General features: G+C 39.3%; 1 protein-coding gene across 1 annotated transcript; it reads right to left on the bottom strand.

The window, feature by feature from the left end:
* Positions 1-37611: 37611 nt before the first annotated feature.
* On the bottom strand, positions 37612-110072 carry ARMC3 (armadillo repeat containing 3). The gene is given in 23 exon segments (XM_053654718.1): positions 37612-37832; positions 37835-37855; positions 37858-37905; positions 43152-43300; positions 44655-44659; positions 45203-45291; positions 45294-45405; positions 48254-48330; positions 48333-48396; positions 53741-53791; positions 53794-53837; positions 53840-53982; positions 70743-70837; positions 70947-71098; positions 83556-83648; positions 83651-83680; positions 83683-83737; positions 87165-87338; positions 87340-87360; positions 89758-89933; positions 90176-90227; positions 90413-90484; positions 110025-110072. Coding segments are annotated over 23 exon segments (1992 nt in total).
* Between the last annotated feature and the right edge of the window lie 29955 nt (positions 110073-140027).

Genomic DNA, 140027 nt, shown 5'->3' with positions numbered 1-140027 from the left:
TAAAGCATATAAACAGCTAAATTTAGAAATCGCAGTAAGCATAGCTTGCAGAAAATTTGCTTATCTTATTTTCATCCCAGTTCCATGTTTATTTTCACATAGACAATCTTATTTCTCACTGTTCAAGAGTGGTCTCAAAACCATATCTTTTGCTCAGATAAGGCTAAGAGACTCCAGTTTGAGATTCCTAAATTCCCTGAGCTGTTCAGTACATTTTCTAGTCTAGGAAAGCATCTTGATCGCAAGTAAATGGCAGGATTTTTATGGTTTATACTCTGAACTTGATCACTGTTAAAATGAAACTCCACCTTCAAAGCTGTACACACCATCACCAAGCTAGATGGTAATCAATCCGTTACAGGTTCATGAAACAATGTTTAACAAAGAACTTGAACACATAGTACAACAGGAGTTTATCCTTCCAAGACTATGCAAGTATTGTGTTGAATATTAGAGTAGGAGGGTCCTTAGAAGTCATCAGATTCAAACCCTTCATTTTGATTTCAATCAAATGAGTCCAGAAAAGCTGATGTTTTCCCCAATGTCACACACCTAAAGGATCAGAAGCGGAGTGACAGCTTGTGTTTTCTGAACTTTAGTGTAGATCCTCTATGCTTCGCTTTGCAAATGAAAGATTCACTCATTCGTGTTCCCTTGTTTTATTAGAGGCAGATCTGTTTTTCAATAAGTTCAACACAGTGGGAGGGCATGTGGAATAGAAATGACTAAAATGATCATGTATCTATTTTGTCTTGAATACATTGATGCATTCCAACTTTCTTAATTCTTGGTTTATTGCTCTAAAGGCCTGTGTTTTAATTGAACATATTCATTTTTGTTATAATGACATTTACAGACATTTTATTTAAAAGTATTCATTTTACTGCATATCTTAGCTGAATAAGCAGGTCATTACAGCCTGTTTTGATTACATTTTACCTCACTTCTCCTTATTTACCCAGATCTGCCTGGCTTTTGGATGACTGAATTGCAAACTAAAAAGCAGAACATCACACACCATTGCTCTGAAAGTCAAGTTTATGTAGATCTAGCAATTATCCACATGGGGTATCATCTATTTTTATACCTTTGTAAATAAATAATGTTCACTTGAATAAAAAATCACTTGCTTCCTGATTACTTATTATTTATAATTTTATAGAACTTTGTATGTTTAAATAATGAGTTAAAGAGGCATCATGTGAAAATTCTCAATACTATAACTGTTACTTCACTTAAGGATGTAATTGTAAGTAAACAAGTATTTAGTAAGGGCTTGTGAAAGGTTATAAAACCACAGACAGGATATTATTGTGATCTTCATGTGTCTCACCAAGTGGGCAGTCGAGATTTAAATCCTGATGAATGAAAGCCTGATTTTGGATAAGATGGGAAGTCCTGCATAGTTTTATAGGAATGAAATTGAAAGTAGGTATGGAGAGAGTATTTGTGAAGCTGGAAGGAAAGAATCCACAGAAAGAAGCAGAGCAAGCCGAGAGTGCAAGCAGGTTAGGTATGGAGACTGCATTAGGTGAGATAATTAATAAGAGCCAGTGACACCTAATAGCCCATGAATTCCAGGCACTGTACCCATCCCTGTACATACTTGCCCTTATCTAACTGCCCAGTGATGAGGCTGTGGTTGTTATATGACTTCAGTAGGAAATGGACATGATTCCTGTTCCTCTTTCAGAGGTGAATCAATTCAAGTTCACAGAGGGAAGTGATTTGACACAGTTTCCACAGATAATAGTGATGGTGGTGATAGCGGTTAGGATTTGATATTCCAGAGGCCTTGCTCCATTTCACTTTAAAAAAAATCCTCATTGGAGGATATGCTTATTGTTTTAGAGAGAGAGGAAGGAAGGGGGAGAGAGAGGGAGAGAGACATTGATATGAAAGAGACTCATCTATTGCTGGCTTCTTACACACACCCTGACCAGGCACCAAATTGTAACCTAGGCATGCGCCCTGATGGGGAATGGCACCTGTAACCTGCCAGTTTATAGGATGACACCCCAGCCACGTGAGTCACACCAGTAAGGGCCATTTCATATACTCTTAACCACTCTGCTCTAATACTGCTTTGACAAGGGGATCAAATATGATGTTTTATCTATTTTTGCTTAACTGTGGAGCATATGGACTGATTCCTATTTAAGATTTTGCAAATAGCGCTAACATGGTATACTTTCACCTGCCTTGTAAACCAGGGTGCAAAGGCTTATGCTAATGTAATATTACACTTCAGTTTCTATTCAGTGTGAAGTTTCTTAAATTCAGCCTCTCCCCCAGGTTCTAGCTTTAAGTCTGGTCCCTGACCTATGTTATTCTGAGATTATTATCTAGTTGTGAATAATTTTTCCATTACTGTGATTATTACAGTTTCTACTTCTGAATTTCTTACTTCCATTTCCTAGAGGAGGTGAAGGTTGAAACAGGTCTTGGAGAAGTCAAGTTGAGGGAGTGAATGAGCAGGAAGGAAAAGCCTCATCCTGGGCATTGGATTTGCTGCATGAAGAATGCTTTGCTGGCATAAAATTACCGGTTTATTGTATAGATTTATGTCTAGGTTAATATGTGATGGTTGGGTGGTCGATCTCCTCACAGTCCAAGTTTAATGTGTCTTTAGCAGAACCCTACTGTTGTTTATTCTGTTCTGATAAAAAATAAAACCTGAGATGTGATTACATCTGAATTTCTACCTCTCTTATGCAGGTGTATCACATTAAATATAAAATATAAACAAAGAACACTGAACATTCAGATGAGATATCTGAGGCTAATAAGATTCCCAAAGAAAAACATTGCTGGTATGTAGTTAGTCTTTAAAGGCAATCAATTGGTTAACACTTCAACTCACCAATACTGTGAATATTTACTCATGGAACCAACATTTTTCCAGCACTTATTATGTGTAAAGGTAAGGCACCCTTTTCTGTTGAAGTATCCATGTGGTTTATTAATAAGTCAGCAACATTTTTTTGAGTGCCACGCTGTGCCGAGACAGATAATTATGTTTAATAGTTGCCATAAATGCTTTCATTAACTCTGTTTGTTAGGCCATCCCTTCCAAGGAAAATTCTGTTATTCAGTTTTCTAACTAGATTTTAGTCATTGTAATTTACAAACTATGTAAATTAAAGTCTTTGATACACACGCACACACACATGCACACATGCACACCACTAATGAAAAACTTCGGTCATGCTGCATATTAATTAATTTCTCCCTGAGGAATGCTCCATCAATCCTAACACACTAATGCCTGACAAATCAAGCCAGCTGAGGTTCTTCTGGGGCCATGAGGTAATATTTTCCTGTGTTGTAAGGCAGGATGCATAAGCAGCCGTCTCCTGTAAGGCTAAGAGATAGTGTGGCTCACAAACAATGAAAGCGCAAACCATAGCTCACACAGTGATGAGCGATGGGAATCTGGACGGTCCCACGTACCCATGTGCTGCTTTTTCTTCTTCATAGTCAATCTTCTGAGAAGAGTGAAACAGCATCCTAGTTCTTTTCCTGAGGACTTTCATTTTAGTCCAAGCACTGATGAAATCAAATGTGTTCCACAATAGGACTTAAGTAAACTGTCTTCCCTTTCTTAAACTTAACTGTCTCCTTTTCTCTAGGATAATTATTGATTGAAATAGGAATGCTCACAAGAAGGGGAGACTGGTCTCTGATCCCTGGCTGAAGGCTTAACAAGTTGGAAAGATGAGAGACTTGAATTCTCTGGAGTTTGGTGCATACAAGCACGTGGGAGCTGTTGCCAGTTTTGGTCTAGAGCATTCTGAAGGAGGAAGGTCTAGTGCTGTTCTTGGCACCAGTAAGTCTTCAACCAGCAACCTGGGTGGGGTATAGCTACACCCCAACCAACTTCTCTGTGCTGCATAAGAGAAGAGAAAGGTATTCTACCCACATGAGAGAGTATGGAACTTAGAGAAAGGGTAGGACCTGGGGACTTCCCGAAAGGCCACTGAGCCAAATGATAGGGTGCTCCATCCTGAGAAAGGGTCAGAACTGTGGACTTCTGGAGTAGTTAAAGGGAGATTATTGTTCAAGGAGTCTTCCATGACCAAGAGGACTTGGGTGAAACTGAACACCATCCAACAAAAGGACTTAAACCACCCATGCAGCATCTACCACATCAGACTAGGTGACCAGTTTTAGACCAAACTACTTGCACTTAAGTGAATATTCAGCTATGTTATCGCAGGATATTCAAACATCAGGTCCTGAAAAACACTTCATTATCATCACTAATCACATGCTGTGAGCACAGTGCTGCAGTGGTACTTCCCTACCCTTCCTCAACCTCCCCACCAACAGTAGCTAGACCCAGGAGTGGGGCCAGCAGTCCCCTCCATCCTTCTGCCACGTCCAACATGCTAGGATGGGAGGAAGGATGAGCAAGCAAACCACACCTCAGACCCCAAGCCTTTGGGGCCCAAACCTACCCTGTACTGGGGACAGAAAAAGCTTTGGATTTAGCTGACTATGTTCCTATGACTGAAATTAATTGGAAATTATGGATTCTGCCTCAGATATCATTAAGAGAAGGGAAAAATTCATTTGACACAGTACCACCGAAAGTTGTAGTTGAGGGGGAAATAATACTTTTATATCCTCAAATCACTGAAATTCTCTGATTAATATTTTTATGTGTAATTCATTTTAGAAAGATTGCCATCCGAGGTGGCTGACTTTTTTTCTAAGTGTGGGACTTTAAAGAAGCGAGGTTTTTGTATCTAGAAAATTAATTTATGAGTTACCGACATTTTTTCAGATATGTGAAGTATTAGTATACTTCCTGTTTAATCTCTTGTCTTCAAACACAAAGAAAACTTACTAGAATCTGGGATGAATATTGTCATAAACAGAAGAGATCTCTTACATGGAAGAGATCTTGTCTCTTTATGCATGAAGAAAGTGGCACATTTAGTCCCTTATGCTCAGCGCCTTGGGCAGCACTGTTCCAGACGCTGACCACAGGGGTAAAACGCACTTTCGTATCTTACAAACCTGAGCCATTGAGCCCCTTTGGCCTGGAGGCCCTGTCCCCACGTTCCACGAGGAGAGGAAGTAGAGCTGATGAAAAATGATAGAACAGGAAATGGATGACCCATTCTTGTTTGGTCTCACATGAGTTTGAGTGAAGAGATTTGATCATTTTAAGCAACCCAGTCATCACCACTAAGACCAAAGTAAAAGTAGACAACTTCCAGTAACATTTGCATATCAGTTACAAGACTGAGACCTCTGTTCTTGTTGGTCATTTGGTAAAACCTTGGTTTCATACACTTTTTTCATAATTTGCATTTTTAATCTTTGGCATTTGAGGATTTAGAATTAAAAACAAAATTTCCTTACATTGAACCTTTTAAAGTAAACAATCGACTTCATCATTATGTGGCTGTAGGAACAAATAAATACAGTTTTACCTTTTTTAAATGAGTACAGGAAATGAACTTGTGCTCGTTGTCAGTGTTCTGCCTCATCGTCTGCTGGTGCACCCAGAGCCTTGGAGACGAGGGTGTCACGCTGCGCCATAAAGGATGGCGAGAAAGGACAGGTGCAGTGAGCTGGGCAGAAAAGTAGAAATTGTGACAAATGAACATATGAATGAGTTTTTCAGATTAATCTCTGGCTTGCTGATCAAGAGATTGAACTTGAGAAAGGCTGTAATAAATCAGCAACTGCTCGCACTCACTGACTGCTGAGCACAAGACCCCAAATGAATCAGCTATGGGCTGGTGTTGAATCCAGAGACTGGGGAGTCTGTCTGCGGCCTGCTGACACCTAGCAGGATGTGCAAGAGGGCAGGCATGACCTTCATGGAAAGGAAGGCTCAAACCATGAAAACATAGTTTTAAAATTGCCCTATCTTTGTACAGCACTCTGTAATTAATCTTTTACCTCATCTTCATTCTCATGCTGGCTGTGGAGTCTCTTACTACTCGTAAGAGGTAAGTGACTGACTGGAGATCATCTAACTGGAACCACGACTCCAACGCAGGTCTTTGGGCTCCAGCATCCTTCCTGGCGGGCTCGCCCAGAAGGACGATGTTAACCCAACATGGCCAGGGCATCTCCCATACTCAGAAATGTGCAGGAACATTCTTTCAACCCAAGAATTGGGAAAAGCTTTTCTTTGGATGAATTGTGGCTTTTTTCCTCCATGAATAATATAAATTTCGCATTTCTCATGTTTTTCTTTGCTGACAAGCACAGAGTCCAATTTCTGGCTTAGTCTCCTTGGGAAATTGCATAAGATCTTCTGGTCATATCTTCCCATTCTACCCATATTATCCCTCATCCTGAGTTTTATTCACATTTTCTTATTTTAAAGTGGCATGCATGTTAAAAAGCCTCTTCAAATTATTTGTGGAACAAAGTAGAATATAAATATATAAATAGAAAAAGGAAATATGTGACATTTGACAGCTTTAGGTTTCTGGAAGCAGAGCTATCATTCTGAGTCCTACGAACAACATGTAACTATCCATCTTTTTACCTGCGTTTGAATGACTAACCAGCTATAAATAGTGATGTTGTGGAGCATTCAAGTGCCGGTGCCTGACAAACATCTCATTGTAACGACTGCTTTTTATCAAGTGCTGCAAGCACAGTGCTGCCGTGGCTGAAAGATGGGCTCACGTTCTTCAGGTTCACACTGAGGAAATCTCCACTGGGAAGAGGTATAAGTCTGGACTTTCCAAATAATCACTCCATGTCAGGAAGGAACACTCTTGTCCTGCAGCTGTTTCAGCTTCAGAGTCTCACGCCCTCGCAGGTCCTGCCCAGTCTGTGCTCAGTGAGAATGCCTGGCTCCATTCGTTCCTCTCTTGGATCCTGAGATTTCTTCTTTCCCTTCCTCCTCTCAGTTCTGAAGTGCTGGGACCCCATACTTCATAATCTTCCTAGACCATGGTATATACAGTCTTGAAACTCAAGGAAAACCTGGCTATTATTGGTAAAAACCCAGCCTCACCAAAACATATAAAGCACATGACATATATCAAGTATGTTGAACATGAAATTCAACTGTGAAATACCATGACAGATTTTTAGAACATATACCCACAACTGAATTTGGATGTTCATTCTGATATTTAAAAACAAAACAAAACAATCCAATCATTAGGAATTCCCACCTAGGCAGTAATAGAGGTGGTCCTTGGTATAACTGTTGTCATCACTAACTACGCCAATAGAAAGTAATCACTGAATGAACATAGATTGGGGGGGGGCTAAGTTCTTTGCTGAGGGTGTCAAATCTTCAAAACCTTGGATACAGAGTTCATGGTTAAGGGCCTCTTCCTGATACAAAGGACTCAGCTAAAGCTGCACCTTGCATGTAGAACTGCACATTAATTACACATATAACTACGTAGCAGCCCATTTGTATTGTCAGCCTACAAAGCTGGTGGCCAGTGAGTGAAGAGAGAGTTGTTCTGATGCAGAGATAGGTAGAAATTCTATCTCTTTTTTAATTTAAATATTCTGTGCTAAAACAGGCAGTTTAGTATAATAAAGCTATCATATGCTTCCGAATCTTTTTACTTGCTTTGGAATTGTCACGCTTAGATCATAGCTCTTTACTTTCATTCTTTGTCCCAGACATCTTAGAGGTCTGCTGACTTTAAATACATTTAGTGTACAGAATAAGAGAAAAAATAGTTGAATGTAGCTCTATTTGGCTCAAATGCCCTCATTGTGGTGAAGGCTGCTATTGTTTTAGTGTTTTCCTGGTTTCTGGTGGTAATGAAGAAAGCTAAAATGGAAACTCCGTGGGTTATTAATGAAGGAATTTTAATTTGGAAATTGTCAAAACTGCATATCTTCTTCATTTATAAGTCAAGACGGTAGTTAACTTTTAAGGAGTAATCAGTATCTGCTGCATTTCTTGGTACAGGAATGTTGGGAAAGAAAGAGTCCAGCTAGACGAAGTGGGCAATTTCTTCGGGTTCTAGGTCAGTGGTTCTCGATGGGTGGCCCCAGTGAGCAGAGTCACCACAACCTGGGAACTTATGACAAATGCAGGTGCTCAGGTATTACCTCAGCTGCACCAAATCGGGAACTCCGGGAGCAGTGCCCAGCTATCACCAGGTACAGGTGCCTCCGATGCCCGCTGAGGTAGGAGAACCACTGCTCTGGCAGTCTGGGGTGATGACAAGTGCCTTGCCTTAAACCGAGCTATGAACGCACTTTAGCTTCTTGTACCAGAATATATACAGGTTTAGCTAATGCGAGGTAGTAGTTAATGGATGGAACATTAGGGATTTTTTTCAAAAAAGTGGCTTGTGGTTTGGGAAGCATAACTCCCTTGCCTTAGTTAATGGTGTCAGTAATTACTGAACTGTTTATAATTAGACAATGATGCCAACACACGGGGCGGCCAGTAGCCCGTCTCCTGGAGTGTTGCCTGAACGCAGACGCAGCCCACAGCCGACTGCCCTACCACAGCGAAGGGCGCAGCGCAGACAAACAACCAGACCTCGGAGGGCACACTGCTTCTTGAATGGCAGTAGACTCAATACTGCTGACGGAAGTATTTTAGCCCTTGATTATCCGATCCCCCTCTCCTCTCAGTTTTCCCATGTGCTTGAAAAAGAGCCTTCATGGCCCTCCTTGTAAATAGATGTCTGTGTCTGAGTTTTCCAGTGGTTTCTATAAAATTGTGACAAGAACTTTATAGAAAAATAAGTGCTGGCATCAACATTTTAAATGGATCTTTCTGGGAATAGCCACGGTAGTGTGTGCACCCAAACTGACCAGGAAGGGTCTTCCCCCTTCTTGAGCTTCCTTCTGTCACTGAGACGAGCAAGTGCCAAGAAGACGGTGGTGCCGGGACATTGCAGCCCCTGCCTCCTGCCCTCGGTCTCTCCCTGCGCCTGGAGCCGCTGCCGCCTCCGTGCCCCGGCGGTGGCCTGTTCTGCCTCTGGTCCGTGCGCGGGAACTGTTGGTCTGTCCTGGGAAATGTTACCATTTCTCTTACTTTCTCTGTTGTCACTATGAGACCCAGAGACCTCGAATCAAACCAATTTGAACAAGGTAGGGATTAGAACTTATCAAATCAGACCAAAGAATAATTACTGCCCGTGTGAGCCCATTAAGACATGGTCACACTGGTCACATATTTACGTCCTGCTATTTGTCAGGAATTTTTAAGCCTCTACTAATGTTACCTTAAAAATGTCTAAGTGGAAAGACTGTTTCCATCCTACCCTGAACTTGAGCCTGCAGCTGAAGCAAGGCCTCCCCGGTCTCCCAGAACAAGCAGATGGTTATTAATGGAGATGCACCCCCCGCTTGTGTGTGTACTAACATCTGTTAAAACTGCGTTTGTACAGGACTGCATGTAAGATTGACGCAGGAACATATCGCCTGGGCCACATACAAGCTTTTAAGATTTCATGATGGTGCTTTCCAGAGTTCTAGGTTATGATGACCTGATGTTCCAAGTTACAAGTTAAAGCAATCTGCTTTCATCCCAGGTGGCTGTACAGGAGAGGTTTTCATCTGGTACAATCTGCCACTTAAAGACAACGAGGTTTTCACCTGTGGAGGGAGCCTGACCGTTGGCTAGGACTCCTGCAGGGCCTCTGAGAGCAGCTGTGTAGCCTGACACACTGAGGCCCTTCAGAAGGAAATGTTTTTTCCAAGTTTAGGGTCTGTAACTTTACTGCCTGGGGAGGGTGACTGTAGAGATGCAGTGTATACAGCAAAGTATATACTGCAGTGTATACACTGACAGTATACAGTCAGTGTATACTGACCATCTGATTTGCATATCCTCCCAAAGAGCATTTTTAGTGCTCTTGAACTTACACTCATTGCTTTTGAACTTATGTACACTTGAACTCACATTCAAGTATAAACCAGCAAGCTCACAGTGCGACAGGCAATGAGCAGTGGCTCTTTGCTTAAAAACTTTTTATCCCCCTGTATACCTTCTTAGAAAAATATTTTCAGAAGTGAGGGAGCAGAACAGGTTTGTATTTGTTTGTTTGTTTGTATTATTAGAACACAACCATGATTTTTTCAACCTAACTAGACATTTCTCTTGCCTGTGGGTAAGATTATTGTGTTTGTGGGACTTGGCCACTAGGGGGAGCCAGCACCTCAGACTCGCTCACCTCTGAGCCAAGAGCTAGCTGCTGGCTCTGCTGCTGGAGGCTCTGCCGGGTGGGGCGGAGGAGGCCCTGGAACTGGTCCTGGGCGGGGAGTGGTGGTGGGGCTTCGTCCGTTAATTAATTAATGGCTCTGACAGAGAGGAGCCTGCTCGCCCCCAGAAGGGGTAGGTGAGAAGGAGGTTCAAGGAAGAGGTAAGGGATTGAGAAAACTGGTTACAGGAGGGAGGGCGAGAGGGAGAGAGGATGGGGAGGACTGCGGGAAGGAACTGGTGAAGGGGAGGGAAAGGACTCTGCTTTTGTGGGGGGCGGAGCTCCGGAGACAACGGGAATATAGTGCTTTTGTGGATCATATGGTGTGACATGGCAGGGGGACAGGGACGGAGACAGGTGTGCGCTTAGTTAGGAGACTGGGGTGTCTCCTGGGTCCAGGAAGTCTCAGTCATCCTGTGGGCCAGGGTCTCCCCCAGTCTTCCCAGGCCCTGGTCACCCCAGAACCTCTGTGAGTTCTCTCTGCCCCCGGAGGGGACAGTGGGTGACTCCTGACCACACACTCCTATGGGCTGGAATCAAGGCCCTGCAATCGCTTATCCTGGTGACCCTGGGCTTGGCACGTTACCCAACTTTCCAGCCACAGGTCCCATCTCTAAAGGGAGGTAATCGTCGCCTCACAGGATTACAGAGACAATTAAGTGAATGATGTGCGTCAATGCTTAGAACAGTCCCTGGAATGTGAGTATTCAAAATGTTAGTATTATGACCATTTACAATGATTCTCGGCACCTTTATCCTCTCTATAAATTATAAAAACCTTAAAAAAGTTTTTGTTTATTTTCAGAGAGAGGAGAAAAGGGGAGAGAAAGAGAGGGAGAGAAACATCGATGTGAAACAGAAACACCAATCATCCATCTGTTGTCTCTCGTATGTGCCCTGACTGGGGGTTGAACCCACGACATAGACATGTGCTCTGACTGAGAATCAAACCTGTGACTCTCCATTTTGTGGGATGACACCCAAACAACTGATCCACACTGGGCAGGGCCATGTGCCCCCTTTGGCTTTAATATTTATAGAATATTGGTATGTTTAATCTTAAATAATCGGGCCATTCTGGAGACAGAGATAAAACCCATCTTGGCACAGCATTCAATCCCAGAAGATCGCGATGTCCATTCTGAATATTATCATTTGCAGTTTCCTTTCCATATCAGAAAACCTGAGGGTTTCTGATACAAGGATCAGTGGACCGACTAACTGGGGTTGGAACAGAAAGCCAGAGAACACATGGGATCTGTGGCCGGAGACAAATGGCCGGCTATGGTGCCAGCACAGTATGACCTCACTACATACTAAAAAGGCCAGATGCCCAGTTTCCCGTCACTGGCCTCCTCATGGGGCCCAGGGTCTCTGCAGATCAGTGGCCTCCCAGATGCTGTCTTGGGGAGAGGTGGGGTGGGAGGAAATGTGGGGCAGGGGAATCTACCACATGGAGCATTACCTGAAAGAAGCTGGGTCATCCCAAAAGAAATATTAAACAACAAGTGGTACATCTAACTTTTGTCCTTGCTACTCTGGTTATCTTGGCTCACGCTCTTAAGGAGTTGAAGACTGAAGGCCTGGTTTATTCTTTCTTAGAACCTTATTTTGTATAATATCCTTTCTCTGTTTTTACCAAGTGATGACAAATATCCAGTTTTAGTTTGCAAAGAGAGCCTAAGGTGCCATAACCCATTTAAGACTTCAGCACACATCTGCTCCCCACTGGCAGTGAGAATGTCTTTCTTCAGCTGTTGGCTGTCAGTGTTCTTTGCAGGCTCATTCCAGTTGGCCAGGGATGACTGTAAGGGAGGGCCATGTGGTATTATCCACATGCTATGTAACCAAAATTGTATTTTCACGGCAGAGAGAACAGAAGCAGGACTCCAAGTGGATTTCAGACCAGTTCCTGATTCTCAGGCCGATGTCCCATATCCAGTTTCCCCACCCTCGTTTTACATTTCAGCAAAAGGCAGCGCCTTGCAATCCCAGAGTTTGTTTGGCCAGTGTCATTGGAGAATGCAACAGGGTGATTTGTGGTGGGAGAGATGTGTTAACTGGGCCAAACTGCTATCTAATATCCCCCACATAAACCATTCCTGCAGGGTTGGAAAAGGAGCTTAGCCCTTCGGAAAGTTTACCTTTCATTTTCTGAGGCCTTCCAATTTCTTGGTTGCAGCTGGACGTGCTCTCAGAAAAGAGGAGATATCCTGGGAAAGCAAAGAGATGCCCTGTCGTCCAGCCCAGCTGGGGGCAGTGGGGCCTGGCTCCCAGATCTGGAGGCAGCTCTCAAAGCCCAAAGATATAAGAACCCTGGGCTGATTGGATTCTCCAGGAAGATCCTTGTATAGAAAAATTACCTTTCAGCATCTGCGCATTTTATCTTTCCAGCCAAACATCCTTTCCCAAGTATTTATTAAGCACCTCCCATGTGGCAGACACCACGCTCAGTACTTAGGATCCATCTGCCATTATTTCCTTGAAATTTGTTTTCCAGGCAAAATGAGATGTGGATGCTTAGCAATCCTTACTTCTTTGTGCAGTGCTTCTTGTTGAAAATGCCTGTAACTTTTCCACACATACCCAGGGTTTGTGTGATGGGCAGAGTTCTTGTGATACATTCCAAATAAAGTTGAGGACTGAAGGGACTTGTGAGAAATGTAGTTTTTACTTTTAAGGCTTTTCCTCAGTCATTGGGAAGGAGTTCTAATCGGCAAGCAAGAGTTCCAAAATGGGAAAAATTAATGGGGGTGGCTGGACCTAGGTCCTGGTGCCTGAGCTTCCTGGGAAGCATTTAGTTGACTTTCAGCGAGGAGACTGAGCGGCCATGGCATACTTGCAAATTTATCTCCCTGAACTATGGACTCCCATCTGTTCTCGCCTCTAATTGCAAATGCAAAAAATAGCTAATTTGCAATGGCATCATAAAAAGAAATATGAGTGATTTAAGAGCTGCTATACGCTGTGTTGTTCATGTTGTACACAGTCCATCCTGGCAGAGAGAAGTTGTTCTCTCCTTGAGTTAAGAGAGTTCCCTCATATTAGCCAGTTTCTGATTTAGCAGGACCATGGGAGAGTTTCTATGAGCTTGCAAAGGTGGAGGAAAACAGGACTCTGTCCATGTGATTCTGCCCAGGAGACATGGCTAGACACTGGGATCACTGCTCAAGGCAAGTAGTCTGCCATGATTTCTGGATTATTCAAACTTCTCTGGGACATATATAATGTGCACACAGTACTATGAGTCTAACTATGATCACTGTAAGTTATTTTCTTTTTAACTGTGCCAGTGATAAAATAAGGAGGGTTTATCATGAATCATCTTTGTAAGAAGAGGTAGAAAGGTATGTACATACACAAAGACATAGGTTTGAATTCTTCTTCTTTACCTTCTCCTCCTTCCCTTGTCCCTCATCCTACTCTCTCTTCTGTCTTTCCATGTGGAGGATCTTAGAAATCACCTGGAATGGCAGCAGCCTGGAACTGAAAAAAGAGCAAATGGTTTGCAGTCAAGGGCTTCCTCTAGATTCCTGTCATGCTCCTGGCACCCAGTAGTTATGTACGAACAGGGAAGGCGACAAGCTCTCCAAGCCTTACTTCTCTTAGGTGTGGGCGGAGATGAGAGGCACCTGCTATGTTTCCCAGGTCTTTGTAACCCTCATGTGGATCCTGACAGGATGGTGCTTAGTAAACTAGAAATCATTTGTGGGAGTGTGTACTCTCTGAGTCCTTTCATTTCCTAGATGAAGAAACAAGGATTCTGTAGTGCTCAGATGAGAGCCTCACCTTTGTACTCAGTCCCAGCACTTACCTCCTCACTCAGGTTGTATTGGACACTTTTATGGCACCTAGGACTATGCTGGTTCCTGGGGAAAGGATCAAGTGATAGCAGAAGCTCTAGTGGAGGACACACATCAAAACAGAAGACACATTCTTTGTTCTTGAGGACCTAGTTGGTCAGGTTTCACATCTACTTAAGAAGTGGAAAGGCAACTTCCATGAAAGTTCAGAGACCTGTGCTCACAATCAGCATTGCTAGGAACTTATTAAAAACTTTGGGGAAATCACTCTGCTTCCCTGAGCCTCAGCATTTTCCTGCTGTAAAATAAGAAATTTAAACAAGACATCTCTAGGAATTATTTAACTTCTAAAACTCCATTATTGACTTTTGGATAAGATGGAGGCACAGGTAAACACGGCTCACCTCCTAACAAAACCACATCAAAATTACAACTAAGCTATAGAACAACCATCATTCAGAACTATCAGAAATCAAGCTGAATGGAAGTCCTACAATTACAGAATTAAAGAAGAAACCATACTGAGACTGGTAGAAGGGGTGGACACAGAACAGCCTCGTTCCACACCCACGTGTGGCAAATAAAAATCAGAAGGGATATTTGAGGAGCAAGGGTCCAAGTCCCACATAAGACCCCCTCAACCCAGGGCTCTAGTGCCAGGAAAAGATGTCATGATAAGTTCTGAGTGTAAAAACCATCGGAGATTGAGGCTGTGGAAGACAGAAATTGCTGGAGTCTCAGGCAGTTCCTCTTAAAGGGTCCACACATAAACTTACTTGGACTCATTCTGACCTCCAGCACAGGGGCAGCAGATTGACAGGCATCAGAGACATACAGGGAGGAACCAAATTGTCTAGCATCAGGACGAGAATTGGGGGCGGGGCAGCTTCCTCCCAGACAGAAGTGATGGTTGAGGTCATTGTTCCTTTCTGAGATCTCTCCACACAGAGCCACAGAGCCACAGAGCTGGCAGGAGGGCACCATATCTGAGACTCCATTAAACTGGCTCGCACTGTTTACCCCACACTGGTGATTCCCTGAGGCCCTGTCCCACCCAACTTTTAATCCCACCCAGGCTATTTCCAGTAACTTTTCCATACAAATGGCTTCTCTAGGCTCATGCTTCAGATTTTCCTAAATTCTCTCCAACAAGCAGCATCTGGCTTCATCAAGAAGCTGGCTTCCCATACCTCTTGGGAATATGCTGCATATAATGCAGCATATCATGGGTATGCTGGCTTCCCATATCTCTTATTAAGTTGCCCCAGGCCTGGCACTAGCAGCAGCCAGGCTTGGCTCACAGCCTGGATTCGCCTGGGTACCTCCAAGCCCAGCAAAAGTAGCAGCAATCTGAAAATTGCTTTGTAGCTTATGCTGTATGACCTTAGATGGAACAGAGTTGGTGGCTGACCTTGGACATGACAATAGTAATCAAGGCTCAACTACAACAGGAGGGTTATATGCAGCCCACATGGTGGGTGTTCCTTGAGTATCCAGCCTGGGCAATAAGGGAAGCTGTGCCACTGGACTCTATAAGGACACCTACTACATTAGGTCACCCTACCAAGCCTGGGAGCTGTACCAGCTATACCTAATATTTAGGAACAAACACAGGGAGGCTGCCAAAATGAGGAGAAAAAGAAACATGGCCCAAATGAAAGAACAGAACAGAACTGCAGCAAAACAACTAAACAAAATAAATGAGCAACCTACTAGATGCAGAGTTCAAAACACTGGTTATAAGGATGCTCAAGGAACTTAGTGAGGACCTCAGTAGCATAAAAAGTCCAGTCAGAAACAACAGATACCATAATTGAAATAAAAAGCAATTTTCAGGGAATTAGCAGTGGAGTGGATGAATTGGAGAATCAAATCAGTGATTTGGAAAGAAATAAAAAACAACTGATCAGAACAGCAAGAAGGGACACAAAAAAGAAAGAAAACTACATGCCAATATCTCTGATGAACATAGATGCTAAAATCCTTGATAAAATATTGGCAATCCAGATCCAGCAGTACATTAAAAAGATCATACACCATGAACAAATGGGATTCATCCCAAGGATGCAAGGATGGTACAATATTTGCAAATCAATAAATGTAATATACCACACAAAGAAAATGAAGGACAAAAATCACATGATCATATCAACAGATGCCAAGAAAGCATTTGATAAAATCCAGCACCCATTAATAATAAAAACACTCAACAAAGTGGGAATAGAGGGAGCATACCTCAACATAATAAAGGCCATATATGAGAAATCTTGGTCAACCTCATACTCAATAGGTAAAAACTAAAAGTTTCTGCCTTAAGATTAAGAACAAGACAAGGGTGTCAATTTTCAACACTCTTATTCAACACAGTACTAGAAGTTCTAGCCACAGCAATCAGGCAAGAAAAAGAAATAAAAGGCATATAAATTGGAAAGCAAGAAGTAAAGCTATTATTATTTGCAGATAACATGATAGTGTACATAACAAACCCTACAGTCTCCATCAAAAAACTACTTGACCTAAAAAGTGAATTTGGAAAAATAGCAGGATACAAAGTCAATATTCAGAAATTGATGGTATTTTTGTACATCAACAATAAACTATCATAAAGAAAAATGAGGAAAAAATCCCATTTGGTATAGCAACAAGAAAAATAAAGTACCTAGGAATAAATTTAACCAAGGAGGTAAAAGACCTGTACTCAGAATACTATAGAACAGTGAAGAAAAAAATTGAGGAAGATACAAATAAATGGAAGTATTTTCCCTGTTCTTGGGTTGGAAGATTTTTTAACATCATTAAAATGTCTATACTACCCAAAGATTCAGTGCCATTTCTATTAAAATACCAATGGCATATTTCACAGATCTACAAAAAATACTCCAAAAATTTCTGTGGAACCAAAAGACCCCAAATAGTCTCAACAATCCTGAGAAAGAAAAACAAAGTAGGAGGGGTCACAATACCTGATATCAAACTATACTACAAGGCCACTGTAATCAAAACAGCCTGGCACTGGCATAAGAACAGACACATAGATCAATGGAACAAAACAGAGAGCCCAGAAATCAACCCATGTTTCTCTGGTTAATTAATAATTGACAAAGGGGGCACAAGCATACAGTAGAGTAAAGATGGCCTCTTCAATAAGTGGTATTGGGAGAACTGGAATGAATAAAAAATTAACTATAAATCCTGATAACTATAAAAAGTCCTAGAGGAAAACACAGATAGTAAAATTTCAGATATCCAGATATCCCATGTAACAATATTTTTTGTCCATATATCTCCTAAGGCAAGGAAAATAAGGGAAAAAATAAACGAATGGGACTACATCAAAATAAAAAGCTTCTGCATGGCTAAAGAAACCATCATCAAAATGAAAAGAAAGTAACCATATGGGAGAATATGTTTGCCAATGATACATCAGACAAGGGTTTCATCTAGAAAATATATAAACAATTCACATGACTCAACACCAGGAAGACAACCAATCTAATTTAAAAATAGGTGAAGGACATGAATAGACACTTCTCCAAGGAGGACACATAGATGGCCCATGGATATATGAAAAGATGGTCAACATCACTAACCATTAGAGAGATGCAAATTAAAACCACAATGAGATATCACCTCACACCTCTCAGAATGACTAGCATTAATAAGTAGACAAACAACAAGTGCTGGTGGATGTGGAGAAAAGGGAACCCCAGTGCACTGTTTGTGGGACTGCAGACTGGTGCAGCTACTGTGGAAAACAGTATGGAATTTCCTCAAAAAAATTAAAAATGGAACTGCCTTTTGACTCAGTGATTCCACTGCTGGGAATATACCCTAAGAATTGTGAAACACCAATTCAAAAGAACTTATGCACCCCTTTGTTCATAGCAGTGCAGTGCCCATCAATAGATAAACTGGCCAAAAAAAAAAACTGGTACATTTACACGATGTAACAATACACAGCAGAAAAGAAAAGAAAAGAAAGCTCTTCTACCTTTTGCAACAGCATGAGTGGAACTAGAGAATGCTAAGTGAAATAAGTCAGTCAGTGAAAGAAAAGTACTATATGATCTCACTTGTAAGAGGAATCTAATGAACAAAATTAACTAATAAAAAAGTAGAACCAGAGGCATGGAGACATGGAAGGGCCTGACAGCTGCTAGAGGTGTAGGGAGAGGGGGATAATGGTGGAAAGAAGGGGAAAGGACTAGTCAAAGAATGTGTATGAATGATGCATAGACATGGACAATGGTGTGGGAATTGACTGTAGGGGGGTGGAACAGGCAGAGGAGAACAATGAAGGAAAATTGGGATAACTATAATAAAATAACAATAAGCTATTTTTAAAAAAGGTAAAAAAAGAAGAGCAAGAGGAAAAAAGTATTTAAAAAATGAGGATAGAGTAAGAAGCCTCTGTGATAGCTTCAAGCATACAAACATTCTCATCACGGGAGTGCCAGAAGGAGAAGGGAGACAGCAAGAAATTGTAAACCTACTCGATAAAAATAATGACAGAAAACTTTCCTAACTGGTGAAGAAATAGACATACAAGCCCAGGAAGTGCAGAGTACCAAATAAGATGAACCCAAAGAAGCCCATTTTAAGAGACATCATAATTAAAGGCTAAAAATTAAATACAAAGAGAGAATCTTAAAAGCAGCAAGAGAAAAGCAGTTAGTTACCTACAAGGGAATTCTCATAAGACTGTCAGCTGATTTCTCAAATGAAACTTTGCATGCTAGAAGGGATTGGCAAGAAATATTCACAGTGATGAAAAGCAAGGACCTATAACCAAGACTACTTTACTCAGCAAAGCTACCATTTAGAATGGAAGGACATATAAAGAGCTTCTCAGAGAAGAAAAAGCTAAAGGAGTTCATCACCACCAAACCAGTATTATATGAAATGTTGAAGGGTCTTCTCTAAAAAGACCAAAAGTGTGAATGATAAAATGGCAGTAAATAAATATCTATCAATAATTGATTCTAAAAAAACAAACTATACAAACAAACTGAAAAGAAACAGATTCACAGATATAGGCAATGTTTTGATGGTTGCCAGAGGGGAGGGAGATTAGGGGAATGGGTAAAAAAGGGGAAGGGATTAAGAAGACAAACTGGTAGTTACAGAATAATCATGAGGCTGTAAAATACAGCATAGAAAATATAGTAGCCAAAGAACATATACGCATGACCCACAGACATGTACAATGGTGTGGAGATTGTTTGAGGGAGTAGGGGGTAACTGGGCAGAGAGGAGCAAAGAGGAAAAAACTGAACAACTGTAATAGCATAAACAATAAAATATAATTTTAAAACTTCACTATTATAATATTTTTCAATGTAATGAGGCATCAACTTTTGTTAACTGTAGACTTAAAACACTCATTTTCTCTGGGATCCTGTGGTTGCTTAAAGATATCATGACTTGTTATTTCCATCTTTAATGATTTTATATGTGCAATAAGGACAATAATACATAAAGTTCTTTCTGAAAAAGTAAAACAAATATCAATGAATAATTCATATAGGTAGGCTCTAAATAAGCTTTAAGTAGTAGTTACTTGGGAGATGCTAGAGAAAATTATTCTGCATTTGTTAAGATGGTAAGGAAGACTATTCAGGACTATTGCAACAGAGAAGAGAGATTGGGCTTAACACCAAATACAGAAAAGGCAGCTGGGGATTTGGAGCAGAGCAGCAGAATGAGGGGGTCACTGCATCAAAAATCATGAGAGGAAACATCAGGGGTAGGGGTATTCTTGTTAAGCCCATTTAATAGGATTCTTGTGGGAGGGAGGCCAGAGTAAAAAGAAAGCAATGACAGAGAGTAAGGAATCTGATCTGATTTGAGAATGATCGGATATCAATGAAGGAGTGGGGTCTCACTAAAGTGACTTAGTGAGATTTCTGCTACAACTGGATGAGGCTGACCAAGGACAAAGCCCAGGGACAAGACCTGGTTGAAAAGAAGGCTGTCTAAAGCTTGGTCAAGGAGAGAATGCTTGTCAGTGAGGGGAAATAATCTACTTTCTGGGACAGTAATATCCTTTTGAGGTGAATTTTTAGTAATCATTGGATAATTAGTTCTTCATAGTTGCTTTACAAATAAAGAACAGAGGATGAGAGGGGGTGAAGTGGAAGGCCAAGTTCCACTTAGGTTAATAAAACACAGTCCTCAGTTCATCCCCTTGGGGGTGGAGAGCTTGGAACCTTGAATTGCATGATACGGGGTAAAACACACCTGAGTCAGCTACCTAGACTAGGCTGGACTCTATGCTTCTATGAAAAATAGCTGTCATGACAAAATGCATTCTAGCATGCATTCTAGCATGCTAGAATGTTTCTTGTATTACTCACAGATCCACCACTTTGTAACATGAAAAAAATTTTAAGACTGCTTTGTACTATTAACTCGTGTTCAGAATATACTAAATAAATGTCACAGCATAGACACATATCACGTAGTCTACACAGCATGCTTCTACATGTATCACGTTGTCTACACAGCATGCTTCCATACCTTGCCCTCTTCATTACCTCTCCCTCCCCATGTGCACTGGGGTTCTGGAACGTCAACAATACTGTCTACAGAGCAGTTCAAAAAGGAGAACACATTTTGGGGCCCTAATATACTATTTTAATTCAAGATTTGAAAGTACAAATGATCTTGAGAGAGGGAATTTGAACTAAGAAGACAACAAAGTAGGTATTTGTTAGTATCATCCAGGCCTCTGGCCGCAGGGACTCAGGGAGGACTACTTCAGATTCAGTAGGATGAGAAGGCAGGTCCAGTGGCCTTGCCTTCTAGGAGCTTCTGGTTAATATGGGGACAGTGCCCTGAGCACACTGGGGCCACAGGTGTGGGAGAACATTCAGGATGAAGGAAGGTTGGCGCACAGGGGAAAAGAAGTCCGAGCAAAAACAACTGACCACCAGTCTGAAACAACAGAAGGGAAAAGTCCACTTCCACTCGGCTTCCTCAGACTTCCAAAACCTTCCAGAAGCAAAACCAAAAAATGGCAAAATAAAAGAAACAGTACCTTTCTAAAAAGGGAAAAAGGAAAAATGTTGCCCCTCACCCTCAAATATAAAGAATACAGAAAACTAAGAAAACCAAAGTGCTCTTACTGTCCATTTATATGCATAAGCAAAAGTAGGCTCTCCCTTTTTTCCTGTTGATTTTAGTGGAGGAAAGCAAGTTTCAAATTATATTCATACATTGACTTTGCTGAATAGATGTAGCTTCAATTCATTCAATTGGAAAACAATGGTAATTATTTTCGATTACTTGAGCAGAACTTTTGGAGCTGTGATCAAGAGGTTCTTTGAGGTAGTTTATGGAACTTGAGGTTTGCCTTTTCTTTTGTTCAGGTGCATATACTGAGAACCTGAGTGAAGAGGCCTCCTTATTCATAAATAACAGGCAAAAAACAAAACAAAACAAAAACCTCTTTGCTCTGCTTCACAATCGGAGCAACTCCAGGAAAGTGTTGTCTGGTTAATCTGGACCTGACTAATTCAGCTAAAGTGGGCTTTAGATATGACTGAAAATAAGTTGTGTCTCAATTGCTTCCACCTACACCATCCTCAGTTCTCATTCATCCACCTGGGCAGCGAAGCACTGGGCTCCTAGAGTTTGGACCTGGCATTTCTGTCACACTTTCTTCAACTGGAAGAATTTTCTGTGTAATTAGCATGCAAATGAGCATTTCAGTGCAGGATATAGACAAGCTCTGCTCCCCTGCTGAGGGATTGATTTTGTTAGGGGCTGAGAAGCTATGTTTGTCATTTAGACATGCTTGTGTGACTGAGCACAGAGGGTAAATTCCGTCTAGGCAGTAATTGATAAGGAGAGTTATGAGAAATGAGACCTACCCCACAGCCAGGAAACATATGTGTTCCCTGTGTTGGCGGAAAGAAGAGTGTCTCAAGGAATGTTCGTTTTGATCAATTCCTGCTTTTTATGTATTTAAAATGTTGTGAAGGAATTGTTTAAAGAGCTTCAATGATTATTTGCAAAATAAGTATTACAGGGCTGCATTAAGTCACACCATCTCAGTTCATTTATTATTTCTCCCCTAGGAATGAGGAACTAGGGCCTTTGTTGGGTCTTTTCCCCCTTCTGAGAAGGTGGCTCACTAGGAAAGAGGTCTGTCAAGGTTTTCTCTGGTGATGTTCAGAAGGAAGGCTTCCTTCTCTCTTGTTAATAGCTCTGCTTGGAATGCCCGAAATGTGTATCTTTGAAACTAGATTCCCTGGGAGTTGGTTGTCTTTTTCTTTGGGGGGGGGGGGCGTATTTTTGGTGCTTTGGTGCTAATACATTTTTCCTGCCTGGGTTGATGTTTTGGGGCTGGGATGACACATCTTCCAGTACTTGAATAAACTGAGGAGGGAGAATTTAGCATTTTGGGTATCAAAGCAGTTAGAAGCTTCTGGGACCATTTTTAGCGAGACACTGAAATTTGAGCTCCCTGCCTTTTGAGCCAGGGAAAGCTGAACTGGCCTCATGGTGAGGGGAAGAGACAGGTGCTTTGCCTTTGAATAGAGGGTGATGGGGGCAGAAGGTGAAATGCATCACTTCATAGGATCCAGGGTTATGGGTACCATGTCTTTTTAAAAGTCTATAAGAGGACAGATGTTACCAGTCCTCTCTGTCATGGGACTATTTTAAAAACTCTCTACAATGAGGCTGCACTACTTGTAGAATCCTAGTGGACGAGATTAGGAAGCATCACGGGACTGGTAATCATCAGAAGGCACCCAGGCAGGGGCACAGCCCTACTTGGGCTGGAACCCCACCCAAGGCTCCTCAAACCCTGACATCAGAGGGAGGCCTGCCCTCTCTTAGCAGGTGAGGGCACCACTGCATTACGACCAGGGAGGGGTGTCTGCACCCCACGAGGGGAATCTACCATTCTCTGCAAGGTGCTTGGAAGACCACCTCTGCTCCCCATCCTCACCTCGCAGGACTGTGGGGCCTGCATTCCCTTAGCACTGCCCTTGACTGTGGTACCAGTTTCTAGCATGTTGATTTATGGAGCTATTTGGTGTCAAGTAATTGCCCATCAGTATCCTATTTATCACCCAGCTTGTCACAGATTCTGGCTGCTATTCCACAAAGCCAAGGCTTTTGAGAAAGCGCCAGTAACTCAAAACACAGAAGGAGAACATGAGAAATGTAATGTCTCCAAGTTCTTTTCTCTTAATTTTCTTCTTACTGCTGGGCCTTTCCATGAAAAAGGGGAAGGACAGGCCTGTGTCTAAGGCAGGGAGCTGCAGCAGGGCTTCTGGAAGCCAGGAAGGCTCCCCCTGCCCCAGCACTTTTTTCCCCAACAGCCTTCCTAAGTACCGTATTTTGCCGTGTATGATGTGCACCTATATTTTTGGCCCAAACTTTCAGGAAAATAAATCTTTCATTTTAATTTTTAATTTCATTTCTTATTTATTTATATTTAGATACTTGGTTTTTGTATTGTAAAAGAATTTATCTAATAACATTTCTTTTTTAACATATTATGGTACAAGAAATTTTATGTAACAAATAATTACAAAACACAAGAACAAATACAAGGTATTTCAGGTGCTGCCCACATATAGGGTGCATCCTTATTTTTCCCTCAAAAATTTGGGCAAAAAAAGTGTGCATTATGCACAGCAAAATATGGTAAATTTGTTGGCAGTAGGAATGAATAATTTGCATATTCGGTGAGTCATTAAGGTTTTTTAATATCCAAATTAATAGACTGGAAAGAAATCTATCAAAACATAAATACTCTGTGGCAGATAGAAATCTTTTTTCTTCTTTGCTATATTTTTCTAATTGTCCCTAATGGGCACATATCTTTTAAAAGACAATAATACATTTTTTGTTTACTGATACTTAAAATCCCACGGTTAGAGTTATTTGTTCAGCTTCGAGTTTTTCACATTTAAAAAATGCAGAATCTTTTGGAAGGTGTCTTTTACAGCCTCCAGGTGAGAAGATCCTCTTCTAGAAAGGAGGTTTTGGAATTCTGATGGGGTCCCAGAGACCAGGCTGTAATGAGGCTGAGGGTGCGTGAGAGGTGGGGGCCAGGGCAGACAGAAAGGGCCGCAACTGGGCTGGGAACCAGCTTCACCCACCACGAGGTTTGCCAGGGGTGTCCCTGACGACTCTGCACCCTGGGAGTCTCAGTGAAGACGGAGGACCCTCCCCACCTCGCTCTGCGGATGCCGGGAAAGCCCGGCGTGGCCCGCCCGGAGCTCTGGGGATCAGGGGCCACTGACCTTTCTAGGCCCCTCCCTTGCCCTTCTGTTTCAGGGGCTCTGTCCAGAGGCCCTCGCTCTGTGTGGGGAGAAGAGGAAGCCTGAGTATCCGGGGGTTTCACCACAGAAAGTCCCAGCGGCTGACTGTGAGCGATTCAAAGTGATTTTTCTTTTAAGGAAAAGGAAGACTTTTACCATGCTCTTAGCTAGGGCTGTCAGAAACCGTTTGGGCGGGTTTGCCTAGTCTTGTTTTCACCGGCAAAAGTGGGAGGACATACCTGTCCTCACTTCGTCTCACCAGCACCCACCCCACCCGCGGCACCCCGGCCTCGGTGAGAAGAGAGAGGAGGTTTCGGGTGTGGTCCAGGGAGGCCCGGGTCCGAGGACTGTTCTCTTCTGCCCAGCGAGGCCCTCACAGCAGGGCAGGGGCTGGGAGTGGTTTCTACCGGCAGGTTCCCCTTTATGCTGATTATGTCTGAAAATCGGGGACCCAGGGCAGGAGCACGGCCTGAAGGAGGTGAGGAGAGCTCACGTTCCTTGGGTGCTTTCTCTGCGCCAGGCGGTATTTTAACTCCTTCATGTTGATTCATCCATTTCAATCTCACAGCCCTGTGAGAGGAACGGAGGACCAGAGGGTCACTTGCCTAAGACCCTCAGTGAGGAGCAGAGCCAGGATGGGAAGCCACCTTCACCGAAAACTGGACACAGGTTGTCTGTTCGCAGGAGGCTATTTTAAATTTTGCTTACGTCTATGCATAGAAGTTTTACAAAGTAATGATAATGAAATACCTGTTCAGGCATTGTGCTAATTATAATGTGCCACACAATTCCTGGCTGTAATTAGAAAACGAGATGAGTGTTTCTGTTGCTTGAAAAGTGAGAGCACAGCACTTGTCTTTGAGGAAACCACGCACTCACGTTCCGAGAGTGAAAACAGCATCCCAACAGGCACTGGTGCCCAACGGAAGCCCATCGTCTACGCATTTTCAAGACCTGAGGACTTCAGTGATTACATGTCCCCATGGCGTAAATTATAAAGACAAGAAGGTGGGCCAAACCACTCAAGTCTGCAACCTTCAGTGAAGAAGAGGGAGAAGTCTTTCCTCCTACCCTCCTAGGTTCTCTGGCTGGGCCCCTGAAAACTGGGCTGGCAACATTCAGGTTAACGAGAGAAAATCACACAAATGTATTTAATATGAGTGTTACGTGACATGGGGCCCATCATAAGGAGATGCGGACCCCAAGAAAGGAGAAACCTGAGGGTTTTTACACTAGGTTTGATGAAGAGTGGGAAGTTGTAGAAAAAGATGACAGACAAAAGGGTGTGCGCCGACTGTAGCGAGCTGGGGAAACTCAGCAAGGCCCGTTCACGCAGGTCCCTCTGCAGGCTCCCTCCGTCTTGAGAGGCAGGGTGCTCCTTTTCTCTGGGTGTGAGGAGGGCACCTTTCACGTGAGGACCCCGTGATCTGCTTCAGGAGAGATGGAGGAGGTAAGGCAGACCTTTCTGTATATGCCATTCCTCAGGTTCCTTTAGCTAAAGTAGCCAATATGCCAAGTGGCCATATATTTGGAGGTCACATTTTCAACCCCATCATCAGCAAACAAAACTGTGAAGCTCTTGGCATCTTATACCCAAGATGTTCAGTACAACACAGGTCTCAACTTTCCTAGACAATTTATCTCGTATAATTTTTGTCTTTTTATAGAAACAAATACACTCATTTAAAAAAGTTGGTTCCAATTTTTTTCAACTTCAAAGAACAATGACTTGCAAACCCTTACATGGACCGATGCCTTAACATCGGCCCTTAACCGCAGACATGGAAACCTGAGCTGAGGGAACACTTCTGAGCACTCGCCAAAGATCCACTCTGACCTTCTCTGAAAATTTCTAATTCACAGCTGAACTCTGTGGGTTTTTTATTTTTTCTCCATAGCATCTTTGACAGAGATGACAGCTGTACAGGAAAAATGATAACAGGGTGTGTCCTGAGGGGAGCCACTCTCCCAGCATCCTCCGGGGCACTGCTGTATGGACAAGCTCTGGAGCTTGTCTACAAACAGGCTGAACTCAGGCTGGGCTTCTCTCCTGGAGTGATTCCCATTAAGCCTCTGGGCCAGGTTCCCAGGAAGATGCCATCCTCCTCCCCTGCCTAGCCCAGCCCTTCAGTGCTATGCCAGTCATGTGATGGTGACCCTAAAATTAAGCCTGAAAGGAATTAGGTGGTTGGTGTGAAGAGATCTACCAAGGCCTTCCTCCTTTCTTCATTTTCCTTCTGTGGGATTTCGTATTCTTGGGCATAGTCTCTGATTGCGATGGTGTAGCGTGTCAGACACAGCGGTCCTGGTTCTCATGGTGCTAGTTTTGTAAAGAACAAGGCGAGGGAGAGCCTTGGGGTTATTCTGTCAATGTTTTTAACTCACAGTAGTGTTTATGTTGCTAGCAAACATGGCTCTGGGCATGGAGAGGGCTTTCCCGTTAAGTTTTGTGTGACTCCTTAAAGCCAGCCAGGGTGGGTTCCATGTCATGGCCTCTGAGTGGAGGTCTGAAGTTCATTTCTGACCATTTTTAGCTGACTTTTTATTTATATCTTAATATTGTCTTATTAGAAGGGAAAAATAACAACCGCATAAGTAAATCTCCTCATCTCATTCAACAGTTACTTTTTTCCTCTAATTCTAATCCTCAAAGGAGTAAATAATTGCACACAAAAGATAAAAATCAAGCTTTCTATTCAGTAAGAGTCTAAGAAGCCAGCATATTTATCTGTCTCTCTGTCTGTCTCTCTATTTGTATTAATAAAATTAGATTAAATTTTTTTCTGGAAAGCTAAATAAATAAAATCACACAGCTAGAAAACTGTATATAGAGGACAATGACTATCGATGATTTTGCAGATAAATGACTTGATAATAGAGACATGAGTACATTCATCTGGGCTTTTCAAAGTTTTTCTAATAGTAAAGACTATGGAATGAAAAGAAAGACACAGATTTTTCAGAGAAAGGAATCTATAAATAAACTAATTGGACTATCACTTGATTTGTATGTCAGATATGTAAGTACTTAGAGAAAACACTGTTTGTTTCAGCTGTTCTCATCAGTACGATTAATGACTACTTAAAGTGCTTGATTCCATTTGTATGCCAGCTGTTTTGGGGTAAAACAAATGGGGACTTTCTCAAGATAATCAGAGTTGTACTGTGTGCAGGATGTGGGGGCTGATACCTATGAGTTGGAAAAGGGTATTGATGGCTCTGAGCTCATTGGTCTGAGATCAGATCTCACACGTGACTGAAATACAGTAGACCTTGAACAACATGGGCTTGAACTACTTGGGTTCATTTTTACACAAATATTTCTTAATAAATATTATAAATGTATTTTCTCTTCCTTATGATTTTCTTAAGCTAACTTTTCTCTAGCTAGCTTTATTTTGAGAACACATTATATAATACATATACCCCACAAAATGTGTGTTGACTGTTTATGCTTATGTTTATGTAAGGCTCCTAATCAAGAGTAGGCTATCAATATTAAGTTATTAAGGAGTCAAAAGTTGTATGAAGATTTTCAACTGCACAAGAGGTTGATGTCCCAAACCTCTGTATTGTTCAAGGGTCAACAATGCTGAAGTCTGTCCAGGAGCTATCCAGCCATGTAATACAAAAAATAGAGTAATTTTTTGAAGAATATACAATTTACAAGAAACATTGTACATAGGACAATGATGTCTCAGTCCCCTTCCAAGTAGGCACCTTGGGACCTCACACAGTTCTCCAAATTGCCCTCAGCTGCCCCATTGTATTTTTCTGAATCTCGTCAATGGTCTGAAATCCCTTCCTTTTAAAAGGTGATTTTAGTTTGGGGAAATGCCGGAAGTCATGGACACTAATTCTAGGTATAGGGGGGAGTCATCTGGGTGAGTTGATGTTTGGCCAAAAAATTCTGCACTAGGCGTGATGCATGAGCGGGCGTATTGTCGTGATGAAGCTGCCAATCACCAATTGTTCATAGCTGCAGCCTTCTAAATCATCTGAATGGTTTCTATAGAAGAATGTTCAAGCTTAATGCAAAATTTGATGCAAAATTTGATGCAGATTTGTTGCCCTACTTACTCAGTCATTTTGAATGCCACAGCCACACAGTACATATGCTCACTCAACAGCATCTACTGCTCCTACTGACTAGTACAGTGAAGTCATCATTGTTCACACATGCACATTCCAGTCCACTCTCCTTGGCAGCCACGTTACATCAATGCTATGCAAACCATTCTCATTATAGTAACAATGGCTGGACTTTTTCTGGACACACCTTGTATGTCTGAAGTAGGTGATGATTACTGGGACTTGTGAAAACAAGAACCTGCTCCTTTGCAGGTTTTGGTTGATGAAGAGATGGAGCCAACATGGAGCCTGATACATTGTTAGCAAGTTAACAAGAACCTAAGTAGTCTTAGCCATGCACACTTATAGTACTTTATAAGGTAAAAATGCAAGTTGAGTCATTCGGATCGCAGACAAGTTGGGCCAAGCAGCAATACAAAATCACCAAACCAGGGGAGTAACGATATGTCCTTTCACAATGAGGCAGCTACCACAGGTTACACCCTGCGGGTAGACAAGGTGTTGGTGATGGGGAAATGAGCACAAGCATATGGGGGAAGATTTCAGGAATAAGCTCCAAAGATAGTGCGCATTTCTGCCTTTTCACTTCGTGTTGCACAAGTTCAAAAGTAACTGTGCAATGAATGAAAGTGATTTTTTTTTTTACCACAAAACTACTTTCAAAAGTATCTAAACAAAAATAAAAACTAAGAAAAATCTCATTGTCATCTTTAAGGTCAGTAATTTAAGGCATAAAGACAGTCTGCAAATGCTGCTCAAGTCACCCTGTACCAGACCTGAAATAGCTTTCTGTCTCATTGGAGGAGATCAAGACAGAATAGCTAACGATTGTCAACTACTTACTGTGTTTTGCACTGTACTGAGCACGATATATGCACAATCATTTTTATTCCTCAGAGCAACTTTACGAGGTGGCTACTATTACTATCACACCATTTTAGGGACAAGGAAACAAAGACATTTTTTCGACATCCCACAGTTAAGAATGGCAGAAGCAGAAGATGAAACCTAAGTGTATCTGACTCCGAAGACCACACATGCTCTTAACCACTACATGCTATGCCCTATGTGTGCATTAGGAACATGGCAATGACAGGCAGTAAGCTTAGGGGGAAATGCCAAAATGAGTGACAAAATGCTGTTACAGAAAGTCATCAAAAGAGCAAAAGGCACCTGGAGAAGCTTAGAGAGGTGAGGCTTAATTTAAATTCAGATTTGAATTTGTAGATAAAAGATTAGTAGGACGATATTGAGGATAACTACTATACCTTCTCACAAATACTGCCCTGGTGGTATCGGAGAAAGAAAATTGACCTCATGAGTCATTAAGCTGATTTACTGTGACTTATCTTATATAATTTTATATATAATTTTTATATGTGTATATACATTTTTATTAAAAATTTTATAAATATATATATCTTAAAGTACATATATGTATGTACATTTATAGGAGTACTGGTTAAGGCAAGTTCACATAACCATGTGTCAATCATCTCCATTATAGACGAAAAACTTCATAAAGGCTTGACTACTGTAAGAATTGATGGAGGTATTGGGAGAGAATTCTCCATGGGTCTACTTGTTTCTCCATGTCTTACAAATGCAGGCTTCCTAACAGCTCCTTGTCCTTGACTGCCTTCAAGTTTTTTAGCAAACAGCCTCAGAGGATATAATGTCTCCTTTCTGGTGAAAAGGGCAGACATGCTTACCCTCTATCATAAAAGATGGGGTTCTCCAAACTCAGGGTCCCTCTTCTGTATCACAACCTATTGCACTTGTAGGCATCTATCTGGGCCTGTCCACATTGCCCCATGAGACTTCGGGGCAAGAAGAACTGACACAATAAGCAGTCACATGCTACTTGCTGTGCCCTGACTGATAAAGTCCCTTGTCTCTGACCCAGGAATCTCATGTCTCTGGCAGCAGCCATGAAACTGTGGCAGTTAGCTATGAGTAAGGTAAAACCTCAGTGCCTTCACACTTTAGAAAATAGGAAAATTTATTAATTTTTTTAGATAGGTCAATTCTGCCCTCATCCTTATTGAAAAATAAGGCATGTGCTTTGGCATCCATTGGCTGAATATCAAGCAGATCTACCTTAGAGCTGAGAGAAACCAAGCCTGTGTGAGAGTCTCCCCGAATGCTCAGACAGGGTGTCCAGGGACCAGGTTAAGTCAAGGGCAGCCCTTTCCATGTCCATACTTTCAGAGTGCTCAACATCCAAAGCAAGGGTTGACAAGGTGGTCCATGGGCCAAATATGACTCACCTTCATTTTACTAAACAAAGTTCAGTATCTATGGCTACTTTTGTGCTACAATAGCAGAGTTGAGTGGATGCAATAGAGACTGTACAGCCAGCAAAGCCTAAAATATTGACTGTCTGGCCCTTTAAGGAAAATATTTGCTGATTTCAGATCTAAAAGAAGAAACAGCTACGTGAAGAATAAAGTATTCCTCCAAAGCATACTGGAGGCAGTGGTATGAACAGAACATTATGTGAGAATCAAACAGAAAGCTATAAACACACACACATGCACATACTAACATACACAGGTACCTCCCCCACCCCTTTGCACACACACATTGGTCATTTACACGCATAGTCTTATTTCATCCTCACAGCAGCTTTATTAGGCATATAGACTGGTTCAAAGTTAAACTGTTGCCACTTACTAGCTGAGGGATTTAGAGTAAATTATTACTTCTCTGTGCCTCACTTGCTAAACATGAGTAATGCTACCTTATACTCATAGGGTCCTGGAAGGATTAAACGAAGGCATAGACTAGCCTGACACACGGTAAGCAATATGTAAATAGTTGTTACTCTTTACCCCCACTTCTTTCCAGAAGAGCAGATTGCAGAACAGAGAGGTGTAGTAATTTTGTCAATGTCACACAGTAGAAAAAGGTAGATGCAGAACTTAATCTCAGCTCTAACTTCACACCTGGGCTTTTCACCACTGTTATGATATTGCTTCTCAAGAATAAAGGCTTATTGAATTTATAAGTAAAATCACCACAGTAAAGTTTCTTTACTTTTTCCAAAAATTCTATTTGTTTTTTAAATTACAATTTGTGGTTTTTATTGGCAGATCCTACAGGTCTCTATGCTGGGTGAGTTCTGAAAGAGCCTTAACTGAATTCACTATGTTAATACATTCACACCTAACACTGATGGCTGTTGTTTGAAGGCACAACCACTTTTATTATTAAAATAATTAAAATCATAGCTTTAAAAGCAAAGATTTTGTTAGTAATCTATATAATGTTAAAGTAATTTTAAATAAAGAATGGTACTTTTAAATACTAAGCTCCAGGTAGATGATTTGATACTATTGTATTCCTCTAAAATTTAGCAAACTGAAGTTTTCCTTTCAGTTTTCCTGGAGTCAGTTTATCCTACTGTTGGTATTCAGCGAGTTAAAACAAGGAAGTCCCGTCAGTGTGTGGATCACAGCCTTCTTGTGAATGGCTCTCAGGGAAAAGGCACCATCCCCTGAGGCACCGCATCTGACCCCCGATTACTGCAGTGGTACCATAGTGCTCCTCTCCCCTTGGCAGAGGAAGCCTCTAGTGATATCTGCTGAAGAAAAAGTTAGCATTTAAAGAATTCTATGTCAATAAAAAGAACAGGCAGTATCCATTTGATTTAGCATATGGTTTTGAACTTCTAGAAAAGTATTTTTCATGGATGACAATGCTCTTTCTTTGACGACGAAATAATACTTTGGAAATCTGATATGTACTCACTAAAACACAGTGCAAACTGAAATTCTCACTCATAATACCTGCTCAAAGGCTGGAGGCTTTGAAAAGAATTCTATTTATTTCTCCATTTAATTAATAGCTATTTTTGAAACTTAAATATTAATTTTATTTAAATATTTTTATCTCCAGAAGAGATACTGTGGCTTTTGATGCTGACAAACTAACAAGTAGCTTTTGTATAAATTGTTTTGAAATCTCACCACCACAACAGTTTCAGAGTTTTCACAGTTCTTAAGTGACAGGATTCTAACTCAGCTCTCCATAGCTCTAGACATTGCCCCACATTTCCTGGATCTAGTTCTGACTGAATAACATGTTATTCCAAAGGGAGATCCTTAGCATTTTCTCCTCCCATTGCAGTGACAGAGGTCATGTGTTTCAGACAGGGCAGCACAAATTGAGGGGCTGCTGTCAGCCTGGGTCCCCGAGTGGCTATGTGGGGCAGAACCCTCTCCACGGGCCTGTGTTTGACATGAAATGTGATAAAAGGCTTCTGTGTTAAGCAACTGAAGTTCAAGGTTTATTACCACTGTATAGATGTTCTATTCAAATACAACTGTCTTTGCCTCTTCTCTGAGTGAATCATCTTCTCCATCCTGATCCATCTTGGAGAAAATGAACCACTTGGATCATCTCATTGGTTTGTAGAAGCTCTTTCTTTCTTAAGGATATGAACATTCTGTTTCTTATATATGCTGCCAATTTTCACCCTGCTTATAATTTTGTTCATATTTTATTTTGCTGAACAGACATTATTTTGCTTATCCTATATTTTCTGAAAAGGAATTTAAAACTTTTATGTAGCCAAAGTTGTCAACTATGTTCTATGGCTTCTAGTTCATTTTTTTAAAAACACAAATAGAAAGGAGCTACACTTGCCACGATCACAATTTTCCACAATTGTCATTCACTGAACAGGCTATCACTTCCCCATAAGGTAGAAGAAGCTATGTCTGGACTTTGTATTTTTCTATGTCTGTGCCTGTTTTATACTTATTTATTTATTATTGCTTTTTAATGTATATTCTTATATGTGATGGATCCAATTCCTCTTTGTTTTTCTATTTCAAATTACTATTGGCATTCATATGTTTTTATTCTTCCAGATAAATTTTACAATTTGTTAAATTTCAGAAAAGAAAATGTGTTGGAATTCTATATGAAATTATATTAAATGTATATTTTGATTAAAAATGTATATTTTGATGAAATCTTCATTTATGTGGATCTCATTAAAATTTTGGTTTTTTTTTAAATGTGGAGATTTTTGTTAAATCTACTTTTAGGTATTTTATAATTTGTGTTGCTATTGTGAATATGTTTTATTTTTATATTAGATTGGATTATTATTAAATTTTATCACTCTGTATTTAACTGGTAACACAAAATAGATCAACTTCAAAGACCCAGGGATGTAATTTAAACTCATTCCTGTTAATAATTACCCAGACTCTAGTTAAGATAGGTGGCGTACATAGTGTCTCAAAGGTGAACAAACGTCTTTGGCAACTCCAGATGAGAAAGCGTGGCATCTGTCTACCTGGACCGTATCACCACGGCTCTGCGCGGAGCCTCTTCCTCACTCCATTTCCATATTGGGTCCTATGAAAACTCTTTCCAAAATTCACCAGGAGGCTGTTTTTCAGGAAGGTTACTTTCCGTGTTATATTTGTGATCCGTATGAAGCTCCCAGAGAGGAATTTCCCAGTCTTTGCTCCTCCTGAGAAACTGCTCTGTGCTTGCACCTCGTGGCCCCGACTGTGCGCCTGTGAAGGAGCATTTCCTCCCACACGGGCTGCTGGAGAGAGCACAGTCTCCACATTTCACTCACCTCTAACACGTGCGTTAAGATTTTCAGGGACGCATTTGAATTCTCAGCTTATTCCTGGACATATTGAACTTTCTTTCCTTTACTTATGCCTGTTTTTCCTTTTTAAATTTTGTTTTATTTAATTTTAATTTAATTTATTGGGGTGATATTAGTTAATAGATGTATACAATTCTACAACACATCATCTGTTCATCTGTATTCACCACCCCAAGTCAGGTCTTGTTCCATCACAATTTATCCCTCCTTACCTTCTTCTACGTTCTCCTCCCATCCTCCCTTCTCTCTGGGAATTGCCATACTGTTGTCTGTGGTGTGTATCCATGAATCTTAATCATTTTTTCTTTGCTTCATCTCTTCAACCTTCTCACCCAGCCCTTATCGCCTCCCTTCTGACAGCTGTCTGTTCTCTGTATCCATGAGTCTTTATCCACTTCATTAATTTTGTTCTTTAGATTTCACATATAAGTGAAATTATACAATATTAATTAATTAATTAATTATAGTGGGAGGATAATTTTTAAGTATATTTTATTGATTATGCTATTAGAGCTGTCCAACTCTTTTCTTCCCTTTATCTCCCCCTACCCTGTACCCTCACTCCCTCTAACATTCCCTCCCTCCTTAGTTCATGTCCATGGGTCATCACATAAGTTCTTTGGCTTCTGCATTTCCTATACTATTCTTAACCTCCCCCTGGCTATTTTGCATCTACCACTTATGCCCCTTATTCCCTGTATCTTTTTCCCTATTCTCTTCTGTTACCCTTTCTGCTGATAACCCTCTATGTGATCCTCATTTCTGTGATTCTGTTCCTGTTCTAGTTGTTTGCTTAGTTTGTTTTTGTTTTTTTTTAGGTTCAGTTGTTGATACTTGTGAGTTTGTTGTCATTTTACTATTCATATTTTTAATCATTTTTTTCTTAGATAAGTCCCTTTAATATTACATATAATAGGAGCTTGGTGATGATGTACTCCTTTAACTTGACCTTACCTGGGAAGCACCTTATCTGCCCTTCTATTCTAAATTATAGCTTTGCTGGAGAGAGTAACGTAGGTTGTAGGACCTTGCTTTTCATGACTTTGAATACTTCTTTCCAGCCCCTTCTTGCTTACAAGGTTCCTTTTGAGAATCAGCTGATAGTCTCGTGGGAACCCCTTTGTAAGTAATTGTATCCTTTTTCTCTTGCTGCTTTTAAGATTCTCTCCTTAGCTCTGGTTGGTGTGGCTCAGTGGATTAAGTGCCCACATGTGAGCTGAAGGGTCACAGGTTTGATTCCCAGTCAGGCCACATGCCTGGGTTGCAAGCCAGGTCCCCAGTAGGAAGCATGCAAGAGACAACCACACATTGATGTTTTTTTGCCTCTCTTTCTCCTTCCCTTCCCCTTTCTCTAGAAATAAATTTATTTTTAAAAGATTCTGTTTATTTATCTTTAGAGGGGAAGGGAAGGTGAGAGGAAGAGGAATGTCGATGTATGGTTGTCTCTCATGCATCCCCCTCTGGGAACTGGCCTGCAACCCTGGCATGTGCCCTGACTGGGAATCGAACTGCAATCCTTTGGTTCGAAGGCCCACACTCAATCCACTGAGCCATACCAGCCAGGGCTTCTAAAAATAAATTTAAAAAATCATTTAAAAAAGATTCTCTCTTTATCTTTAATTTGGGTAACTTATTTATGATATGCCTTGGTGTGTTTCTTCTTGGATCCAACTTCTCTGGAACTCTTTGAGCTTCCTGGACTTGCATGCCTATATCCTCCATTATTTGGGGGAAGTTTTCCTTAATTATTTTTCAAATAAATTTTCAATTTCTTGCTCTTCCTCTTCCCCTTCTGGCACCCTTATGCTTCAGGTGTTGGAACATTTACAGTTTTCCCAGATGTTCCTAAGCCCCTCCTCATTTTTTGAATTCTTGTTTCTTCATTCTGTTCTGGTTCAATATTAATTTTTTCCTCCTATTCCAAATCATTCATTTGATTCCTGGTTTTTTCCCCCTCACTGTTGGTTCCTTATATATTTTTCTTTATTTCATTCTGTATAGCCTTCATTTCTTACTTTATTGTGCGTTCATACTCAATCATTTTTGTGAGCATCCTGATTACCAGTGGTTTGAACTCTACATTGGATGGGTTGGCTATCTCTTCATTGCTTAGTTCTTTTTGGGGGTTTTGCTCTGTTCTTTCATTTTGGCCATATTTCTTTGTCTCAGCACACCAGTCTGGATGAATGTTTCTTCTTTCATTCCTTTGTTGTTGGACTTCCACACAGTTCAATTTTCTGGCAGTTCTGGGTTTTGTTTGTTGTTTTTTTTTTACTTTAAATTGGTTGTTCTTCTTCTTTTGGTTGTGCAAGTTAGCAAACCTACAACTCTATTTTGTCTGGAAGCCCCCAATATTCTCTTTTTTTGTTACATCTTTCATATCTTTGAAATCTACTTTAAATAGTCTCTGGATCAAAGCAGACTTGAAAATGCTTAAAAGATTTTGTATGCTCTGACAGGTGTCCAACCTTTTGGCATCTCTGGGCCACATTGGAAGAAGAGTTGTTTTGGGCCACACATTAAATATACAAACACTAATGAAAACTAATAGGCAAAACAAAGGTCCATGCATAATTTAGAGTTTTGTATTGGGCTGCATTTCTAGCCATCCTAGGCAAGTCTGTAGGATGTGGGTTCGTCACCCATGCATCCATGTGATAGTTCATGAAATTGCATGATAAATATAATAATCACACTGTCTGATATACAGAACTTGAAATAAAAAATTATACAGCCCTTGAAATCACAAACTGGTTCATACAGAATAATCTTGGCCTTAATTTCTAAAATCAAACTCACTTTTTAACACCTTCTAATAAAATGGTAAACTTTTAAACTTTGAACAGGTAAACTTTAAAGTCTGACCAAGAAATAAATACTTCATGAGATTCATCATATTACTTATTTTTATCTCTCTTACTATTTGAAATGTGTGTTTGCTCTGTTCTGTGCACAATTCCTCAGCAAAGATTTATTCTGTTTCTATTTTTCAAAGTTTCCCAGAGAAGCAGAATTTTAAAGTTGTTTAAATTTAAAATAATGTTTTTGTCACTCAGCATTAAAATGTGTAAAAGCAAAACAGAATTGCTTTCAACTAGAGGTATATTTCCAAGTCAACATAGATAGGACAAATACAATTTATGGAAATAGGTTTTAGAAATATTTATAGCTTAGTGGAGTATCTTTAACATTGTTCTAAACACATTTTTAAAACAAGAACAAAAATTTTTAGAATTTGTAATACTGGAATAGCTCTATAAATATTCCAGCTATAAAGAACTGTAATACTATGAAAGTGAGAATGTGACTGAAGACACTGAATGGCACTGAGGTTATTTAACCACGTGTTCCTGAAGTGTTCCGGGCGTGAAGACTGACAGCGGTGAGGCCACAGAGTTGTCTGGGATCAGCAGCTGAGTGTTTTTACGGCAGGAGTCCCAACGGGCAGAGACAGTCCTTTGGAAAGACTGCGGGGATTAATTTTGACAATAATAAGCTTTTCATGAGGGACAGGAAGCATATGACGATCTAATCAGGCTAAACTTTTGCCAAAGCCTGAATTCAGAAGCATAGTCATGTCAATCCAAGTTTCTCATTTCCACACAGAGAAAAGCTTTCTAATACTTTTATTTAAATAAATAAAAGTTATAGGTGAACTTCATGGAAAATGTATAGAATAAATTTCTTGTTTGAGCCCTTTTGTTTTGATAGTTTTTGAGAAATTTGTAAAAATCTGCTTCTTTACATTTTAGTTTCATTAGTCCACCTGGATGGAACATGAGGTCAACAATGTATATTTCAGGAGGGAGACCCCCAATCACTTCCTTCTGAGATCCATCCATCAGCCAACTTCGTTCCATGCTCTGTGCACTCCCCTAGAACCAAAGAGCAGCCTATGTCACTTTTATCAGCCAGAGCCTGTGGGTGAAAACACAAGATCAACCAAGAGTGAAGAGGGAGAGGGGTGAGGGTAAGTCCTTAGTGTAAGACCCACCTTGGCTGAAGGCGAAATATACAACTCTTGCAGAGAAGGGCTTAGACCGGAGGCTGAAACAATGTGGAATATTGTGCTAGGAGCCAACAAAATGTGGTGGGTTTCCTTGATCCTTAAGATCCTGTAGATTTAAAACCTCTGTGTAGGTCCTGCTGGGAAGTGACATTTTTCAGGCGGTTCCACTGCATTGTATCAGCACAAGATTGATAATGTCTTTGGAGAAAAGCTATTCCACAGGCTTTCAGCACTGGTGCATCTATTAATCTTTCCATGTGCCTAGGCTGCTCTCTGGCTGTGATACACAGTGAGATTGAATGGAGGGACCAAATGGGTGGGGGCCCATTTCTAGCCAGTTTATTCTGGGTGATGTAGACAGACAGCTGTTGTAGAGCAGGAGAGAAATTGCGAGTGGTTGGTCCTTCCCAGGCTGCCTGCTGCCACCTTCTCAGGGGTTGCTTATGTTCTCAGGGAGCTGACTCTTCAATTTGTCTTGACGTTGAGGTTATTTTTAAAAAGTAGCTCAGTGGATTGAGCATGGGCCTGTGAACCAAAGGATCGCAGTTTGATTCCCAGTCAGAGCACTTGCCTGGGTTGCAGGCCAGTTCCCAGCAGGGGACACATGAGAGGCAACCATAGCCTCTCCTTCCCTTCCTCTCTAAAAATAAATAAATAAAATCTTTAAAAAAATTTTTAAAAGGAGCTTTAAAATAATCTGGAAACTTCTTAGCCACATTACAGTGGATAAGAGAGCTGGATCACACTGCCTGGGTTTGAATTTCAGCTCAGCCACTTACTAGTTGTTGTCACCTTATGCAGATGACTCGGGCTCTGTGTGCTTCTATTTCTTCTTCTGTGAAATGAGGAAAACAGCAGTCTAACCACCCTCCACATAGGGGGTTTATAAAGATGAAGGGAATTAATTCGTGTTGAGTACTTAGAACGTGAATGCTGGCACAGACTGAGTACTCAATAAACGTGCCTGGTACTAGAAGGCAAGAATTGTGTTGTTTCAATAATCTCTATATTCATGTATTAAGGTAATTTATCTAATGTATAGCACTCTGTAATATTGTGACTTCTACTTAGAAATGTATTTTGGTCTTCAGGGTTTCTGGCACAGAACTCCTAAAACCCTTAGAATTTCCTAGATGAGAGCCATAAAGGTGCCTTTTGTTATGCTAATGAATGACTGTTGGACCTCACCTGAGGATGAAGCTGGTTGCCCAGAGAATCAACCACTTGATTAGAGGTTTGGAACTTTCAGTCCTACGCCCTCCCACTACCTCTGCAGAGAGAGGAGGGGCTGGAAGTTGAATCAGTCAATGGCCAATGCCTATGTAATGACGCCTCCCTCCGCAGAAACCCCAAAGGACAGGGTTCCAGAGCTTCTGGGTTGGTGAACAGGTAGAGCTTTGGGGTAGTGGCCCTCCTGAGGTCATGGATGCTCCACACCCTTTCCCCACACCTTCACCTGTGTTCATCTCTCCACCTGGCTGTTACAAAGTTACATTCTTTCATAATAAAATGGTAATCTAAGAGGTACGATGTTTCTCTGAGTTCTCTGAGCAGCTCTTGAAAACTAATTAAACCCAAAGGTCCGGTTGTTGGAACCCCCAACCTATAGCTGGCCAGTCAGAAGCACAGGTGATAACCTAGTCTTGTGACTACCATCTGAAGTGGAGTAGGGAGCCATCTTGTAACACTGAGCCCTTATTCTGTGGAATCTAATGCAATCTCTGGGTAGATAGTGTCAAATTGAGTTGAATTATAGAAACCCAGCTGTTGTCCGAAAATTGCTTTTATATGTACGACACCTTCCCTCCTATGTTGGAGTTAGTACTAGAATCATTTAACACTCATAGTTTAGTGGGGTAGAGAGAAAAAAAATAAACATACAGGGGTTTGCAAAAGTAGATTTACAGTTGTTTGCGTAGAAAATAATACAATAATTAATCAACAATAATACAAGAAACTGTATATTTTGCATACTCACAACTATAAATCTACTTTTGCCCACCCCTGTATAATTATCTTTTCCAAAATAACTTTTCTGAAAAAACCGATCTCTTACTCCATGGCAAGACACATTAAATAATCAAAACAACGTCATGAAAGAGATACTATTGTATTTCCTGTTTTACAGAGAGTAAAGCTGAGGTCAGGTAATTTTCCAAGGTCATAGTAGGTGGTGACCCGATGTGAGAGCCAGGGACTCGGTCTCAGGAGGATGAGTTCTGAATCTCAGAATGACACTACCTGCAGCTGAGATGAATCTGAAGTCCCTGGGGTTTTTGGTGAAATGAGAAATCCCACCATTGGCTTAGAGAAGAGGTGAAAACGGAAAAGCTTAGAAAGAAGGGCTGATGTGGGGCATGGCTGCTGAGGAAAACGGGAGACGCCTGTGACTAGGAGCTGGAAAAAGGTGGCCGGGCTGCCTGCTAGTCCACCCACGATGGGCACCCTGAATCCTCTGTGACAATCCTCACTGTCATGTTCTGCAGCTGGAGTGGCATCAGTGGGAAGGACAGGCAATCAGACTGGTGGGCTGGCCAGGCGGAGGAGTAAAAGGATCAGGGGCAAAAAAATGAGGGAAATTAGTGAGCAAATTATAAGGTCTGTGGACAATTCATCTAGGCTGCCAAGGAAACAAAAACTGAAGCCAAAAAAGAGCCAAAAACTGGAAGAAAATGGGAGAGACAAAGAATATATGTAAGATGAGTGAAAGATTTAGGAGGGGTGAAAGGATAAGGGACTTTATCAGTGAGTCAAGTTAGTGTTCAGGATTTCATTGGTGGGCAGGCAAGGCCTGGGTAATTAATTGCATGAGTCAGTTGAAATATCAGGGTAAAGAATTCAGGTTGGCATAATGTTAGAGACTGGGTACTTGTCCCCTCCCCAAAATTTACATGTTGAAGCTCTACCCCCAAATGTGATGGTATTTGGAGGCGGAGCCTTCAGAAGGTAATTAGGTCCAGATGTGATCACGAGGGTGGAACTTCCATGGTGGCATCAGTGCCCTTATAAGAGGAGGGAGAGACCAGAACTCTATCTCTTTGTGCCAGGTGATTTTACACTAAAAAAAAGGCAGATGCAAATCAGGAAGTGGGCCCTCATCCAACATTGAATCTCCCGGTATCTTGATCCTGGATTTCTCAGCCTCTGGAACTATGAGAAGTGAATCTTATTGTTCAAGGCACCCTGTCTATGCTATTTTTTTACAGAAGCCCAAGCCAACTAATCTGGTATCTATGAGACACTTACATGTATCTGGCTAGAGGGTAGGGAGATACACAAATGTGGGGTCAGGAGACATTTGTGGGACAGAGGAAAGCATCTGGAAGGTAGGTGGTATTTAAGGCCACAGGGAAGGATGGCCTCACCCTGTGAAGTACATAGAGGAAGAAGAGAGAAAAACCTGTATCAGAGCCTCGAAGGACCCCAGTGTTTGAGAGAGGGGTAGAGGAAAAGAGGTCTCCAAAGGAGACAAGATGAAGTAGTAAGAGAGGACAAGTTACTAAAGAGAGCAGTGTCAAAGAAAGAGAATGATCAAGGATAAATTCTATTGTCTATCAAGTAAGACAGACAACAGATCCCTCTCGTTCTTCTTGAGGGAGAGCAAAGGCCATACTGCAGTGAGTTGGGGAAAAAAATGAGAGGTGCGCCAAGGAGGGACAGAGTCAGGATGACTTGGTTTTGACCAGGAATGAGAACTGTCTATGGTAGAAGCATTATTGTAGGTTTTCATTCAGATAAGAATGGGTTCACATTCCAGTTGGACCTCTGGTTGACCTTAGGTAAATTTCTTCTCTAAGTATCTGTTTTCTTATCTCTAAAACAAGGAGTTATTTCACCATTGGCATTTTTGAGACTCTTCACCATTATATTTATCAAACGCCTGGCACACAGGTAAAAGAGGTGGTGGTGGTGATTATAGGAGCTGTAGTAGTGGCTGTGGATATCATGAGAAGAGAAAATAGACTTACTCTTTAAGTATGTAGATTTAATTTTAGATTTTAAAGGAGAAACAGCTAAGAGAGAGAAAGAGATTAAAGACGGGAGAGGAGAATCGAAAGAGCAAGAAATCCAAGGAGTTAGAACAGACTGACATCTGGATTATAAACAGAATTAGGGACTGGAGGCAATGTACACGTGGACGTAATGAGGTTTATAGGTACTTGGGAGAGGATAAGAATTTTATACATTCAGTCTATAGTTTAGAAACCATTTCCTTAGCTCCTATTATATCACCAACAATGGATACAATGAAGAAAAACAGAGATCTCTTAAACCCGATCCTTCTCCAGTGTACCGCACCTCAGTGAATGGCGCCACTGTTACCAGCTGCCCCTCCTAGAACTTAGAAACCATTCTGTCTTTCCCTTGTTTTCTCTCACGCCACACCTGCGCAATCAGCAACTCCTTTCAGCTTTATCTCTTGAATCTCCCTCTAAATTCACCCCCTCTCTCACATGCTCAACACTGCCTTCGGTAAAGGCCATTCATACCTCTTGCTCCAGTAACCTTCCAACTGGTCTTCCTGTCTCCAGTCTTGCCCCTGCTCTAGTCCATTCCACATTCTGTTGCCTGAAAGGTCTGTGAAAATAGTGTTGCCCATTCATTTCCCCTCAATAACTTTTGGCTACTCACATGGTGCTTTATGATTTGGTCCTTTAGACTTATCCAACCCTTCTTTCTCCATCCAGACAAACTATTCTACATTTCCCAAATGGCCCATTGACTCATACCTGTAATCTTGTATAAAAGGTTTACTTTGTTTAGAATACTCTTGCCTCGTTTCTTATCTGCTGGAATCCCATGTCACCTCTAACATATAATTTTCTCTCCTAAGACTTTCCCTGACATCACCTCAGAACCCAGAATTCTGGCTTAGGTATGCCTTGTATACAGGGACAGTTCCTCTGGTGTCTTTATATTCCCAGACCCCAGAAGAGGCCGTGGCTTCTGGTTGGTGTGTGATAAATATTAAATTTATATGCTTTTAACAGTCTGTGAATATATATGTACTTCTGTGTATGTGTATACACACACATATACATCTCAAATCTAAGTGATAGGATTAATATTATCCAGTTGGCAGCTGGCTCACTCTATTATGATAAAGAGAAAACATTTTTACCTAATGGCAAATGAGGCAAAACATCTTAAATATCTTGAAAAGCAAAGCTCAATGGTAGAAGATTCCTTCTTTGATTTGTCCAATTGGCACAACATTGAATTTAAGTTGAAATTTTATTTTACTTATATGAAGTTGCCAGCTGAAATTTTGTAGTTTCTCTTTTGGAATTTTACTGCCCATTTTCCTGCCACATACCTGTGTCAATTACATTGAAATCAAATCATTCAAGTTTAATATCTCACTTTGGATGCTTTGAGTGTAACTATATGGGTAATTATAAAAACTATATTCCCTCTGATTTTAGTGTTTGCTTTTTTCTTTAAAATGTACTTATTGTAACTAGGTTAACATTAGGCTTACTGAATTCAAAATGTCATATAGAAACTGAAATTCTAACAATTTTATTCAACACATGGAAAGAAATGCATGTGAATTTTCCCAATAAGATACAAATCAGTATCATTAAATTAGTATCAATGGAGATTTAGAATTTTATCCTATTCTTGAAAAGTATTTGTAAATGTCTATCTGAAATCCAAGGCATGGTACTAACGTATGGTCTTTCTTTCAAGAAATTTAAACTCAGAGACAAGACAAACACATAGAAATTTTCCCGTTAGACTTCTAAATATTTTTAAGTTTTATAATGTTTTTCTTTTAAATTTCATTATGTTTCAAATTTAGTGAAAGACATGACATTTACATAACAGTGAAGTTAGAGGAGAGAGGAAGAAGCAAAAAGGACAAACAAGAAACAGGTGAGGATGCAGGATGGCCATGGTACACTTTGCCTACGGGTTTCTCTTAATGTAGGTTCTCCCTGAAGAAATCAGGAAACGCACCTGCAAAAATCTTCTGTAGACTAAGGCTACTGCATCTTAGAGTAAAGTCAAAATTGCATATTTTAAAGAAAGAATTTCTCCTTGTTGCATATGGAAGGGAGCAAAAAACAATTGTGAAAAGCGAGAGAAAGAGCTGAGGAGAAAGATTCTGACCTGACCCACAGTCTCACTGCCCAGGTGCCCTGTAATGAAGGCCAGCAGCTCAAAGCATGAGGACAAGTCTCTGTCTCCATCCTGATGTAGACCCAGGTTAAAAAACAATTATTTGGAAATGATGAGAAAGTATTTCTGATAGGAACAAAGTATGAGGGAATTTGACAAACGTTGAAATGAGCTAAACCAGAGTTCTGCTTAAGCCATCACTTCTCAAGGATATGAGGAATCTTTGGTAGCCAAAAAAAATGCTTTCGTCCAGTTTTGCCTGATAAGAAGTCAACGATCTGGTGGCTGGGCTTCTTGTAGTTGTCACATTGGGGTTTGATGACTGCATCTCACTTCTGTTTGGAGTAGATACAAGTTCCCATGGAGACCGCAGCTGTTGCACAATCCAGTAGCTCACCTGCTGGTTGGTGTCAATCAAGAGGGCATCCTCCGTTTCCAGTGATTCCTGTTCCCTTACAGCTACCAAGTTAAGTTCTCAGCTTCTCTTAGTGGAATCAGATTAGACACTGAGCCTGCCCAAACATTTCGGTATACTCACTCTCCCACTTTCGAGCAATGTGAAACGTATAAAGATGGGAGACAGTTGTTTGTATTAGTAAACAGCTTGTGAATTTACAAATAATTCACAGTAGAATTTTTTAAATTGTGAGAAATTTAAAGAAGTTCCCTACCCTATATACACAATAAATGATGTACTTCTCGAACTTTTGATTCATCAAACAAGGTGATTCCTCAGGATCCCATTGGAAGATGCTTCTTGTGGTTTAGCAGGAGAAAATGACAGGCATCTTTGCCTGTTTTTATTTTTAAATGTATTTATTTATTTTAGTAAAGCATAGTTGGCATATGCACAGGCATTTTTAAAGCAATTTCTAACTCCTAGTTCTGATTCTTGGCAGAAATATGATCTAAAATAGAAACTGAGAAAAAATTCAATTCATGTGCTTCCGCTTCAGAATCAGAGGTAGGGAGCAGCAAAGTTCAATTTTATTATGGAGCAGTTGTCTAAAATTTGGCTAAAACTGAAAACCAGTAAAATAAAATATTTTTCAGAAATTAAAAATGTACATGTGTGTATAGACAACTTACTTTGCAAGAGCTTCAACCTGTTCCTTTGTGTTTGTTATGGGAAGTATTGGTTTGGTCACTTCACACACGTAAGCACAGAAGTAGGATCAGAGGGAGGGTACCATTCTTTACAGGGGCCTCCTTCTCCAGCCCATTTTTGTGCTGCTGTAACCTCTTCCTCCTCCTTCAGCTTTTCCTCCTCTTTATTTCCTCTGCCTTTCCTTTAAGAGTAAACAACAACAATAAAAATGAATAAGCACTCACTGTGCTCTGAGTTCATCTGAAGAACACCCCAGAAAATCAGTGTTTATACCTCAATGACCACACCGCACAGTTGTCAAATTTTCCATGACAATGATATAGTTTTAGAGTTCCTATGTTTTGCAGTTCTCTTAATTTTCAAGAGAACACTATAGGATTGATATATATAATGAAAATCATGTATTTGTCTTTTGTAAAATTGCATAGCAGCCTGTCTGGACCATTATAAGTATGCAATAAATATATATTGAATTGGAAAAAAATCGATTGCCTTCTCAGGAAGTCTATGCTGGTTTCATATCATCTCCTGTTTCAGTTGACACCTTCTGAAAGAAGAATTTGTACCACAGTTTTTAAAAAATATTATCCAAAATGTAGAAAAAAGCAAAACAAAACAAGGATGGCATTGAATTAACATCACCCAGGGGCAAAGACTCACCAAAAGTTTTCCTGGGCAAATGTAATTAGTTATTTTTTATTATTAAATTTGTTGGGGTGACATTGGTTAATCAATTCATACAGGTTTCAAGTGTACAACTCAACAAAACATCACCTGCACACTGCACTGTGTGCCCATCACCCAAAGTCTCTCTCGTTCGGTCCCCATTTATCCCTCCTTTGTCCACTTTCACCGCCCCACACCCCCTTAAAATGTCCTTAGTTCTCCACTTGGAAAAAATGGAATGTGCTTAATAAACAGTAAAGATACTGTTTAATTAAAATATACTATTAATTAAAAGTTTCTGACTTAGAGAATTTAGTAGTTATTGTATAGATTTTTATTTAGTTAGATGCAAATTATTTCTGTCTAGTGGAAAAGATACTTCCAAAGGTTATCATTTATTGTTCTAGAGGATGGTTAATATCCAACAGGATGGTTTTTTTATGTGGCAATCCTTTTCTAACTTTTCTAAATTAAATACCTAGCTTCTCAAATGTTCTTGGAACCAGTGTTGACATCTTACTGACTGTTTCTAGTTAATGAGTTGAACAAAAAGAATGGTGTGGGTTCTTTTGCCAGGTAACCTAGAACAAGCACACTTTACCCTGTGTCTCCCACTCAATACAGTCATAAAACCTGGGAAGAATATATACAATAGCTATTTGAAAACTCTGAAAAGTAATCAATAGCAGAGAGACCAGAGAAGACATTGAATTACTCCCGAACTGTTGGTGAGTTTAACTTGTTTATTTATTTTCATCCACTATTCTACAAGCTGAACTAAACATAGCCCCAAATGTGAAAGTGGGCATCTGCACAGACAGTTGAAGCTCAAGGAGAAGCCTATTGGAGAAACAGGAAAGAGAGAAAGTGAAGAAAATCCCTGCTTGTTTCTTATTTTTCTCTGTTCTCTTGTGCTCCAGCCCCTGAAGAATCCTGTGACAGTGATCGCAGTGGTGGCATCAGGGTCCCTAAGAGACTAAGAGTACCTTATACTCAGTCTTCCTGCTGTTTGGTTATAGATATGGATACAGTCATGGCAAGAGTGTATCAGGGCAGGTTTTGGCTTGGAGACTGAAAAGGAAGCCCCAACAGCCAGAAAAGACAAAGAAGATCATGGAGAGGTAGGAGCTCAGGAAAGTAACCCATAAAAATTTGTTTATGGATTTCTCCCACACTGTGTGTGCATGGTTCTGACTCAAAAAAGCACTCGCCTAAGTTTTGAGGGTTAAACTATGGGACAGACCATGTTCCAAGTCCCAAACTGGAAACTAGTTGGCATACGTGTAGGACTGATTCAAACAGTACTCCAAAGCCTTTGAAAATGAGCCTGACAGTGGAATGAAAACTCACAGAACACTGGTTGGAATATGAAGATTGAAAACGACTGTGTCAATTACCTTTTAAAACACACACATATACACAACAGAGAATTCTTCTTAGAATGTACATAATACCCATAAATAAGAACTGTAGGACTCATAACATAATATTACAATCTAATTACTCAGCCTCAACTCATATGAGAAAAGACAATCAATAGAGGACAATGCCCACATGATGCAGATGTAACATCCAGCAATTAGTAATGAACACTCTTGGAATAAATAGAAAGTCTTAGAAAGAAATAGGAGATATAAAATAGAATATTGGAGTGAAAGAACACAATACCAAAACTTAGCAAAATGTAATTTTGAATAGGTTTAAGAGAATAGAGATAACAGAAGAAATAATCCAATAACTTGAAGATAGATCAATATGAATTATCCAATCTGAACAACACAAAGAACAAAGATTGAAGAAACAACTGATGGAGTCTCAGGGACTTGTTGTGCAATAAACAAAGACCTAATATTGGTGTCATCAAACTCCCAAAAGAAGAGAAAGATGAAGTACTTAAAAAAAATGAATCATTAGGAGTGAGATGGCTTCATCAATTTGGTTAAAGACATAAATCTACATAGTCAGGAATTGTAGTAAATGTCAATGAAATAAACCCAATGAATTTACCTCCTGGGAAATTCCGACACATCAAAATGAACTATCGAACCCCAAAGGCAGCCCTGGCAGGTGTGGCTCAGTTGGTTGGAGCATTGTCCTGGGTTGTGGGTTTGGTCCTGGTTGGGATGTGTGTGGGACGCAGCAGACTGATGTTTTTCTTGCATCAATGTTTCTCTCTAGCTCTTTCCCTTCCTCTTTCTCTGGAATCAATGAGTATGTCCTCAGGTGAAGATTTAAAAAAAAGGGCAAAGCAGATGACATGATTGTCTATGTAGAAAATCCCAAGAAACCTACCAAAAAACAAAGAAACCTCCTAGAGCTAACATGTGAGTTTATCAAGGTTTCAAGATATCAGATCAACATACAAATTGAATCTGCATAGTTCAGTGGCCATCAGCTCATCACTGGTACAGACCATTATGTCCCAGCTGGCTACCATCTGACCTTGGCATTCCTAGAGCACAGGAGCTCTATGAAGGGCTCCAATGCCCCTGAATTTCCTAACTGCAAGCAGAAACCAGCATTTAATGCATTAGGAGTCCTGTATATAAGCATTATGCCTTCCAAAAAATCTCATTATTTGATTGTTTTAAAGGTTGTAACTATGTAAAAACATTTTAGGATGTGTCCCTATTTAGGTTTATTAAATTCAGGGGAAAGGTCAATTGCAAACCCCTATATACAGGAGCCAATTTTCTGCTCAAAGTCAACAAGGGGCCACAGTAAAGACATTGAGGGAGGTCACAGTGATTTTGCACAGGGGGGCAACTGGGAAAAGAGCCATCTTCTCACTGCCCACCAGTGGGATGCCCTGTACTTATTCACTCAGCTCAACACTGAATGTCCATTTGGCCCTAAGGTAGACAGAAGAATGGTTTCCCAAAGATGCCCTTATTCCTAGAAGAGATTTTGCAAATGTAATTAAGTTAAGGAGTTGAGATGGGAAGATTGTCCTAGATTATGGGTTGAGCCCAATGGAATCATAAGGGTACTTAAAAGAGGGACACAGAGTGCCAGGAGCAGAGAAAGGAGGTGCATAGAAGCAGATGTTGGAGTGATGGAGGAAGGGGGCACAGCTGAGGAATGCAGGTGCTGGTAAAAGCTAAAAATGGCCAAGAAATGGGATTTTCCCCAAAGCCTCCAGAAAGGATATCACTCGGCTGACACCTTGATTTTAGCCCATTTTCAGATTTCTGACCTCTCGAACTGTGAGATAGTGGGTTTGTATTGCTTTAAGACACGAAGCTGTGGTGGTTTGTTATGGCAGCAACAGGAAACTAACGCAGCCCCCATGGCTGGGCAGGGGGCGCTGCTGCAGGCAGGGCAGGGCCTCGGACGTGGCCGCCAGGTCCGCAGTGTGGCCCCAGCAATGCTGAGGCCATAACCTACACAGAGACCCGTTTCTGTTATCCTTGCACAGTGCCTTTTCTTCGTTTCTCCAAAAAGTAAAAAAGAGAAGAAAAATAGTAAAAGAACTGGACAGAATTACATTCATTACATTATTAAAAGAAATTACTTATGCACAAAATTATTACAACCAGAAAAAAAGATTTGACCGAGCTATTGTTTCACTGTCTAAAATGCAGTTCTTTATTATCTGAGCCTGGAGGACATAAAGAATGTTCTGCCAGTCTCTGTGTGCAGCATCCGAAGACACGAGTCCTGGTGGAATATGATCCAGTTTTGATCGTGTTTCTTCTCAAAGGGACCCTGGCAGAGACTGCACATCAGCACAGGTGATTGGGCAGCTTAGAAAAATTTCCTGAGGCATCTTATGCTTAACAGGCCAAATTTCTGAACATCTTTATTTCTGGTATAACATAAGATATATAGTAACCCTGTTCCATGTGTTCTTTTGGCAAAGATGTAATTATCTATTAATTTCTCTACTCATTCTTTCATTCCTCCATTTGTTCATTCATTCATTTCATTTCATTTGTTCATTTATTTAACAAGTGTTTACTCACCATGCACTATGGGCCAGGTGTGTATTAATGATGTGAACACAAGAAAGAAAACACTCAGTTCCCTTCCCTAAAGGAGCTTATTAGAATCTTTCATACAGGAACCATATAATGTAACACAAGGCCCAGGGACACCTGCACAGGGTGTAATGAATGGAAGCACGGAGGAGGATGCACCCGAGTTTCAGGACTGGAGAAAGGTCTCATAAAAGAGATGACTGATCTGGGTTTTGAAGGAGAAAACAGGAGTTTATCGGGATGACAAAAGTGAAACTAGCTCCCCAAGCAGAGGAAACAAGGAACTATAAATAAGAGAACAGGGCATACTGGCAGAATCACAAACAGCACAGTATTCTGAGGTACAGAACTCCACTTGGAAGAGGCTTCAGGCTCAGGCAGGCAGGTGCAGATCACTGAGGGCCCTTGCACAGCACTCTAAGGAGCTCACCTTTAATCTTGGGGCAATGGCACACCTCTGGGGACTTGCAATAATGTGATGAGGGTCACACATTGGAGAGATCAGTCTGGAGGCAGTGTGGGGAGAAGGAGGTGACAGGGGTAGAGAGATCATTGAAGAGACAGCTGCAATGCTCCAGGAAATAGATGGACTACTCTGCAAGCTGCACGGAGATGTAGCCAAGACACTGTTGTCTCTCACTGTGTTCCCCATCCTTAGCACAGTGTCTGGCACATAGTAGTTGGTAAAGAAATATTTGGTGGCTCACTTACTACTTTAATGGAAGAATACAAATGAACTAGTTAAAGGGCACAAAGAAGGGGGATAGAGTAGAAATCTAAGAGACAGAAGAGGAAAGACCTGGGAGCTGAGCATATAGCACAGTGTGAGAGGGTGGACTCTGGACTTGACCTAACACTTACCACCTCGGCTTAGAGCCCAGCATTTCATTCAGCCTCACTGCCCTCATATGTCAAATGGGAATTACAAACATACCTGTTTCAAGTGGGGTTCAAATGAATGTCAAGAGCTTAATACACTGCTTGGCACCAAGTAAGTACCCAATAAATGCTAGCTATTGTCATTTACATTGAGGAGAGAGGGACAAAGTGCTAGGCTGTTTGAGTGAGTGCCATGGTGACAAATGAATATAAGAAAAACAAGACATAAAGGGAGGTTTCCAGGATTATATTAAATCTTTCTAAAGATTTAACCACAAGTAGCAAACACACTTTTATGCGATGGACTTGTAAAAAATGCAATTCTATCTTTTCAAATTTTGCAGCATGAGAAACAAAAGAGTATGTGTAACCTGTGTGCACAATTTCAAGAATCACAGTAAAAAGTACACCTGCTTGTTCACCACCAGCTTGAGAAATGGCACATTTCCCTTATTCTAGGGGACATATCCATGAAAATACTGCTGCGTGGAATATTTGAGGTTTTCCTCCCTATGTTCTCCTCTAGCACTTTTATGGTATTGCAACTCATATTTAAGTCTTTTGTCCATGTTGAGCTTATTTTTTATATGGTGTAAGTTTGTGGTTGAGTTTCATTTTTTTGCATGTAGCTGTCTAGTTCTCCCAACACCATTTGTTGAAGAGGCTATTTTTACTTCGTTTTATGCTTCTGCCCCCTTTGTTGAATATTAATTGACCACAGAGACACGAGTTTATTCCTGGCCTCTCTATTCTGTTCCATTGATCTCTGTGTATGTTCTTATGCCAGTACCAGACTGTTTTGATGACAGTGGCCTTGTAATATAGTTTGATATCATGTATTGTGATCCCTCCTACTTTGTTCTCCTTTTTCAGGATTGCAGAGGCTATTTGAGGTCTTTTGGTTCCATATAAATGTTTAGAGTATTTGTTCTAGATCTGTGAAATATTTTATTGGTATTTTAATGGTCATTTCATTGAATCTATAGATTGCTTTGGGTAGTATGGAAGTTATAATAATGTTAATCCTGCCAGCCCATGAACACAGTATATGCTTCCATTTATTTGTGTCTTTCTTAATTTCTTTCTTCAATGTTGCATAGTTTTCTGAGTACAGATCTTTTACCTGCTTGGTTAGGTTCACTTCTAGGCACTTTACTTTTTTTGTTGCTATATGAAATAAGATTTTTTTCCTGGTTTCTGTTTCTTATATTTCATCATTAAGCAAGGGTCATAAAGGAAAGAATGAGCAAATGGGACTTTATCAAAACAAAAAGCTTCTGCATGGCTAAAGAAAACATCAGCAAAATGAAAAGGGAACCAACCGTATGGGAAAGTTATTTGCCAATAATACTTCATACAGGAACTTAATCTCTAAAATATATAAGGAACTCACACAACTCCACTCCAGGAAGACAAACAATCCAATTTAAAAATAGGCAAAGGACCTGAACAGACACTTCTCCCAGGAGGACATGCAGATGACCCAGAGACATATGAAAGGATGCTCAGCTTCACTAGCCACCAGAGAGATGCAAATTAAAACCACAACGAGATACCACTTCACACTGGTCAGAATGGCCATCATAAACAAATCAACAAACAAGTGCTAGAGAGGTTGTGGAGAAAAGGGAACCTTAGTACACTGTTGGTGGGAATGCAGACTGGTGCAGTCACTGTGGAAAACAGTATGGAATTTCCTCAGAAAACTAAAAATGAAACTGCCTTTTGCCCGGGCAATTCCGCTGCTGGAATTATAGCCTAAGAATCCTGAAACACCAAATTCAAAAGAACCTATGCGCCCCAATGTTCATAGCAGTGTTATTTACAATAGCCAATTGTTGAAAGCAACCTAAATGTCCATCAGTAAATAAGTGGATCAAAAAACTCTGATACATTTATACAATGGAATACTATGCAGGAGAAAGAAAGAAGGAACTCTTACCCTTAGTGACAGCATGGATGGAACTGGAGAGCATTTTGCTTAGTGAAAGGAGCCAGGTGGTAAAAGATAATCACCATATGATTTCACCTATAAGTGGAACTTAATCAACAAAACAAGCAAGCAAAATGTAACCAGAGACACTGAAATAAAGAACAACCTTACATTAACCAGAGGGGAGTGGGGAGGGAAATAATAGGGAGGGAGAAAAGGGGAAGGGTCATCAAGGAGCATGTATAAAGGACCAATGGACAAATCCAAAGTGGGGAGGGATTGGTTGTGGGAGGTGAGGATAGATGAGGCAAGAGAAAGTGGAGGAAAATGGAGACAACACCATTGTCTCCATTGTTGTTTAAATGGAACTTAAACAACAACAGTAAACAAACAAACAAATAACTAACTAACTAAATAAATAAAAAAGAGCAGGCGAATTTCAATAACCTTGAGCCTCAGATGCTCCTCTGAATCACACCCATACTCTTAATCCCACAAGAGGAAACCACTTTCTTGAACTTGGGGTTCATCATTCTCTTGCTTTTTTTATAGTTCTAACTTGTATCTAACTTAGCTTTGCATATTTCTGAATGATATGCACATGGAATCACTAGATACATTCTTCGCAACTGGCTTCTGCTGAGCATTAAGTTTGTTGAGATTCATCTCTGCTGATGTCTGTAGCAATAGTTCATTCATTTTCATTGATGTGAGATCCCATTTTGTGAATATACCATATTTATTTATCTACTCTATTAACAGTTGGAAAATTGGTTTGTTTCCAGTTCTTTAGACATTATAAACAATGCTTCCTAGAGCATAGAGGCAAGAGATTATTCCAGGAATATATACTTGATAATTGAAACAGAATTGACTATTTACGAGTTATGCTCACCTTCTTAGTTAGATAATGCCCTTTTGTTTTCCAAAACATTACATCAGTTTGGAAAGACTTAAATAATAAATCTGTTCAAACACTTGAAAATGTTTCAAATTAATCCACCCAGAAGTATGAACCAGAAAAAAGAGAGCAAATGTCTTTTCAAATTCTCACCTCTGTCCGGGCCTCGACATCACAGGCAGTTGCCGCAATGGTGAGAGGGTGAGAGCAGCTTTGCTCTGCACGACCATGTTCGCAGACCTCAGCGGGCGACATAGTGACTCTGACTGATCTCCCGCAGGGCCACCTGCATTGCCAAGTTCGTCAGCACAGTGGCAGCGTTGGCAATGGCTCCATCTCGTTTACTGGACAGGAGGTTTATTACTGCACTGATACCATCAGCTTCGGCAGCAGCACTGGGTAAATGAAGGCAAAATGAGTGTCATTCATCTAAGTCCAAGAAATTATCTTTGGAGTGTACAACTGAGCTATGAAACAAATAAGTACATAAATACCATTCTAGAAATAAATTAATTTACAATGTGATAAGCCCAGAATTGAGGCTTTAGCGATTTAAATGAACTCTGGGAGACTTCCGCCAAGATGGAGGCGTAGGTGGAAGCGCTGTGCCTACTCACACAACCAAGTTTAAAAACAATAAATTTTAGCAACAAAAACACAGCCAAACCACAGAAAATTAAACTACACGGAAATCTGACAACAACTAACCCTTCAGCCAAACTGGTAAGAGGGGCAGAGCCAGCAACAGAGTGAGGTCAGGCAGGAAAGATCCACCGGACCAACCCAGACACGCAACCCAGGTGCGCAGGCAGCTGTGAGTGGATCCCAGGTGTGGAGTAGCAGTGGGCAGACCCACTGAGGGCTGACCATGGTCACACATTCTCGCGCAGATAAACCAGTGAAGGAGCGAGCAGTGAGACGGACCATGCAGTGGTGGGAAGCGGTAGAGGGGATCGATATTGTCCCTCTCTGACCTCAGTGTCCCAAACCAGCGACCTGGGTGGCCCCACCATGGTGAACAACCAAGGCTCTGCTCCTCATACCTAACAGGCACAAACAGATCAAAACATGGCTCAAGAACAACTCAGAGCCCCAGAGCCAATAAATCTAAGCAATGAAGAAATAGCCAAACTTTCAGATGCACAGTTCAAAACACTGCTGATCAGAATGCTCACAGAACTGGTTGATTTTAGTCACAAATTAGAGGAACATATGAAGGCTAAGCTAATTGAAATGAATGGAAATGCACAGGAAACCAAAAGTAATGGAAAGGAAACTGGGACTCAAATCAAGGGAGTAGGCCAGAATTCAAAAAAATGAGGAGAGGCTTAGGAACCTTCAGGACATCTTTAAATGTTCCAACATCCAAATTATAGGGCTACCAGAAGGGGAAGAGGAAGAGCCACCAGTGGAAAACTCATTTGAACAAATAATAAAGGAGAACTTCCCCAATCTGGCAAAGGAAATAGACTTCCAGGAAATCCAGGAAGTTCAGAGAGTCCCAAAGAAGTTGGACCCAAGAAGGGACACACCAAGGCACATCATAATTATATTAACCAAGATTAAAATGAAGGAGAGAATCCTAGAAGCAGCAAGACATAAGGGGACAGTCATCTACAAAGGAGTTCCCATCAGACTGGCAGCGGATTTCTCCAAAGAGACCTTACAGGCAAGAAGAGGCTGGAAAGAAGTATTCCAAGTCATGAAATCCAAAGACCTCCATCCAAGATTGCTCTATCCAGCAAAGCTTTCATTTAGAATGGAAGGGCAGATAAAATGCTTCTCAGATAAGGTCAAATTCAAGGAGTTCATCATCACCAAGCTCTTATTATATGAAATGTTAAAGGGACTTATCTAAGAAAAAGAAGATAAAAAAGATGAACAGTGAAAGGACAGCAAACTCACAGTTATTAAGAACCACACCTAAAACAAAAGCAAACTAAGAGGACAGCTAGATCAGGAGCAGAACCATAGAAATGAAGATCACATGGAGGGTTAGCAACAGGGGAGTGGGAGGAGGAGAAGAGCGGGAGAAGGTACAGAAAGTAAGTAGCATAGATGGTAGGTAGAAAATAGATAGGGGGGAGGGCAAGAATAGTATGGGAAATATAGAATCTAAAGAACTTGAGACACGTGGTCACAAACTAAAGGGGGGAATAGTGGGGGAGGGGGTGTGCAGGGTGGGGGAAACAGAACAACTGTAATGGCATAATCAATAAAATATATTAAAAATAAATTAAATAAATGAAGTCTGGGAAATGTCAGGTATGAATGAATTTAAACAATCCTTTTCCTTTATCTGTAGCTTTTGGTTATAGAAAAATGTGTGACTACTTAGAAATGCTTCTACAGATGTTCATTTTTATTCTATTTTAGTCTTAAAGATTTTATTTATTTTTAGAGGGAGAGAAAGGGAGGGAGAAAGCGAGGGAGGGAAACGTCGATGTAATAGAAAAACATCTATTGGTTGATTCTCCTACAAGCCCTAACAAGGAACTGACCTGCAACCCCAGCAAGTGCCCTGACTGGAATTGAACTGGAGACCTTTTGCTTTTCAGGATGACACTCAACCAACTGAGCCACACCAGTCAGGGCTACAGATGTTCATTTTTTAAATCAGTGATACTTACAAGGCCAGGCAATTCTATTCAAAGAAGAAAGTCTATTAAAATATTCCTAACCAGCAGGAAAACAGAGCTTTAAATAGGAGGAATGAGTGAGCATGAGAACTCTGGATTAAGTTAAAATTCTTTAGCCCATCTTTCCCTTTTTAAAATTAGGTTGCTAATTATTGGCAACCTAATAATTAGAGGTTAACACATTTGAAGGCAGCAAGCCACTTTGCATGTGAATATTGCTTTTATAAATTAAACATCAAAAATCAAAGTCATGACATTTACATAAGTAGGTAATTTCAGTAATGTAGGCATATTCAGTTGTTAAATTTCTGATCTCTCATATAAAAAGATTACAGTATATTAACATTTTTAACAAATTAAATATCCTTTTAAGAACACTATACTTGCTATAGTCCTTGCTTTGTAAAACTTAAGAAGCTCATAAAATAGAACATATAAAAAAGGGATCATTTTAATGTCTGGAAGACAGTCAATGATTTGCTATAATGTTTGGGATGGCTTCAAATAAGAGATGTTCCAAGCAATAACATACATAAAGCATCCTGGCTTCAAAGAAAGATCCAAAATTGTGCTAAAAATTCATTTAAATCATCGTTCATTTTATCATAGGAATAAAGGTAATGAAGACAGTAAAAGCATATTTGAGACTCCAATAATATCAACATCTATTTTAAGTTTATATTTGGCACATTTTTCAAAACTTACAGCTATTTTAACAGCCCCAGAATAAGCGAGGCTGTGTGATGCAGCCCATCACCCTGTACTCTGACGCACTTAACTTAGTTGGCACTGTCACTTGCATTTCCTGATTGTAAAGGAGAATTGACAAACTTAAGGACAGAAGTTATCACAATTTTCCAGAAAATAAATCCTCGATAAGGAGACCAGTAGCTGTAGGTGAAAGGAAGCTGCCATAGTGATGCAAACCAGCTCGGAAGGAGCCTGAACAGCAGAGACTGGGGACAGAAGTGACAAGAGGTGGCAGCTCTGAGGAATAAGGGCTGGGTTGGTGTTAACCTCGAAGGTACTTCCCACCCCTGGTTTATACATAAATCCACCCAGAAAGCACACCATGCTAATACCAAGGCAAAGTCAACACCTGATTCCATTTCTCCCTTATTTGCTACATATTTATCCCTTCTGGGGTATCTCTGGCATCCCTTGAAACTAAAATTTGGTTAGATGGCATTTAACTCAAATTTCTAAGAATAAATAAGAATATTGGGAAGAAGTTAATTTCCTTTCTTAGGGAAAAAAACACTTTTAAGATAATGTCACATTTAATTCTCTCTTCTATTATTCATTGATATGGCGGTCTTTTGATTTTATGAATACGGGAGAATTTCAGGGTTCCAATTTATTCATTTATCAGAAACATCATATTCAACTTACAGTTGAAACACTGAATTTAAAAAACTTACAGCAAGAATTGTAAATGATGAATATATTCTAACTAATTAATATATTCTTAAATCTTTCCAAAAAGCATTTTTTCCTCTGACTTATTTTTCAGGCACTTAATGCAATAAGTTCCTTAAACCAAATACTTTTTAATTTTTCCCTCAATCATTATAAACATACCTTGACCAGTCCATTGTCACTTAATAGTTTTTTATTTGATGATTTTCACTGTTTAAAACATCTTGGAGACTAAGAAAGAGCACACAGGGGAGGTATTTCAACTGCACCCAAGACAAGCCAGAGTGTATTAGGTAAATGCTTACCAATAAATTCTCAAAGGCTTTGTCTTCTGTGTATCAGGGAGCTTTTGGAAAATTTAAGTGAGTACACAGGGTCATGCTGCATCCTTTTAATTTCTCTTGTTTAAAAGTAAATGGGGTCATGATGATTAATTTCTCTTGTTTATAAATCAGGTGTACCTCTGCTCACAGCCTTTCTGCTTGGGTTTTGTCTCTGCCTTTCTCCTTTGCTAACTTATATTTGGCTTTGGTTCATTTATAATCCACCTTCTGCTCTTTTCTTTGCTCTTTATGGAGACAGGAAAGGGAAGTACATAAAAACGTGGTTGCTTAAAACACCAGAGACTCTAGCACACAGTGGAATATGGCTTTCACTAAACTGAACACAACTGCCAGCACAGGAAGACGGGCCACACACGCACAGCTGGGAGAGCCATGTGCATGGTGTGGACATGTCTGCCCATGACCATGTGCCCGTCTGTTCATGTGGGAAAAGCATCGCTGTGATTAAATTATTATGGTAAACAAAACAAGCTACTATTCTTACCTGAAAACTAGGTTCAGTTATAAGAGTGCAGAATTTGTACTTAAAAAAAAAGAATTGCATTAATTTTGCATCTCTCAAACCTAATTCTGTTTTATTTCTCCCTGTCTTACGCACACAAGCGGAAGCTGCCGTGTTTCAGAGCACACTTCAGTCTCCTAGACGGTGCTGCGCTATCCGAGTGAGTGGGGCAGCAGTCACACTGCTCGGTTAGAACGTCCAGCATTACAGGGCCATACGTCATCACGATAATCTGAAAATATTTCCTGATACTTACCACCATTAGTCTCCATCCAGCTGGAGTTTAACCAAATAAGATTTTTATGTGTAAATTCAAAAAGAGAATCAAACTAAAATCAAAATAGAGAATATACAAAAGCATCTGTTTATGTCACTTGATATCTGTAAAGAGAAGTCAAGTTTGACATGTCATGTGTATCCAACCTGTTACCAAGTCCTGACTATTTTCCACCTCCATATTTCTCGAATCTCTCTTTTCTCATCTCTGTCTCTATCATGGAATCCAACCCACCATACTCTTTTGTGAATTAGTAAAAATATTATCCCAAGAGATCTCTCCTCTTCCTCTCCAATCCTTTTTCCATCTTACAGCTAAAGTAATCTTTAAAAAAATTTATTGTACTTTTTCCATTACCATTTAGTCCCCTTATACCATCCCCCAAATCACCACACTGTTGTCCATGTCCATATAATCTTTTTAAATACTCCATATAATCACACTGCTCCCGGCTTCGAACTGTCATGGCTCCCCATCGCTCAGGTGAAGCTCCCGATAACTCACGTGGCCTAGAGGCCTTGCATGAGCCCAGCCTGCCTCCCTCACCTCCCACGTTCCCTGCCACCCCCCTGGATGCTCAGTGCTCTGGGCCTCTCGGACTGGCCAGGCTCTGTCTCACCTCAGGGCAATCCCGTACGCTGTTCCCACTTCCTGACACTCTTCCTTCTGGAATATTCCCATTCATCTGTCAAAGTTCCAGACAAATGTCTCAAGGAAATATTTCTGACTTCAAAACTAGGTAAGGTCTCTTTTTCACATGAGCTCAGAGCATTTATTTGCTGAACAGGTATATATTGTTTTCAAAAAGATGTTTGGCACAAATGTTCACAATCAGAATAGCAGCAATTTTGAAATATTATTTTACAGCACTTGTTACAGAAAGGAATTCAGCACCAAGTCTTTAATAAGTGCCCAAGCCCTACAATGAGAAAGCGCTTACAGCCTTGGCTGGTGTGGCTCAGTGGATTGAGTGCTGGCCTATAAGTCAAAAGGTCACCAGTTCATTCTCAGTCTAGGGCATGTGCCTGGGTTGCAGGCCAGGTTCCTGGTGGGGGGTGCATGAGAGGCAACCACCACTGATGTTTCTCTCCCTCTCTTTCTCTTTCCCTTTTCCTCTCTCTCTAAAAATAAATTTAAATTTTTTTTAAAAAGCACTTAGAGCCTGAGCACTGAGGGCATTAAAAAATTCAATTACACAAATGTTGTATTTATGGTTCACTGAAAACTGTATGACTTCATGTCTGCTTTGCATCCACGTTCCCTCTGTCCAAAACACCCTTCCCTACACCTCCTGCACCTCTGCCTGAGGCACTGGAGTTCACCCTTCAAATCCTGCCCAACCACCCTTTCCTCTGTGAAGCCATCTGTGACCATCACTCCCACTCCTTGTTGATCACTCCCTCCTCTGTGCTCTGTCTGCACCTGGCACCTACTTCTCAGAGGCAGTGTTTGAGCCTTATTTATATCCCCAGTGCTGACAGGTCATATGTTGTAATTGACTTGGATCACCTCGAAGGAAGTGATGAAGAAAACCTCTGTGGGTGTTGAGAAGGGGTGAGGGAACAGTACCCAGCTCAACTCTGAGTTTGCGAGAAGAAAGGGGACCCAACAAAATTGGGATCCCCTCTTGTATCACTTACAGCTGCTGTTGAAATCGGGGTATTACCTCCCCGCCCTGATGTTTCTGCAGTTATATCATGAAGTAACTTTTTAAAAAAGATTTGATTTTATTTTTCAGAGAAAGGTAACAAGAGGGAGAAAGAGAGGGAGAGAAACATCAGTTAATTGCCTTCTGCATGTCCCAAACTAGGGACCTGGCTTGCAATCCAGGCATGTGCCCTGACTGAGAATTGAACCTGCAACCTATTGATTCACAGGCTGGCATTCAATCCACCAAGCCACACCAGCTAGGGCTATATCATGATGTAACATTTAATGCAGTTTTGTAAGTGAAATTCTGCACTTTGGACAACTTTTGAGGGATCTGCCCATTTTATATACCAAGGGGTGTCTATATTTTGTCTTTGCAGACATTGATGACTCTGTTTATTTTGGTTGTGTCATCAGATGACACCACTGGGCACCTCTCAGAAACTGATCCTTGCTGTAATTCTGAGGTTCCCGTTTAACGCCTCTGCGAAGACTGGTTCCGTGAATCAAGGGCGACCTTGGGCAGCACAGAAATCTGTTTAACAGACCCACATATACGGTAATGTGTGGGACCTGATGGAACAGATGGTAATATTGGCAATCAGAACCTTGTTTGTTAACAGTGATTGCAACCATCCCCCCAGCGTGACTTCTCCTGTGGCAGCAGACACGCTGCAGGTGGTCGGAGAGGTGCGTGTGCAGCAGCCCCTCGGGGTTGGCGTGTTTGGGCCTTGCGGGCTCCCAGTGCGTCTGTACAGGTGTGGGGGCGGGACACCGCCATTATGAGAAACAGGTTTCCTGGTTATCACAGCCAGATTCGGAATGCTGTGAACAGGACTCCTGACTCTTGCTCCAGGCAGTTTTCAACAAAGGTAATGATCCAAGATGTCTAGTGTGTTCCTTAGGTTGATCGATTCCAGAGTCCAAAACCACTGTGACCCCACTGCAGCCCCACTGCGGCAGGAGACTTCAGGGGTCTGCACCCCCGAACTCTGGCTGAACTCCAGGACTGATGAAAGCAGCCAGAAGGATTTTTCTCCTTTTTAAGAAATAGATTTTAAGGAAGCTTATCAGGCCCTAACCACTGTGGCTCAGTGGGCTGGGCATTGTCCTACAAAGTGAAAGGTCACCAGTTGTATTCCAAGTCAGGGCACAGGCCTGCGCTGTGGGTTCCATCCCCAGTCGAAGCATGTATGAGAGGCAACCAATCAATATTGATGTTTCTCACATTGATGATTTTCTCCCTCTCTTTCTCCCTCTCTTCTCCTCTCTCTAAAAATATAGAAATAAAATTCTTTATTTTTATTTTTTAATTTTTTTATTGATTATGCCATTACATTTGTTCTATTCCCCCCTCCGTTCCCCTCCACCCTGCACACCCCTCCCCCACCATTGCCCCCCTTTAGTTTATGAACATGTGTCTCAAATTCTTTAGATTCTGTATTTCCCCTACTATTCTTACCCTCCTTATATGAAATGTTAAAGGGACTTACCTAAGAAAAAGAAGATAAAAAATATGAACAGTGAAAGGACAGCAAACTCACAGTTACTAACAACCACACCTAAAACAAAAGCAAATTAAGAGGACAGCTAGATCAGGAGTGAACCATAGAAATAAAGATCATGTGCAGGATTAGCAACAGGGGAGTGGGAGAAGGAGAAGGGGAGAGAAGGTACAGAAATAAAATTCTTTTAAAAATAATAAAGAAACTCATCAGAAATAAGGGAGAGAATCACAATTAGTCACAGGGAAATGCTTGAAATGAAGAATTTTTAAGTAACATAATTATTAAAGTAAAACCCAGTCACAGAAACAAATGCACAAAGTTTTCCATCCTATAGCAAAATTAAAGACGCAAAAATTATTTTTAAATATGTGAAAACAAATCATTTCTCTCAAAATCAATTTGCTTTGGTAGGCGTGGTTTTGAAATGTTCGGATGTGCTTTTCTGCTGCAGTCGCTGTCACATCGTGGTTTCTCAAGAGAGAAATGCTAGTTGCAAAAGGACTGGTACCTGCTGACCTCCACAAACAGCACGCAGGTTTTTGTCTGGGGAAATCGAGTATAATTTTCTTACAGGCGACATGGAATCCACATTGACCTATCTGTTCAATCGCAATACTTCACTGCTATACACACCACCTTTTGTTTCCAAAGCTGGAATGCCTGCCAATAACTAACCAGCTGCCATCAGGAACGAACAACTGTCTTCATTTTACACGGCTGGCTTGTCTCCTGATGGTATGGAGTAATGGTCAAGGTGTCACAATATTCACAATAAATGGCTTTTGCAGTTACCAAATGTTTCTGTTTAGACTGAAAATCAGTCTATTCACCTATCTGCAGATGACAAGGGACACAGCCATATTGTCGATTTTCTTCCTAAGTAATTAGGATACTGAATGCTCTAGTGCGACAGCAAATGAGAACCCCGGGCACTTGCCAGGACTGGGTTATTCTCACCAGCTCCAACGTCACTTCTTCAGAGAGGCCTTCCTGGACGCGCTCTGCGCCGTCCTAGGACTCCCTGCGCAGCCCCGGTGTCCTGCCTGCCCTCTCTATGACTCTGCTGCAGTATTTAATCTGCGCTGTTATCCCTTCTGAAATTACCTTTGAAAAATGTCTCAAGTATTGTTTGTCCCCTGACTGAAATGTAAGTTTCCCGAAAGCAGTTGCATAGAACCTTTCTCATGTTCCCTACCACGTCCCCACTGCCTAGAATGGGGACTAGCTCATAAAGAACGCCAAGCCTTGGTGAAATAATTACAAAAGAAGCTGAAGTTCAGAGGAAATAAGTTCTTTAGCTTTAGGGGCGGAATGATAACAGTGTTAAAATGTGATCCCGTCTAGTTCCTGGTAGAAGTTGTGTCCCGGACTCTGTGACACTGGGTAGAGGGTGACCACTCGGAGGCACAAAATACAATAGATACTTGAGATTCACTTTTTATTGTTTGCTTTATAGTTAAGAAAGGCAAAATTTAGAGAGACTACAGACTTGTTTACAAAGAAATTCAGCCAACAGACACAGGATCAACGACATAGTGTTCTATTCATGCATTATTTTTTTTACAATCACCCATTTCTTAAGCTTTAAAAAGTATTTTCTAATGAAAAAAGGCCAGAACTTACTTAGTTCCCTTCATCATTCCTCAAGGAATGAGAAACAAGACAGACCACTTGATTTATAGCATAATGGGAAATTTTTACTAGCCATTGGATATATATTTTGTCTTTTCTTACTCTTTATAAGAAAGGAAAGAGGAAGAAGAGGAAGAGAGGAGGGATAGTGGGAAGAGGACCACAAGCAAAGAGTGGAATGAGGGAAGGAAGGAAGGGAGGGGAAGAAAACTCACTCCTTCAAAGGTGCTTATTGGAGCTCAAGGAACCCTGGTCCTTCCAGTCTAGAGGAATTCGAAGAGATCAGGAAGCCAAAGGGAAACGTTTTGGTGGGAAAGATTTGGAGAAGTTCAGAGTCAAGGAAACAGTGAGCAGAAGACAGAGATAAAATTTGCAAGGGCAAAAATTAAGAGCTTCAACTCCTGCAACCTCCCAATAGATGCACAGGACAGACGACCTCAGTGTGAGGGTCAATCCCATGGCCGCGCCTCTGTTTTCTCATCTGCAAAATGGACGTGACAGCAACATGCCCCACCGCACAGGACTGTTTTTAGGATTTAATGATATATTCCATTTTGAGAACTTAGCTCAGTGCCTGGCACACACATGCCAGCCGTCGTCATCATCATCATCATCTGCTTATCCTCTGTGAGCCACAGGGCATAGATTTCCCTATATCCTGTGACAATTTCTTGGATCATGGGAAAATATGATCATTATTTCCAAATTCACATGTGTGTGTAAATTTTCATTTTCAGACAACTTCTCAGCTAGACAGCCAAATCCCCAACATCTGCAGGGCTAGAGCGAAGGCGATTTCCTCAGGAATCCCACCCAAGTGTTTCCATTCAAGTGTAATCACTGAGCAACAAAGGCCATTTCCAGAGGGAAGACAAATCTAGGGAAAAGGCTGATATAAAAGACCAAGGGTGAGAAAAAAATAGAATTTAGGTAGGTTTTTGAAGTACTGCTTCAAAATGAGTGAGAGAAAATTCACAAAATATAACGATAGGCAAACTGTTTAATCATTTTCTCTGAAAATCAGCAATGCTGGAAATTATACCTAAAAGAGGTACTAGCAACTTCTAAATAACATTATGTTAAAGTCAGCCTCTGCTCTCCAGGAAATAAAAGCCCTTGAATAATTTTCCAGTTGAGCATTTCTTGAGATTCATCTGGCCTCACAAGACCGGCAGCTAATAAAGTTCAAACTGTGATGGCCAAGCGGGCATCACCTTACACGAAATGGGCAAGTGGAGTCAACTGGTTTATTGCAAACATTCTAAACATTTCTATTCATTCTAAACATTTATTTAAATCCAGAATGATTTTCTCAATCCAGAATAGTTTATGTTATAACAACATTCCACCAGGCAGAAAAGGAAAAATATCCAAATCAGTAAACTTGGATAGAAATAATGCAGAAATCATTCTTAAGTCCACCACGATGATTGTGCACATCTATTTTACCTATTCATTTCAGAAGCCTTTTTAAAGCAGTAAATAACACTTTATATAAGTTTTTTTAAATGTATATTTTATTGCATTTTTCCATCATCATTTAGTCCCCTAAATAGTCATGGAAGCAATCATCCTTAATATAAAAGTTTGAAACATCCTGAATATGAACCTGAGTTCCCTGAAATATTTTGAAACTATCTCAAGTTATCTTGCAGGATGCTCATACTGTGAGCATTCTAATTCAATGAATAAAGCATCTTTCAATAAGGTGAGATAAGTAAGAATTTTAAAACAAAAAATAATCTTCATTATTATACAAAGTCAAGAGCAAAAAATCTACCTTTAGGGTAACTACAATAACAATAGCATTAGTCTATGTTTTTCCAGTGTATTACATTTATCCTATATGGTTATAGAGCGCAGAAGATACTCAGCCACCAGAACAATGAATGTGTCAACACATTTCAGAGTGACTGCACCTTAAAGAAGAACAAAGACAAATCCAAACATCTATTAACACACATTTAGCAGTAGAATACTATCTCTCTAAAAGCATCACAATTTAATGACTTTCTAATCATTCTCTTTTAATAATGGTTTAAAATATTATTTTAGAGACACTGGAGAGTGTTTCAAATGAAAGTAGTGTGTGGTTCGCTAAAATACAGAGAATTCTTCCATTACCTTTTCTGCCCCTCCCCCAACTTCCTCCCAAACTGCCACTAGGGGTCAGTATGAAGACACAGTTCCTCTCACCAATAGATGGGAGAATGAAACTGAAAACCCCTGTGAAAAACCCTACATAACAAAGACAATAACTACACATCTATAGCATTATTAAATCCAACTAATACATCAAGACTATAACATGAGTTTGCACTTTTCATAATACTATTTATGTAAGTTGTTGTGGACTATTTCTATGGTCAATGTTTCTTTAATAAAAACATATTCTAAGCGACAAGACTACTTATTCTAATTGAATCTGTGCCTATTGACCAACATGTATCATCTGAAAGAGACATTAAAATTTAATTTCAGGATGGGGAATAGGTGGATGTCGGCAAGGTGGGACTTTGCCTGAGGCAATGGGTGTGCCATACGGTGAGCAGATGATGTTTTGTCTAGTTGTACACTTGAAATCTGTAGGGTTTTATGAACCAATGTCACCCCAATAATAAAAATTTTATTTTCAAAGAGTTATAGTGTACCTCTCTAGCCATCTAAAAAGTGTATGAGGTCTGTCCAGAAAGTATACAGCCAAACAATATAAAAAATAGAGACATTTATTGAAGAAGATACAAGAAACATTGTACATAGGGCAATGACGCCTCAGTTCCCCTCAGACTAGGCATTTTGAGACCTCACATAGTTCTCCCAATCACCATCAGCTAGCTGTCTTGTCATATTTTTCTGAACCTCATCAATATTATGAAATCTCTTCTCTCTCAAAAGTAATTTTAGCTTTGGGAAAAGCCAGAAGTCACAGGGCGCCAAATCTGGGCTGTAGAGGGGCTGAGTCACCTGGGTGATTTGATGTTTTGACGAAAAAACTCTGCGCAAGACATGATACATGAGCAGGCACTTTGTTGTGATGAAGCTGCCAATCACCAGTTGCCCATAGCTGTGGCCTTCTGAATCATCTGAATAGTTTCCACAGAGGAATGTTCAAGAGTAACTCAAAATTTAATGCAGATTCATTGCTCTACTCACTCAGTCATTTTGAATGGCACAGCCACACAGTACACATGCTCACTCAACAGTGTTTACCACCCCCACTTCTAGTACATCGTAGTCATCATTGTTCACACATGCATATTCCAGTCCATTCTCCTTGGCTCCCAGGATACACAGATGTCATACAAACCATTCTCGGGATGTAACAACAGTTGGACTTTTCCCAGAGAGACCTCATGTATCCTATCTCTTCCTCTAGAGGAGTGGAGGGGGGAGTAAATCTTGCAGTATTTTGCCAACTTTAGAGAGGTGGGTTTTTTTCCTTCAAAATGACTACAAGTTCACTGTGCTACAGCATTAAGTGTACAATTAAAATATAGGTAATTCTAAGGAATAGCATTAGTCTATACTTAAAGCTACAGAGTGAACGAAATAAAAATAAATTAATATATGACCATCCCCCAACTCTATTAAACGGGGTAGGAATGAAAAACAAACAAACAAGCACAAAGGCCTTGAAAAGTGCTTTCCATACACACTCGAGAGATTTAATGTTCTAAGATGTTACTTACGGTCAAGCCGTACCCTGACAGTACTGAGAGGCCTACAGAGTTTGGGTCGCTGTGAGTGAGCAAGTGCTGCCTTTTCTGAAGTACTTACAGTGTGAAGTCCTGCATTGCATGCCTTTTAAGTACTTTCTCTGCAAATTGCATGGCTTTCTTGGGAATGGGCTCCATGAATACTTCTAATAGGTATTAAAATTACTTGGTTAAGCTTTATCTTTGTTACTGAAGAGAAATATTAATACTGATAATATGAAATGACAGGTTATCCATATATAATGAGGACATTCAAAAAAGTTCCCAAAGCTCACAAATGCACATCCATACAGTTTGGGGTTATTCTATCTCTTTCTGGGGTCCTTTTTGGGGTGCACTTCTTACTGTCTCCCCACTGCCTTTGTTGTGGTCCTGACCTCACATCTCACAGAAGTAGGACAGTCCCTAGAGAGAAGCTCTGTGTCTTTGCTGCCATGGAGGCCAGCAGGGGCCCAGCAGTCAATCACGTCTTTTTACGTAACCACCATATATGCTGCCATCAGAGCTCTATCGAGTCACTGTTGGTACGAGAAGTTAAGAAGGGGCCTAAAAATTTAAAATACAAGAAAACTGAGATGAGAGGACTCTCTAAGATTTAGTAAAATAATTAGTATTTACATGGAGATAACATGGAATAAGGACAAATAACAGGAGTTAGTATGATATATATATTTATGATTTATATGTGTGTGCATTATTTATATATGTGTAAATAATAGACTTGATTATGTATTTTCTGTAGCAAAACTGCTTATCTATATGTGTTTAAATAATTATAGTTATTACTTTTTATATTTTTATTTTATTCATTGTGTTTTATTTCCTAAAATCACTGTATCTTTTGAAAAACATCTAGTCAATAACCATAACATTTTGTAATCTTTTTATAGTTTACCAATAAGCCAAAATTTAGTTAGTGTTGGCAAAGGGAAATGAAAAACATTGATCCCTTTTTATTCTTGGTATTAACTTAAAAACTCTAATTCTGATCAGATCCAACAGATGGCAGTGATGTTATAAATTAATAGTTTAAAATATTAATATATAGGATCTGCCCCTGAGAAGAATATCAACCAAGAATAATTCTCTCAGTACTTGCATAAATATTGTAAAACTTTGATATGACAAATTAGATAGAAGAGTACAGTAAGTATAACATGAAATTTAGCTGAAAATATCATTCCTCTTAAAAATTAACTCTTTCCTCTCCAAAAGTATTACATATTGAGAATTGTCAAAAAGACTAGCAATGAATCAAGCAAGAATGGATAATGGGGTCCAAATTAACTGAATGGATTACATTTTTATATAAAATTCATTTCTGCTCTTGGTTTCTATTTTTTATTTTCATCTATTTCTTTATATTGGATTGGTTTTATATATTGGTTTTAACCTTCTCAATTTTTATTTATCCACTTAAAGATAATTTTATTTTTCTTTCTCCTGCTATAACTTTAAATAAATGAATCTGGTTGTTTTTGTCCTGTTTTCCTATGTCTTCAATTAGCTGTTCTTAGTCTTTGCCTTTTTCCATTTTTTCCCATTTTAAGTGATCTTTACTTTGTGGATAACAATAAAAGGTATAAATAGCAGAATAGCCAAGTGCTAGAAACAGCTTAAGTGCCCATCAATAAATGAGTGGATCAAAAAACTGCGGTACATTTACACAATGGAATACTACACAGCAGAGAGAAAGAAGGAAATCCTACCCTTTGTGACAGCATGGATGGGAATGGAGAGCATTGTGCTAAGTGAAATAAGTCAGGCAATGAAAGACAAATACCATATGAGTTCACCTAAAGGTGGAACCTAATCAACAAAACAAATAAGCAAGCAAAATAGAATCAGAGACATGGAAACAAAGAACAAAAAGACAGTAACCAGAGTGAGGGGGCAGAGGGATAATGGGGGAAAGAAGGAGATGGATCAAGTCAAAGAACAAGTATAAATGACCCATAGACAAAAACAAAGAGGGAGGACTGAATTTGGGAGGTGGGGAAGGAAGGAAAGAGTAATGAGGGAAAATGGGGACAACTGTAACTGAACAAAAATTTAAATATTTAAAGGAAAAAAAGACCCTCTTGGTTCTCAAGCCTTTGGACTTGAACTGAATTGCACCACCATCTTTCCTGGTTCTTCAGATTGCAGATGGCAGATCCTGGGACTTCTTGACCTTCATATCAAATAAGGCAAAATCTTTCTTTCTTTTCCTTCTTTCTTTCTAATCTATGTATTTCCTATTCATTTTGTTTCTCTGTAAAATGATGACTAATACATCTATCAACTGAGATAGATACAGGGCAGAAAAATAATTATTTTATTTAATTATAAAAGTTGTCTTGAAGAAATCTTTGCTGTTTTATAAGGCAATCTTATCTTCTGTAGAGGAAAGAACACAGACTTTGGAGTCCAACAGACTTGGTTTAACTTCCAGCTCAGCTGTTTCAATAAATACCTGTGCCCAGGAAAGTTAGGTACCCTTGCTGAGCCCAACTTTCTTCATGAGTTGATGCGTTATCTTGATAGTTTCATTTTTCAATAAATATAGGTCACATACCACAGTGCTTGGAACACAGAGAGTACACTTTCCCAACCTTTCTTCATTGTATTTACCCATAACGTGTTGCTTTAAATTGACTTTTTAAACATTTCTAGATTTATCTAATGTTTATGTCCATTAAAAATGGATCTTGTATTTTTTCCAAATTTATCAGGTGTTATTATTATATGTTATCTTTAATATTTCCATCATTATCCAGTTTTATTTGTACTGGAAGCTTCCATGAAAGTTAACCTGTCACCTAAATTAAATGACCTGCTCATTTTCCAAACAAGCCCAGACATAGTTGAGATTTTGTAACAGTCATATGTCACTTCACGATGAGGATACATTCTAAGGAAAGTACTAGGTGATTTTGTCACTGCGCGAACACCACAGAATGCACTTACACAATATAGATGGTATAGGCTGCTACACAGCTGGGCTATACCGTCTAGCCTAGTGCTGCTTCTAGGCTACAAACCTGTACTAATGTTACTGTACAGAATACTGTAGCCAGTTGAAAGTATTGTGTATCTACATGGTATTTGTGTATCTAAACACACCTAAACATAGAAAAGATGCAGTAAAACATGGTATGCAGTACTTTAATATGACTGCCATCACCTCAGACATGTGAGTAACCTGTTGCCCCTATGACTTTGCAATAGCTATGACATCACCAGATGATAGGAATTTTTCTGCTCCATTGTAATCTGTGGAGCCTGCCATGTGGTCAGTCATTGGCCAAAACTTCCTTATGTGATGCATGACTGTATCTTTGGAAAACAGGCCTATCTGATGACTTGTTTTCATGAGGGTTTCTGAAGCTTCATAAAGGTTTTATCTCAAGACAGTACATCTGCAAGAAAATGTAAACGTCCTTGAAAGTTGAAATATTACTGTTGAGTGAGCGTTTCTGTACTTACTTCGCATTAGCAGGATTGCAAGTGGTCAAATTAGCCAGGGCCAGGCCCACGGCCTCCTTAACCTCTTCATTGTCACTTTCTAGCAACTGAACTAACTATTAAACGCTACAGAAAAAAAAGGTAAAACGTAATTTTACCAATATCCACATCACCTAGAATATAGTGACCTAAAAATGTACAAAAAGGATTTTCTGTTTTGCTTACCCTGATAGTTGAAAAGTCTTTGCTGCCTGAATTCTCACACATTGCTGAGACAGCTTGGGAAGCAGCAATCTTAGTCCCATCACTTTCAGAGCCTAAAAGGGCTACAAGGCATTTTTCAACCTTTTGTTCATGAAAAAGTTTTCTGTTTTCAGCTTCACAAGCCAAAAGAAAAAAAATGAATTTTGCTGCAAACACTGTCCAAAATATGATAGGAATTCAAACTGTTTGCTAGCTTTAGTCACAGAGCCTAAACTACACAAAAACTATCTAACTTTTAGTTCACAGTGATTATGCAAAATGAGTCAAGGATATGGCTCTTCTTTCTGTTCCCCTATATGATATCAATACTATGGCAAAGAAAATTCTATAACAAGAAAGAGCAGAGTTACAGGTTTAGCAAGAACTTATTTAACAACAGCTGGGGGCCGGCCTGGTGCTGTGTGCACACGTGCCCTCTTCTCCTACAGACGGACAAACACCTGTTCTTTTGACGTTTACTTTAAACACAAACCCAGTACTTGAAGAGCGACTGAGATCTATCAACTGTGAGCTGGAGAAAGTAAAAATGAGTAACAAGCTATGATTCCATAGTTTATGAGTTTGTATAAAAATTATAATCATCTTCTATCCTAAATTATAATACATGGTGATGTATCGAAAATTAAAATAATTATTTAATTGATAAATTACCACAAACATAATCTAAGCATATATGAACATGAGTTTTTTACTTGAAAACAAGTAAATTTATGATTTTAAGCACATACCATAGTAATTAACACCTCTTTATAAAATACTAAATTAAAAACCAAAGTATTTTGAAGGTTCTTTTCACTCCCTAATGTTTTTCTCTTGATTTCAAAGATTTTACTTATTTTAATTTCAGATGGAGGGGAAGAGAAGGAAAAAGAGAGGGAGAGAAACATTGGTGTGAGAGAGAAACATCAACCCATTGCTTCTCACTCCGACTGGAGAGCAAACTCACAACCCAGGCATGTGCCCAACCAGGAAGTGGACCAGGGACCCTTCTCCCTGCAGTGCGATGCCCAAGTCACTGAGTCACACTGGTGGGGGCTCATTTGATTGTTGAAATAAATGACAATCTCATATCTATGCTAAAGCAAATATGGCTTCAACTAAATTAGAATATTAAAGACATTTTTGTTTTGTGTTCCATAGTTAATTCTAAATTAAGATTTACTAAAAAGAATATACTAGAAAATATATATTAAGCCAAATTCTGTTTTAATGCCATAAAAAGTACTAGAAACTACTTTGAAAAAAATTTCCTTCACTAAACTTTGTCATTGGTTTGATTCTCCATTAAGTTTTATGAAGTCAATTTACATGATTAAAATAGAAGAATGTGTGATATATGGTATCAGGATGTTGATATATGAGAAGAATATTTTGTTAAAATAAGTATCTGCAAAAATGCTGATACTAATTGAGATAATAACATCTACATTCAGAACTAATTAATGACATACATTTTGATTAAATGTGTTTTTCAGAAATACTTTTAGAAATGATGCAACTGATTTTCATTTTAACATTAATATATTATTTATCTTCTTTCAACAATAACTTTTACATTGCCCCTTTCACAATCATAGTATCACATTCAGATGCCACATACTTGCAGATGCTTTTGGGCTTGGCTCACCTGATACGTGGGTGTTTGCTGATCTATCCATAACTGGCACGAAGTAAATGGCTAATGCTTCTGTTCATTTGTCTTAGAACAATCAGGAACCATGTCCTATAATCCTATCATTTTAATCCCTTGGTCCTTTTACTTAAAATTAGAATTCAGGCCCTGACCAGTGTGGCTCAGTTAAGTGTTGTCCCGCAGATGAAATGTCACCAGTTCAATTGCTATCAGGGAAGATGCCTGGGTTGAGAATTCTGTGCTGGTTGGGGCATGTACAAGAGGCAACTAATAGATGTTTCTCTTTCACATGGATGTTTCTTTCCCTCTCTTTCTTCCTCCCATCCCCTTTCTCTAAAAAATAAATAAATAAAATTTTAGAAAATTAAAATGAAATTAGAATTCAGGTAGGCCATAACAGTTTCATAAAAAAGCTGCAATTAATATATACTTAAATCTCAACTATGTGGCTTCTAAAATGTTTTAAAATATATGCAGCCTTTGTGAGTTTTTTCCGAATACACAAGGTCTGAAATTTTCCCAGAGCCTCTGAACTAAATTGCTTAGACTTGTAATGAAGACTTCCCTGGTGGCTATAAGTCAACCACACTAAACAGAGCACCCTGAGTGCGGTTTCTATTGGGAAAATCAGCCAAAAGAATTAATTTGAAAAGCCCAAGTTTGCAGTATGTAGTTGTTTCATTAAAAATAGTATAAATGCAATTATTATAAAAAATTAAAAATAATTTAAATACTGTTGGCAACTAGTCCCTCAACCCTGCCAGCAGTATTCTCAGAATCCAGCTGCGCTCACAGGTGCGGACTGCAGCGGCTACAACAGATTCAAAGGACGTATTAACATAGTAGCCAAGTACCTTTATGGAATCGCTACACCCAGAAGTGAAGTATTTACATTTTAATTATGCGGATAACAAAGATGGCAAGGTAAGTATGCTGTTAATAGAGGAATGTCCTTTTAAAATTACATTTGTTCAGTATCAAGGAAATAAAAAGCATAAGCTTTTGTAACTGAAGATAAACTGATATGTGATGAGCTTTCCTTCACCTCTTTTTTATTTAAAAATTTTTAATTTATTTATCTTTAGAGGGGACGAAGGGAGGGAAAGAAATATCAATGTATGTTTGCCTCTGGTGCTTCCCCTGCTGGGAACTGGCCTGCAACCCAGGAATGTGCCCTAACTGGGAATTGAACTACAATCCTCTAGTATGCAGGCCCATGCTCAATCCACTGAGTTACACCAGCCAGGGAGTCTTCACCTCTTCTCAGAAGTCACTCTGAGATGTCAATGCCAGTTCAGTAACCTCCCAGCCACGTGGTCATTAGCACCCTCTTCCTCCTGATGCCAAGTCAAAGGCATGCTGATTTGGGCTTTCCATGGTTCAAATGCATGGTAAAACTTCACTCAGCAAACAAAACTTAAAGAATTAGTTTCAACTGTGTTTTTGCCATGTGACAAGAATGTATTACTGATCATACAAAAATTTTTTTGATGGTGAGTGGAAAGTAAAAAAATATGTTATAAATGAACACTGATGGGTACACTGTTCTTAACAAAAGTATAAGGAGCAATATTTGTTAAAACCTAATTAAGAATGAAGTTTTCTAACTCTGGAAAATTATTTAAAAACTCTTTCATGATTATTTACTTTCAATATGGAAATATGAGAAAATAACTTTGTTAATCCTTATAAGCTTTTAGAGTTTGTCATTGTTACTAATATCAAATAAGGCATGTCTGAAATAAAATAAGTCACCCCTGACCCGGCTGGGTCTGGCAAGAGAGGCCAAGGCAGGCCACGGCCAACATGAGTAGGGGACACAAGACACACGGGTAGGACCTGGAAGCACGGCCCAGTCTAGCATGGAGGCAGGAAGATAGGGCTGGTCATTGTGGATGTGGCCAGTAAACAGTGTTAACAGGTAAGTAAACCAATGAAAAGAGAAGAGAAGAATCAGGTAAATGAGGAAGGTGCCAGTCCATCCTGTTGCACTGGCCCTGGAGGGGAGAATAGTTTCTGTGTTAGCACTGTGTCCGGAGCAGAGAGGGCAGCCCCACTCACAAATGGAATGGCCAAGGTGGTTCAGAGTCCTTGGGGGTGTTTTCCTTCCACAGAAGCTGTGAATAAAGAGGCACTCTCAACCCCCGCCCCTATCCTGCCAATCAGCAGAGGGTCACTCTTTGGGATATGTGGACAGAAAGAAATCTTGAATCTTTGTGAAATCAGCTCTTTCTAGAGGCTCCAAGAATCAAGCTGCCAGACCAGACTATGAGAAAATTACTAAACCTCTGTGTACCCACTGGATTTACAGCCACTGGATTTACAGATTCATTGGACGCACTTTTCCAGGCTTCATACAGTCAGTCAGCAAAGGTAGAAACAATTTAGGAAGGAAGGAGACTATACCAGAAAGAATAGAGAAAGGTTTCCAGTTGAGTGAACTAAATCATAAAGTGTAAACTTTTACAGTAAACAGATGAAACCTCAAGACGAAGGTGAAGGATCTCTACTGCAGAACACGTGGGCAGTGGGTGGAGTGACATTAGGGTGGCTGTAAATCTTGTCCCATCTGGAAAATGGGGTTGCCATGAAGCAATGAAAGTTAACTCTTGTCGTGTGCTCGGTTGGTATTCCGAAGCATCAGGTCAAACTACCTGAGGTCGTGCACAGGGCATTGCCCCTGAACTAACATGCACTACATACCCACTGTGACGAGCCAGGTGGAAGCTATGGTGTGAGGAAGCTGGCAGCATGTTTAAAGCAGAGTGGTGTGCACTAAAGTAAAGCATGAAAAAATACATTGTAAAGTTTCCTACAGGAAGGTAGAAAAGCCAGTTATTTTACTGAAACCTTCAATAGCAGTGGAATTAGTAAATGTGATGTTCCCTCTAAGCCTAGCCATTTGAAGAAATGGATACCAATAGGTCAAAACAAAATTTTCAAAATCAGAATCCAGACTAAAGACCTAAACCAGAGCAAATGTGTGCAAAAATTATGATGTAGCATACGTTATATGCTCCAGAGCACCATGGAGGGTATCTGATCAGGAAGAAGTAGATAATCAATGCCCATATCATAGCACGAAATGGAAGAATCTCTGATTCCAAGCTAGGGCATCTAGATCTATCCTGTTTACTCTAGTCCAAGAGTTGTTACATTGGAGTCCATGGACCCAGAAGGCATAGATGGGCTTCTGGCAGCCTATGAACTCTCTGAAGGTCATTGCAGGCAGATTGTTGAGCCAATGTGCAGTCAGGGTAGGAAGGCTCTTTTATCAGATTTTCAAAGACATTAAAGACCCCTCAAAAGTTGAATGTAGATAATGTACTTGGATGTGTTTGGGAGTTATCATAGATATAGGCAAGAATTCAGAAGATAAGTCAAAATTATTTGGGATTCAGAAGCAAATAAGGAGTCAGCTGAAACATAAGCACAAGTAAGACTACTTGGAGAGATTTAAAAGACAAGACAGAAGTTGGGAAGGCAAGTTTAATATCGAAATGATGGGCAGATGAGAGGTAGCAGGCAAAGGCAAGGGTTGGTCTGATGATTAGGATCACCATCAGGGAAGAGGGGTGTTAGGGAAATCAAGGAATAAAGAAGTTTTCCCACGGAAGAGGCGATCAACAGTCTGGAATGCCACAATGAAAAATGAAGAAAAACACTGAAAACGTATCTGTAGGACTTGGGAGTTGGGAGGTCAATGCTAAATTCTATAAGGACCATTTTTGCAGGATGATAGATGCAGATATCTTATATAAAGGAGGTTAATGGATGGAGACAAGATTAAGAGGCAAAGTTATTTAAACTGACTAGTCTTTTGACCAAGAGGTTGATTAAGAAGAAAAGGAGAAAAAGAGGGTCTTAAAGTAGGGGCAAGAAAGAAGGAAACAGATTTCCATTAACTACCCCTTGTTAATGAACAGTTATGAGCCCCACAGAATGTTCTAAATTTGTATCAGCTTCCTCCTACATAACCAGTAGGACTAGGAGAAAAATAGCACATTAGTGTTGCACATCATCATCCACAGCTGGGCAAAGTACTCTATTGCCCTCTCAACTGATGGGGGAAAAGACAAAGGGCACCCCTATAAGCCTTGTCTGTTTATTAAAACCAGACTGAGGCAGAGCACTCCTCATTCCTTGGTGAATAAAACATTAAAAACCAAAATTATGAAAGAGTTCCTAATAGTTATGAAGGAAAGAGAACAGAGATGGTGACAAGATTTCTAGAAGAAAATAGTAAATAAGACAAAAACAATAACCAAAAGTATAAAAAAGGTATTATAGAAAAAATAGCTTCCTATGTTAGGAAAAATAAGCCAAACATAATTCTGGAGATCAAAAGGCTTTACGATGGTATAAATAGAAAGAGAGTGACTCTCAGACACATTTTGGCAAAATTTTCTAATTCATAGGATGACAGATTCTACCTAAACACAAAAAGAAAGCATCTTATATATAAAATAATGAAAACCAGGTTGGCCTTAGACCAGATGCTACAAAAGCAAGGTTGATAGAAATATGAGCAGAAAATGTTATAGCAGAAGAATTCCAAACCCAGCTAAACTGTCATATACAGGATGGGGCAAAAATAGGTTTTATATCTGTCAGTATGTGCAACACAATTTTTTATTGCATTATTGTTTATTCAGTATGTATTGTCTTCCATACAAACAACTATAAACCTACTTTCATCCCACCCTATATGTTTAAAGGCAACAAACATTCACAGGTAAGGAAGGTCTCAAAAAATATTCTACTTTTGATTATTACTGAAAAAATATTTTAAAAAATATTTCATTTATTTATTTTAGAGAAGGAAAGGGAGGAAGAAAGAGAGGGAGAGAAACATCAATGTGTGGTTGCCTCTCATTTGCCCCTTTAGGGGACCTGGTCTGCAGCCCAGGCATGTGCCCTGACTGGGAACCAAACTGGTGACCCTTTTGTGCTTAGGCCGGTGCTCAATCCACTGAGCCATACAAGCCAGGGTAAGAAAAATATTTTTAACAGAAAAAATATACTCTGGCTAATTTAGAAAATCAAAAATAAAATCTTAAGAATGAGAATGCTTTATTATGAGAAATTCACAATGTATACTCAAAGAGATCTAATATGTACAGAACTCCAAATGGTAAATATGAATGGAATGGAATGGCAAAGTGATTCTCAGAAAATATAGGTTTGTATATATTTTTGAAAGGAGAATCTATAACCCCCTGATGTGAAATTTACAAATATTAGGAAGAAAAAGTTACAAGACAGAACTGATAAATATTGTAATTATAGCATTTATCTTTAAAATAACCATTAAAAAATTTAAATCTATGTAACAAATAGAAAAAAGAAAACAGAGGAGATGGCATAGAAAAATAAAAAGCAGAAAGCATAAAGCCTGATGTCAGAAATAAGGCCAAATACAATAGTCGTAAAAATAAATCGAACAAAGTTTTATCACCTTGTCTTCGGATCTAGCAGTAGTGACAGTTTCTCGATATTGCTAATTTCTGGGGGCCTCGCCATTTCTTGTTTGTTCCCTTGACACTACCTACCTATCCTTATAAAAGTAGTCTCTTTAGTCATCTCTGTATTTAAACCATCTGGAGTTTACAGAGTTGTTTTCTGCCAAGATCATATTTGGTAATACATAGCAATCTTAATATCAAATCAGAATATAAAGCTAAAAAGCAGTAAGTGAATTTTAAAAAAAATTAGTAGTGGATATAAAATAATATCAAATAAAACAAATATAAAGTTATCAGAGAAAATTAACAGAAACAACAGTGGGAAACTTCTAACATACCACTCTTCATCAGTGATAGATCAAAGTAAATAAAAATTAAAGACAAGGGACTGTACAGTGTAATTTATAAAGTAGAGCTAAAAGATAAATGGCAAACTCTACATTCTATAGGAAATACACCTATTAGTCTATCCAACGAGTATTCATTCACTTATGTCATTCCTTGTTACCCTTATTTTCTAGAATCCTGTCTTGCATATAGCATGCATATAATAAATATCTGTTAAGTAGTAGGCAAAGAGTATATCTTTTCAAGGTTGCATAGAATACTTGGACAAACTGATAATATACTTGGCCTTAGTGAAAATATGAAGCAAAACTTGTATTTTTCAAAGCTACAAATCAAAATTTTTCTTATTTCAAAATGTGTCTCTGTGTCCTGGCCGAGAAATGGAACCTGGGATTCACTGTAGGTCTTTCCCTCAAAGGACTGGCCCAAAGTGCTGATATGGTCAACAGTCTGACTAAAATACCTGTCCCATAGGACTAGAGTTGAAAATAATACAAAGCCATCTTTGTATTATTTAATATTTATGTCAACTGTGGTGCATATTATCCAAATGTCGGTCATAATACTTCTCATCGCACTTCTGGGAGGGCATCATGAGCACAAGGAAGTCCAGAAAAGTGAGGAAAGTGATCACAGAATCACCCGAGAACATGATTATTGGGAGAGGCTGAACAGGACATGGATACTTCAGTCTGCAAAAGAGGTAGTTGAAGGGGACATGAGGAGAATCACAAACGGCACAGATGAAATAAATTCCAATTTAGGGACAGCTGTAATAAAGCGACAATAAAAATTCAGATTTAGATTCTAAAATAGTCAGGAGACGCAATTAGGAAGTAGAATGTACTAGATTCATAAAACATTAAGTGCCAGATGGGACTTAAAGATGATCTGGTCAAATTTTTATGTGTTACAAATAAAAAGAGTGGAGCCCTGGCTGGTGTGGCTCAGTGGTTAAGTGCCAGCCTATGAATCAAAGGGTCACAGTTCAATGTCAGTCTATGGCACATCCCTGGGTTGTGGGCCAGGTCCCCAGTAGAGGACATGCAAGAGGCAGCCACACATTGATGTTTCTCTCCTTCTCTTTCTCCCTCCCTTTGCCTCTCTAAATAATAAATAAATAAAATCTTTTTAAAAAAAAGAATGGATTTCAACAACTGGTGCTGGGTACACCGGATATTCACATGTAAAAGAATGAAGTTGGATATCTACCTTACGCCATATACAAAAACAACTCAAAATAGAACAAAAATCTACATATAAAAGCTAAAAGCTATAAAACTATTGGAAGAAAACACAAGGGTAAAGTTTCATGGCATTGGATTTAATGCCATTAGTGATTTCTTGGATTTGACACCCAAAGCACAGGTGAAAAAGAAAAAATAAGATAAATTGGACCACATCAAAGTAAAAAACTTTTTTGGCATCAAAGGGCACAATCAACAGAGTGAAAAGTAACCTACAGAATGAGAGAAAATGTTTGTAAATTATGTATCTGATAACAAGTTAATATCAGAATACACAAAAATCTTCTGCAACTCAACAATGACAAAAATAGACCACTAGGTTAAAAAATAGGGAAGGGATTTGAATAGACATTTCTCCAAAGAATATATAGATATAGTCAATAAGCACAAGGAGAAGATGCTCAACATACTAGTTTTTTAGGGAAACACAAACCAAAGCACAGTGAAATAACCATTTCATCCTATTAGAACAGCCCCATCAAAAAATTGGTGGGTGGAGGTTGGAGAGGTTTTGGGGGATAAATGGTGATGGAAGGAGATTAGGGTAGTAATCTTAGGGTAGTAAACACAATACAATACGCAGATGATGTGTTATAGAATTATACACCTGAAACCTATATAATTTTATTAACCAATGTCTCTTCAATAAATTCAATAAAAAAGAAAATATTAAAAATAAGTGTCGCCCTGGCTGGTATAGCTCAGTGGATTGAGCATGGGCTGTAAACCAAAGGGTTGCCAGTTCGATTCCCACTCAGGTCACATGCCTGGATTGCAGGCGAATCCCCAGGGGAGGCAATGTGAGAGGCAATCACACATTGATGTTTCTTTCCCTTGTTTTCTCCCTCCCTTCCCCTCTCTCTAAAAAAAAGTAAACAAAATCTTTTAAAAATTTTTGGCGAGAAGTGGACAAACTGTAACCCATGTGCTCTGCTTATGGGAATGTAAAATAGTGTAGCCACTATGGAAAACAGTACAGCAATTCCTCAAAATGTTAAACCTAGAATTATCATCTGCCCTAGCAATTCGACTTCTGGATATGTACCCCGAAGAAGTGAAAGCAGGGACTTGAAGAGATATTTGTACATCCATATTCATAGCAGCATTATTCACAGTAGCCAGAAGGTGGAAGTAGACCAGATGTCCATGGGTGGGTGAGTGGATCAGCAAAACGTGGTCCACACATGCAACAGAACATGACTCAGCCTTAGAAAGGAAGGAAATTCTGACACATGCCATTACATGGTCAGACCTTGAGAACATCATGCTATGTAAAACAAGCCAGTGAAAAAAGGAAAATTATGGTAGAATTCCACTTGTATAAGTACTTAGAATAGTCAAAATCATAGAGACAAAAAGAATGGTAGTTGCCAGGGACTGCAGGGAGGGGAAAGTGGGACGTTACTGTTCAGTGTGCACGGAGTGTCAGTTTTGCAAGAGGAAGAGAGGTCTGTGGTTGAAAAGTGGTGATGGTAACACAGCCATGTGAATTTACCAAGTGATTGAGTGAATTTACTTATTGGCTACTTAAATGATTAAGATGATAAATTTCATATTATGTGAATTTTACCACAGTTAAAAATAATAATAAACCCTGGCTGGTGTGGCTTAAGCAAGTTGGGCACCAGACTGCACAGACCCAAAGGTTGCCAGTTTTATTCCCAGTTGGGGTGCATGCCTGGGTTGCAAGCCAGTTGGGGGCATGCAGGAGACAGATGATTGATATTTCTCTCATACATCAATGTTTCTCTCCCTCTCTTTCTCCCTCCCTTTCTGTCTTTCTAAAAAATTAAAAAGAATAAAATTCATTTTCTGTCCTTTAATCAAAACCTGCTTCTCTTCTCAAAGTTCCCATTTCTGTGAGTGGCACCATTCTACTTCTTGCTTTCCAGGCCAGTAACCTGGTCATGTTCTGGACACCATCTACTCCCTCCCCCAGTGCATGTAGTCACTCAACAAACAATTACAGACCTCCCAGTGTGCCAGGCACTGCGCTGGTGATTCTCCTTGCTCTGAGTCAATCCCCAGCACCACATCTCTACTTCAGGACACCCTCACTGCTCACCTAGGTCACCCCAGCAATCCCCTTCCCGGTTTTTGGGGGGTTTTTTTTGGCTGGCCTTGCACAGTTCCAAGCTCTTTTCCACTTTGCGACAAGAGCACTCTTTCTTTCAAAAGTGAAAATCTGTAATGACCTCTCTTCTCTCTAAGTCAGTTCAAGGCATTTTGTTCCTATCAATATAAAGTTCAAAGTCTTCAACTTGGTTTACAATGCTCATTAACATTTGACTTTTCATTACTTCTACAACCTTAACTCTCAGTTTTCTGCTGCATTCTACTCACTAACCATTCTGAAAACTTTCAGTTCTGCAACTTACCCTGCTCTGCCCCTCTCTGACCTCTACACACACCGTTCCTGCACCTTAGAGCACTGCTGATCCTCCCCCCTTCCACCAGGAGCTCCTTTGCCCAGCCACTGTCTATTACCTACTCTAGCTTCTAGCCTGGACAGGTCCCTCCTACTTCAGGAAGGCTTATGTGATCCAAGTCTGCATCAGGTGACCCTCCTGAGCAACCTTGTTCTTCCAGCATCACATTTAACATTGCATTGCGATTGCCTGTTTACTCGCCTGTTCCAGCCTTATTGACACCAAGGGATGGCTCAATAATCACTAATAAATAAGTCAATAATTAGGTCCAGAGAGGCTGTAGTTCACTCACAGTGACACACCGAGGTTAGTGCAGTGCCGGCAACGGAATTAGTAGTAGAACTAAAATACCAGGATGGGTGACAGACTCATGAAACTCACCACCCCAAGAGGGGCCGAAACAATCTTTGACTGGCCCAGCCACACCAATCCAAAGAGAAGTTGAGATACGTGAAAACTTTAGGAGTGACATTGTCCCTGTCTTCCCACTGCCCTGTCTTCGGGTCTCAAATAGTTGCTGTCTGTGACAGATAGAACACAGAACTGACCAGATATGATAAGGTCCAGCTCCACTGGACAGAATACTGAATCAGCCAGCTTTTGCCAATATTAGAAACCTTAATTGTATAGCCTATTTTTAGATATGGCACATAAAATGTAACTCAAAAATCCACTCTATACCAGCTATGTACTGGACAGTGAAGTTTGGCTTATAGTATTAAAACTTTGTCTTGGAGAAATCTAGTATGGGTTGAAAATGAAATGTTTCCCATAATATACACACAGACATGAATACAGATATGTGTATACATGTTTAGAATATAAATCCCTTAAACTAGTCAAAGTTGTTATCATTTATGAGGAGTGATGTGGAAGGGGGAAATAAAGTCAAAATCTTTTACTAAATCATATGTTCCAAGTATACACAAATTAAAACTGTAATTTTATCAGTGCTTGTGGTATACTTAATCTCTCATATTTTATAGATTTATGTCAACCCAGCTTGCCACTGAAATGAAGTTCTACCACGTACACAGTTGGAGCGTATTATTTCTCACAGCTCCATAGCATGGCACTGACTCCAGCTGGAGTTTGAAATGACTATGCAGATATCATTCCAAATGTGGATTTACTGATACAATGTTTTCAGAATCATAAGCAATGTGTACATTCTGCATAATTACAAAAATCAAGAGAAATAAAGGCTTAAAACTTAATTTAGGGTTGAATCACTTGAAAAAGATAGTGTTATAATTAAATCATATTCAGTTTATTACATCCTTGACAAAGCAATCTCTAACTCACTGGCATTGAGATGAATTTTGGGCTTACACAGTAAGTGTAGCACTATTCTCAAATGATCATTTAAAAACAAATACTCTCATGTTTGCCAGAACTAATCAAAATCAAGAATACAGTATGCTTAGTCTATATAAATTGAGACATGTGATCATAAGCTGCTTCAGTAACTGCTTTTGGTGCATTCTTCTGAATATCAGAAACTGTAGAGTTTTCTGCAAATGCTAAGAGCTCCTTAAGAACCCTGTCTGTTGAATCAGCATCATAGTATCCGATCTACAAGACAACTGGCTATCACTGAAAGTGCTTCTATATGAAGGTCATTCAATTCCTAATAATAAAAGGAAACACAGCTTTAGAAAGTTGTACTAAAAGAAATTTATACATTCCAAATTTACAAATGGACTAAGGTCATTCAGTAGATAATGTAATCCACTTCGTTGGGACAGAAGCCCAAGGAAACATTTCTGTTTATTAACATAACGTCACTCTCCCTAACCATTTGCCCCATCTTTTCTCATTTCCCCTAGTCCAAAGTGTTTTATAGATAAAAATAATTACTGAAAACTTCCAGCAATGGTATCCAAGTGAAGGTGCTCATACAACCTCCCACTGACAACAATTTTAAAATCTGAAGAAAATATTTTTTGAAAAAGCAGACAGAAGAAAGTATATTTTCCTTAAAATCTGTAGTTGGTAGAGGGAAGTATTGTGAGTGTGTGGCTTTCTTGCCTGCAGAATCTCCCAAACCCCATAGCAGTAGAAAACTGCAGCCTTGAAATTTAAGGTGGGGATCCTCAAAGTGAGAGAAACACAGGAAGGCTATGCTACCATCATGGTATTCCACACGGCATTGCTTCTGGTCAAGTGCCCTTCACAGCAAAAGAAGTGTGGCAGTGGGCCCCTACTCACAGGGTTCACTGGCCTTACCTTGACCCCCATCATCCTAAAGCAGCTGGCTTAATAGAATGGCCTTTTTACGATTCAGTTACAGGGCCAACTAGGTGGCAGTATCTTGTAGGTCTGGGGCCAGCTTCTCCAGGAAGCTATATAGGTTCTGAATCAGCATCTAATCTATGATGCTGTTTCTCTGACAGCCAAGGTTCATGGGCCCAGGAGTCAAGGGGTGGAAATGGGAGTGACACCACGTTATTATTATCTCTAGTGACACACTAACACAATTTTTGTTTCCTATCTCCATTACCTTATGCTCTGGTGATCTAGAGGTCTTAGTTCTAAAGAGAGAAGTGTATCCACCAGGAGATGCAGAAAGAAAAGATTGTCACCTGGCTGCTTTGGGCTCCTTATGCCTCTAAATAAACAGGCAAAGCGAATTTCTGCACTAGCTGGGTGATTGATTCCTACTACCAAGGGGAATGGACTGCTGCTCCACAGCAGAGGTGAGAAAGAGTTTATCTAGAGAGCAGGAGATCCCTTAGGGTGTCTCCTAGTATTATCATGCCTTGTGATGAAAGTTGATGGAAAGTTCAGTAACCCAACCCAGGAAGACCACTAATAGCCAGACCCTTCAGGAATGACATGTGGGTTGTCACTCCACCAGGCAAAGAACTGAGATGAGCCAAGGTACTTGCTGAGGGCAAAGGGAAGATGGAAGGAGTATTGGAAGAAGGTGGTTCTCAATACCAACTATGACCACATGACCAGTTGTAGAAAAGAGGCTGTAGTTGTCATGAATATTTCTTCCTTATTTTGTTATGTATATGTGTGTACATGCAACATCTTTAATTTCTCCCCTCTCTTATTCTCTTACATGACATAAGAGGTATGACTTTATGAACTAGTATTTAAGTATTGTTAATTTTACATCATAGTATTTAAGCTATAGCATATCAAGGAGAAGAGTAAACATCATCCAAGGACTTTGCATCCTATTCTGAGCAAAGTGTTGGAGGATTTTCACTTGTACACAGGATGTCCGCATCATTTTAGGCAGCAGTAGGACCCTGCTATTGTCTGGAGATGAAGCACAATTTAAGAAGATGTATGTTGGTGCCAATTTGGCAGGAGCATACCTGTGAGGGTTAATTTGTGTCTTAACTTGGCGAGGTCACATTATACAGATGTTTGACAAAACATTATTCTAGATCTAAAAAATTTAATTATTTAGGTGAAATTAATATTTAAATCAGTAGACTGAGTAAAGCAAGATTACCCTCCATAATGTGGAATATATTATTCTTCTGGCTTTACCCTAGAGAAAACTTTGGCAGGCCAAGATTAAAAGACTAATTTCAGCCATTTCAGGAATTCATGAAGATCATAAAGAATAACTTAAAAATCTTAAATCTTCTACACCAGATTTTAATTAAGGTATACTTGACATATTAGCATTTTTACATTCATTTCAAGTGTATTGCAAATATCACCACAGTAAGTCTAGTTAACATTCATTGTCTTACACCATTACAAACTTTTTTCTTGTGATTATATCTTTTAAGATCTATTCTCTTAGCCACTTTCAAATATGCAATACAGTATTATTAACTATAGTCACCATGATATACATTATATTCCCATGGTGTATTAATTTTATAACTGAAAATGTGTATCTTTTGAACCCCTTCATCCATATTGCCCAACCCCACCTCTGCCATTCTGTTTTCTGTGTGAACTTAGTTTTCTTATTTTTTCAATGGAGTCCTGGTGTAAGTGAGATCATATGTATTTGTCTTTATCTGTCTGATTTATTTCAAACAGCATAATACCTTCCAGGTCCAATTATGTTGTTGCAAAAGATAATATTTCATTCTTATTTTATGGCTGAATAATATTCCATAGCATATATAAATATAATTACATATGCATATATATAATTAACATAGGTATACGTATATCTTTTTGAGTTAATGTTTTCATTTTCTTTAAATAAATACCTGATGTGGACTCTGGCCATCAGGGTCCATGGTATTGTGGATACGACGAACAAATTCACACAGACTACAGAAGTCCTGTGGAGAAAAAGGGACGGTATGGCCACTCTCTGAGAGAGAGAGCGCCCTGACCCCTTCCTGGACAGGCTATTATTGCTTTCTAACAGCATACATCAAAGAAGGTTTTCATTCATTATGTTCAGGTTTGCTTTAGGTGATTACTTTTTACAGGTAACAAAGGAAAGGATGTTACCATTAGTTCTTACGTATTAACAAGGAAAAATGTTGCAAATGCAAGGAAATGATAATGAGTGATTGGTCTGGTTACACTCCGTCCTTGGGAGAATTAGAACAGACTTCAGGAAGTTACTTTAAAAATATGCAGTAAACATTTTCTGCTTCAACTCAGGGTAAGGAAGTTTTAGCAAAAGCAAGCCTCACAGCAGCCTGCCTATAATGCAGGCCTGGTTTCCCACAGGAAAACCAATCCATGGGTTTGGCTCCTGTGTGCCTACTCATGCCTGTCGGTTTTCCAATAGGGCTGGGCTACATTTACCACTCCAAGTGGATTGGTTCCCTATAAATACCCAGAAGTGGAACTGCTGAGTCACATGGTAGCTCTATTTTTAATTTTTTGAGAAACCTTCCAGAAGATTTTAAAAATTATTTTATAATGGCCTTTATCATTAGTCTGATTTAATCATGCTGATAAACTATGGTAGTGACAAGCAAATTAGTCCTCTATACTTAGTACCATGCTTAAACGCAATAAAATTTTATTTTAAAAATATTCTACAATTCACATTTTATAACAATGTTTAAGAGAGATACATTTCTAATAGATAGTTGAATAAATGTTATAAATACCTTAGTTTCCAGGATCTTAATAAGGTGGTCCATTCCTTGACTGTCTCTTACCATTGCTTGTGAACCCTTGTCATTTGTAATAACATCTAAGGTTTTGAGAGCCAACAACTGAATCACTGGATATTCTGACTTCAAGAGCTCTAGTATAGAGGGGATTTCATTCAGTTCTTGAACCCATAGCTCAACACTGAAAATCCTGCCTTGAAATACAAATGATCAAATAAGCAATTTTTAAAGCAAAATATAGTTTCTAGAATGGAGAACTATTTTCTAACAAAGAATATTCTAAGTTATAATTTACAAATCTTTTATTATATAGTCCTTTCCAAAATAACTCACAAATAAAGGTAAGCAAATTCTCAATTGACAACACCAAAATATTCATTTTAACTATGCAGACATTGTCAATAATAGAAAATAAACATGACCTATGACTTTTTCAGTATCTATTGTTTCTTTATTATACAGCAGATTCTTATTACTATAAATGTTGTTACAACAAAAGCTATGCATAATGAAATTCTTTTCACACTCTCTGTCCTGTTTCAAATAGTATTTGATAAAATGAGTTGATGGCATGGATTCCTTATTATCTTCATTCAGATGGACTGTTTAGGAAACGCTTCTAAGCACACGGTGCTATTAGCAGGCCCTGTGCATGGAAATGCACATCAGGCTCAGTTTAGACACATGACCTTTATTTAAGACATTTACAACATCAAGAGGTCATTAGAGTCTAGACAAATTGCTCTGCAGCGTGTGTCTGCAATTTCACATGTGTGGGTTGTGGGGGGAGGTTAGTTGTACTGAGCAATGGAGAAAAAAAACAAAATGCCATGAAAACCTCCCAAAACCTGACATTTTAAATGAAAACATGGTAAATGTAAAGTAGTATTAAAGGTGGAAAAGGTCCCATTTCCATCCTAACTTTCCTCTATCCATCCTTCAACTGCTAGCATTCAGCTTCCTTCAGACATAAAAATTTTAGTTTCTGTTTGTTTTGGATTGAATTGTATCTTCCTAAAATGTAGGTTGAAGCCTGAACCCTCAGTGCCTCAAAGTGTGACCTTATTTGGAAACAGGGTCATTGCAGATGTAAGGTCACAGTGGAGTAGGGTAGATACTCAATGGTGTCCTTATAAAATTGGTGTCTCCATAAAGAGAGAGAAATGGCAGAGGGAGACATTGCTGTGCTGCAGCTGCAAACCAAGTGATCCCAAGGAGTGACGGCCACCTTCAGGGGCTGAGAAGAGGCAAGAAACGTTCTATTCAGAGTCCCTTGGGGAGCATGGCCCTGCTGACGCCCTGATGTCAGACTTCCAGCCTCCACAGCTGCTAGAGAATAATTTCCTGTGTTTGAAGCCACCCACTTGGTTGTCCTGGGAAATTAATGCACTTTTATTAACTAGTACTTCTGTTGTGGAGAATAGTGGGGGTAAAGTCTTTTCATTTCTGTTTGATAAAAAATAGGGAAATAGAGCTGTAAAGAGTTTTGGGATGTAAAACACAAACGTGCTTGGAGGATTATTTTGGCCTATCAGATGAGGGTAAGACTTAAGTACCCAGAGAAGAGAAAGGAAGCTGAGCTGCTTCTTGGGGATGCCTTTTGTGGGAGGAGTCAAGGTAAAACCAGTCGGTGTCCAGCCAAGTGGCAAGGACTGCTAAGGCCAGGAATGTAAGCTTTTGCTGCCTTTGGCATGAGCCTGTTGGGCCCTTCTCTCTATTGTTTGTCTGGACAGTTTGCCTCTCAATGTCCCCTCTCCCACCTTTACTTTGCCATCTCTTCCTTTCACACTCTACTGCTGGCTACTTACAGCGGTGTTTTTGTATTTTCAAAAGAGGTAAAGTCGATCAAGTGTGCATGGAAACTGTTCAGGAACCTGAGTAGAAAAAGAGGCAGAGACTCCTGTTCCTTGTGTCAGGGAGCTGACCTGCTGTGGCTGTGAGGGTATGAATGCTGGGTTGGGAGGTGGGGCAGTGGTGGGGGACCAGGAAAGACATCACAGGTTGGAGAGGAGAAGGTGTTCAGTTTCCATTAAAAAAGAAAGCAGCACAGTGAGATCATGTCTTGCAGTTGTGAACAATGAGTTCTGTTCAGCGTACTCAGCTCACTAGGCTTTCCCTAATACACAAGCCTGTTCCAAAATCTTGGTACCCTGACCAGGGCATATATTATATCCAATGTACTTAGATCACAAGGTTAGAGCAATAGGTAATTGTCCAGGTTAACCCTCGTTCAATCACATTGAACTAGGGTTAGATTAGACTTCCTGTTTCACAAGAAATACATTTTATCTAGAATAATCCCACTTTAATTTGTAAGCCCTCTATTCTTTTAAAATTTAAATACTTCTAAAATGTCCTTTCATAGGAAACAAATACTTATAAACTGTGCAAACTGAAAAAAACTTACACTAAACTTCCTTTATTTTATAAGATAAGATCAATACTAAAGACCAGTACTAAACAGTACCAAAAAGAATTGATTAATCAAAGCTGGTGAGTTTTAAACTTTTTGTTTTTATTTTTTTAATGGGAAAGCAAATTCTATCACCATCTTTGGTCAGAACACATATTTAGGAATTAATCTTACCTGGACCAAGTGATAAACGCACTCAACAGAATTCTTTTTCACATCGGGTTCTAGGCTGCTCAGCAGTCTGATCAGAGGCTTTAACCCACCATGTTCAAGTATTTGCACTTTGCTGGTGGACTCTGCAGACATGTTCGCTAGGCAAAGACTAGCAAACTCATGGATAACTACTTCTTCTGCATATCAAAAATAAATAACACAACTATGCTAAATGCCTATTCAACCACTACTTTGAAGCATGTTTTATAAGCCAAAGCACTACAAATGTTACCTTGGGTGGAACCCACCTTGGTTTGAGAGATTTTAATGACAATTTACAATTGTTATTCCATACTGGGTATTTTCAACAGGTAATATAATAAAATGTGAAAAATACACCAGTCCCATTTTTAAAAACACATACAGGATACCAATTTACCTTCTTGAGCAAGCTGAGCAATAACAGAATTCATGGCATCTAATTCTCTTAATAATTTTTAATATTATCTACAATGGAAGAAACAAAATACTAATGTTTATTAATAATAATAATAATAATGGCCATGCATATTGATTAATCCTATGTGAGATATGTCTCGTTATTATTTAATTTTGCAGATAAGGAAATTGAGGCTCAAACCCCCACTGCGAGAAGACAGTGGGCCAGGTGCCACACCCAAGTCCCACACCAGGCAGACTCCAGCGCCTGCTCCGTGATCACTGAACTATCACACTGCCTTCCAAACCACTAGAAAAAATAAGCGTAAAACCACAAAATGTGCCTAAAACACATCAAAAATTTGTGTCCAACCCTTGTTTACTATGTAATAGTAATTCTTTTTTGTTTTGTTGAGACAATATTTTTATATCTTGATTTCAAGAAAACTTGTACAGAATGCACATAAAAATAATCCTGCGCCTTATTTGGATTGACACACCTTGTTTTTTTTTTTTTAAGATTTTATTTATTTATTTTAGAGAGAGGGGAAGGGAAAGATAAAGAGAGGGAGAGAAGCACTGATGTGAGAGGGAAACATAGACCAGATGCCTCTTGTACACCCCCTACCAGGGACCCAACCTGCAACCCAGGTTGGTGTCCTGACTGGGAATCAAACTGACGACCTTTCTCTTTGTGGGACAACACCCAAGTAACTGAGCCACACAAGTCAGGGCAAGACATTTTGTTTTCATTTTATTTTATTATCAAATATGCCAAAAATGCTTAAAGATAAGTACTTTGATTTTTTAGGTTCACTTTTGTATTCTTTATATGAGCCTAGTTAAAGATAGACAGGTATGCCCCTGCTTCCTTTTTGCCACCCTTAACCCCTCTTTTCTGAGAAATAAAGCATAGCTTCTACTTTAGTTTTGCAATTTTTCTTCTTGGTCAATTATCTTTGTCCATAGGCCAAAATTACCATTATCAGAATTTTGGAAAATTTCACTTTTTGCAGCAGCTGAAGCAGATGGTTGCTGGATGAATTCTTTCTTATTAATTGCTGGGTATTCTTGCCTTTTATTAGACACCTTTTCCTGTGGGATTCAGGGATGTGACTGTTCTTCAACTTAGGCTGTTTCTGTTCAAAATGGCTAAACCAGAACCAGCAAAATTATAGCCAGCCATATGGATGTGAATAGGCTTAAAGTACAAAAGAATAATCGAGCTTCTGAGAAGTGTGTCCCAAGGTGAAAGACATTATTTTATAGTTGAAACTCATTTATAATAAGTGCATTACCTCAACAGGTTAACATATAATAGCCTTTCACAATACTCAGATCCTTGCAAGTGTCCCAGTAAACTGTAAAGTGTTCCAGAGATGTGCACCCTCTGGCAGAATCTGTTGGCATTCTCTTCTCTTGTGAGAAGAGAATGAGTCCAGTGTGTATTGCTTGGAATGACTTTTGTGAAGGCCACACCAAAGTCTCCTGCTTTTACATGCTGGAAGAAAAATATCTCTGGGCTTTTAGATCTCCTAGTACATTCCCCACTTAGCACACAAAATAACCTTCCGTGTACTTCAAAGTTCCTGCTGCACCACTGACCATGAGGTGAAGAAGGTTCACACTCTGTGCACATCCTCTCTGCTCCTCCCACTTCTCTGCAGGGAGGATCTGCTCCCCGGGCAGAGTCCACCTTGCGGCATTGTGTGTGATGCCGTGCCTCGGTCTGCTCAAATGAGTTGAAACTTGTCATCAGAGGATTCTCCGTCCATGAAACTCCCTCCTAGATATGAATTTGGCCCAAATCTGTTCAACAACAGGTCTGGTAGATCCATCTACTAAACCATTTCCTTATGACTCAATGGACGATTCTGATTCCCTGGCAGCACTTGTAAATTGACGGCACCATTGATCAATTTCCTATTCTTCTTTTTGACATCAGATTATTCAAAAAACCTTTCTTTTCTTGAGGTTAATTCAGTAAAAATAATGGATAAGCTGCTACTCCCATCACTTTAAACACAATGTTGATCTCTGTCCCCTTCTTTCTCCACAGAGAACACTCTGATAGGGCATCTGAGTAGAAACTGCCACTTGTAGCTGGGTCACAGAAACATGTTCTAGCTAAACAGTGTGACACCTTCAGTTTTAGGTTGTTGCACAACTGCCAGCACCTTACTTCCTGAAGTAATGGGTTGGCCAAAAAGTCCATTTAGTTTTTTCCATAAAATAAAAGATACATTTTTCATTTTCACCAATAACTTTATTGATTTGGATATTTTGAGTATGTCGGCTATATCCTGCTATTGGCTTCTAGTGGTTGGAGTCCAGGGGTGCTGCTAAACATTGTCCAATGCATAAGACAGCACCACAGAAGAGAATTATTTGAACAAAATGTCAATAGTACCAAGAAACTTTGCAAACCACTTTTGACACATTAAATCAGTAATAGCACAAATGACTTCTCCATACACTGCACAAATCTTTTTTTTGCATTTCAGTTGAGTTTTTACCTTTCTTGAAATAATAAAGCCTAATACTCCAAAATTGTTGCATATCTTCTTCCATCATCAATATTAGAATAGCTACACAAAAATTCACCAATTTTCATGTTTTTTTAAATACACACTGATATGACAGCTGTCACAATACACTAACAAAATTGTTTCAAATGAAGTTCAGGACAACTAAGCACTACTAGAGCCATCTTATGGAAAAAACAAAATGAAATTTTTGGCCAACCTAATACCTTCATGCAATGTTTTAACTGCATTCTTATTTACAATTTTCGGTTGTATATTATTGACCATCTAATTTATCTTTGACCTTGCATACTCTTTTACATCAACCTTTTCCTAAGATGGCAAGATCTTCAGATTGCCTTAAGTGAACTCTTGGCTTCAAAGGCTACTTCTCACAAGGATCCTGAGGAAATCTCTCTTTAACTGACTTCATCAAATTAGTCTCCATTATGTGACCTTATCGAACTAAACATAACTATCAGGTAAAAGAAGACAATAGCTTCATTTTAACAAAAATGTTTAACAAAATAATTTAAGTTCCCATCTCAAATGACCCAGGCTTAGCATAGTCATGTAGCTCAACCACTCTAGAACAACAAAAAGAAGAAGACAGAATTTTTTTACAACTTCCAAAGGGAAAGATGTTTCTTATAGCAATCCTTTTAGAACCTGGAATTCTGTTGGAACATTCTGTTAGTTCATCCACTATGAATGTAGTAATATTGAATGTGTATAAACCATATGAAGATACAAATTTCTGAAGAAGCAGAATCTATTTTAAAATACTTTTTGTGTCCTTTGCCTTTTTCAGATACTTCAGTCACACATATATGGGGTCACTTTTTTAAAAAGATTGTATTTATTTATATTTAGAGGAGAAGGGAAAGAAAGAAGGAGAGAAATATCAACGTATGGTTGCCACTCATGCATCCCCTGCTGGGGGAACTGGCCTGCAACCCAGACATGTGCCCTGACTGGAAATCGAACCTCGATTCTTTGGTTTGCAGGCCCGTGCTCAATCCACTGAGCTACACCAGCCAGGGCTATATGGGGTCACTTCTGATTTACTTATTGATTTATATCTTCATTATGGGTTTTTCTCCTGCTTCTTTTTGATGCCTGGTAATTTTTTTATTGGATGCCAGACACTGCGTATTTTACCTACCTAAGTAATGGATAGTTTTATATTTTAGAAATTTGTTCTGGGACACAGTTATCTGGAAAAAAATTTGATCCTTTCAGATCTTTCAGAACAGTGCTCAATCTAGGTCTAATTATTTCCAACTACAAGGCAAGACCCCTGTGTATTCTGCACAGAGGTCCACGCATCTTGCGGCTTTTCAGTTTGGCCGGGAGAACGAGCACTACTTCCGGCCCCATGTGAGAGCCCCAGGCACTGTTGCCCCTCATCCTGTCAGGTTCTTTGTCTGACTTCAAGTGCTTCCCTCACATGTATGTGCTGATCGGTATGCAGGCAAATACTTGAGTGGGACCCTTTGCAGATCTCGAGTTCTCTCTCAGTGCAACTCTTGCCTCTCTGTTACTCTAACCTGAAAACTCTTGCTGTCTTTGTTCCCTTGGACTCTCAGTTCTGCCTTCGCAATTCAGAAAGTCCAATAGGCTCTGCACAAGCTACCCCACTTGCGCTGCTGCCTGGGAACTCTCTGAAATCAAGAAGCTTGGAAAGTCAAGGGCTTATTTCCTTTGTTTCCTGACTCTCAATGGTCACTGTCCTTTATTGTCTAGTAGTGTTTTACCAACTGCTACTTCATATATTTTGTCTATTTATTTGTTGTTTCAGTTGCGGGCGGGTTGGTGGTAAATCTAACCCTTTACTCCATCTTGTCCAGAAGGCAAAGTCCCATCATTTATCTTAAAAAATTATTTCAGAAAATACTGCTAGGATAAAACACCAGACTTATAAGCTTCTGTACTGATTAAACATAAAATACATGTCTACTTATTTATCATATGTCATATAAAAGTGACATATAATTAAGTACATAAGACAGCCAGATGACTTATGATGACTCTGTAAACCTGAAGGAGACTTGTGCTACTACAGATGCATAATCCAATGTCTCCCTGAAATTGACTCAGAATTCTCCATAATCTACTTATGAACCTTCCAGAACCACTCTGGTTTTTGTCCAGATTCCCAACAATGACAACAATGACACAGAGACATGAGTATTTGCTAACCAAATATTTTGTTGTTCTCTCATACAAGTGCCCAATCAATGTCATATTATCATCTTTTTTAAATTAAATTGCTCCATAGTTTAAAAAGTCTGGTTAAAAATACCAAGTTACACTAAACTCTTCAAATAGACCCAATTAAAATGTTATGTGGTATAATAAAAATCTAATTTTATCACCATTTGGAACAAACCAAAATATAACCATCTTTTATGTTTGTAAATCTCCTATGAATAAATCTCTCAATAGAATCTAATTTGTAACATTCACCATATTTTTAACAAACTTTACTTTTTACAACAGTCTTCGTACAAAGATAGTATAAGGAATTCCCACATATATCACACAAGTTTCCCCTTATTAATATTTTACCTCAGTGGGTAATTTGTTATGGTTAATGAGCCACTGTTGACATGTCACTATTAATTAAAATCAATGTTTCACCCAAAATCCCTGGTTTGAGCCTAATGTTCTCTTCCTGCCCCAGGGCCCAGTGCAGGGTCACCAAGACGTCTCGTTACCATGTGCCCTCAGCTCCGCTCGGCTGCGGGAGTCTCCCAGACTTGCCTTATTTTGGTGGCTGTGCCAGTGTGGAGGGGCACTGGCTAGGTATTTATCAAATATCCCTGAATGGGAATTTGATTTTTTTAAATCATAATTAGATGGGGGCTGCAAGTTTGGTGGGGAGGGAATAACACAGACGTGCCATTTTCCTTATATTTTGTCAAGGCCTTGACTTTGTTACAAGATTATGAACAAGACTTAGCACTGTTGATTGGTTTGGACCACCTGGCTGAAGTGGTTCTGTCAGGTTTCTCCACTACAGACTTGTTCATTTTTCCCTGTTTCCATGTTGTACTCTTTGGAAAGAAGTCACTGTGCACAGCCCACACCTGAAACAGTTCTATTTTGCCTTCTGGTGGGCAGAGTATCCACATAAGTTACTGGGAATTCTTCTGTGCGGGAAATCTGTCTTTCCTCTCCCATTTATTTACTTATTTATTTATTGAAGTATTGACTCATGGATATAATTTTCTACATTGGGTTAGAATCCAACACTACTATATTTTGTTGCTCTAATTGTTTTGGTTTTGATGATGGGAGCTCTTCCAGCTCCTGTATCAGTTACAATTTTTTAAACTACAATAAAATCTTCAAAGTGACTCTTGTACCCAGAGACAAAATTACTCCTTCAAATTAAGTTAGTCACTTAGGGAGAAACATTACCTTCAGGTAGTGCATTAAATGATATCTGGTTGTCTGAAAGAATTCATCTCACTTCTTTCAGGAAGGAAGTTAAAGACTGGGGAGAGAAGTGTCTCTTACATAGTAAATATTTTAAGCAACTTATGAAATAGAAAGATAAACTTAGAAATTTGAATCTTTTAAAGAAAATTTATAAATGGTTTCACATGCTTTGGCCAAAATTACCTCTTCTGTAGAATTAAGCATTAACACCATAGTTGCTACGGTTTTGCTTTCATTTGTCAATGGAGAAAACTGAGATGCAGAGAGAAAAGTATCAGGATCACCTTTGAGCTTTAAAAGCACATAAAAAATGAATGGTGTATTAAGACTTCAAAAATAACAGAATCTTCCAAAAAGATGTGGTCACTGCCTAAGTGCATTGTAAAGCTTTTTTTTTTTAATGTCTAATACAGAGACAGCTATCAACACAACAGCTCTGGAATACCTGGGACTGTGGAAAGAGCAAAGCATTTTGGGACCTGACAGACTTGGTCTCTCAGTTTATCCAGGTGGAATCAGACGAGTTACTTAAACCACCACAGTTTCAGTCTCCTTTTCTGTAATGGGTATAATAATGCCTTTCTCAAAGGATTAAGGAAAGAAGTACATATTATACATGTAAAGCACTGAGCACATTGTCTGGCACATAATAGATACTCACTGAATTACATATGTTATTATAATTCTTAATAAATGCACAAGAATCTTATTGGATGCTCTGACAGTCTCAATATTCAGTACCTGCTTTCTGACCACTACATTCTTCTGGGAAAGCAGCAATTATGTATGTAAAACAATTCAAAAGCAATAGAAAACAACATATAAAAATGTAAAATTGAATAAAATCTGGAACAGATGAAATGGTAATATAGTATGAAGAGAAGTATAAGGCCCGATATAAGAAGTATAAGGCCTGGTAGCTCAGTTGGTTGGAGTCCCATACACCAAAATGTTGTAGGTTCGATTCCCAGTCTGGATACATACCTAGGTTTCAGGTGTAACCCACAGTCGGGGTGTGTACAGAAGGTAACTGATTGATGTTTCTCTCTCCCCCTCCCCTCTCTTTAAAATAAATAAGTATACCCTTGGGTGAAATTTTTTTTAAATCAGTAAAGATTTAAAAAGAAAAAGAATGAAATAAGACTCTAAGAAGATCTTCATTGTGCTGTGAGACCTTGAGAACTCATGTGCAGCTGAGATGAACAGTAACAAACTCATGATACTTGTGGACTCTCTTTATCAAGGAGAAAATAAATTATTACACTATTTTTCTTCCATTTTCAGAGACTGGTGGAGGAGGGTGTTTTGCTTAAGTTAAAGGAAAAAAATGTATTTCAAAGCTTTAGCTGGTTCTGTGTGTTGGCCCTTCCCAATGGGCAGCTTACTGTGCTCTGGGATACAACAAAAACGGGTGCTCGGTTATAGGTAGAGGATGGAGAGACAGATCACTCTGCAGAAGGAAGCGTAATTGTGTGAGGCTGGAAGAGTGAAGGGGACAGAGAAGACAGCAGTAAGCAATGACCTGAAAGGACACAGCTGGGGTAAAAATTCCTCCTGGAGGGGAAGTAGCTGTTGGATTTTAGGGCAGCATTACCTAACATCCAAATTGAAGCTGTCGTTTGTGTATGTCTAACTTTATACTAGAATCTATAGGAATTATGTAAGTCATGTTGTTCATTATTAAGCCTCTTAGACTGTTTTTGGAGATACAAATCTTCAGTCAAAGTCTGCCCTACACACCAGACTGGAAGCACTCATAGGTTTCCAGTGACGTGCCCAGAGAGGAAAAGTACGGCTTCCAGCAGAGCCCAGAGTGATAACTAGGATGCTGGCTGCAACTGATGAGCAGAACACGAGAACTTTTAAGGGAGAACTTCTGGAAGTATTTGGGGATTGAGGTGTGAGAAGTATTTTATCTAGGTGTTAAAGGGTAGCCCCAGATTGCCAGAAGACTTGGGGTCATCTGGGTTACAAATGTGGCTTACTGACCACCTATTTTTTAATCTGAAGAGTTAGGGAGTTGGGTTATGTTTCTTAGATCTCTTCCAGATATAAACTTCTATAATTCTAGGAAGTACAAAAACATATGGCAGAGACTAAATGTTTTGGTGAGGAAGGGGAATTAATATGAATTGGGGTAAATGAAGAAAGGTCCATGGAGGTGGTAGAATTTTAGATATCATTTGAAAAATGGATAAAATGGAATAGGTTGAGTTGAAAAAGGATATTTAAAAGGGAAAACAATACTAGAAAGGTTTAAAATAGAAATAAATGTTGTATTTATGGTGATAAGATAGGAGCTTGACTAAATATAAAATATATACTAGAAAGCAGAAATAAAATTGTATAATAAGGAAAAATGAGGTCTCAGCAAATGACCTAAACCCTCCCTTCACCCAACTTTCTATTGAGAATAATCAACAATTTTCAGAGGGAATAGAATTATGACACTAGAGATTATATTCACAGACTCAACAGGTATATCAACTATATGCTCAAATTACTTAGCAAATACTCCAGCCAGAATTGGGGGAACAAAATACAAGAACAATAAAGGTAGAGTGATGGAGTGAAATATATATTGTAGTTAAACTGAATGATAATGACACTGTGAATCATAATGTAATTCTTAAGAAATTATTCCTGCAGTAATAATGACACATTCTAAAAAAAAAAAAAGGCTAGGTTCTAGGTTTATTCAACAAAACTCAGGTTAAGGTAACTTTTGGCAAAGAGACTAGGACTGTTGCCTGGTTATCATTCATTTTTATGCTAATAGAAAAATATTAACTTAGATATGTGTATTTAAAGGCTACGGATGAGTAGTAGAAGTTCCAAATAACCCAAAAAAAAAAGGTTAATAAAAAAGTTGCTCAACTAGGGAAGAAAGGAAGTACAAAAAAGACAGCATAAAATATAGCAAAAAAACCCCAAAAATTTATTGTAAAATAATATGAGTAAAATCAAAGGTATCAATAATCAAAATAAACATCAAGAGGATAAATAAACTTTATTAAGATTGTCAGATTGGGACCATTCACAATTCCGGCCAAGATGGAGGCATAGGTAGATACACTCTGCCTCCACACATAACCTAAAGAAGGACAACAAATTTAAAAACAAAAACAACCAGAAGTGCCAGAAAATTGAACTGTATGGAAGTCCAACAACCAAGAACTTAAATAAGAAACATTCAATCCACATTAGTAGGAGGGACAGAGACTGGCAGCTGGGGTGGAGAGGACCCAAGCAGAGCAATAGCTGGAGGACCAGGCAAAGCAGCAGCTGGGTGGAGCAGTTGGTCCCACATTTGCATGTGAATAAACCAAAAAGAACATCTGGGAAGTGAAACAGACCATGCAAACCAGGGCTCCAGCATGGGTAAATAAAGCCTCAAAACCTCTGATTGGAAGAACCTGCGGGGATTGAGGCAGCAGGAAAAACTCCCAGCCTCACAGGAGAGTTCCTCAGAGAGACCCACAGGGTCCTAGAACCTATACTAACCCACTAACCTGGGAATCAGCAAATCAGCACCAGAAAAGCCCAATTTGCTTGTGAGTAGTGGAGGAAATGACTGAAAGCCAGCTGACAGTGGAGCAAGCAGCACTGTTTCCTCTCAGACATCTCTCTCACCTATAGCACCACAACACAGCCAGTGGGTTGACCCACCCTGGCAAATACTTAAGACTCTGCCCCTTATGTAACAGGCATGCCGAGATTATATATATATCCCAAATGAAAGAACAGCTCAAAACTCCAGATAAAGTACAACTAAGTGATGGAGAGATAGCAACCTATCAGATACACAGTTCAAAAAACACTGGTAATCATAATGTTCATGGAAATGGTTGAGTATGGACACAAAATAGAGGAAAAAGTGAAAGCTATGAAAACTGGGATAAAGGAAAATGTACAGGGAACCAACAGTGAAGGGAAGGAAACCAGGACTCAAATCAAGGGTTTGGACCAGTAGAAAGAAATAAACATTCAACCAGAATAGTATGAAGAAACAAGAATTCCAAAAAAAACGAGGAGAGGCTTAGGAACCTCTGGGACAACTTTAAATGTCCCAACATCCAAATCATAGGCATGCCAGAAAGAGAAGAAGAAGAGCTAGAAATTGAAAACATAATGAAGGAGAACTCTCCCAATCTGGCAAAGAAAATAGACTTCTAGGAAGTCCAAAAAGCTCAGAGAGTCCCAAAAAAGTTGGACCCAAGGAAGCACACCAAGGTACATTATAATCACATTACATGAAATGAAAGATAAGAAGAGAATTTTAAAAGCAGCAAGAGAAAAGGAGACAGTTACCTACAAAGGAGTTCCCATAAGACTGTCAGTTGATTTCTCAAAAGAAACCTGCAGGCAAAAAGGGGCTGGAAAGAAGTATTCAAAGTCATGAAAAGCAAGGTTCTACAACCTCTGTTACTCTATCAAGCAAAGCTATCATTTAGAATGGAAGAGCAGATAAAGTGCTTCCCAGATAAGGTCAAAATAAAGGAGTTCATCATCACAAAGCCCTTATTATATGAAATGTTAAAGGGACTTACCTAAGAATAAGAAGGTTATCAAAAATGCAAACAGTAAAATGACAATAAACTCACAACTATCAACAACCAAACCTAAAAAAAATGAACTAAACAAAAATGAACTAAACAAACAATACAATAGGAACCGTTCCACAGAAAGAGATCACATGGAGGGTTATCAATCGGTGTGGAGGGGGAGAAGGGGGAAAAGGTACAGGGAATATGAAGCTAAGAATACACTGGGGAAGGTTAAGAATAGTATAGGAAATGGAGAAGCCAAAGAACTTATATGTACAACCCATGAACATGAACTAATGTGGGGGAATGCTGGTGGGAGGGGGTACAGAGCAGAGGGGAATAAAGGGGGGAAAAATGGGACAACTGTAATAGCATAATCAATAAAATACATTTAAAAAATCTTTAATATTGGGTTGAAAAGCAAAATTTATTCTTTTTTTAAAAATAATGGCTGATATTTCCTCACCTGGATCTTTCAGAATACAATACCAATCTGACCAGGATACAGAACATTTCTGTCACCCCTGAATATTTCCCCACACTCCTTCCCCAAAACCCTCCCAGAAAGATAAACATTATTATGATGTTTTAAATCATCATTTAGTTTTTCCTGTTCTTGAACTCCATATAAGTTGAATCATACAACACTCATTCTTTCATATCTGCCTTCTACAGGTCAGTACAATGTCTTTGAGATTCATCCACATTTTTGTTTTACTAAGTCATACTTTTTATGGTTATATGGTATTCCACTGTATATCTGCAATGTATATACAATTCCATTGTATATAGTTGCAGTGAATATCTCTTATTCATGTCTTTTTGTGGATATATGTCTTCATTTCTCTTGGGCATATGTGGAGATAAAATTGATGAGTCATAAGGTAAACATACATTTACCTTTCACAGTTACTGTTGAATAGTTTTCTAAAGTGGTTTTATCAATTCATATTCTCACCCACTATGAATAAGAGTTCCACATCCTTACCAACACTTGGTAAGTGTTGGTAAAAAGACTATAAGTCTTTTTAATTTGCCTTTCTATGGCTCTTCTGTGATATTTTAAAATCCATCTGCTTTCCATAGTTGTCATAGTGAAAGAAATGCTCTACTGCTACCCACCTCTGTTATATCCTATTCAGAAGTGAAAAGTTCTCATTACTTTTTAAAGTTCTCTTCTGTCTCTTCTACTTGATTCTGAATCAATGGCATCCACCTATCACTCACTCTGTCTTCTGCTACTATGCTTGATATCCCACCAATTTTTCTTTGCCCACTCTGCCTTCTTAGCACACACAATGTTCAGACTTTAAGGGTTTCCTGGTAGCCAACCACCACATGATGAAAGATACAACTTCATCATTCAGCTACTTCCACCACATCTATCCTTCAGTTTCACTGAGATCCCCATCCATTTACTCCCTCTACTTTCACTTCATCAGCTTTCTCACTTCTTCACTTCTTATGCTACTCAGGTTCTATCACCTACTATTTTAATAACACTCCTGCCAACCCCTAACTCTCCTTGTCTATCTATCTTTTCATCAAATCTATTTTATAAAACCCAAGCCATAAATGAACACTAGAATTTGCTTTATTTGCATTTTACCCAATCATCACTTTCAGAGCAAAAAATCTTGTGAACTATTTACTTTTCTTCATTTTCCCACTCGAATCCCTAGTGAACGTCTATCTGACTTTCACCCTCATCAAGTCACCAACATAGTTGTCACTAAGGTCATCATCAGTGATCCCCATGCCACCTACTGCTTCTTGATAGCTTTATTTCTGGAGAATTAAATTAATAAAATAATGCTTAAAATTATAGACGCTTATGACTTATTTAATAGCCAAATCTCCATCTTTCTGGATATGTTCTCTATTACTTGTTATTCATGATAGTTTAGGTATTAAAAGTCTTTGAGCTTTCTTTTCTTTCCCACAGCTGCATTCCTCGGTATTTGTATATAATAGCACTTAACACACTGCACTGTCTCTTAGTTTTACATGTTCACTTCAGTATGTTTTAGCATAATTTACTCAGTTGTTCAGTCTGAGAACCTTGAAACATGTTACCTCCTCTCTTTCCCACACCCCACATATAATCCATCCCCAAATTCTGTCAAATCTACCTTCAGCCAGTGTGCTCACTCTGGCCACTTCACAGCCTCTCCACAGTTAGCCCTGGTCCCAGCTTTCTGTCTGTAATAGCCTCCCAATTGGTCTTCCAGTTTTCACTCTTCTTTCTCATTGTAGCTAGAATGATCTTTTTGTTGTTGTTCTTGTAATGTAATTTTATTTTATTTTTTTCCCATTACCGTTTATTTCCTCATGCACCCTCCTACTCCACAATCACCGCACTGTTGTCCATGATCACAAGTTCTTTCTGTTTTTCTTTTTTCCCTCAACCCCTCCACTGCCTCAACCTCCACCCTCAGGGCTGTCAGCCTGCTCTCTATCTATGACTCTGTCTCAATTTTGCTTGTTATTTAGTTTGTTCATTTTTTAAAAAAGAACTTATAAAACTTACCACCAAAATATAAGCAATCTAATTTAAAAATGGGCAAAAAACCTGAAGAGACCCTTTTCCAAAGATGACATTCAGAGGGCCGATTGACATATGAAAAGATGCTCATGTTACTAATCATCAGAGAAATGCAAATTAAAACCACAATGAGATATCACCACATACCTGTCAGAGTGGCTATCATCAATAAATCAATAAACAATGTTGGTGAAGATGCAGAGAAAAAGGAGCCCTTGTGCACCGTTGGTGGGAATGCAGTTCAGTGTAATCACAATGGAAAGCAGTTTCAATTACCTCAAAAAATTAAAAATGGAACTGCCTTTTGACCCAGTGATTCCACTTTTTGAAATTTACTCAAAGAAATCCAAAACACTAATTCTAGAGAATATATATACGTCTATGTTCATTGCAACATTATTCACAACAGCCAAGATACAGATGCAGCCCAAGTACCCATCAATAGATGAGTGGATAAAACAACTATGTGACATTTATACAATCGAATACTACTTGGCCATAAACAAGAAGAAAATTTTACCCTTTGAGACAGCATGGATAGACTTGAGAATATTATGCTAAATGAAATAAGCCAGTCAGAGAAAAAACAAGTACCATATGATTTGACTTATAAATAGAATCAATTTTTTTAATTTTAAATATAACTTAGTTATTGCTACTCTTCTACTTGTAACCTTCCAGTGGATACTCCATTTTGCACATTAGGAGAAAAAACCCCAACCTCCATAACATAGCCTAAAAGGTCCTATATGACGCTACCACCCCATCATCTTGGTGACCCATCTCCCAATTCCTTGCTTACTAATCACCAGGCACACCAACCTCCTTGGCCTTCCTCAAACACATGAAGTCAAGCTTTAGTTATTACTCTCCACTGGGACACTCTCCGCCAGATACGGCTGCATATCTGCATGGCAGCTTCCTTCATTTCATTTAAGTCTTTCTCAAATGTGACCTCCCTGGGAAGGCTCGCCCTAAAGTAGATCCTATTGATAGTGATGTAGGTCTCATTACTCTCCATCCTGCATCCTACTTTTTCTGTATGGATCTTATCGCTACCTGAATTATTCTATTATTTGTTAATGGATTGTTTCCCCAACTAGAATGGCTGCTGCCTTGAGGCCTGAACTTCGTTTTGTTCTCATGTGTATGCCCAGGATGTAGAACAATAATGGTCCAACAAATAAATAAATTTCTTCAGGCAACGAACTATGTTTTTCTCTATCTCCATTACCTAGACTAAATCTGGGAAATGGAAACTCAATAAACATCTGTAAAGTACCTCCAGAAACTTCTTTTTAATGATTCTGGACTAAAGTACCTTAGCTGTGTGTTGTCTGTTGATGTAAGGAGAGAAATTTCTCAGAGATTCACAGAACCATCGGTGGGCTGCTCTAGGGATACATTCTCCCACTGAAATTGGATGCAAAACTTTTTGTGTGCATTTTTGTGGGGAGAGGGTCCATAGTTCCCATCCTACCCTCATAAGACCCCTGACCCCTGTGCAGAACCCCTGAGAACCATAGCCTTGGATCGGCTTTACTGCTAAGATAGTTTCCATAGCGATCTGGCAGATTACCTTCTCCACCAACTCCCATTCACAACAGATTTCCCTTCCATTTTAGAACTCTCACTTCAGAGCCCTCTGACATTTCAGTATTTTTAAAGCTGATTTTATAAGGATGGGAAGAATATGCTATGTTAAAACATGGATATGTCATGATCTCCGCTGAATGACTACAATTCTCAAAGCAGTAGGGTGCAAGAAAGTACACTTAAACAACAACCATAGTATGTACTTTTCATTCTTCAAGGGTTTAGAAAACACTTCAGTATTTTGCCATCCTCATTAAGGAAAAGGTGATCTGGTGTCTGAGGAGCTTGAAGCGCAGACTGAGACCGTGAGTCTTTGCACTGAAGGGCTGTCGGAGGAGGAGGAGCACTGACGTTTGGCAGAGAGGGGAAGCTTGGCATGGCATTTGTTCCTCCTGCGGAGCACACAGCATTATAGCAATTCTTTATTTTAAAAGGCACTGAGAATAAAATGATAGCTCTAATGCAACTAAATAAATAATACTGCATCGTAATTACACATCCCATCTGCTTTCCTGTGAGAAAAAATCAGTCACCAACAAGCTGGTTGTGAAATTACAATTTCACACTGAGCAAAATAAATGATGAACCAAAATTATTTACAAAGAGAAAAAGAGAAAGGGCAACCATTTTGGTTTAGCTGTGAATTTCAAGCTCAGTCAATTAGAGAAGCCATACGCTTATAGGGACACTTTATATGTCTGTGGAGAAAACAAGACTGTCTAGAACAGTGCTGTCCGACAGGACTCTGGTGATGGAAACGCTGATTCTGCATTCTCCAGTGGCAGTCACAGCCACAGGTGACACTTGAGCACTTGAAGTGTGACTAATGTGACTAAGAAACTGATTTTTTATTTTTCAATTGTTAATGTTAATTAACATAAGTTTAATTATTATAAATTTAAATTTAAATAATCACATGTGGCTAGTTACTGGATTAGCACAAGTCTAAAGAACACAAAGTCACAAAATTGAATGGAGTGACAAGTACATAAATCATGACAGCTAAATGACTTTTATGGTTCTGGTAAGTCCAAGTAAAAGGCTTTTTGATTTTTATTGGAAGGTATGGACCACATCACTGGTCTCAGACCATGAGGAACCAATTACACAGGAAAAGAGGAACAGATACAGAAGGAAGTAGACTGCACCACTCTAGTAAGAACTTTTAGTAGAGACTACATAGCAGTTAAAATATGCTAAAAAGTGTGAAAGTTAAAATGAAAACAGCTAGTTTGTTTGGCCTCTAGTTTGCTTTACAACATGATTAATGGTAACAATAATTTAGAGCAAGATGAGCAAGCTGATAACTATTTATGCAAGTTTGTATATGTGTATTACTTATTAATTTATAATATATTTCTTTCTTTGTTTTATAAAATAAAATAAAAGATTTTATTTATTTGTAGACAGAGGGGAAGGGTAGGAGAAAGAGAGGGAGAAAAACACCAACGTGGGTGCCTCACACGCCCTGCAAGTGGACCTGGCCGGCAACCCAGGCATGTGCCCCGACTGGGAATCAAAGCAGCGACCCTCTGGTTCACAGGCCAGTGCTCAATCCACTGAGCCACACCAGCCAGGGATTTACTATATTTCTTATCCATGGTGGTTTATCTGTGATGAGGGAGAAAGATTGGAAAACAAGTCCCCAAGATGCTTTCTTTCTAGAAAAAAGTCTGTGGCAGTTTCAGGAGTCTCTGACAAAGAGTTAAAGGTTGAGTTGTGAGGCTGATAAAGAAGGTTCTGAAAAAATGAGCCCCAGGAGACATCCCAGTCTTCCAAAGAACTGGGTTTGGTTGCCCAGGTGAGGGAGCAGGTTCTGCTATTGTGTGTTGCTCTGATTCAATACTCACCAGGCTGAGATCCCCATAAGCACCTTACTAGGGAGAGAAGTTGCTGACCCATTAACACAAATGTTCAGTTGATACTTAATCATTGATATTCCAGAGCCAGGTCGTAGTCCCTTGTGAGGTTAGATACTGTGATTTACCCACTGAAGCTCAATTGCCTCTGAAATACTAAGAATAAATGTGCCATGCTCTTAAACTCAGAGATCTGACCATGAACCATGATGGTTACAAACTAGGACTCCAGGTATTTCAGTGATCACCTGCTTCCTTCTGTAGTTCTGCAAAAGGAGGGACAGAGTCCTTAACTATGTCATTAATGATAACAGCACTAAGTTCCTAACTGGTGCCAGGTACTGTTCTAAGCTTCCTGTACTGATCTAACCTTCCCTCACTCCTATGAGTGGTTATCAAGTGGATATTCTGTGAAGTGCATAGCCTTACATCCTCAGTGGGTACACAGAGGTTAAGAAATTTGCCTCAGATCATGGATGGTGGGTGATGGATGGAGTGAGAATTCAGACTCTGGCAGTTAACTCCAGAGCCTTACTCTTAGTTGCTGAATATCTTGCCTTATACTAAACATTGCCTTCTAAGGTCATTTCTGCTAGTAATTTTTAATGCAATCATTCCGCAGGAAGTTTGCCTTGTGTTACAGCATCATGAACGGACTTTCAGTCAGACATGGGAATACTTGGGGCAGGCAGAATATAGTTGTATTGGTTGTTTAAGCCATATCTTCCTATAGCCATCTTCTTAGCTAGTGTTCCTTTTTGTGAGAAGGAATGGAGATCAGAAAACCATATATGCATGTATTCTTGTGTGTTCTGACAAGAAGAATATTAAGAAAAACAAAGAGAGCTTTTTGTTTTAACTGTATACCAAACATCCTTCTCTCTGTCTCTTTTATTACCCATTTTAACCAACAGAGGAAAGACTAATGAAAATAAAAATCTCTGACATCCACTAGAATGTTCGTGGCTGCACAATTTATAATATCCCAAATGGGAAACCACTCAAAATGCTTGTCAGTGCTAGAATGAACAAGTAAACGGAGGTATTTTCATACATGGAAATGTTATACAGCAATAAAAAATCATAATTATACACAACAGTATGGCTAAACCTCAAAAATGCACTGTTGAACAGAAATCAGGCAAAAGGGAATACACCTTATGCTTCCATTTACATGTTTCAAATACTGGTCCCACCACATGATGATATTGGAGTCCTTGGGGGTCCAGAGGGGTTTCTGGGGGACTGCTCATGTCTTGTTTGTTTTGTTTTGTCTTGTTTGTCTTGTTTTGTCTTGTTTGTCTTGTTGTCATGTATGTCTTGTTTTTTGATCTGGGTGCTGGTTACCTGGGTGTGTTCATTGTGCAAAAACTAAGTGAGCTGTAACTTTTTGTGCACGTTTCTGTATGTGCATTATGCTTCCATAAAAAGTTCATAAATGGGAGCAAAATAGAAATCTTTGGAAGCAATGCTTTCAGGAAATATATAAATGTAAAACTGCCATTAGTTGATACAAAAAACTTATTTTCTCAAGCAGTTATGTATCCCTTTTTTAAATCAGGTTTTCATTTATAATTTGTACATCAAACCCTGCCTAGACTTTGAAGATGTATACCTTGTAACACATTCCAACTTCAGATACCTTAAATTGTAATATACTGTTTTAAAGTACTAGAATTTACAAGATAGAAGAGTGATTAGATATTTTAATAGTACTCTGTCAACTTTTTAGCAAAAAGTCTGAATAGGGGAAAGGCGGAGAGACCCTTGGGAAAAGTAGTAGGCCGGGGCCATTGGTAATTGCCAAGCTGCCTTGGGCTGCTGTGAACTGAGGAGGCGGAGCTAGACTTTGTTGACACTAGGACTGGGATGGTCTCTCAAGTCTCCATGTGTCTCCCCAAGGATCAGGATACAGAGGACAATAGCAGGGAGACATGATAAAATTACAAAAAGTATGTTAGACAAATATATCCACTCATTAATAGTCTCTTAATTCTAACTTGAATCAGAAAGTGTTTGTCATCAAGTATTGTGTTCATGAGTCCACTTTCTAGTAATAATATGGCAATATTGCCCTTTTGCAGCAAAGACAGGTAATGCAAAACCAGAATGCACTAAAAAATATGAGAATTTATAATGTTTTAAAATTATGTCAAAAGGAGAGCAGCCAGGCTGATAAAATATGTCGGGATACCACAGTGACCTTCTCTGCAAAGCTTTCTTAGACCTGAGCAGACAGGGGCTTCCAAGTGCATTGAAGTGCATATGTAAGTAGTTACATTGTGTGTGTGTGTGTGTGTGTGTGTGTGTGTGTGTGTAGAAGAGTCTAAAGGATTCCATGGTTTAAATCTTAGTTACTGAGTGTTAACTATGTGCCAGGCACCAAGAACTTTATTGTGTTTTATTTCATTTTTACAATAACTCATATAAAAACCAATATGAGTTGGACGTTACAATTCTCATTGAAGACATGAAGAAAAACTGAAATAATTTGTCCAAATTCGGCAACTTCATTAAACACACACACAGTTTTTGAGAGGCGGGGCTCGAATCTGTAACCATGACGCCCCAGTGCTGGAGGGAGGTTCCTACACTCAGCTCAGTTTCCTTCAAACTGTCAAGTCCAGTGAGTTGACTACATGGTACTTATATTTTTCCATTCATGTTTGATTTGAAGAAAATCACACCACATGTCTTTCAAAACAACTTTCTAAACTGAAAATTCCCCAAGGTCAATTTTTATTTTAAACACAACATTTCAGTAATTCAAAAAAATGTAAAGAGAGAAGATAAAAACATGCTTTTAAGAGAAAGCAATAGGGCTTTGTTATAAGAAATGTATTACTTCAGCATTTGGAATAGAAAATGATGATGGGCCCAGACTTCTTTATCCACAGAACTGGAGAACACATCTGATGTCCAAAGGGTTACCTTCCAACAACCTTGTGTATATGTCTAACAACCACAGCATAACTTCCAGTTAACTCAGAAAATGCACTTGGGTAATTAACATTAATGATAGACTGACAAATGTAAAGTATTTAAAAGAACAAACCAAAACTATTTATTCATTAACTTGGCTTATAAACATGCCATCCACATACTGGAAAAGCTAATAATCGTTCTCTAATTGTGCTAATTATGTAATGACAATGTTGTAAATGTTTGTTTATATTATGTTATATTTCTCTGACTCATCTTATCATTAGTCAGACTTTGGACTTCTGCCACTGTGTACTCATGTGTACACTGGTACATGCCAAACTGTTTGAACAATTTATTTTTAAAGCTGGTTGTTAATGTGCTACTAGTATTCAAATCAGAAACTTACCACATCCTTAGGAGGAGGTTCTGCTTTCTTCTTCATCTTTTTACCCATTCTGCAAAAAGATGCAATAAATGGTTAAAGTGTCATTTACATATTTATATATATACAAACTCCTCAGTTACTTATGTCCTTAGGAAGTTTATTTCCTTTAAATTTTATCTAAAAATACTATGTGATGCGTGCAGAAATTACTGCACATGTATAAATATGTTACCTACCTCCCTATCCAAGCCATAATTTTAAAGTAACTGATTGATAAGACTTTTGGGTATTAGTCCTGGCTTCCAGTTTGGAAAGGAAGAGAATATGTTAGTGACATGACTTTGACCTTTTCACTTACCATGCTGATTGCTCAACTTATGTAGGGCTTGGGAGATGAAGTCCAAGTTATCTTGAGAGCTGCAAGAATGTTTTGCCACAAAAAGCGGGAATTTTTGTCTGCTTTCTTGCATCGAGCCATCCCAAGCACCTAGAAGAGTGTCTGGTGCATAGTAGATATTCAGCATTCATAAAACTAACTAACTCTGCTTTTCCTGGGAGTAAGGATTTTGTGAATTATACCCAAGATCTACCAACCCCAGATAAACATTCATGTCATTTTCCCAGATAACAAACTTTTCTCTAACATAATCTATTGCTTAATGAAAAGTAATTAAGAGTACAGAGAAATGCACTCTTAGGAAATCACAATTACTCCTTGCAACACCCTTTCCTACCTGCCCTCATGTGTCCATGCCTATGTGGAAAAAAACTCAAAGAAATAGTAAACATAGTTGGTATACTACAGAGGAATAACTCCACTTGGGTATAGAAAACATTCCAAGACATTGGTGGCTGTCAGAATAACCCTAAAAATCTTTCAGATTTTCTCCAGAGAGAACATGTGAGATTATGTTTGTCATTAGGCAATGTCTGATATTACTTTCCAGTTTCAAGGATATTACTACAGTCTCAAGACAAATCCCAAGAAAAAGAAAATCCCTGGAGAGAGTCCACAGTGCCAGGGTCAGTTCAGATCACTTGTCAAGGGAGAGAAGCAGCTCTTGGCATTAGAGACACTGACTAGAACTTATGACATATGTTAAAAAGCCACATGTTCACAGAAACCCACGGGGACTTCTGAAAGACATCTACTTCAGGTCCCAAACTTCAGGTTACATAACTTTTGAGATCTTTGATGGCCTGGGAAAGCTTACTTATCCAATGTATTAAGAAGTCAAAATGTATCCACATCTCCCATTATTTATAATTTTCACCATAAATAGTTTTAAAACATTGTGGTTGAAACCTCTCAGCAATCAGGTGCTTAAAAAGCACACCAGACTTCCAGCCAAGATGGAGGCGTAGGTGGAAATACTGTGCCTCCTCACACAGCCAAAATTAGAAACAACAAAGATTTAAAAACAAAAACACAATAAAACAGACAGAAAATTGAAGTGTACGGAAGTCCAACAACCATTCAACCAGACTGGTAAGAGGAGTGGAGTTGATAGCAGGTAGAGGGGGGTCATGGCAGGAAAAGGTGGTGGCTGGCAGCCCCAGCGCACAGGAGGCGTGAGTCTAGCAGACCCTGGGTGTGGGGAGGAAACAAGCAGACCCAGTGAGGCATGCAAGGCAGTTAGCTGACTGTGGTCACACATTCGCACGCAGATGAACCAGGCAAAAATGGGCAGTGAGACAGACCGTACAACCCAGGGCCCCAGCGCCACAAAATAAAGCCTAAAAGCACCGATTTAAAAGGTACCAGGAGAGACTACCAGCCTCACAGGAGAGTTGGTTAGAGAGACCCACAGGGTCCTAGAACATACACAAGCCCACCCACCCAGGAACCAGCACCAGAAGAGCCCAATTTGCTTATGGGAAGCGGCAGAGGGGACTGAAATCCAAGAGAGAGTGGAGCAAGCACCATTGTTCCCTCTCTGACCCCCTCCCCCCCCACACATACAGCATCACAACCCAGCAACTGGGGTGACCCACCCTGGTGAAACCTAAGGCTCCACCACTCATACATAATAGGCACAACCTGGCCAAAAAATTATGGCTCGAACAGAAGAACAAATCAAAGCCCCAGAGCCAATACTTTAAAGCGACCAAGAGATAGCCAACTTATCAGATGTACAGTTCAAAACACTGGTGATCAGGATGCTCACAGAATGGGTTGATTTTGGTCACAAATTAGATTTAAAAAAATGAAGGCTACACTAAGAGAAATGAAGGAAAATGCACAGGGATCCAATAGTGATGGAAAGAAAACTGGGACTCAAATAAATGGTGTGGACCAGAAGGAAGAAAGAAACAACCAAACAGAAAAGAATGAAGAAATAAGAATTCAAAAAAATGAGGAGAGGCTTAGGAACCTCCAGGACATCTTTAAACATTCCAACGTCCAAATTATATGGGTACCAGAAGGAGAAGAGGAAGAGCAACAAGTGAAAAACTTATTTGAGCAAATAATAAAGGAGAACATCTCTCCAAGCTGGCAAAGGAAATAGACTTCCAGGAAGTCCAGAAAGCTCAGAGAGTCCCAAAGAAGGTAGACCCAAGGAGGAACACACCAAGGCACATCATAATTACATTAATCAAGATTAAAGTAAAGGAGAGAATCTTAGAAGCAGCAAGAGAAAAGGAGACAGCTACAAAGGAGTTCCCATCAGACTTTCAGCTGATTTCTCAAAAGAGACCTTACAAGCAAGAAGGGGCTGGAAAGAAGTATTCCAAGTCATGAAAGGCAAGGACCTACATCCAAGATTGCTCTATCCAGCAAAGCTATCATTTAGAATGGAAGGGCAGATAAAGTACTTCTCAGACAAGGTCAAGTTAAAGGATTTCATCATCACAAGCCCTTATTATATGAAATGTTAAAAGGTCTTATTTAAGAAAAAGAAGATAAAAAACACGTACAGTAAAATGAAAGCAAACTCACAATTAATAACACCCACACCTAAAACAAAAACAAAAACAAACTAGGCAAACAACTAGAACAGGAACAGAACCACAGAAGTGGAGATCGCATGGAGGGTTATCAACAGGGGAATGGGAGGAGGAGAGAGGGGGAAAAGGCACAGAGAATAAGTAGCATAGATGGTAGGTAGAAAATAGGGGGAGGGTAAGAATAGTATGGGAAATGTAGAAGCTAAAGAACTTGTGACACATGGACATGAACTAAAGGGGAGAATGTGGGGGGAGGGGGGAGCAGGGTGGAGAGGAATGAAAGGGGGGAAATGGGACAACTGTAATGGCATCATCAATAAAATATATATTCTTTAAAAAGCACACCAGCCATAGACATTTTGCCCATAATATATCAAGCAAACAGAAACTATTTTGGACAAATGAAAGGCTATCCTATGATTGACCCCTAGAAAAAGAGATTTCATATCTCTTAATAACCAGTTCTGAAATACAACAGTCTTAAATTTAACAAAAGAACTCCTTGTGGATATTTGAGAAGCAATTAAATCACACCAGCATCAAGTTGCTTCAAGACCTCTGATTTTCATTCAGGAAACTGTTTTTCCTATTTCAGCACAGTGGTTTTGAGTAACTGCAGATTGAAGAGGGCAGACGTTGGAGGGTCCAAACATACAGGATCACAGTGATGCAGCTGGTCCTGGGCTCTGCTGTGAAGCAGGAAGTGTTCAGTTTGTGTCTTACTCACCGTATGGGTGTGATTGTTAACCAGGGAGGAAGTATACAGCTGGCACAGGCCAGGGACAAGGAGCCTTTGAGATGACCCTAATGATTAAAAAAATTGTACACCCATTTCACTTAAAACGAACATGAGACAATTAAGTTACCTTATACTAATTTACTCTTTGAAGATTTTCCTTTAACGCTACAGAGATGTTGAATTAAGAAGATAAATCCCTTTGACTTTCTGAAGCAAAAGACACCTGTTTCCCCTATTTTACCACCTGTCTTGATTTCTTTTATTGCACTAAAATATACATAAAACTTACCATTTTCACCATTTTTAAAAAAATATTTTATTTTTATTTTCAGAGAGGGGAAGGGAGGGAGAAAGAGAAGGATTGGAACATGAATGTGAGACAGAAACATCTGGCATGTGCCCTGACTGGGAATCGAACCAGCAACCTTTTGGTTCACAGGCCAGCACTCAATCCACTGAGCCACACCAGCCAGGGCCATTTTTGCCATTTTTAAGTGTACCACTTTATACAGGTAATACACTTCACTATAGAGAATTTGTAAAAGCCAAGAAGGGCACACGGAATAAAACAAATCACTTAGAAATAAGTTCTGGGAGAAAACAGTATTTTGATATAGTTCCTTTTGTGCGTGAGTTTTCTACAGTGACTTTACCATCCTCCCTGGATTTCTATTCCCTGTTCTCCCCTTCCTGGGACCATTCTCCTAATAAAGTCTTAAATTGATGAACGGATTCTAAAATTTCAGTCTCCATTTATTGCTCCAGTCATCTCCAATGGACCAGCATATCACGTCATTTAAAACGATATTTAAAAATCCACTATGCATCCAGCCCGTCTCCTATTGTTAAGAAGTTGTTTCCAATTTTATGAAATAACGGACAAGACAGCAAGGAACTTTAGACATAAACGAGAGAATCCTTAGGCATAAAAATCTTCATCCACATTCTCAACTGTTTCTTTAGGATAAATCCCCAGCTGCAGAATAACTAAAAGTTTCAACCTCTTCGCATTGGGTATGAAAACGAGTCAGCTTTAAACTTGCAGCTTCTTGACTATTGAAGAGGAAGCACAATTTTTTTTCATGAGTTTATTGACTATTCGTATTTCTCCTTCCTGAACTTTCAGCCTCGGCGATCTTAAATAGTTGCTAACGCGGAGATTTATTTTGAGAAGATTTGCAGGGGAGGAGGAGAGCTAGAGCAGACCCACTTCCTGAGTCAAGTATCTGAATCTGAACCCCTCGCCCTGCTTCTCGGGGTCTCAGTCCTGCTGCTTGTGACACGGGAGCTTACGAATCCCACCCCTACCCCGGCCTAAGCAGAGGTGACCACTAGCTGCCCCTGATGTCCCCACCCGCGCGGCACCTCCTCCGTCCCCAAGTTTAGCTGGGACCTCTGCCCTGGGCCTCTCCACCCCGCCCACCTGCATTTCCCGAGCTGCGGCTCCGCAGACCTAATGAACAGCCACCTCCACGGAGGCCGGAGCCCGGGCTCCTTTCCCAGCCCAGCCGCGGTCCCGGGTTGCTAGGCGACACGGGCGCGCCTGAGCACCGCGGGCACGCGCCTCGCCGGGCCAGAGAAGCGCGCCCCGGCGGCCCCACGCGCCCATTGTTCCGCCGGGATCGCGGTCGCTACCTGCGTTATCCTTAGATTCCAGAGAGTCCCCTGAATTGGGGCTGAATAGACACTGGAACCTCCTCCGAGCCTCTGAGGTCCACCCCAGGTGAAAACTGGGAACCGGGAGGCCGTGCGGCTCGGATTCCGGCGGAGGGCTGGCTCCGGACCCGCAGACCCCGAGAAGCTCGGTGCGCTCCCCACTGCGGACCCCAGTCGGGGTCTCGGTGCAGGCCGCTCCCAACCCCCGCGCTGCCCGGACTTCGCTCAGCTGCAGACCTCGTTGCCCACCTTTCCTAGGGTATCCAGTCTTTCCCCACAAAATCTATTCCTTCCGTTCCAAACTTCCTCTTCTTCCCTCGTTTCTTTCCTTGTTCTGCCATTACTTTTCTTCCCAAACGCCTTGAACCTCAGTTTCCCTTCCTCCTCCAGCAACTCCAATCAACGCTTGAGTCAGTTGATCATCAATATTTTGTCCTCTGTCTTGCCCCCTGTGATACATGCTTTCAGTCACCCCAATCCAGAGCCTCCTAACTAACGACTACAATTTCTCTCTGCTTCCAGTTCTTTCTACGGACCACAGACAGATCAGCGGTCCAGAAATCTTTGCTCTAGTGTGTCACTTCCCTGCTCAAACTTCACTGGCTTCCTAAAATATGCTCTAAACTCATTAGCCTGGTGTTCAAAGCTGCCTGCCCATCCCTATTCTTTTCGTGCGGCTTATTTCCCACCACACAGGCCCCAAAGAAACTTACTGTTCCCCCCCCAATTTTTCCATATTTCCTCCTCTCGATGTTTGTTCACTCTGTTCATCTATTCAACAAATATTTATTAAGCGGTTACTATTTGCAGGTCATGTGTAACTCTTGGAATGTTCTTTCATTTCTACTTAATTAAGCTCAGATCAGGGGCTTAAGCTTTATAAAACATTCTTTGATTGACTTTTGCAAAAAATCTCTCCCTACTGTGAACCCCTCTGACACTCTCCATCTCCCACCTGCTCCCGTTGGTCCTCCAACCCTAAGAGTGTTTGATGGTTTTTACAGCTGCTACTTTTCATCCCTTTATGTCTCCTCTCGCCTTTTAAACTACCTGATAAATTTAGCAATTGTTTGTCTTAAATTTTCTACAGTCAGATAACATATGATTTCTGTCTCCCGATTGGACCTTGAATATTACATCCCTGGATCTCAACTTCTCTTCCTCTTTCCTAGGCCTTTGCCCTTCAGTGTATGTGACATCTCTACTATGCCTTATGCAAAACAAAACAAAGGAACAAAACAACAAACGAATAACAAAATAAACCTCCTTTGGTCTTGTAACTCCTCCTAGCTATCATTATTTTTCTTTTTCTCTTCTTGACCATGACTTTCCAAAAAAGTAGCCTCTCATTCACTCTTCAGACTATAGTCATCTGGTTTGTTCCCCACCACTAACATTACCCAAATCCATTGGCTGTTTCTTAGTCTTTATCTTCCTTGACATCACTGCTGCATATAACACTCAGGGTGGTACCTCATTTTTGAAACACCGTCCTTGGTTTCCTTGATACTATTTGCTCTTGACCTCCTAACTTTCCTGACTATTATTTAAGGTCTTTCTTTACACCATCTTAAATGATATTTTCCAGGGATCTGTCCCGGCTCTCTTTGCATACTATATGCTTTTCTAGGGTGATCTTTTTCAGAGTTGTGATTTCACTGTCATATATTCAGCTCCAAATCAGATTCCAGTACTGAGCTCTAGGCCTTATGTATCCATCCCCTTACTGGACACCTCCACCTGGATGTTCACAGGCCCCTCAAATATCAACATTACTTGCCTTAACTCATCACTTTCCCAATGTAAACATGTGTTCTATGAATCGAGGAGTACTACCATCTACCTAGATACCTACACATGAAGTCTGACACCCATCCTAGAACGGTTCTCCTTCATATACACTCAGTTGTTGGATTCCCCAAAGTCTCTTGAATTTATTTTGTCCTTTCCATTCCCATAGCCCTTGCATAAAATGTCACCATCTCCTCCCTAAATTCATCTAGCAAGCCTTCTGACAGGTCTCCCATCTTCCACCTTCGTGCAAGTTCCAGTCCATATTCTCCAGGATGATCAGTTATTTTTATAATGTTTCTTTCTTTTCTGGCTTCCAACTGCTCCACTATATATATATATAAATAAGATGCAACAAGATTCTTTTTTATTATTGATTTTAGAGAGAGAGAGAGAGAGGGAGGGAGGGAGGGAGGAAGAAAAAGAGAAACATTGATTTATTTGTTGTTACACTTATTTATGCATCCATCAGTTGTCCCTGATATGTGCCCTGACGGGGGATGAACCTGAAGCCTTGGCATATCAGGATGATGCTCTAACCAGCTGAGCTGTCCAGCCAGGGCCACAACAAGATTCTTAAATTGGCATTCAAGACCTTGTTCTGGCTTACTCCACACTACTGCAATAGCTTCTCTAATTACTAAAATAAATTAGCAAATAGCTCAAAATTCTCCAAGTACACCATGACATTTAATGCCCTTTGCTCCCTTAATGGCTCTAAGAACCACCTATAGGTCTTTCAAATTTTATTTTAGTCATGATTTTGTCCAGAAAGTTTTCACTAGACACTTTAGACGTAGGGAAACATTTCTCAGTTCACACCGTCACTGTACATTACGCAGGCTCTATTTCTGCTGTTTCCACACGGTATTGTAACTTATTTCTATGTGTCTTCCGGATTAAGTTGCTAAATGTTCTTCAAATAATTAACATTTATTGAATTGTCTTTTTGAGCCAGGCAAATATGAAGTGGTTAAAGTGCATCATTAATTCCCCTCATAGCCTTATGAGGGATGAGTGAAATAATTGACATAAGGTCACCTGCTAATAACTGGCAGGGGCAGAACTTGAACCAAGGTCAGCTTGACTCATAGCCATGTTCTGACCCAATACATTGTATAAACCCATCCTGAAAACACAGTGAAAAAACAAATTGTAAAGAGCTTTCATGAAATCATTAAAACTGCTGTTTTGATTTTTTTCACAGCCTTTACTGCAAGTGTCTGTTTATTTTTTTTTTTGGTCTGATTTTTTTTTACCATGCACAGTTGGATGACTTTTGACAAACGTGTGGAGTTGTGTGACCACAACCACATGAATGTACAGAGCATTCCCATCATGCCCCTTTGAAGTCAAACCTCTCCCTCTACCCCACTTCCCTGGGAACAACTGATCTTTTTGTTCTGTTTTGCCTTTTGTAGAATGCCTGGTACACGGAACCACATAACATGCTGCTGCCTTTTGTGTTGCTTCTTTAGTTTAGCATAATGCTTGTGAGATTTTCCCTGCTGCTTGTCTCTTGATTGCAAATAGTATTGCACTACATGGATGTACATCTCTTCGCTGGTTGATGGACATTTGGGTTCTTTCCAACTTTGGACTGTTACAAATGAATCTGCCCTAAACATTTATACACAGGGTTTTGTATGAACATATGTTTCTCCCTCCTCAGGAAAATACCCAAGATTGGAATTTCTGTGTCTTATGCCATGTGTATATTTAATGTTTTGAGAACTTGTCAAACTGTTTTCCAAAGGAACTATACTCTGTGTGCCTTCTCATCAGCAATAAGTGAGAGATGGAGATGCAATTGCTTCATATGCTCTACAACACTTGATAGTGTCAGTCCTTTTAATTCTAGTGGGTGTGTAGTGGTATCTCCATCTGGCTTTCACTTGCATTGATGACTAATGCTGAGCTCATTCTCTGTACTTGTTAACCATTTCTATATTTACTTTTGTGAACATGTGTTCCAATATCTTTTCTACTTTGAATTGAATTGTTTGTCTTGCTACTATTGAGTTATAAGAGTTCTCTAAATATTCTGGGTGTAGATCATTTATCATATATACATATGTAATGTGAAAATGTTTTCTGCAGTATATGCTTAATTTTATTACCTAAAATTGTCTTCAAAGACCAGAAGCTTTCAATTTTCATGAAGTCCAATTAATTCCTTTCTTTAAAGGTTAGATTTTTGTGTTGGTTTTGCCCTAAGAAATTTTTGACTCCTCCTCCACAAAAAAGAAAAATTAAAATAAAGAGCTTTTCACCCACTCAGTGTGGCTCATTTGGTTGGGCATCAACCCATGGACCGAAGGGTCGTCCAGTTGGATTCCCCACAGGGGTGAACGCTGCATTTCAGATTTGGTCCCTCGCTCACATTGATGTTTCTCTCCTTCTCTTTCTCCCTCCGTTCCCCTCTCTGTAAAATAAAACAATAGCTTCCCTTATGTTTTGTTTTAGAAGTCTTATCATTTTGACTCTTACATTTAGATATGTGATCTATTTCAAGTTGATTTTTGTAAATAGTACTAGATAGGGATAGAAGGTAATATATTTGTATATGGATCTTCAAATGTTTCAGTACCACTTGAAGAAAATCTTTTGAATTACTTTGGCATCTTTGTCAAAAATAAATGAACCCTTTATATACAGGTCTATCTCTGGACTCTAGTCTGTTCTCTTGATAAGTATATCTATCCGTATACTAACACCACAATCTCTTGATTATTGTGACTTTACAGTGTGTTTTGGCATCAGGCAACATGAGTCCTTTAAATATTTTCTTTTTTCAATTTGCATTGAGCATTTTAAGTCCTTTGCAGGTTCTAAAATTAGCTTAGCACTTGCTGCTAAAAAATCTGTTAAAATTTGGGGATTTTATTGAATCTATAGATAAATTTGGAGAGAATTGACAACTTTAACAATATTGAGTCTTCCTGTTCATGCATATGATAGCTATCTCCATCTATTTGGGTATTTAAAAATTTCTCTCTGCATGTATAGGTCTTATACTTATGTTTTTAAAAAACCTGTATCTGAGTATTTATGGGTTTTTGATGCTACTGTAAAAAAGTACTTTTAAATTTCAATTTCTAAATCATCATTTCTCATATAAATAAATACATGTGATTTTTACACATACTGCAACTTTGTTAGGCTCATATTTTAGTTCCATTAAGGTTTTTTTTTTTTTGGTAGATTCACTAGCACTTTTGAAATAGATGTTCATGTAATCCAAAAACAAAAATATTTTTATTCTATCCTTTCCAGTCTGAATGTCCTTTTTTTTTTCTAGGCCTATTGCACCAGATAAAACCTCCGGTACAATGATGAATAGAAGTGGTATAAGCAGACATTTTTGCCTTGTGCCAAATATTGGGGAGAAATCACTGTCTTTACCATGAACTGTAAGGTTTTCTTATAAATGCCCTTTATCAGGTTGAGAATGTTTCCTACTACTCCTAATTTTGCTGGTGGGTTTTTTTTATGAATAAGAAAAATCTGTCATTTTTCTCAGATTATTTAGATGATCATATGGTTTTTCTTTTTCAGTCTATTAACATGTAGCATTGCATGAAACTATTTTTAAATGTTGAACCAACCTTGCATTCCTGGAACATACTCTATTTGGTCATTATGTATTATCCATCTACATAAAACTGAATTTGATTTGGTGATATCCCTTAAGGATTTTGCATCTATATCTGTGAGGGATATTGGTCTGTAATTTTTTCATTGTCATATTTTTGTCCCATTTTGGTAACTGGATAATGCTCGTTTTATAAAATAAATTGAGAAATGTTTCTTCTCTTTCAATTTTCTGGAAGTGTTTATGTAGAATTGGTGACATTACTCCCTTATAATTTATCACTGAAGCTATCTAAGCCAGGAATATTTTCTGTGGGAAGGTTTTTAAGAATAACCTTTTTTAAAAAATGATTTTATTTATTTATTTTTAGAGAGGGGAAGGGAGGGAGAAAGAGGGCAAGAGAAACATCAGTGTGTGGTCGCCTATTGCACGCCCTCCACTGGGGACCTGGCCTGCAACCCAGGCATGTGCCCTGACTGAGAATCAAACTGGCGACCCTTTGGTTCACAGACAGGCCAGCACTCAATCCACTGGGCCACACCAGCCGAGACTAAGTATAAACTTTTTAAACATAGATACACAGCTATTCAGATTATTTCTTTTGAGTGACCTTTGGTAGTGTTTGTAATTAAAGGATTTGCCCACTATAAATGACTTGCTAAATTTATTAATATACTTTTTTCATAATATTTCTTATTGTTTTAACTTCTGTAGTATCTATATTGATGTTCCGTCTTTCATTCTTGATGTTGCTACTTTGAAAATTGATTTAAAATGATACATTTATACAAAAACCTGCATGTGAAAGTTCATAGCAGTTTTATTTGTAATCTTGGAAGCAACCAAGAAGTCTTTCAATAAATGATTGAATTAAAAAATAAAAATTAGTCTTACAAGGGAATATTATTAAGGGATAAAAGGAATGAGCTATTAATTCACATAGAAAAATTGATGAATCAAATTTATTTTGCTAAGTAAAAGAAGGCAAACCAAAAAGACTAGAAAATATGATCTCACTTATTACAGACTCTGGAAAAGGTAAAGCTGTCGGGATAAAAACAGATTAGTGGTTGTCAGGGCTTTTGGAAGGGAGAGTGCAATGGAACTGATATGGTACTGCAGTGGTATGTTCATGATGCCATGCATTTGTCAAAACTCATAAAACTTAACAGCACAGAGTGTTCACTTTCATGTATGCAGATTAAACAAAACTAACCAGGAGGTTGGACAGTCCTAGGATTTAATGCAGACTATGATAAAATGTATTAAAAATGTATGTCATAACCTCTCTGAAAGGGATGGGGGGAAATGGAGCTGACCTAACTTACTTTGAAAAATGGTGCTTTGACTGAAAACAAAAGAACTGTGCATGAACTTGTTTCCCATAGGAGTTTATAAAGTTTAACAATTGTGAAATATCAGTGCATTTATTTGGAGGCTAAACAAATAAAAATGAAAGGCAGCCGCAATACCAATAAGTAAGATTTTAAAAAATCAAAGATAAAATTATCTACTAGAGGGCAAGAAAGCAGGTTTCGTTCATTAAAGAAAACGTGATAATCTGCTATTTGCCCCTCTATTTATATAAACATAATTTCTGACCAAGGTAACAATGAAGAATATGAAAGGGTTTTGATCAGAAATCACATTTGAGAGTTTTGAGCCTAAATCAGGTGTGTGCGTGTGTAAAATACAGAAGCAAATTCAATTTTTTTAATAAAAAATAGGAGACTAATTCATTTGTAAATGTTTTACATTTTCTTTTTTATCACAAATATGGACTATAGAGAAAAATGTTATAATTTTTTCACTTAGTCCCATTCCGACTCCCCCAAATCTCCTTCAGTTCACCTCAGTGTGGTTTACAAATATTATCACTTTCTGAATGTGCCATGTGTGGGAAAGTTTGAAAACTCCTCATCTGAAGTTTTGTTGACCACTGGAAGCTCTCTGTGTTGGATCTGCAGGATTTGTCCCCAACAGTCTGTCCCATCCAGTAACTTGACATTATTCATACATGGATATTAGCAAATGTCTATTAAACAACTTATGAGAGCTATTTCCACTCCCCCTAAATCAATGCACTTCCTTTCCTGGTATTAAGGTCCCAGCGCAGCAAAGTAGCTATCTGAACACTGTCCATGAATATGAACTAGGACTGGGAGAGTGAGAAATCTGGTGGATCTTTCTACCCCACCACAGACAAGCCTCCTTTTGCATCTGCATTATTACTGACCTTCAGACTCAGCATTTCTTCCCTGTCTCTACTCCAATCTACATAACTATTTCCTTGGCTAGAAGACGTTTTGTCTCCTTGGCTAGAAGACGTATGTTTTAAAATCAGCGTCCTTGGGTACCACCCACAAGTACTGTGGTTTTGGAAGCTAATTAAACTACATAACATGATTAGCTCTCCCTTGTTAACAACTTAAGAGTCTTTAGCATAACCAACTTCATTTGATTCAGTAGGTATATTCCACAAAATACATTTTTAAAAAGAATTTTTGAAATCTAACTATACTTTATAAACATTTAGAGAAATCTGAGGATGAATCATTTTATATAAAAAAAGGAAAGAGATGCCCTGGCTGGTGTGACTCAGTGGGTTGAGTGCCAGCCTGTAGACCTGTGGACTGAATGGTCGCCACTTCAATTCACAGCCTGGTTGCAGGCTGGGTGCCCAGTTGGGGGTGTGCAAGAGGCAACTGATCAATGTTTCTCTCACAATCCATGTTCTCTCCCTACTTTCCCTTCTCTCTAAATATAAATAAATAAAATCTTGAAAAAGAAAAAAGCCTTTCAGTAAAAGAAAGCAATTACCTATTATTTATTTATTTTATAAATCTAAATTTGCTTCAAGTGAGGGGGTACATCTATATAATATTAAGTAATTTATTATAATATATTCATTTTAATGTATTCTTTGAATAACTTTTATTCAGTCTGAATCAGTCATGTGATTGTCATAAATCAATTAAATGGGTTGAGGATAAAGAATAAAAATCTAAGGATTCTGTTTAGAGCATTCAATACAGCCTTAGCAATGTAAGAAAACCCATAAACAGTATGGTGAACTCTCACCCTTTCTAGCTGAAGCATACATCGTTCGCCAACATGTACTGTAAATAGTTGCTCTTTTTCTCAACAGCAGATCGCCACAAGGCAGTTTCTTCTACCACATTGTGTTATTTAAAAGTTATCTGCTTTTTTGGCTGTGGTTCAAGGGAGTTCTTTGCCTGTAAATCCTCTTTATCTCGTGCTATGTTTGAAGCAAAATCTTGGCACAGTTTCAGTGCATTTGTCTTGTACCAGTGGAGAAAAACTTAAGGGTCCCAGAGATTGTCACTCTTCTGCAAATGGTCACGGAACAGTGGGGAGCCCTGTAGACTATTCAAAAAGGTAACACTACTAAGCACCCACTGTGAAAAATAGGATAACCTCACATGACAGGCAGCCACACTATAAAAAAGATCATTTACCAGCCTAAAAGACAGAGTTTCAAAGTAAACGATGCTCACTGTGTACTTGACTCCAGGCCTTTAAATGAGCTTAACTTAGTGGACTGGGTCCATAAGTAGCTGTCATTTAGTGTTTAGTCTGGTTCTTACATTTCTTTGACTCTGAGCTCAGCTTCTGTAATTGCACTTTGGAGATATCCTCTAGTTTGTTAGAAGGTGTGAGGTGTAAGAGAAATCTGGTGTACCCCACTTAAGAAAAAGAGTGATGACAGATGTCAGAGACAACATATGCCTTCTCCCAAATCGGAGGGTGATTCCTTCAGATTGGTGAAAGGTGAGATGTCGGATGGATGGATGGATCGTAGATCAACAAAGACCCAGGCTGTGCTCCCTGTCAGTGCCCCAGGAAGCTGCAAGAACCAGAAAGGAGTGGCTGAATTGTTTATTTAGGGGAAAAGACTACACAGGCTCCAAGTTTTCAATCTTGTTCATGTCAAAACAGAATCAGATGTGCCAGAGATTTATTGGGGAAATGCTTGGAGTGGTAAAGTGGAGAGGAAACAGGAGTAGGCAGACCACCATGCAGGACTGAGCCTGTGGAGGAAGAGAGGGATGGAAAGAATTGGGTAAGAAGACTGGGTACATTGCAGTTCTTGGACTGCAATGCAGCTCTGAGAAAGTCTCCAGCAGGGGATCCCCAAAGCAAACTGTTCGTTAGAAGAGACCCATAGTAGGCACTGATGGGCTGGCTCACTATCCTCCACTGTCACCCCATCAAAGGCCAAGAGCAGCCAAGGACAGACAGCATGAAAGCAGCAGTCACTTACCTCAGGTTCTCTTAAAAGGAAGTCTGAGAAGTATATCTTCTCATACCACCACAATGATTCTAAATTGTTAACTATGGCAAAATAAGCAAGAATGGTGAGGAGAATTTCAAAGAGAATAGACAAGAGGGATTAACATTATTTTCTTTTTTGCTTATTTAAAGTACAAATTACGTGGAGTAAAATACAGCAAAGTGTAATCTGATGAATTTTTACATGTATATGCCTGTGTAACAACCACCCAGATCAAGACATGGAACATTTGTAGCTTGTAGAAGGCTCCCGTGTACTCCTCTTAGTCAACACCTTTAAAGGAGTAATTCTGCCTGTTGTCTGAATTTCATGTAAATGGTATTTTATGTGTAACTTTTTTCACTTAACATCATGTCTGTGAGATTCATCCATGTTGTTGTTTATAGCAGTAATTCAGTCTTTTTCATTGATATAATTATTCCATTTTATGTATTCCTTCTATTGTTGATAAATATTTGGGTAGTTTCTACTGAGACCATTATGAATAAACATTTCTATTGTATTAAATGCAGTAAGAGCACCCTGCTATAACTGTATTCTATAAGTTTTTTTTTTTCCCCACCCCCCCCCCCCGCCCGGTCTCCCCCCTCCCTCCCATCCCCCCCCCCCAGTCCTCATCTCTGTGTCTTTCATACCTGTTCCTCAAATGTATTCTATAAGTTTTGATATATCATTCAACTAAAACTATTTTCCAATATTTTCTGTGATTTCTTCTTTAAACTATGGGTTACTTAAAGGCATCTTGCTTAATTTCCAAACATTTTCAAACAATATATTATTGTTGATTTCTAGTTTATTTTCACTTTGATAAAAGAATATACTCTATACTTTCAGTCTTTTGAAAGTTGACAAGACTTGCTTTTATGACCTAGGTTATGCTCTATGTTGATAAATGTCTATGTACACTTACTATGAAAGTGTATATGTGTATTCGGCAGTTGTTGGGTACATTTCTTACATATTGTATATATATATGTACATGTGGAAAATTTGTTAATTGCACTATTCACATCTTTTACCCTTGCTGATGTCTTGCCTACTTAGAAAAGTCTGTGACATCTCTAACTATAATGGTAATTTATTCATTTTTTTCTATTAGTACTTTCAAAATTGTTTTATTTATTTTCAAACTATGATAGTAGATATATTCAAGCTTAGAATGTTCATGTTTTCTTGTCAAATTGATCCTTTTATCATTGTGAAATATTCCTTCTCAAATTGACTTCTTTTATTAATATATAATTTAGTCTCTTTTGATGATTGCAAGGTATATCTTCAGCTATTATTTTATTTATTTATTTTACTTTCACCGTTTTAGTTGTCTTCTCCCCTGTGTGTCTGTGTTTCTGCCCTCACCTGGCATTCTCTTCACTGTGTATTTGTGGCCAAACTTTCTTCTTTTTACAAGGACACTGGCCATTGGATTAGGTCCCACTCTCATTCATATGAACTCATCTTAACTAGCTCTGCAGAGAATCTATTACCAAATAAAATCACATTCACAGGTATCAAAAGTTAGGACTGATACATATATTTTTGGGAGATAGTTTTCCATCCCCTATTTTTGCTTTTATGTAAATTTCCCTTAGTAGACTCCCAGCTTCTTGATAGCAGGAACTTTATCTTGACCTCTAAGAGTCTGACATAGCATCTGAATTATATCTGGGTACTCAGTAAATGTGTATAGAAGGTAACTGAAGTTAATTAGAATAATGCTTGCATTGCTAAAGATCAGTTTGGGAAAATGTAGGAGAAAAAATAGAGTACTATAAAAATATTTCAGTTTTGGGCTATGAATCCAACTCTGTATATAATATATCGTACAGCACACAAAGTTTGCATGTAGGCAGCAGAAAAATTCAACTCACACTGTCTTAAAATAAAAAGGAGATGTATTGGTTCATGTACCTGAAAATCTAGTGGTACAGGTGATTTTTTGTGTGACCCATAAGCTTAATGATAGAACCAAGAGAAAATGTAGAAGATTGCTTCTGTTTCAGGCATGACAAACTGACCGGTACTCAACTAGCCATAAACAGCTAGAAAATTGAACAAAAATATCTGAAACAAGAGTTTTTAGACATTGTAAATAGTCAGGACTGTAATACAAATGAAATGAAACAAGTAAGGTGAAATTAATGACCAATCACCAGAGGAAGGGAGAAGAGGGACTTTGCAGATTGTATCACAGAGGGGGAGAACCAAGCAGACCACAGAGGTACTGCTGAGCTAAAGAGACAGGAATCTGAGTTTGGCAATGCCAAGGTGAACAGAATTTGCAAGGCCGAATACTGAGGAAAATAAGACTGTGCAGAACTAGAGCTCCAGGAAACTGAACTTTGGTGAATGCTGAGCTGTATGTGTGCAGTGCAGGAGAACTTCACAAGGCCTTGCAAAGAAGCTGTGAGCTGACAAATCCCCAGAGCTCACTTGGGAGTGGAAGATGTGTGATTGTCTAACCAGTCAGAATGGAGAGAGAAAGTTGAAAAAATGAGGCATAGGATAGAGACAACAGAAGCTGCATTTTAGTAATGGTGTGAAAATGGCCTCGAGTTAAGGCTACTGTAAACTCTCCTTAACGAAGCTCATAAATAGGCATCAAGGTGGTCGACAAGTAACTTACCTACTAGTCATGACAAAATTCAACACTCTTTTAAAAAAGTTTTTTAATGTTTTTAAAAGTTTTTAAAAACTTTTTATTTTTTATATTTCTTTTTAAGATTTTATTTATTTATCTTTAGAAGGGAAGGGAAGGAGAGAGGGAGAGAAACATCAATGTATGGTTGCCTCTCGTGAGTCCCCTGCTGGGAACTGACCTGCAACCCAGGCATGTGCCCTGACTGGGAATCAAACCAGCGACCCTTTGAGGCCTGTGCTTGATCCACTGAGCTACACCAGTCAGGGAAAAAAACTTTTTAAAAAGAGTTAAACACTCAACAACATAATATTATATTATGGATTCAAGGAAAATTACTAGATAGGCAAAAAAAGAATACTGTGATCTATATTCAATCATCTATTAAAGAATGTTTCAGTTGTTTCTACATCTTTCCCTGACTCACAGCAGAATCTTAGCAACATTCTGTTTCTTTCCCAGTGCTCCCACCTGTCCTACTCCTGCTGTTTCATATATTGCATTCTTCTGAAATATTATTTCCAATTTTGTATTACTTTAGAATTTTTTTAAAAAATAACAAATTTAAACTTAATGAGCTGTTTCACCGATCTCTTTATTTTGCATCTTGTATGCCATTATTTCCACTTAAATACATTTTTCTTCTTCCTGGATGTGATGTTTTGTAATGTGCCAACTTGTCTGGCTGAACTACATTTCCCAGAATTCCCTATCTTACATGTTTGCAGTTAGGATGCTCACACATGTTGTTATTGATCTGCTGATGCAATGCATAGGCATGCAGCAATTGTTTTATCTTCTTGTGGATCATCCTTCCACTTCTCTGACCCCTGAACCAGGTGTGCATGTTTAGCTCTGTAACACAGAGCCCAGCTTCTGTAGAATACCCTTGTCACTCACATCAGAAGGAACCAGAATGGGCACAGATTTTCATCTCTCCTCATGTGGTTCTAGATGATGTTTGTCGGTTCCATCCTGCTCATAATCTCTCCGTGCTGACCGCCTACCCTGTGGACTTCAAGCTTCATTATCAAATGCAGGCAATAGCTTTACAGAGACTGCTTAACTATGTAGTTCCCACAACTGTGTAAGTGGGGAAGCCAATTCCCTGTAACAAATTTCCCTTTTCACAGGGAGATTTTATATATATATATATATATATTTTTTTTTTTTTTTTTTTTTTTTTTTATATATTTATATATATCTCCATCTCCTACTGGTTCTGCTCCTCTTCTTCCCTGACTGATACACTAGAATTTATCTATTAATTCATGAAAGGTGTTTTACTGCAGCTCTTCTTCCATTTTCACTATGATTTTAAAATTTGAACCTGTCTGCTTTCCATATTTTTAGAAGTGCCTCATAGTTCTTGGCCTTCAGTTGCTCCCCTTGTTTTATAGAACAGGTATAGGTTTTCCAGTTTACTTTATTTATTTTCTCTTATTTCTAGGGTTTGTGATCTCCATCTGCTATCATGACCCTGATTCCTTTAGGTTTGTTTTTTTTTTAAATAAAGTACCTGGAACCACTTTTAAAAAGGCTAAGAAAGTATCATTACTATAGCTAAGCCTCCTTAGTTTGATGAGTATGAATCTGTAAAAAGTTTAAATACAACCCTGGCTGGAGTGGCTCAGTGGATTGAGTGTAGGCCTGCAAACCAGCAGGTCGCCAGTTCAATTCCCAGGCTGGTCACATGCCTGGATTTCAGACCAGGACCCCAGTTAGGGGTATGAAAGGCAACTTGTCAATGTATCCCTCCCACATTGACGTTTCTCTCCCTCTCCTCCCTCCCTTCTCCTCGCTCTAAAAGTAAAAAAAAAAAACTTAAGAAAAAAATTAATTACAGAAATTTTAAAGAAACAAATGGTGAAGGCATAATTTTCTGCATCTGAAAACTCCTGATAGGTAGGTTGATAAACTAGTAGAGGTAAAACAGTTGGTACACATTCTCAAAAAGAGACATGAAAGCAATTCTACCTGCCTAGGGGACAGGGGGTAAATATTCTACTTAAACGGAATTAGCTTCCTTCCCATAAGAAAAGTCCTTTAATCTGCTTTACCTTAATTTTTTCATGTCACATCAACTTAAGTTTGATTTTAGAGAAAAGAAAACTACTGTCTATCACATTTGAAATTTTCAGAAGTTACTCAGTCTACCTGGGTCTCTCCCGTGTATATCAGAGATATGTTAATTTCTTTTATCCTGCTAAACTTTTTTTCAAACTTCCAAATTAACAAAATACCTTCAACTATGTTAATAACGGATTGCTACATACCAGATTTCCTAGATTAATCTAAATTAGCATATCAATTGTCATGTAAATGATGCTTCTACTGTGCTGAAAAGAATGAATTCTAGTAAAACCTAATTCTTGAATAGAAAAGTTGAATAATCTTTTTACTATGTTGTCATTCAATTGTTAAACTATTTATACTCTTTTTTACATTATGACTAACAATCTAAGGGATAAGATACATAAAGCCCTTTAAACTATGAACCACCAGAATAAGGTAAGGGAAAGTTGCTGTAATCTGTGGTTTAACTAAGTGCTACAACATTGGTCATTATTTAGGGGTGTCATCTCTCACTTCTGTGTCTGGTAATAGTAAATCTTCCCAGTCTATACCATGAAGTTCAAGTAGCTGAAGACAAAAAAAAAAGTGTGTGTTGATGGCATTTGAAGACTAAAACCTCCCCAAGTTCCAAGTTGTTTTTTCTTGGTGTTTGACCTTAAATATACACTTAAGGTCGCTGTCCTGGACACCAACCTGCCAGTTCTAAGATGCTGTGTAGTAACGAATTTCTTTACTCGAAGGGAGGTCTGGCCTTTGTCCCTGCTCCTGGGAGTCAACTTTACAGCTTTGGATTGTCCCAAGTAATAGGAATGTGTTGTTAGTCACAGTGGACCCCTACACCACACCTAATAGTTTATGTTAGTGAAATGACTCATGATGGACACCTGATAGGTTATGCTAAGAGATGGCTGGCTCAGTGTGGGGTCCCTGCCTGCATGAAAAGACTTAAAGTGAGGACTGGCCACACCAGAAAAACCAATCAAATGATAAGAGGGTTGGAACTTTGAGCCACATGATACCAGTTTGATCTCCAAGAATGGAAGAAGGCTAGAGATTGAACGTAATAACTCAGTCAACCATGCCTACTTAATGAAGCCTCGATAAAATCTCTGGATAACAAAGTTCCAATGAGCTTCTTAATTTGGTGACACTCCTCCGTGGCCACACAGATGCCAGGAGAATAATGCACCCCTGAGGACATGGAAATTTCAAGATTGGAACCCTCTTAGTGCCAGATTCTGCCCTATGCACTTCTTCCTTTGGCTGATTCTCATTTGTGTCCTTTGTTATAATTTGTGTCATTTGTATATATACATATATATTTACAATTATATATCATTATATATTTATAATAATAATATACCTATAATATATAATAATTTATAATTTTATATATATATAACCTTCCTGAGTACTGAGTCATTCTCCCAAATTATCAAATGTGAGGGAGTCCCTGGGGACATGTTTAAATTTATAGTCAGCTAGTCTGAAGTCAGGGTGGCTCTGGAAACCCCCATACTTGTGGATGGTGTCAGAAGTCTGGGAAGGCTTGGTAGTCTGAAGAACTGTGCCCTTCACCTTCAGCTGAAGTGGACAGATTTGATATGCAGGAGCTAGAATCAACAGGAGTTGGTGATTGACTAGAAGTTAGAGTAATGATGTGGCGAGTGTCCTGGATGACTCTCAGGAGACAGACTGAGGCAACCAGAGACATGGTGGTGCCATTCACTGAGACAGATGACACTGAAAGAGGACAGGTTTGTCAGAGAAACATCCCAAGTTCAGCTGGACTTGCTGAATTTGACACACCTGGAGTTTACAACCTTGTGTTCGAAGCTGTCTGCGATGAAGCTCTATTCATAGGTCTGGATCTCAGAAGAGAGGTCTGTACTATATATGTAGATCTAGGAATTGTTGGGATATGGATTTAATCTGAATTCATAAGACTGATAAATTTACCTGGAGAGAATGTGCAGAAAGAGAAGCTGTGCTACAACTTCAGCTGTGTACTCTGTTCAAATGCATTTGTTGTTCAGAGCTTTATCAGGGATTAATGGCTGGGGCACAAGGTATGTGGAGGAGCCAAAGAAAGAAGAACCTCATTACTTTTATATGTGGTCACCATCTTTCTCTCCTTTTCCTTCTTCCTCCTCAAGCAAGAATTTAGGGATGGTTATAATGGACATGGGTGGGTTTTAGGCCTTGCCTGGTGATTATCTGGAGATCAAACTTCTGTTGCCATTGAAAAACACTTTCACAGAGCTAGATCTGCACTCTTTTTACTAAATACAAGCAGTAGCTCTGCAGCTGGACTGCTTTTCTGTGAGGTGATATATGTGTTAACTAAATAAAGGGAATCCTTTCACAAGTGTGCATATCAAATCACCAGGAAGTTCACTTCCAATACCTTCAATTTTTTATGTCAATTACACTTTAAATAAATCTAAAATTTTTAAAATAAATTCAGAACTCCCATTGCTTTAATTTGTTGTTGTCGTTTTTTATTAGGGGGCATGGGGATTTGTTCTGCATTAATATTATATTAACTTCTTTTATACTTGAATGCTTTAATAGTATTATTGGACTGGCCAGAGAGTTTCCCAGAGGTACTCAACCAAGCAATAATCTTTCCAAAAGTCTTGTGGGGCATTAGAAAAGTTTAATTTCCTTGATCATCTATTGTTGCCAGTTTATTTTCTGACCAAGCCCTGAGACCCCATGGTGATACGGCTTTTCATCACATTCAGATGCATCGGGGGTTAAGTTACAGTCTTTGAAATAGAACAAATGATGTATCATGGAATCCTCAGCCTCGTTCCTTCAACACCAATATTATAAAATGATTTCACTCTCTTCAGAATAGGTTATGTCGTAATAGTCACTAAGCTATGGAAAGACTTGGTTTTAACCACTATCATTTTCTATCTTTAACCACTTTAAATAGCTATGTGGCTGACCAGTTCTCATTATGACTTTCATTTGTCAGGTGCTTGGAAATAGCCTCGACACTTTTCCCCCAGAGAAAGGTACCCTACAGGGAAGGATGAGCCAGAAAGAGAGAGAGAGCCATCGGGCTCCCAGCAGGAACAAGGTGTTCTGTTTCTTGGGAGAGCCATTTTGATTGTACTGCTGATGAGACTGTGCTCTGCTTGGGAAGGGCCTTCAGGCCTGCAGCTCCTACAGGATAGGGCAGGGGCGCATATTTTAATCTCGAGGTTGTCGAAGTTGCTTCCCTGCATTCATCCTTACCTTCACTCTGACCCTTTATGCAGCCCCTACTACCTAACCTGGCTTTGCAAAGAGTGTACATCTATAAATCTCTCACTTAAGCTTCCACATTTTTTCCAGAAAAATACATAAAATGCTTGGCTGCTTGCTCTGCCTCTCATGCTCCTAGTTACGCAAAATATTTCTAGACTATATGTTGGATACCTCTTATGTCAAGAGAAATTTTGCCCAATCAAAAATGTGTGTTGTCGTCACCACATTCTATGGTGGTTTATATAACTGAGAGTTATTTTCTCAACACAAATCTATTCTTATATTAAATGATCACATGAAGAAAGCAGGTTAAGCTATTTGAATCTAAGTCACCCTGTATTTCAAACTAAATGAGAACCAGGACAAATGCAGATACACCCAATGTTTTCAAAAGTCAGGGATGCCCTTCTGCTTCAAGCCTCCTTTCCTGGCCTGGGTCCCTGAGTGTTTCTTCACGTTTGTGAGGGCCCGTGACCCAGGCTCATAGTCACTGATGAAAAGGCCCTTAGCACCAGAAGGCTGGCTTTCAGTGTTTCAGCAATCTCCTCTCTCTGCTTATGTCACTAGATCCACTTCAGGGAGGGCAGGCGGGCGTGGAAAGCAAGGTCTTGACAGTTGTGATAATAAAAGCCATGCTGTTCAATATGGTGTCCACTAGTCACATGTGGCTATGAAGCACTTGAAATGTGGCTGCTCTAGACTGAGTTGTGCTGGAAGTATAACATACACAGTAGATTGTAAAGACTCAGTATGAAAAATGTAAATTTTATTATTAATAATTTATATGTATTACATGTTGAAATCAAGTATTTTAAATATCTGGGGCTAAATAAAAAATATTATTAAAATTAATCTCACTTTTTTTGCCTTTCTACATGGCTACTAGGAAATTAAAAATTTCATGTGTGGCTCTCACTATATTCTTTTGGGCAGTGTATTTCTGTATTCTGCTGAATATTTTTTCAGGAATAATTGAAAAAATCCAGCTATGACAAACATTTTTCCATCAACAGAGTCTGGCAAAAGATCAGGTTCCTCAGACAGACAGACATTGGCATTTTTAACATTCACTCTAGACTTGTTAACTGGTTTGCAGTTGAAAAGCTAGATGAGCTGACTCTCTATTGTATGATTTTTTTAAATGCCCAGAGGCAACCATTTCCTTGAGAATTACAATATATGGCCCTGGCCCAGTGGCTTGGTTTATTGGAACATTGTCTTGTACCTCAAAAGGCTGTGGGTTCGATTCCTGGTCAGGGCATAAACCTAGGTTGCAGGTACAATCCTGTTACAGAACCCCAAACCTATGAAGGTCTGAAACATTTTTGAGGGGTCCGATTGCCTGCTGCCAAGAAGTGTGACTCCTGATGCCAGAATGTAGTGAAAAGGAAAGGGATTGTTTCTTTATTTAAAAGTTATACAGATTTAGGATGATGGCAGAATTCTGTTGTTAGGTCCCACTCCCTTTAAAACACCTGCAAACACACAGTCCTGCCTTTCTTTGCCAAATCAGGCCAGCTTCAGAATATGCCATTCAGAGATACTGTCTTTCAGAAACACAGAAGTACACAGCTCAGTTTTCCAGGTCACAGGTCAGCATCTCCAGCTTCCCACAGTAATCTGTGCTTACTTAGCTGGGCAAGTTCCGCAGTTCACAGCACCATCGGTCATGTCACTGTGTTTTTCAGCCTTTAAACCAAAACTGCGTGGCACTGTAACAAGGTGCAGCCAAGAGGGGGGGCCCAAAAAGAGATTTGGAATGGGGTCCAGGCCTCAAGGTGTCTAGGAAATATTAGAAATATATATATATATATGATGTTTTCACCCCTCCCCCCCAACAGGTGTAAGCTAGGGGAAGGGACACATGCAGCAGGGCCATTGAGAGCTGTTCTGTACAGCAACAGGTTTGCAGCTAACCTCTGGCATGGTCATTTAACACGTCTATAACCTTTAACTGGTTTCATAGATATGTTAAATAGCTGCAGCCATGCTCTGAGCCAGGGGGATGGAAGGTAGCTCCCTGCCAGATGTAACTGGAGGTAAGTCCCCTGAGTTACAGCACCTCAGACAAGATTAGCTCCATGCCATGCAGCCACACCTGCCCAGACCCACAATGGCAGCCCAGGAAAGCTGGTAGGATACCGGAGTGCTGGCAAGTGTAGCCGATTGTGGTAGGAGTCAGAAATGGGGCTGCAGAGGAGGATTGGTGCAGGGATTTAAAACCCAGACTCTGCAGCCATGTAAGAGAGAGACCTGTGCTTCTGGCAGAGTGGGAACCCACGGTAGCCATTGAGGGAGAGCCATGCGGCTTTGCCAGAGTGGAGACCTCTGCAGCTTAGGTGAAAAGGGAATCACCATGCGGCTTTAGCGGAGAATTACCACTCTGCTTTGCCAGAGTGGCAACCCTACCCTCCCTGCAGCTTTGCAGGGGGATATCCACATGGTTTGGCCAGAGTGCTAACCCCTGCAGCTCTCGTGGACAGAAGAATCATGAAGTTTTGGCCAGAGTGGGGACCCCTGCAGCTTTGGTAGAAGAGGACCACGCAGCTTTGGAGTGCTCCCTATGCTAGCACAGCCTGGGAAGCAGGAGAGACTTTGCCTGGGAGAAGGGTGAAAGAACTCTTGCCAGTAGGCCATGAGAAGGTGCCACATGGCTTTGGATTAATTAGAGATCCTGCCTGGACAGCAAAACAGCTGATGGTGCCAGCAGCCTGAAACATGGACGTTTGCTTCTTTTCCAGAGGTACAGCACCCTGAAATTAAGTCAAGGGAATAAGGAAGCAATGTGGGCATCTGTGAGTATCCTAAAGGACTTTGATATTTTAATGAAGACATTAGGTCACTACTTTAAGTCTGTATAGCATTAAATAAACATTTCCTTTCCTTTTCACAAATCTCTAGCATTGAGAGACATCTTTCCTATCTGGTGGTGGACATAACGAACCTGGTAGGGGGTCCTTTTGGTAATTTTATATCATGACGCCCCTTGGCCCTGTATGTCTGTGTATCTATTCTGTAACAATTTTTGGCATCCCTGGGTGGGCCAATAATTGCCTTGGTCCCTTGTTCTGTAACAGCGCTTCCTTACACACCAGCCTCATGGCTGGCTGGTTGGGACCCCCCTGCACCCTTTCAAACCACATGGCAGATAGAGAAAGCACCTCATGGCTGCCATATGTAGTTTAAATCCTGGCCTGCAGCTTCTGGCCTGACCTCATTTCCAACTCCTCCCACAATGGGTTATATGTGCCCATTCTTTGTACAGCTGTCATTCTTTCTGCTGCCATTATCAGTCTGGGTGGGCATGACCCCGGTGACGCAGGGCAAACTGACTTCCTGCCTCTGACACAAGCATTGTAACAGGGAACTGTCTCTCTGCTTTGCGAAGGTGCTGTAAGCTCCCCCTACCACCTCCCCCTCCCCCTACACACATCACAAGTCAAAGCCAAGGCCATCTCCCTGGCCCCAAAGCTAGCAGCACAGCTTTTTAACATAACTATTAATCTAGCCATAGATATGCAGAGTACATCCCAACTCTGCTTTCCCCATCTCCCAAGCCAAGACTCCTGGGGGACAGTCTTCTATACTCCTGGGCATCTTCATTCTGAACCCCCATTACAATCCCCACTTGGGGCACATAAGACAGGCAACCAATTGATGTTTCTCTCTCTATTTAAAGTAAAATTTAAAAAAATAGAATAATAATAAATAAATAATAAATAAATAATCTTTAAAAAATAAATAAACATGTAAAAAACATATACTTAGGTGAGGATTAAAAAAGAAATTACAATATTCAGTGGGCCATGTAATCAGTATATTATCAAAATATATGCTTTATTGATTATTATAGTAATCTAAAAATTGCTAATTATATAGTAGCATTCTAACTATAAACATAATTATAGGTAATATATTATTTGATGTGTATTACTGTTATTGGCAAATTCTGAAACTATTCACAGATTATACCTAGGAAAATCAAAATTTTTCCCAAAAGTGTTAGACTCAATGAAGGCTAAAAGTGCTTAAGTAGGCTTAGGAAATTATAATTTTCTTCCATGGCAGTAACTGGGGAAACATTTTTTAATGAAGGTTTGAGAAAATTGTGTACAGTAAGGAAAGGTGCTTCTGTGAGCAGAAGTTCTAATCCCCACTCTTGAAACTGGTTATTCCATTGTAAAGAGCTTACAGTTAGAACACTTGTTCTTTTTACATGTAACACTAACCATTTTTAATTTAATTGCCATTGGAAAAATCAAAAACTCAATATGTATAAAAGAAACATTTTTTGAAAGCAGTAACACTATCAAATTTTATTTAATATTATACTTAAGATTGTTCCACCTTTATATTGGTGGAACATTATATTAATTTTTTGTGGGAACTTTATATTTATATTTTATATTGTTCCTCTGAATATAAACAAGATATTCAGAACAAAAAGAGTGGGGGAAATGAGGGAGGAAAAAGGAGACAAAAGAAGTTTTCAAATGAGGTACAGAGGAGGAAGAATGGTGCATGTTTTTCTGGGAGTCATGAAAATCATCAATTTGAGTTTATCTCATATTTAATCACAATAGTATCAAGTATAATAAACCTATCCAAATTCCTTGAAAATTTTTCTGGCTGGAAAGAGTGAATAGACCAATGGCTTTGCTATAGTTAAGTAATGCTGGGTGATTAGTCTTTAAAGCCTCTTGGATTGAGAATTTGAAATTTATTGTCCCTATAGCAATCCAGAAACCATCTTTTCCAGGACCACAGCATCAATTCCTTTTTACCATCATTTTAACAAGCCCCCCAATTTTCCTGATGCCCACCCCAGGTCCAGGGAGAGCCTCGATTGACTTTAGTCTATCAAGGCATCCAATTTTCCAGGCCAGAGTATTGAGTGGGTATGTGATTCAACTAGAGCAGTGAGGCACTGGAAGAGATATTTGGGGCGCTCTGTGAAAGAAGAATTATGGTAGCTCACTGTGCTCTGGGAGCACTTGATGTCCCCTGACAGATAGGACGAAGCTGTTAGTCCCAGCCGTAGATGCCTTGAGACACCTTTTTATTTCCCTTTTTGTGACTTTAGAAATGTTCCTGCATCTTCCAAGCTTGGCTGCTTTCCGATAAGAAGTTAGTGATTCTTCTTCTTTTTTTCTGTGTTTAATATGTCTTCCCATTCCTTCTCTCCATACCGCTTTTAAGATTATACATTTATCACTGTTCCTTAGCAGTTTGGTTATGAATTTTTTTCATTTGATTTGGAAAATTTGTGGCTATTATTTCTTCAAACATTTTTTTTCTTCCAACAACTTTTGTTTTCTCCTGTCTCCTCTCCTTACACACACCTGGACCGCTGTTATTGTCCCACAGGGTCCCAAGGCTCTGTTCATTTCCTCATTCTTTCATTCTTTTACTTCAATTTGAATGGTGTCTTTTGCAATGTCTTTAATGTTTTTTAATCCTCACCCACTGTTTTTAGAGAGAGGGGAGGAGAGAGAAAGGGAGGGAGGGGGACAGAGGGAGGAGATGCTCCAACCAGTTGAGCCACACTGGCCAGGGTGTAATGTTTTTAAGTTCCCTGATCCTTTTTTCCCCCTTGCATGACTTGTCTGCTGCTAATCCCATTCAGTGAAATGTTTATTTCAGATACTATATTTTTTACCTTTAGAAAGTTTCATTTTGTTCTTTTTTGTTATTTTTTCCCCATTATGTTCTTATTTTCCATTAGATACTTAAACATATTTATAATAGTTTTAAAGGCTCTTTCTGCAGATTCCATCATTGCTGTCATTTCTGGATCTTTTATTTATTTTTTTCTATGTAGACTTTTTTATTGGATGCTGGACATTGTGAATATTATACTGTTGAGTATCTGAAGTTTTTTCAGGGTGTTGAATTTTGTTTTGGCTGACATGTAGTTGTTACCTGCAAGTCAATTTGACCCTTTTGAAGCCAGTTTACAAACTTTCTTCAGATATTTCTAGAGCAGTCTTTAATCAAGGAGTCATTTTATCCCACTACTAAGATGTGTTAAGTGTTTAGACTTCCCTGAGTACTTAAGTTGTCTGTGTTCAGGCCAATCATAGCTTAACTATCTCCTACCCCTGCGTCATCCTTAGAAATTGCTCAGCTTCTCAAATGAACAGATTTCCACATTTCTGGAACTCTATCCCTACTGGCCTCCTGCCTGATTTTGTCCTGCCTGCAGCACAGTTTAAAAGAGCCTGCTAGCTCCAAAACATGCCACCTCGCCTTCGCTGGGGAACCTGCATCACCGTTACCACTTTCTGAACCACGCCATCTTTACCACCATCCCAGCAAATACATCCCTCAGTTCCAATTAAACCTTGTGTTGTTGGAACCTAAATTGTACCAGGGACCCTACCTGGAAGAAACTCGAGTTCTTAGCTTTGCAGTTTTTAAGAGAGGAAGGCACACCAGAAGGAGATTGGTATGGATCCTCAAGCCAATACATGTTTACCAGACAAAATATTTTAAACCACCATAAAGACACAGAGTGAAACTCATTTTAGTCTCATCCATGAGCAAACCATTCAGCTTAATGAATGCTAAAGTTTGTCATACTTGTTTCAGAATACTTTTAAAGACATAACATTGAACAGATACATTTAAAAACCTATTTGGGTGGTAGGTACACAGTACAATATATGGATGATGTATTACAGAATTGTACACTTGAAGCCTAGATAATCCTATAACCAACGTCACCCCAATAAATTTAATTTTAAAGTAATCTTAAATAAAACTTCTGTGTTTGGGGATTTTTCACTAAATTATTAATTTTACCAAATTCTTAAATGGATCAATTTGTTTTATATAACATTGTCTTACCCAATTTTTTTCCAGCTAAATTACCTAGAGCCCCTAAAACAATTATGTCAAATTAGCTATCCTAGTCTCTTCTGTTTATCTTAGTAATGATTATAGCCTTCCCACATCTTGGTTTTTTTTTTTTTTTTTGCACATGCTTTCTGTTCCCTTCTATCTGA

The sequence above is a fragment of the Artibeus jamaicensis genome, unplaced genomic scaffold (genome assembly GCF_021234435.1).
Source record: "Artibeus jamaicensis isolate MK-2021 breed Jamaican fruit bat unplaced genomic scaffold, CSHL_Jam_final contig_867, whole genome shotgun sequence".
Taxonomy (NCBI): domain Eukaryota; kingdom Metazoa; phylum Chordata; class Mammalia; order Chiroptera; family Phyllostomidae; genus Artibeus; species Artibeus jamaicensis.
The sequence above is the reverse complement of the archived record's forward strand: the minus strand, read 5'-3'. Positions and strand labels throughout refer to the sequence as shown.